Consider the following 144179-nt stretch of genomic DNA (forward strand, 5'->3'; position numbering starts at 1 on the left):
GTTTCGGAAAATATAAACGTAAACATCTATGAAAATTAAAGTTTGAGACAGACTTGTATTCGTGTTGAGAACACTTAACGGCTTCACGCAGTGCTCGCAAAGTGGAGTCCTAGGTTAGCGCCAATTTCCGTTCGTCACAACTTAGTTACTTAGAACACTATTTACAGTCGAGATTTTGTTATCCACGGTAATCCGTTCTGGGCAGCTGATACTACCTGTAAACAGAGCCTCACAGAAACCTCACTGGGTTCGCAGCACTCGTCAATGACTATTTCTCTTTACCTGTTGCTGGTAATTTAATGCTGCATCAGTCTGCTATCAATCAGACTGAATAATTAGACGGTGTAGGAGTAGTAGAACAGTTGCAGGTTGCGGAGCACTGAACATCGCCTAGCTTTTCTTTTGGCAAACACTGAAGTCACTAAGGAATTTAATATGCAGTCAGCTTTTAGATAATTAAAAGTGTTCCTTTCTCTGAGAGTTTATTTCCTGCTCGTAATTGCGTTTTTTGTCGCTCTGCTGGTCGTAAAACTAAAGGAGAAGCAGCTGTACTTCGATCAAGGCAAATGCTATAACACTGTGCGTTGCAGATATTCACAAAAAGGAAAAAGACTCAGCAGGTCGACGTAGTTGACAATTTAACGACACAGTTTACGGCTGTTTCCGGACGATTAGCCCTAACGCGAAAGCTCTGCTCACGCAGTATTGCTTTTTTCCCGGATGTTGCGCGTCAGGCTGCTGCAGTATCCATAAGGCTCGTTTGCCGCTCATCGCTGCGCTAAGCCCGCCAGCAGCAGACCATGGCGCTTCCCGCCGCCTTTCCAAGAATCAAATGGGCATTAGGGGGTGTTACAGTCCGGGTCACAGTTTGCAGCAGTTCTCGACAATCCTAAACTCACTGCCTTTATTCGCACAGAAGGAGAAACCTGCATGCAGTTGTGATCTCAAGTTTTGTTAATGCTGAACTACGAACTTCAAGCATGTCATTGTTTGTTGTTGTGGTCTTCAGTCCTGAGACTGGTTTGATGCAACTCTCCATGCTCTCCATGCTACTCTATCCTGTGCAAGCTTCTACATCTCCCAGTACTTACAACAACCTACATCCTCCTGAATCTGCTTAGTGTATTCATCTCTTGGTCTCCTTCTACGATTTCTACCCTCCACGCTGCCCTCCAATACTAAATTTGTGATCCCTTGATGCCTCAGAATACGCCCTACCGACCGATCCCTTCTTCTTGTCAAGTTGTGCCACAAACTCCTCTTCTCCCCAATTCTATTCAATACCTCCTCATTAGTTATGTGATCTACCCATCTAATCTTCAGCATTCTTCTGTAGCACCACATTTCGAAAGCTTCCATTCTCTTCTTGTCTAAACTATTTATCGTCCGTGTTTCACTTCCATGCATGGATACACTCCATACAAATACTTTCAGAAACGACTTCCTGACACTTAAATCTATACTCGATGTTAACAAATTTCTCTTCTTCAGAAACGCTTTCCTTGCCATTGCCAGTCTACATTTTATATCCTCTCTACTTCGACCATCATCAGTTATTTTACTCCCCAAATAGCAAAACTCCTTTACTACTTTAAGTGTCTCATTTGCTAATTTACTCCCCAAATAGCAAAACTCCTTTACTACTTTAAGTGTCTCATTTGCTAATTTACTCCCCAAATAGCAAAACTCCTTTACTACTTTAAGTGTCTCATTTCCTAATCCAATTCCCTCAGTATCACCTGACTTAATTCGACTACATTCCACTATCCTCGTTTTGCTTTTGTTGATGTTCATCTTATATCCTCCCTTCAAGACACAATCCATTCCGTTCAACTGCTCCTCCAAGTCCTTTGCTGTCTCTGACAGAATTACAATTTCATCGGCGAACCTCAAAGTTTTTATTTCTTCTCCATGGATTTCAATTCCTACTCCGAATTTTTCTTTTGTTTCCCTCACTGCTTGCTCAATATACAGATTGAATAGCATCTGGGAGAGGCTACAACCCTGTCTCACTCCCTTCCCAACCACTGCTTTCCTTTCATGTCCCTCGACTCTTATAACTGCCATCTGGTTTCTGTACAAATTGTAAATAGCCTTTCGCTCCCTGTATTTTACCCCGCCACCTTCAGAATTTGAAAGAGAGTATTCCAGTCAACATTGTCGAAAGCTTTCTCTAAGTCTACAAATGCTAGAAACGTAGGTTTGCCTTTTCTTAATCTAGCTTCTAAGATAAGTCGTAGAGTCAGTATTGCCTCACGTGTTCCAATATTTTTACGGAATCCAAACTGATCTTCCCCGAGGTCGGCTTGTACTAGTTTTTCCATTCCTCTGTAAAGAATTCGCGTTAGTATTTTTCAACAGTGACTTATTGAACTGATAGTTCGGTAATTTTCACATCTGTTTACACCTGCATGTCATATATAGGAAAAAACAGGACGAAATGTTTGTTGAAAGAATGGATTCGACAAATAAAAGAAGGCTATGCAGGCTTTAGCTATTTGCGGTGGCTGTCTTGAGACATATTAATAATAATAACAATAATAATAATAATAATGACAAGAAGAAACTTCCAGACTATTGAGAAGATTTCTTTAACTTTATTTTGTAATCACAAAACCTGATGTTAAGACTCTCGCTATTTTCATTCCTGCTGCTTCTCATTACTTTCGCCTTCCACTTTCATTGTGCCCTCTTGAATCTAGTACGTATAGGGTATTACCCGTCATTCCGTATAGCTAACTCCTATTGTTCCCAGAATTTCGTTATAATGAATCATTTTACAGAGTCGAACGCTTTTTGGAGGTAGACAAATCCTATGAAAGTGGTTTGATTTTTCTTCAGTCTTGTCTCCTGTATCAGCCGCAACGCCAGAATTGTCTCTCCAGTGCCCTTACCTTTCGTAAAGCCAAAGTAACCGTCGTCTAACGCTTCCTCAGCTTTCTGTTTCATTCTTCCGTGTAATAGTCTTGTCAACAACTTGGATGCACTTGTCGGGTCTTGTAATCTTCGTAATTGAGTGAGTGATATTTTTCCGAAAGTCCAGTGGTGTATCACCAGGCACATACATTCTGCACAGTAACATGAATAGTCGTTTTGTTGCCACTTTCCCAATAATTTAAGAAATTCTAATCAAATATTATCTATCGCTACTGCCTTATTCTCCCAAAGCTCTTTTAAATTCTAATACTGTATATACTGTATCTCTGAATCTCTATATCTGTCTCTTCTATATCGACTCCTGTCTCTTCTTCTGTCTCGTCATCAGACAAGTCTTTGCCCTCACGAAGGCCTTCGATGTCCTCTTTTACAAAATCCCTCTCTCCTCTGAATTTGTCTGCAGCTCTTGGTCTAGTGGGTAGCGTTGCTGCCTATGGATCATGAGGTCCCGGGTCCGATTCCCCACCGGGTTTGGGATTACCTCTCCGGGAACTGAGCGTTTGTGTTGTCCTCGACATTTTACCATCATCTTTCGTGGTTCGATTGGATTGTGGGAAGAGAAAATGGACTGTTTAAAATTTGGGACTTTGTACCGGCGCTGATGACAGCGCAGTTGAGCGCCCCACAAACCAAACATCAGCCTCTGAATTTAAGAGTGGAATTCCCATTGCACAATTCATATTACCACCCTTGCTTGAAATTTCACGGAAGCTTGTCTTGGCTCAAATGGTTCAAATGGCTCTGAGCACCATGGGACTTAACATCTATGGTCATCAGTCCCCTAGAACTTAGAACTACTTAAACCTAACTAACCTAAGGACATCACACAACACCCAGTCATCACGAGGCAGAGAAAATCCCTGACCCCGCCGGGAATCGAACCCGGCAACCCGGGCGCGGGAAGCGAGAACGCTATTCTAGGTCAGTTCTTTCAATAATTACTTATTTTTCGATTAATTCACATTTTTCATGCAACCATTTCGCCTTAACATTCTGCATTTCCTATTTATTTCGTTCGTTAGTGACTTATCAATTGAATTATTTCTTCTGTTACCTAAGGTTTCTTGGCAGTTTTTTTCTTTGTAACTCTTTTTTCTTTCCAACTCCTGTGATTATCCTTCTTAAAGATATCCATTCAATCGAACTACCTACTGAGCTGTTTCTAATCGCAGTACCTATAACTTCAAATTCAGGTGTATCTTTAAATTCCTTAGTAGTTCCCTCTCCCACTTTCTTGATCATTGATTATTCCTGACCAGTCTCTAAGCGTCAGCCAACTCTTCATCACTGCAGATTTATGATCTGAGTCTATATCTGCTTTCAGGCACGCCTTACAATCCAAAATCCGATTTTCGAATCTCTGCTTGACCATGATGTAAGCTAACTGTAATATTCCCATATCTCTCGGCCTATTCCAAGTATGCCTCCTCGTTTTAGTGATTTTTAAACAGAATATTCGCTATTACTAGCTGCAATTTACTGCAGAGCTCAATTAGTCTTTCTCCTCTCTCTTTCCTAGTACCAAGCCCACGTTCTCCCGTAATCCTCTCTTCTACCCCTTCCCGTACAACTGCATTCCAAACCCCGTGACTATTAATCTTATACTGCGAGTTAAAAGCGGATATGGCCAAACGTTTAGGAAACATGCGTGACATATAGAGGAATGAAATGTGTCATGTGGACATCTACATCTACATCCATACTCCGCAAGCCATCTGACAGTGTGTGGCGGAGGGTATCTTGAGTACCTCTATCGGTTCTCCCTTCCATTCCAGTCTCCTATTGTTCGTGGAAAGAAAGATTGGCGGTATGCCTGTGTGTGGGCTATAATCTCTCTAATTTTATCCTCATGGTCTCTTCGCGAGATATACGTAGGAGGAAGCAATATACTGCTTGACTCCTCGGTGAAGGTATGTTCTCGAAACTTCAACAAAAGCTTGTACCGAGCTACTGAGCGTCTCCCTTGCAGAGTCTTCCACTGGAGTTTGTCTATCATCTCTGCTTTAGCGATTACTAAATGATCCTGTGACGAAACGCGCTGCTCTCCGTTGGGTCTTTCCTATCTCTTCTATCAACCCTATCTGGTATGGATCCCACACCGGTGAGCAGTATTCAAGCATTGGGCAAACAGTTATACTGCAAACTAGTTCCTTTGTTTTCGGACTGCATTTCCTTAGCATTCTTCCAATGAATCTCAGTATGGAATCTACTTCACCGATGATTAATTTTATATTGTCATTCCATTTTAGATCACTCCTAATGCCTACTCCCAGATAATTTATGGAATTAACTGCTTCCAGTTGCTGACCTGCTATATTGTAGCTAAATGATATAGGATATTTCTTTCTATGTATTCGCAGCACATTACATTAAGATCCCTGCAACATGCGTCAATTCGTTGCAGACCCTCCTTCATTTCAGTACAATTTTCCGTTGTTACAACCTCTCGATATACTACAGCATCATCCGCAAAGAGCCTCAGTGAACTTCCGATGTTATTCACAAGGTCTTTTATAAATATTGTGAATAGCAACGGTCCTACGACACTCCCCTGCGGCACACCTGAAATCACTCTTACTTCGGAAGACTTCCCTCCATTGAGAATAACATGCTGTGTTCTGTTATCTAGGAACTCTTCAATTCAATCACAACTGCCCTGATAGTCATTATGCTCTTACTTGGTTTATTAAACGACTATGGGGAACTGTATCAAAGGCTTTGCGGAAGTCAAGAAACACGGCATCTACCTGGGAATCCGTGTCTATGGCCCTCTGAGTCTTGTGGACAAATAGCGCGAGCTGGGTTTCGCACAATCGTCTTTTACGAAACCCATGCTGATTCCTACAGAGTAGATTTCTAGTCTCCAGAAAAGTCATTATACTCGAACATAATACGTGTTCCAAAATTCTACAACTGATCGACGTTAGTTCTGCACATCTGTTGCATGTCCCTTCTTGATATCGGGGATGACCTGTGCTCTTTTCCAAACTTTTGGAACGCTACGCTCTTCTAGAGATCTACGGTACACCGCTGCAAGAAGGGGGGCAAGTTCCTTCGCGTACTCTGTGGAAAATCGAACTGGTATCGCATCAGGTCGAGTGGCCTTTCCTCTTTTGAGCGATTTTAATTGTTTTTCTATCCCTCTATCATCTATTTTGATATTTACCATTTTGTCTTCTGTGCGACAATCTAGAGAAGGAACTACAGTGCAGTCTTCCTCTGTGAAACAGCTTTGGAAAAAGACATTTAGTATTTTGGCCTTTTGTCTGTCATCCTCCGTTTCAGTACCATTTTGGTCATAGAGTGTCTGGAAATTTTGTTTTGATCCACGTACCGCTTTGACATAAGAATAACATTTCTTAGGATTTTCTGCCAAATCAGTACATAGAACTTCACTTTTTATTTCGATATTAGAGATTTTCTACGTCTATTCGTGATCATGAAATCTACATCTACAGGAATACTCTGCAATTCGCGGTTAAGTGTCTGGTGGAGGGCTCATCGGACCACTTGTACCATTCGATTCTCGAACAGTGCGCGGGAAAAGCACTTAATGTTTCCTTGCAAGTTGTGATTTCTCTTATTTTATTGTGATGAATATTTCTCCCTATATAGATGGTGGCAAAAAAATATTTTCATACATTGTAGTGAATGTTGGTGATTGATATTTCGTGGGAAGGCCCTGCAGCATCGGAAAACACCTATGTTTGAATCAATACTGCACCAATTCACGTATCATATCCGTGGCACTCTTTTCCCTATGTCGCTATAATATACAATGAAGTGCACTGTTTTGGACTTTCTCGATGTGGTCCGTCAGTCCTAACTGATGTGGATCCCACACCGCATAGCAATACTTCACAACGGAGCGGACGAAGCGTAGTGCAAGCAGTCTCTCTTGTCTGTCCTGTCTCATTTTCTGAGTTATAAGTTGCAACCTTTGGTGCTTTCGCCACAACATCTATGTGATCGTTCCAGTTTTAGTTACTCGTAATTGTGAACTCTAAGTATTTAGTTGAACTGACAGCCTTTAGAATTGTGTGATTTATCCTGAAACCCAAATTTAGCAGATTACTTTTAGTAGTCATGTGGATGACTTCACACTTTTCGTTAATTGGAGTCAATTTCCACTTTTCACACCATACAAATCTCTTGTCCCAGTCGTTGCGAAATTGTCTTGATCGTGTGATGATTTTAAAAAATGGTAAATGACAGGATGTTCTGCAAATAATGTATGTGGGTTGCTCAGATTGTAATCCAAATTGTTTGTATAAATCAGGAACAGCAGGAGGCCTATAACATTTCCTTGGGTAACGCCAGATATTACTTTCGTCTTAGCATCTGACTTTCCGTCAGTTACTGCAAATTGTGGCCTTTTTGATAGGAACCTAGTCGCACAACTAAGACGATAATCCACAGGCACTTAGTTTTGTTAGAAGTCGCTTGTGAAGAACGGTGTCAAAAGTCTTCTGGGAATCTACAAACATGAAATCAATTTGACATCCATTATCGATGGTATTCTTTAACTCGAGAGAGTAAAGAGTTAGTTGTGTTTCACAAGATCGATATTTTCATGGATCATGCAAAACACAGTGAAACAGTATTTTCTAGCATTACACGAAACATATTCTTACATGTAATGTTCAAATTACCATCTCGATTACGTTTGGGTACACTGCACAGTAAGTTGTAGTTCTTCGGTTCACCGCCAGTGTTTGTCGTTCCTACTGAACGAAGGTAATGCTGATATGTGACTAATTTCGCTGCTTATGTTGACATGTGACGCTCCATTGCTCTACTAGCATAGAGCACGAAGCATGAACTTTTTAGTTTCATCACAGACTGTACAAGTAAATAGCATAACCCTTTAGTGTGCAAGCACATAGCATCAACAGTTTAGTGTTCACCAGGAACTTAGTTTCAGATACAGTGCTATGGAGGTGTACTTAAATGCTGAGTTGGCAGATGCCCATTTGTTCTACGTATTAACAGGGGGTAATGGCAGTGGCGCTCAGCGATTGTACTGGGAGAGATTTCATAAAGACGGTGGCCCGACAGGAGGGCGTTTGAACCAACTGATCGTCGTCTTAGAGAGCTTGGAGAGTTGAAGCCTGCTACTCGTGACTGTGGGAGGCCTAGAAGAACGGGGACACCTTGACTGGACTTCGTGCTGTTGGCGGGATTCCTAGTGACAGCGTAGAACAATTAGCTGCAACAAGTAACGTTAACCACACGACTGTCTGGTGAGGGCTACATCAGAACAAGTTGTTTATTTATTTTACTTTTATTTATTTATTTATTGTTCCGTGGGACCAAATTAAGGAGAAGTCTCCATGGTCATGGAACGAGTCAATACATGAAATTATAACACGATAGTAGAAACAGATAAAATGAAATATAATAAACATGCCCATTCTGTCTGATCAATATGTCGGTTCTTGTTGAATTGTGAGTTAGAAACTGTAAAAACTGAGTCTTACTGTGATTTAGCATCAAATTGTTTTCCACAAGCCACGAACTTATTTCATGAAGTACATTATTCGATACTGTTTCAATATTACACACAAGGTCCTTCACTACCAAGGTGGTGTCATCAGCAAACAGAAATATTTTTGAATCACCTGTAATACTAGAAGGCATATCATTTATATAAATAAGAAACATAAGAATATGCATGGACAAGCACAAACAGCACATTATTTTCCACACGCCTACGTTTCTGCAACTGATTCATTGAACAATGTGTCAACACCCACTTTAATGTAAATGTGCTGTTCACGAATGAGGCTTCGTTTCAACGCGATCTGTTTGTAAATTTCCACTACGCATGTGGACTGTCTAGAGGCCTCTCGAAATTGTGCAATCACGTCATCAGAAAGCTTCCTTGTCAACGTTTAGGACGGCACTGTTGGTATCTGTTTCTTAAGGGTTCCACCTTCTTGTACCCCGGCTCAATGGAGCAACTTTCTTAGAGAATACTCTACCTCTTTTCCTAGAACATGTGCCTTTACTAGAGCGACAAAACATGTACTTCATGCACGGTGGAGCTCCTCCTCATTTCAGAGTTAATGTTCGTATACTTCTAAGTAACAGATCGTGTGGGCCAGAACTACTCTCCCGAGCTAACCCCTCTAGAATTTTGTTTGTGGGGGCATTTGAAAGCTCTTGTTTACAGAACCCTGGTAGAAGATGTATAGAGTTTTCGTAACCGTATTGTGCACAACTGTGAAACAATACGCAGTTCTCAAGAGATGTATCAACACATCTGGCGTTCAATGAGATGGTAGCTTGGTCCGTGTAACCTTGCTAATAGAGGACATTATGAGCATTTAATTTATAAAAATGATTCATACTGACCTGATACGTTTATTTCCTAAGTATTTCCCATGATTAATATGTTGAAGAGTTGTAGAAACTGAGCTCCAGTAAATGTTTTCTTCCTATGTGTGCCAGGAATGTTTCCTGGGAGTTTGGTCATGCCTTTTTGTTACAGGAGTACACGAATGTCTCTATGTAAAACTCGGAAGAAATTTGAAATCCTTCCAGTGCTTGTGTCTTAATGCAAATCATAAATGGTTGATGTGCAGTCTTATAAAAATTGAATAAGTACTGTGGAATTACTACTGTGGCTATTTTGATCCATTTTATAGATATTTTTACAGGTCCTGTATCAATCTCATATCTAAGTTATACATAGGGTTAATCTGGAAGCATTTGATGTAACATGACTGCCAGGTATAGAGGACATATGAAGGACTTATTTAAATAGTGGTACAAGTCCATTTTTGTTCATTGTGAGATACAGTCGTAAAATTAAATGAGCGCTGAAAAACCTGCAGTTGAGATACCAGAAATATCCAAGCATATGGCTTGTTGCTAGAGATGAACCTTTCTTTCTGTTTGTTTGGATCATTAATTGCAGAAGCATTATAGGCAGAAAAGTGGAGGTAATGGACTTGTACCACTATTGAAATAAGCCCTTCATATGTTTAGCGTTAACACACAACACTACTTCATGCCGTATGAGACGGAAAAGTTGCAGACTGATTACTAGGGCAGACGACATGAGGTGGATGAAAAGATCACTTTAGGTGTTCAAATGTTCAAATGTGTGTGAAATCTTATGGGACTTAACTGCTAAGGTCATCAGTCCCTAAGCTTACACACTGCTTAACCTAAATTATCCTAATGACAAACACACACACTCATGCCCGAGGGAGGACTCGAACCTCCGCCGGGACCAGTCGATCACTTTAGAAGAATTGGTGAAAGTAATAGATAGCACCAGTATCACAGAAAACGGCTTCGTAATATAAGAAAAAAAGAAACCTACGAAAAATAAAAACTGGAGGAGAAAGGAGTGTTTAGCAAGGGGATTGGGAACTACACAGTACGGAAGATTTGAAAGGATTTTATCGAGGCAGCAAGATTTCACAAGCTTATCGAAGCATGGCGTGACATTACGAGCGACTAGCTTGGAAAATTTTCTGAGATCGTTGATCACATATGAGAGCGCAGCTGTCTGCTAGTCGTCGAGGGCTGACCAGCCGTGTGGGTGAGTGAAGGCCGCAGGTGGTCGCTAAAAAGGGGCCAGCAGGCAGCGGGAATCACATCTGACAGGAGGAAGCGCGAGAAGCGGGCGGCGTGCTTGTTGAACACGTGGAAAAACAGTGGCTTCAGCTATATGGAAGATAAATTGATATATTCATTGCAAATACATAAAGTGCCTTGCAAACGTGCTACGAAAAAACTACACTACTGGCCATTAAAATTTCTGTACCAAGAAGAAATGCAGATGATAAACGGGTATTCATTGGACAAATACATTATACTAGAACTGACATGTGATTACATTTTCACGCAATTCGGGTGCATAGATTCCGAGAAATCAATACCCAGAACAACCACCTCTGGCCGTAACAACGGCCTTGATACGCCTGGGCATTGAGTCAAAGAGAGCTTGGATGGCGTGTGCAGGTACAGCTGCCCATGCAGCTTCAACACGATACCACAGTTCATCAAGAGCAGTGACTGGCGTATTGTGACGAGCCAGTTGCTCGGCCACCATTGACCAGAAGTTTTCAATTGGTGAGAGATCTGCAGAATGTGCTGGTCAGGGCAGCAGTCGAACATTTTCTTTATCCAGAAGGACCCGTACAGAACCTGCAACATGCGGTCGTGCATTATCCTAATGAAATGTAAGGTTTCGCAGGGATCGAATGAAGGGTAGAGCCACGAGTCGTAACACATCTGTTCAAGGTGCCGTCAGTGCGAACAAGAGGTGACCGAGACGTGTAACCAGTGGCACCCCATACCATCACGCCGGGTGATACGCCAGTATGGCGGTGACGAATACACGCTTCTAATGTGCGTTCACGGCGATGTCGCCAAACACAGATGCAACCATCATGGTGCTGTAAACAGAACCTAGATTCATCCGAAAAAATGACGTTTTGCCATTCGTGCACCCAGGTTCGTGGTTGAGTACACCATCGCAGGCCCTCCTGTCTGTGATGCAGCGTCAAGGGTAACCGCAGCCATGGTCTCCGAGCTGATAGTCCATGCTGCTGCAAACGTCATCGAATTTTTCGTGCAGATGGTTGTTGTCTTGCAAACGTCCCCATCTGTTGACTCTGGGATCGAGACGTGGCTGCACGCTCCGTTACAGCCATGCGGATAAGATGCCTGTCATCTCGACTGCTAGTGATACGAGGCCGTTGGGATCTAGCATGGCGTTCCGTATTACCCTCCGAACCCACCGATTCCATATTCTGGCAACAGTCATTGGTCCTCGACCAACGCGAGCAGGAATGTCGCGATACGATAAACGGCAATCGCAGTAGGCTACAATCCGATCTTTATCAAAGTCGGAAACGTGATGGTACGCATTTCTCCTCCTTACACGAGGCATCACAGCAACGTTTCACCAGGCAACGCCGGTCAACTGCTGTTTGTGTATGAGAAATCGGTTGGAAACTTTGCTCATGTCAGCACGTTGTAGGTGTCGCCACCGGCGTCAACCTTGTGAGAATGATCTGAAAAGCTAATCATTTGCATATCTCAGCACCTTCTTCCTATGGGTTAAATTTCGCGTCTGTAGCACATCATCTTCGTGGTGTAGCAATTTGAATGGCCAGTAGTGTAAATAAAAGTTGCGACTTGTACCAATGACACGAGCTCATTGCAAATTAAACCTCATACGGAAAACACAAAATTTAAAAAGATATTGTGGCGGTCGGGAGCTGGGTTTTGATCAGAGTGATAAAGTTCCAGACCAGAACAATAATAAAAATTCAATTTAGCCAACCATTTTATTTTTTTATTAAAACAACTTCACGTTTTATAACTGAACAATTCCAGGAGAGATCGGCGAAGTATGAATTCAAGGAAGACACTGCACTGAACAGATCAGAGTGATAAAGTTCCAGACCAGAACAATAATAAAAATTCAATTTAGCCAACCATTTTATTTTTTTATTAAAACAACTTCACGTTTTATAACTGAACAATTCCAGGAGAGATCGGCGAAGTATGAATTCAAGGAAGACACTGCACTGAACAGAAACAAGTACACAGTTATGAAAATAAAAAACCGTAACACATTTCCAAGGGACCCCCAGAGGCTCAGTTTGTAAATCAAAGTACCGTAAAGTAGTAACACAGTGGCTTTGACAAGTTACGATGATTATTCAACTATTGAAAGTAATTCCACGAGAAAAACAATCTTTTTTCCAAAATATTAAAGACTATTGCAACGTATCAGCAAATTTCACTTAAATTTCCTTTGTTGCATTGGGTAAGTCTTTACAAGAGACACACACATTGGTCAGCTTATCTAGGCCTTGGTGTAGTTTAAATGTACACATTGATTAAAGCCCCCAAATATGATTCAAGGACGGTGTTAAAACACACAGCCTCTTAAATTCCCTCTGAAGGACTCAAGATATACCAAAATAAATCCTCTTTAGCATAACAATTATTGAGATATTATTCTATTTAGCATACTACATGGAACGAATCAAGTACAAACACAAGATTACCGCACCATTTGTTTACAAGAATCGCAATAACGGGCAATCCAACACGTCTTCCTTCCGTCCACGTCCTGATGTACAAGTGTTAATAACAGAGCTCGACCGGGCTTCCTGTGCGTGCCTCCAAATACACCGGGCTCCAACACTCACTGCCTTCTTATGGGGCATGGGACTACTTGGACCCTGAGGGAATGAAAGAGTGCGCGTGAGCTATCGGTGCACACTGAGGCCAAGAGAACAGAACAAACTCACAGCTCTCTTATTGCCAGGTATAGTCACTGTAGTGTATAAAATTGTAATAAATGACCACAAGATGCAATTTCAACATATGGTTCATCAAATAAATATTGATTATTCCAGGAAATATGACACAAATTTATATTTACTGTTAAACAAATTTAAAAGTAATTTTAAACAAACTATTTAGTTATGCGCATACAGAGCCATAACTACGAATTACTCCACATCAATACGCTTCTCCCATTAGCATGAGCATCCAAGTTCATTACCAAACAAATCCCTTTGTTTACGAAACTATAATCCGATCTTGTGAGAAGTATGTAAGGTTTGCGAATTGTTTAGAACACTCTGCAGTCCAGGATGTGGCGAGAATTCCGTAGAATCATTTATTATTGCTAAAATAAGATATCAGTGTTGTATTATGACGTCTAAAATGTTGGTGAGTGCGTGTGTGTGTGTGTGTGTGTGTGTGTGTGTGTGTGTATGTGTGTGTGTACGTGTGCGCGCGAGTGTTTGTTTCGGTTTCTTGAGTGGTGTGTCGAGTGGAAGAGTAGTGATTATATGACTGAGCTTTTAAATAAGTGTGCACAGCAGAGCTTGAGGTTCTTCTGTCAGGGATCATCGGAGTGATAACATCAAGGTTATGGAAACATAAACAAATAATTAGACGTGGCGTTCGTGTAAGTGAGCAGCGCATCTGGCCAGGCAGCCAGATGACGGTGGCGGAAGCTGTACTTCCATGTAATGCTGCCGAGGCGGGTGCTGCAGTTTCTGGTCCTACGCTCTCATGCGTTTGCTTGACGTGGCTGTGATCCCCATCACTGAGTGGCCCGAACACCACACATTCATGTTTCCGTAATTATTTGGAAACACCTGCGGCTTTTCGCCGATGATGCTGTAGTATACAGAGAAGTTGCAGCATTAGAAAATTGCAGCGAAATGCACGAAGATCTGCAGCGGATAGGCACTTGGTGCAGGGAGTGGCAACTGACCCGTAACATAGACAAATGTAATGTATTGCGAATACATAGAAAGAAGGATCCTTTATTGTATGATTATATGATAGCGGAACAAACACTGGTAGCAGTTACTTCTGTAAAATATCTGGGAGTATGCGTGCGTAACGATTTGAAGCGGAATGATCATATAAATTTAATTGTTGATAAGGCGGGTGCCAGGTTGAGATTCATTGGGAGAGTCCTTAGAAAATGTAGTCCATCAACAAAGGAGGTGGCTTACAAAACACTCGTTCGACCTATACTTGAGTATTGCTCATCAGTGTGGGATCCGTACCAAGTCGGGTTGACAGAGGAGAGAGAAGATCCAAAGGAGAGCGGCGCGTTTCGTCACAGGGTTATTTGGTAAGCGCGATAGCGTTACGGAGATGTTTAGCAAACTAAAGTGGCAGACTATGGAAGAGAGGCGCTCTGCATCGCGGTATAGCTTGCTGTCTAGGTTTCGAGAGGGTGCGTTTCTGGATGAGGTATCGAATATATTGCTTTCCCCTACTTATACCTCCCGAGGAGACCACGAATGTAAAATCAGAGAGATTTGAGCGCCCACGGAGGCTTTCCAGCAGTCGTTCTTCCCGCGAATCATACACGACTGGAACAGGAATGGGAGGCTCGTAAAGTGCCCCCCCCCCTCCCCCCCCCCCCCCCCGCCACACACCGTTGGGTGGCTTTCGGAATATAAATGTTGACGTAGATGTAGATGTAGAAGACGAAGCTTTCGGCCTCGAAACCGATCGTGCAATATGCAAGAAACTACTGGCAACTGAAGAGCATTTCTTACTCCATCCGCATGTTCCTCTGTGGTGGATGTTTGCTTGATCAGATATTTTGTAGGATCGATGTGGTTTGAGTAGCTAGAGTGCCGCTGGGACTCAGGCTCTATTATTGGGACTTAGAGAAATCGCGTTCTTCCGAGATGAACACCAAGAAATGTGAGGTTCTACTCGAAAGCTCGTAGAAAACACCAATAAATAAAATTATACTTTGCGCGGATCTTATTGACCCACACCTCCTTTAGACTAGTCACCAGTGGATGTTCTATGAACAGAAAGCTTCATGGAATGCATTTTTCATGAAACAGTTTAGTACTACCTGTGAATTTGCTGTCATGTCTTATGAAATCTTCGACCTTTTAGCCTGAGTTTCATTGTGTGGATAAAAAAAAAGGCACTGCACACCAGGTTAGGTGAAGACGGTGGATGAGGTACAACTGACATTCTCCTTTTCGAGAGAAACTGTCGGATGGTCAACGCAGTGAGTGACTTCACATCGTCATGATATACACTCCTGGAAATGGAAAAAAGAACACATTGACACCGGTGTGTCAGACCCACCATACTTGCTCCGGACACTGCGAGAGGGCTGTACAAGCAATGATCACACGCACGGCACAGCGGACACACCAGGAACCGCGGTGTTGGCCGTCGAATGGCGCTAGCTGCGCAGCATTTGTGCACCGCCGCCGTCAGTGTCAGCCAGTTTGCCGTGGCATACGGAGCTCCATCGCAGTCTTTAACACTGGTAGCACGCCGCGACAGCGTGGACGTGAACCGTATGTGCAGTTGACGGACTTTGAGCGAGGGCGTATAGTGGGCATGCGGGAGGCCGGGTGGACGTACCGCCGAATTGCTCAACACGTGGGGCGTGAGGTCTCCACAGTACATCGATGTTGTCGCCAGTGGTCGGCGGAAGGTGCACGTGCCCGTCGACCTGGGACCGGACCGCAGCGACGCACGGATGCACGCCAAAACCGTAGGATCCTACGCAGTGCCGTAGGGGACCGCACCGCCACTTCCCAGCAAATTAGGGACACTGTTGCTCCTGGGGTATCGGCGAGGACCATTCGCAACCGTCTCCATGAAGCTGCGCTACGGTCCCGCACACCGTTAGGCCGTCTTCCGCTCACGCCCCAACATCGTGCAGCCCGCCTCCAGTGGTGTCGCGACAGGCGTGAATGGAGGGACGAATGGAGACGTGTCGTCTTTAGCGATGAGAGTCGCTTCTGCCTTGGTGCCAATGATGGTCGTATGCGTGTTTGGCGCCGTGCAGGGGAGCGCCACAATCAGGACTGCATACGACCGAGGCACACAGGGCCAACACCCGGCATCATGGTGTGGGGAGCGATCTCCTACACTGGCCGTACACCACTGGTGATCGTCGAGGGGACACTGAATAGTGCACGGTACATCCAAACCGTCATCGAACCCATCGTTCTACCATTCCTAGACCGGCAAGGGAACTTGCTGTTCCAACAGGACAATGCACGTCCGCATGTATCCCGTGCCACCCAACGTGCTCTAGAAGGTGTAAGTCAACTACCCTGGCCAGCAAGATCTCCGGATCTGTCCCCCATTGAGCATGTTTGGGACTGGATGAAGCGTCGTCTCACGCGGTCTGCACGTCCAGCACGAACGCTGGTGCAACTGAGGCGCCAGGTGGAAATGGCATGGCAAGCCGTTCCACAGGACTACATCCAGCATCTCTACGATCGTCTCCATGGGAGAATAGCAGCCTGCATTGCTGCGAAAGGTGGATATACACTGTACTAGTGCCGACATTGTGCATGCTCTGTTGCCTGTGTCTATGTGCCTGTGGTTCTGTCAGTGTGATCATGTGATGTATCTGACCCCAGGAATGTGTCAATAAAGTTTCCCCTTCCTGGGACAATGAATTCACGGTGTTCTTATTTCAATTTCCAGGAGTGTATGTACTAGTTGCCATTGCCCCACTTTTGCAGACGATTTTGTCATACATTCTCCCTCAACCACTTGAGTACGTGACAGCAGAACACGGCATTCACGGACTGAGAAGGAAGGACCAACTGCTTATAGACGATCCTTCCATGTCGAAGAAAAATGTGTGGGTGGGTTCCACATTACACTTTACTTGCAGGGCTTTGGTAGGATGAACCGACAATGGACTCTTCCATTCGGTTGACTGCTGCCTGGTTTGCGGATAGTAGCCACAAACCCTGTTTTGATTATCTGTACTAAGCTTTGAAAAGAAATGTGGTTCACTTTCGAGCCCTTTATAAGGATCTCTGCAAATTTGCTCATGATCCTGTTTCTGCTTGTCGCCGAGATTTTGCGGTACAAACTTTTCCGGCAATACGTCGCATGTGCAGTTCGTCGGACACAGCCCTCTGATACGTTCCACATCCACAAGGATCTCCTCAGCACGGATCTATGGAACGGAAACTAATCTAATCTAATCTAATCTCTCAAACGTCCCGTAACAGAGCCCCACCATATCGTATAAATCCTGGACAATCTGCCCATGATCTTCCAGCACCGTAATCCGATGAGCAGTGATATTTTCAAGATTAATGCCTGTTGATGACCATCCTGAACAGGGATCATCGTCAAAAGACATTCAGTCATCTTGAAAACGTTTAAACCAGTCGTAAGCTTGACGGTGACGTAACGCCTCTTCCCCAAATGCTTGCTTCAAGACGTTACGTGTTTCTGAAGCGGTTGTTTAGGGTCTGAAACAAAGGTTTATGCACACATATTGTTTCCAGATACCCGACATCATCATTACTTCGCGAGACACGCAATACACAACAGTGGGGAACTGCACGTAAAAACTAAACGCGACAACGTAGCACGAAGGAGCTTTAGGTACGGACTGCTAAAGAATGTATAAGCTGCTAAATAGCAATTTTTTGTAGTACTAGCTAGACTTCACAAGCTACATCTGCATTCCGGGACGTTTCGGGTACGATGTCGTATTTCGGAACTTTGAATTTGGTTAGGACTCAAAACTTCTAGTCTTTTCAGTGACTGAGTCCTCTGAGTTCTCGCAAACGTTATCGTTATTTAACTGTTTTATAGCAATTGTGAACTTCCATAATGTTGCTGCGTTTTGTGATTTCAGTTGTGTGATAAATTTGTTTTGCATTAGTCGCCATATTGTACTTGATTATAAAGGTAAAAGTTCATTGTGAAATTTAGTGAAATTTTGTGCTGAGTAAAAGTTTTAAGATGATGTTAGTGGTTCTTCCTGAAATAATGCGTGGTTTTATGCATTTAGTTCGCATTCGCTGCTGATTGCAAATGCACTACTTGCACTCCGGAACTACTTTTTGTTTTGTTACTTTAAATATTTTTGATACGAATTATTAATATCATGTGAGGCTACCTATCTCATATATTTGTGGGCTTATTTGTATTAACATTTTGTTTAAAAGTGTAAACAATCCGCTTTAGACAAAATTATCCTTTCCATATATTTCACTCTATATAATTATTTATTGATTATAAGTTTTATTGTTTATCACTAAGCTTGACTCTCTGCTAATAAAAGGTTTCGGGATTAACATTGTGCCAGGATTTGGGTTTAAAAGCGAAGATGCACGACCGCTCCATACTGACCTCAGCTAGACACGCTGAGGTTTTAGGCCGTGCAGTCCCCACAGAAATTAGAGTTCCCTGTCGCATTTCAGGTGTGACACGCAAAGGCCTGTTGCGTCGAAATGTAAAACGTCAGAAGTAGATTGAGAAAGGGGTGATCTTTCTTCAGTAAAAGTGCTCTACTGGTGTCCAATATTGACATGGAAATGATGATGAAATTATTGAAATACTACATTTGGTGCACAGCCCTGTATGAAAGTGAAGCTTCGACCATCGCAAAGCCTGAAAAGAAGAAACGGGCAGCATTTGAAATGTAGTGCTAGCGAAAAAGTTAGAAGCTAAGTGTACGTAATGAAGAAGTAAGGAAAACAACAGCCGAATGAAGTTTATGGAAGACCCTTGTCATATGAAGAGACAAGTTACGGAGGTATTCGCTGTGGTATCAAGGAGCAAACGATTTGGCGCTGAAGGAACAGTAGAAGGGAGAAAGTAGAAGGATCAGACAAAGCCTAGAAATTCAAAACAGGTTACAAATGGTGTATGTAGGAATGACGTGGAGGTGACTGGCACACGAAACAGTGACAGGACATCATCCGAACCGTTGAAAGCCGGATGACTCGAATGTGAGAAAAATGTGCACCATCACTTTGTATTGAGAGAGGCCGCAGCAGCCAAGTCAAGTGCTGTACCCTTCCTGTGACAGCGCACGAGAACGGTCGCCATCTGGCGCGGTCGAGGTAAGCTGGCCAAAGTTCCCACAAGGGCATGGCCCCGACCTCGCAGTTAGGCTGGGCCGACAGCTGTTGCCAACTGCAGCTACAAAGTTCACGTGCAGTGCGCGACGTAATGCTGCAGCCGAGACCAAGTACATCTCGTGTTGCTATCTTAGCATACTACATTCTGAATCGCGCTCATAATGTTAGTGTAGTCTTTGCAAGAAGTCTAATTAGAAGCAACTCTCCAAGCTAGTCCATGATGTGCCAGGCCCTTTTATTTCTGCGTAATTTCCGCACCTAACACCCATTTGAAATTGCTTGCTGTAATCAAGCCTGTGTCTCCTTATACAGTGCTTACACCAACTCAGTTCTCTCCGTAACCAAATGAAATGTTCCTTGGTACTTTAGGGCGTATCCTGTCTGCCCATACCTACATTTAATCAAATTGTGCCATGAATTTCGTTTCTCCCGAGTCTGTTCACTATAGACTAATTAATTTCTATATCAACGCATATTGTATTAAAAATTATTCTGCAGTACTTCTTTTCAGAAGCTACTTTTGATGGCTGTACGATTTAGTGTCCAGGCTACACTTTCTATAAGCTTGACGCCAACGGGCTTACCACGTTGATAGCACTGTTTCCCGCACGATAACCGAACTTAAATAACGTTGGACAAGGCCAATACTTGAATGTATCGTTGGTTTCAAGGACGCAAAAGTCTCCGAAGTGGCGTATAGTAAGTGAAACCCTTACGTCAGTGTGTCTTGCCACACGACATCTTGTTTTCTTTTTCTCCATGCACATTTACACTACACACAGATACCTCCATTTCAGAAACGAGTGCCACGTACTTAAATTTGTATCCATTACTTTTTCATTTTCCACTGAAGCTATTCTTCCTATTGCCAGAGTGCATTTTTCCGCTGTTGCCTATAATGCCTTACTTCGTAATCTAATAGCCTATGGCGTCAAGGTCAAACTTTATATTTCTTCTCCCTAAGCTTCACATCATATTCCAGTTTCCTCCTCTACAAGTTGTTCTTCATGTAAATAGAATCAAAACTTGTCTCATTTATTCAAATGAGAATGCAAACGGGAATGCAGACAGGTGACGCCTTCGACATCCTCGATACTTCGATATGTAGACACCTTGTTATTTTTAGACACAAATGTGACTTGAAAATGAGAAGGTGTGCACCTGGTTCTTCTCTTTAAAATTCTTTAGGGTAAACGTGTTATTTTAGATGAGATAAGAAAAATTATGCATAAAGTTCAGAGAGATGGAAATTTGTGAGGGGAGCATAATTTAAACTGTGCAGACAAGTAGATGAATAACCGTGGGAGATGGCTGTCTACATGAAAGAGACTCGGAAACACTAGAAGGTTTCAGATAGATTGTATAACAGTAATATACAGGATTCTAAACCAGATTTTAAACTACAAAACACTCACAGGGTCATATGAGGACCCTATGTCCTCGGATTCTATCGCTGTGGTATGCCGGGGTAAGGAGGTAATTCATCGCTTTGCTGTAGCCAACCATCACATTCCACTGATGGAGTGGACTGAATGACAGACGAGGTGTGAACTTGATGTTTGTGGTGTCACCGCCAGACACCACACTTGCTAGGTGGTAGCCTTTAAATCGGCCGCGGTCCGTTAGTATACGTCGGACCCGCGTGTCGCCACTGTCAGTGATTGCAGACCGAGCGCCACCACACGGCAGGTCTAGAGAGCCTTCCTAGCACTCGCACCAGTTGTACAGCCGACGTTCATAGCAGTGGTTCACTGACAAATTACGCTCTCATTTGCCGAGACGATAGTTAGCATAGCCTTCAGCTACGTCATTTGCTACGACCTAGCAAGGCGCCATTACCAGTTATATTGAGCTTATTATAAAACCTGTACCGTCAAGAGTGATGTACACCAAATATGGATTAAAGTTAAGTATTACATAATCTACGTACTTTATTTGCAATTCTCAAGACATTGTCCTGTTACAGACCTCACTCCAGTCTGCGTGTAATTAAACGCGTGCATTTCGGCCTCCTATAGCAACACGGTGTTGGCACTTCTGCCAACACATCAATGTTAATGCCGGAAACCTATTTGATTGTCATCTGCTTGCGGCATCAGCCTTGTGCCCTTTGGTTGGAAGTGGATAGACGTTGCCACAGAAGCGCAACAGCGTGTGAGCTTGTGCAACGCGACAACCAAGCAGTGTTCAAAGTTTGACAGCGGAGGTGGCGATCAGGAGTCCAATAAAACCCACAGAACTGATGTTAACCTTTCCAACCAAAAGATGGATGGCAGTTCTGTTGCAGCACTGAGTAAAGGCCTCAAATTTTCTCCAGCACCGTTACATCGGCCAATATTGGATGTTGTTAGTGGAACAGAAGAGTGAATTAGGCACCTCTCGCGCGATATGACTGAGGATGTCAGACTAACTGCTAGCTGTATCCTTGCGAAAGCTAAGCCCCGAAGTCATTCCCTCATGTCCTACCATCCTGTCTCTTCTCCTTAGCAGTGTTTTCCACATATTCCTTTCCTCGCCGATTCTGTGCAGAACCTCCTCATTCCTTACCCTATCAGGCCACCTAATTTTCAAGAGTATTCTGTAGCACCACATCTCAAATGCTTCGATTCTCTTCTGTTCCGGTTTCCCCACAGTCCATGTTTCACTACCATACAATGCTGTACTACAGACGCACATTCTAAGAAATTTCTTCCTCAAATTAAGGCTGATACCTGATATTAGAAGACCTCCCTTGGCCAGGAATTCCCATTTTTCAATTGCTAGTCTGCTTTTGATGTCCTCCTTGCTCCGTCCAACACTCGTTATTTTACTGCAAAGGTAGCAGAATATCTTAATTTCATCTACTTCGTGATCATTTATCCTTATATTTTCTCGCTGTTCTCGTTTCTATTACTTCTAATTACCTTCCTCTTTCTTTGATTTACTCTCAATCCATACTCTGTAGTCATTAGACTGTTCCGTTCAGCAGATCACGTAATTCCTCTTCACTTTCATTCAGGATAGCAATGTCATCAGGGAATCGTATAGTATCCTTTCACATAGAATTTTAATTCCACTTCTGAACCTTTCTTTCATTTCCATCATTGCTTCCTCGATGTACAGATTGAACAATAGGGGCGAAAGACTACACCTTGTCTTACACCCTTTTTAATACGACCACTTCGTTCTTGATCGTCCACTCATATTATTCCCCCTTTGCTGTTGTTCATATTGTATATGAACCGTCTCTCCCTATAGCTTACTCCTACTTTTTTCAGAATTTCGAACATCTTACACCATTTTACATTGTCGAACTGTTTTTCCAGGTCGACAAATCCTATGAAAGTGTCTTGATTTTTCTTTAGTCTTGCTCCTACTATTAACCGCAACGTCAGAATTGCCTCTCTCGTGCCTTTACCTTTCCTAAAGCCAAACTGATCGTCATCTAGCACACCCTCAATTTTCTTTTCCATTCTTCGGTATATTATTCTTCTCAGCTACTTGGATGCATGAGCTGTTGAGCTGATTGTGCGGTAATTCTCGCACTTGTCAGCTCTTGCAGTCTTCGGAATTGGGTGGATGATGCTTTTCGTAAAGTCAGACGGTATGTCGCCAGAGTCATACATTCTACGCACCAACGTGAATAGTCGTTTTATTGAGACTTCCCCCAATGATTTTAGAAATTCTGATGGTGTGTTATTTATCCCTACTGCTCTGTTAAATTCTGATTCTAGTACTGGATCCCCTATCTCTTCTAAATCGACTCCTCTTTCTTCTTCTATTACTTCAGACAGATCTTCCCCCTCATAGTGGCTTTCTGTCCAACTATGCGCTCTCTCATCTGCATTTAAGAGTGGAATTCCCGTTGCACTCTTAATGTAACCACCCTTGCTTTTAATGTCACCGAAGCTTGTTTTGACTCTCCTGCACGCGGAGTCTGTCCTTCCGACAATAATTTCTTTTTCGATGTCTTCTCATTTTTCCTGCAGCCATTTCGTCTTAGCTTCCCTCCACTTACTATCTGTTTCGTCCCTCAGTGACTTGTATATCTCTATTCCAGAGTTTCCTGGAACATTTTTGTACTTCCTCCTTTCATCGATCAGTTGAAGTGTTTCTTCTACTACCCATGGTTTCTTCGCAGCTAACATCTTTGTACCTATGTTTTCCTTCCCAACTTCTGTGATGGCCCTTTTTAGAGATGTCCATTCCGCTTCCACTGTACTGCCTACTGCGCTATTCCTTATTGCTGTATCTATAGCCTTAGCGAACTTCAACCGTATATCGTCATTCCTTACTATTTCCGCATCCCACTTCTTTGCGTATTAATTCTTCCTGACTAATGTCTTGAACTTCAGTCTACTCTTCATCACTACTATATTGTGATCTGAGTCTATATCTGCTCCTGGGTACGCCTTACAATCCAGTATCTGATTTCGGAATCTCTGTCTGACCATGATGTAATGTAATTGAAATCTTCCCGTATCTCCCGGCCTTTTCCAAGTATACCTCCTCCTTTTGTGATTCTTGAACAGGGTATTCGCTATTACTAGCTGAAACTTGTTACAGAACTCAATTACTCTTTCTCCTCCTTCATTCCTTGTCCAAAGCCCATATTCTCCTGTAACCTTTTCTTCTACTCCTTCCCCTACAACTGCATTCCAGTCGCCCATGACTATTAGATTTTCGTCCCCCTTTACATACTGCATTACCATCTCAATATCCTCATACACTTTCTCTATCTGTTCATCTTCAGCATGCGACGTCGGCATGTATACCTGAACTATCGTTGTCGGTGTTGGTCTGCTGTCGATTCTGATTAGAACAACCCGGTCACTGAACTGTTCACAGTAACACACCCTCTGCCCTACCTTCCTATTCATAACGAATCCTACACCTGTTATACAATTTTCTGCTGCTGTTGATATTACCCTGTACTCATCTGACCAGAAATCCTTGTCTTCTTTCCACTTCACTTCACTGACCCCTATTATATCTAGATTGAGCCTTTGCATTTCCCTTTTCAGATTTTCTAGTTTCCCTTCTACGTCCAAGCTTCTGACATTCCACGCCCCAACTCGTAGAACGTTATCGTTTAGTTGATTATTCAACTTTCTCTCATTGTAACCTCCCCCTTGGCAGTTCTTTCCCGGACAACCGAATGGAGGACCAGTCCGAAATCTTCAGCCAATGGAGAGATCATCATGATACTTCTTCAACTGCCGGCCGGAGTGGCCGAGCGGTTCTAGGCGCTACAGTCTGGAGCCGTGCGACGGCTACGGTCGCAGGTTCGAATCTTGCCTCGGGCATGGTTGTGTGTGATGTCCTTAGGTTAGTAAGGTTTAAGTAGTTCTAGGGGACTGATGACCTCAGATGTTAAGTTCTATAGTGATCAGAGCAATTTGAACCATTTGAACTTCTTCAATTACAGGTCACATGTCCTGTGCATACACGTTACGTGTCTTTAATGCACTAGTTTCCATTGCCTTTTGCATCCTCATGTCGTTGATCAGTGCTGATTCTTCCGCCTTTGGGGGCAATTTCCCACCCCTAGGACAGGAGAGTGCCCGCAACCTCTATCCGCTCCTCCACCTTCTTAGACAAAGCTGTTGGCAGAATGGGAAGTGACTTCTTAAGCCGGAAGTATTCAGCCACCAGTGGTGATTATTAATCAAAATTTTAAGCAGCGGTGGGACTCGAACCCTGGACCGACGACGTTTTTTGATTTTGAATTAAAGGCGCTACTCGTAGACCATGGGTACTTTACGTACCGCAACGAAATTATGAGATGACGAATGGCACAGCCATGGAATCGCCACTGTCTTCGGCCGTCGCGAAATTTTTCATGGAGAATTTTGAGGATTAAGCAGCGAACTCTGCAATGGTGCGACCGTCTTGCTTCCTAAGGTACATCCTGATACGGCGTCACGGTTAAAATACAATGCAGCAAATTTGTCGACCACATGAACGGTGTCCATTCCAACATTACATTTAATGTGGAGCTGGACAGGGACGGCAAGCTTCCGTTCTTGGAGATTTTCGTTGGTCGTTCAGTGTACAGGAAATCCAAATCCACGCAAACCGACCGGTACTTAAATATCAATAGTTTTCACCACGCTACACACAAGAAAGCTATACTCAACATGTTAGTACACAGGGAAAAGATTATTTTTGACGACGACCATCTGGAGTCCGATTTTCAGCATCTGAAGCGCGTGTGCAGAGAAAATGCTTAAAGCAAGGGAAAAATGGCTAAAACTTTCAAGTGCTGCTGACGAAAGAAGCCTCGTGAATCGGGAGGACAGGCCAAGCCAGCTGCATTCTTTCCGTACTGCGGAGCAACTACTAGCAAGATACGACGCTTGCTGAAGAGACGATCTGAGACCAGTGTTATAGCCGCCTCCAAGATACGAGATATGTTACATCGCATTAAAGACAGCACAGGTCTTCGGGTTCCTCTCGTGTATGATGTTCTCTATGAATGTGCTAGTATACAGGGTGTTACAAAAAGGTACGGCCAAACTTTCAGGAAACATTCCTCTCACACAAAGAAAGAAAATATGTTATGTGGACATGTGTCCGGAAACGCTTACTTTCCATGTCAGAGCTCATTTTATTACTTCTCTTCAAATCACATTAATCATGGAATGGAAACACACAGCAACAGAACGTACCATCGTGACTTCAAACACTTTATTACAGAAAATGTTCAAAATGTCCTCCGTTAGCGAGGATACATGCATCCACCCTCCGTCGCATGGAATCCCTGATGCGCTGATGCAACCCTGGAGAATGGCGTATTGTATCACAGCCGTGCAGAATACGAGCACGAAGAGTCTCTACATTTGGTACCAGGGTTGCGTAGATAAGAGCTTTTAAATGCCCCCATAAATGAAAGTCAAGAGGTTTGAGGTCAGGATAGCGTGGAGGCCATGAAATTGGTCCGCCTATACCAATCCATCGGTCACCGAATCCGTTGTTGAGAAGCGTACGAACACTTCGACTGAAATGTGCAGGAGCTCCATCGTGCATGAACCACATGTTGTGTCGTACTTGTAAAGGCACATGTTCTAGCAGCACAGGTAGAGTATCCCGTATGAAATCGTGATAACGTGCTCCATTGAGCGTAGGTGGAAGAACATGGGCCCCAATCAAGACATCGCCAACAATGCCTGCCCAAACGTTCACAGAAAATCTGTGTTGATGATGTGATTGCACAATTGCGTGCGGTTCTCGTCAGCCCACACAGGTTGGTTGTGAAAATTTACAATTTGATCACGTTGGAATGAAGCCTCATCCGTAAAGAGAACATTTGCACTGAAATGAGGATTGACACATTGTTGGATGAACCATTAGCAGAAGTGTACCCGTGGAGGCCAATCAGCTGCTGATAGTGCCTGCACACGCTGTACATGGTACGGAAACAACTGGTTCTCCCGTAGCACTCTCCATACAGTGACGTGGTCAACGTTACCTTGTATAGCAGCAACTTCTCTGACGCTGACATTAGGGTTATCGTCGACTGCACGAAGAATTGCCTCGTCCATTGCAGGTGTCCTCGTCGTTCTATGTCTTCCCCAGTCGCGAGTCATAGTCTGGAATGTTCCGTGCTCCCTAAGACACCGATCAATTGCTTCGAACGTCTTCCTGTCGGGACACCTTCGTTCTGGAAATCTGTCTCGATACAAACGTACCGCGCCACGGCTATTGCCCCGTGTTAATCCATACATCAAATGGGCATCTGCCAACTCCGCATTTGTAAACATTGCACTGACTGCAAAACCACGTTCGTGATGAACACTAACCTGTTGATGCTACGTACTGATGTGCTTGTAGAGCAATGAGTCGCATGTCAACACAAGCACCGAAGTCAACATTACGTTCCTTCAATTGGGCCAACTGGCGGTGAATCGAGGAAGTACAGTAAATACTGACGAAACTAAAATGAGCTCTAACATGGAAATTAAGCGTTTCCGGACACATGTCCACATAACATCTTTTCTTTATTTGTGTGTGAGGAATGTTTCCTGAAAGTTTGGCCGTACCTTTTTGTAACAGCCTGTATACATACGTCAAACCATTTGCACTGTTGCCGAGCGTTGTGCATTGACGACATAGCAGACTTAGTAAATCTGTAGGGGCTGAACATTTCCTGGAAAACAGGCATCAAGTAAAATTTAAAAAAAAAACGAGAGTTTCGGCTCAAACAACATCGTACTGGAATTCTGTTGCCAAAGAAACTGCCGAAGTTAGAACAAACAGCAATAATTTTAACCAGGTGTATACAGTAGGGTACGGGGATGGGCTTTGTAGATCGAGCGGTAGGAAAGACGTAGGCTTGACGCTTGTAGGGATGAAGGACAGGAGGTTTCGGACGTATCGCTGGAAGCTGAAGAGACTCCATTCGACATCAGACGACAATATATTGAATCCAAGCAGATGTTAAAGAAGCACAAGTGAAGTAATTCGCGTTGGTTTACAGAAAAAATGTTCTGCGAACAGTTATAGGTTTTTAAGAATTTTCCGCAAACAGCATTATTTTTTTTTACGAAATCTTACCATTTACCCCAGAACTGCAGCAATATGTCAACATTTAAGCTTCCCAGTGGAATATCGGTATACAGAGAGATTTGGACATACAGGCCCTACATGGATTCCGAAATGAATACAGAACTGTTGAAGGAGTTTATTACAGAATGGGAAAATAGATGGCGCCTGTTTTCAAGTGGCTAGCATTCGAATGAAGGCATGTGTAGTGCATACTGTTGTAAAAAGGCCGTAGCAGGACGGACGGCTCACCTTCCCACAGAAGCCTCAGTGTTAAAAACAACTAACAAACAGACTACAAGGACTAAATAAGATGAAAACATATATGACACAAAATAATAATGCTTGTGGTTTCACAGTCTGCTTTGAGGCTTTTAAGGAGCCATGTAATCAATAATACTGGTAATTACTTGATATATCAAACAATACAACAAATGGCAGAAGCTAAAGAAGAAATGGCGTTACAGATGCGCTTGCGAGGGACGCAGTCGTCAGTAGGCAAAGAAATACAGATTTCAAATGGAGCCCTGCAACGATTCATTCAGTGACAAACTATTGCCACTTGGAACAGCAAACTTCTCTTACATACCATTGTAATGGATACCTCTGTTCGTAAACAACCGTGAACATTCCATAATTATCGTGGAGGGGCTGCGGAGTGTCTTATAGGAAGTTTCTTTTAACAATCTTCCGCCTCTGCTTCCGAGACGGAAGGTTCAGACAACAGCGTTATCAGCTACCATTAGAAAGGGGGCCGTGTTTCGGTTCCCACTCACATACATTTCCTTTATTAAACATACAGGGGTTTTTCTGGCTTAATATTATGTAGGAATAAACACCTATTTGTTTCAGGCACTGTTTATAACGTATATGTTTTACAGATTTTTTTTTTTTTTTGATACCAGGTAATGCACACTTTCTAAACAAATTAGAAGTATTATGAATATTTAGGAAGCTGCTTAGGGTTATTAAAAAATTACAAAGAAATTGATGCAATGTTATGCATTTGAAGGAGACCAAATTTTTAACAGATATAAAGCCTTGCAGACAAACAAAAATTACACGAAGCGAAATGTAGTGTGAGGAGGGCTGTGCGAGAAGCGTCCAACGAATTCGAAAGTAAACTTCTATGTACTCACTTGATAGAAAACCCTAAGAAATTTTGGTCTTACGTCAAAGCGGTAGGTGGATAAAAACAAAATGTCTAGGCACTCCGTGACCAAAATGGTACTGAAACAGAGGATGACAGACTAAAAGCCGAAATACTAAATGTCTTTTTCCAAAGCTGTTTCACAGAGGAAGACTGCACTATTGTCACACCGATGACAAAATGGTAGATATCGAAATAGATGACAGAGGGATAGAAAAACAATTAAAATCGCTCAAAAGAGGAAAGGCCGCTGGACCTGATGGGGTACCAGTTCGATTTTACACAGGGTACGCGAAGGAACTTGCCCCCCGTTCTTGCAGCGGTGTACCGTAGCTCTCTAGAAGAGCGTAGCGTTCTCAAACATTGGAAAAGGGTACAGGTCATTCCCTTTTTCAAGAAGGGACGTCGTACATATATGCTGAACTACAGACCTATATCTCTAACGTCGATCAGTTGTAGAATTTTGGAACACGTATTATGTTCGAGTATAATGACTTTTCTGGAGACTAGAATTATACTCTGTAGTAATCAGCATGGGTTTCGAAAAAGACGATCGTGTGAAACCCAGCTCGCGCTATTCGTCCACGAGACTCAGAGAGCCATAGACACGGGTTCCCAGGTAGATGCCGTGTTTCTTGACTTCCGCAAGGCGTTCGATACAGTTCCCTACAGTCGTTTAATGAACGGAGTAAGACCATATGGACTATCAGACCAATTGTGTGATTGGATTGAAGAGTTCCTAGATGACATAACGCAGCATGTTATTCTCAATGGAGAGAAGTCTTCCGAAGTAAGAGAGATTTCAGGTGTGCCGCAGGGGAGTGTCGTAGGAGCATTGCTATTAACAATATATATAAATGACGTTGTGGATAACATCGGAAGTTGACTGAGGCTTTTCGCGGATGATGCTGTAGTATATCGAGAGGTTGTAACAATGCAAAATTGTACTGAAATGCAGGAGGATCTGCAACGAATTGACGCATGGTGCAGGGAATGGTAATTGACTCTCAATGTGGACAAGTGTAATGTGCTGCGAATACATAGAAAGAAAGATGCTTTATCATTTAGCTACAATATAGCAGGAAGCAACTGGAAGCAGTTAATTCCATAAATTATCTGGGAGTAGGCATTAGGAGTGATTTAAAATAGAGTGACCATAATCCTAAGGAAATGCAGTCCGAAAACAAAGGAAGTAGGTTATAGTACACTTGTTCGCCCACTGCTTGAATACTGCTCACTGGTGTGGGATCCGTACCAGATAGGGTTGATAGAAGAGATAGAGAGGATCCAACGGAGAGCAGCGCGCTTCGTCACAGGATCATTTAGTAATTCGTACGGGCTTTTGTTGAAGTTTCGTGAACATACCTTCACTGATGAGTCAAGCAGTATATTGCTCCCTCCTACGTACGAGTATTTCCCGCGAGGAGGCCATGAGGATAAAATCAGAGGGTTTAGAGCCCACACAGAGGCAGACCGACAATCTTTCTTTCCACGAACAATACGAGACTGGAATAGAAGGGAGAACCGATAGACGTACTCAAGGTACCCTACGCCACACACCGTCAGGTGGTTTGCGGAGTATGGATGTAGATGTAGACATGATGGATCCACCCATTATGTGTATTACAAGATAAAAAGTATCACATCTTACATTTTAATTATATAAATTTGTTTTGCTAGTAAAAATGTTATTTTTTCTGTAATTTAGTTGATTCTGCAATAAAGAAGAGCTCTAGTACATACATATGGACTATTGCAAGTTACAGAAAAAAAATCAGAGCAATGCTTTATAAAGTTTAGGCAACATTTATACCTGAATTCTGAAAAATACAACTTGTAGGAAATTGCGAATGAAGATATGAGTAAAATTAAACTGTGCCTCAGAGCATTCCTGAAGCATAGTCTTCATCCTGCAGCATTTCTTCATCTTCAAGCTTCCTTTTGGCATTCGTTTTAGCACTTGTTGCTTCTTTGGTAGCTTGAAGTGCGAATCTTTCAGCTTCATGCAGCTGTTGTTTGTCACATGCAAGCAATTGATCTTCCATATTAGAGGCGCATTTTATGTCTAAATTTCTCAGGACTTCCAACCTTCCTATCACTTCATCATTGAAATATATCACTGCATCTAGTACACCAACATTTAATGTATTAAGTCTTACAAATACATTATTGGGTAATCTTCCCCATATACAATGGTTGAAACTTTCATCTGTATTCCGAGTGCCTCCATGAAGACATTTGCTAAGCAAAACAGGAGCACTCAGGTCTCTAAAAATTAGTTTTATTTCAGTAATAACAGGCTCTGGAAGAGAATGCTTATGATGGTATATTTGACAACTTTCTTTTGCCTTTTGGTAACCACACAGAGAATCTGCTCCTTTAGGGCAAAGTCCGTGAACAGGTTGGCCATCTGCGGACAACTTATGAAAGTAGGTGGTCCATAGAGCTTTCCTCATTGCTGTAACAGTAGTCAGAGGTTCAGTTCGTTGCATATTCCCGTTACCTGTCTGAAAGAAGCGTTACAGAGCAAGCTTCAACAACACTCAGATGTTTGAGGCACCCAAATAACACGATGGCAAAAGTCTCCACGCAACGTCATGGGAATATTGCTACAAAATAAAAAATATCAAAATATAATGACTAGATGATTACAAGGCACATACAAGGCACAAACCCACAGCCAACAAAATTTATTTATAGCCACAGTCAGTGGAAATGAACATGAGTGTAAATGATTGCTTCGTACTGCTGTGCAAGGCAGCGAGCGCTGCAAGTAATTTCCAGCAGTTTAGCTGTCTAATGATGACTATAGTATTCAGATATTTTGTGATGTCAAGACATTGAGAAACGAGTAAATGTGAAAAAAAGAGTAAGACGATAGCAGCGTGCCGAATGGCGGAGCTGCACAAGCTGCAACCTGATGAAATCGTAAGATAAAACGACATAATACAGCCAATGAAACAGCCATTTGTTAGCATGCCGTACGCAATAACCTGTCACCCGAAAATTAAGTGCCTCTGTGTGGGACATGTAGTGACGCGTTTGTAATTCACGTTTCATGCTACCTGTCCGTGGTACAGCAATAGAGTCATAATTGCGTCATGCGCAGTCTCGGACGTAATTACCCTCGTTGATTGCCTCCGTTACGTTTTAGTCCTGCTGACGGTGGGAGTGCGTTGCACTTTCAGTGTTTCAGTTCTGCACAATGATTCAATTAAGTCAATTTTAGTATTAGCAGATAGTGATAACAAATGGAATCACGTCCATTTGTTACAGATTTCAGTAAATATAAAGGACGTTGTACGTAATAGTTGTGAGGTTAAGTTCTTACAACGATTAGTGATTTTCGATATATGATATATATGTAATGTGTCAGTACATCGTCCTTGTCCCGCTGGGTGCCCTTATGAGCGGAACGCAAAGTTACGGATTACATCCTTGTAGATTCGAGAGCACCAGTAACCCACTCTCCTCCCCCTCCATTCTTTATGGAATAAGTCTCCCACGTGTAGATCATATTAAATACTTCCGTTTTAAGAAAAACTAGTTTTCACGTATTTCAGCGTTGATGATGTTGTATGTCCTGAACTATCATTTGTACATTGATATAATTTGCCTGGTACATTCAGAGATAGTTATTGATAGTGACTGAAATGTATTGAAGCGTAGCGCCGTATAACGATCCAGCCTTGGAGGCGGTTAAGTGTGAGATGTGTCTCAGAGCTGGATAGTGACAGATGGTGACGCGAGACTGGACGCGCATGTAGTTTATGTATCAGCCGATAGAGGACAATATTGAATAGGCGGACTGTGATTTTAGTTTCGATTGTGCCCACTAGAGTGCACTAAAGTAATAGAATATTTTTCGTAAATTGTTCTAGTATTTTCATAAAGTGTTATTCTTTTTGTGTACGTAAAATGTTATAAATGTGTTTTAGCAGTATGAACGATGCGTGAGTGTGGTTTAAGGTTAATATGAACATAATTGTTTAACGAGTTATTTAGTAGGATTTAGTGTGGGAACATTTCGAAGAAGTATGGATATGGGCAAAGGTGATTTTTGTCGAATAGTTTTGTAAAGTAAATTTATGGTAAAGGGAAAGTTAATTCAGGTATAAATAACAATAGTAAATAACTTTATGCATAAGCAAAACTTCAGCATATTAGATAATTACGTCGGTAAAAAGTGCAGTCGTTAGGTTTTCTATTTTGCGATTGGTTATTGATGAAAAGCGCGGATTGACGAGTGAGAATGTTGTTTTGCTATTGTCTGTTGAGTAAACTGACCAATGGTAAAGCAATATTCTTCACGCGCCTTTCTTTGCTGGTAGAGAAGACTTAGAGTATTCTAGAGAAGAGTGGGAGCCTAGCCGTGAAACAGTTCGGACGTGTGTAGTAGTAGTCCCGATGAAAATGAGAAGCTGCCGGATCTAGCAGTATTTCATACATCAAAAGTGTTGTAAAGTGACGGCATAATAATTCCGATGGGTGTGTAGAAATTTCGGAATATTTAAGAGAATTTTGTGACGAAAAAAGACATATATTCCACGTGGCGAATTGAGCAGGTCGGTGGCTAAAAGCTGTGACTGCATTTGGTACCGACAGACTTAATATTTGGAGAGCATTATCAATCAAAAACAATCAGTACTTTTGTAGTTATTACGTTTTCGGGAAATGCAAGACCATAAACTTGCTAACGTGAGTGATAGGGATTGTGAGTGACTGTGTCAAGACTAGCACGGGCTTGGCAGTGATACTTGTTCACCTACGTTTCACAATATATAAATTGATGACAAAATTTCCAACCTTTCATTTGTGTGAAAACTTTCTCCCGAAACGTAGATTGGTGACTTAAATTGCAGCCTTGTTCACGTCGAAGTACTGTAGGTTTCACTCGGCTTTCCTACAGATGATCTGCTGAGACATTGTTCACAGGTAGGTGCAGGTTCGTCGTAAAGGGACGGATAGAACCGCGCCGCAGCAGTATGAACACTAAAAAAGAAGTAACCAATAAAGCTTTTAAATTTAATTATTTTATGGAAGGTATTGTAGAAAAATATTTTGAAACAGCTTGAAATTATGTGTAAAGTTTGTTGGAAGTCATCATGTGCTCTCATTCTCAAATACTAGATGAATATAGTCAGGGTAATTTGCGCGCCATTCCATTAGAATTACTGACAGCCTTAGGAGAGCCAGACCTGACAAAACTCTACCATCTGGTGAGCAAAATGTATGAGACAGGCGAAATACCCTCAGGATTCAAGAAGAATATAATAATTCCAATCCCAAAGAAAGCAGGCGTTGACAGATTTGAAAATTACCGAACTATCAGTTTAATAAGTCACAGCTGCACAATACTAACGCGAATTCTTTACAGACGAATGGAAAAACTGGTAGAACCTGACCTCGGGGAAGATCAGTTTGGATTCCGTAGAAATATGGGAACACGTGAGGCAATACTGACCCTACGACTTATTTTAGAAGCTAGATTAAGAAAAGGCAAACCTACGTTCCTAGCATTTGTAGACTTAGAGAAAGCTTTTGACAATGTTGAGTGGAATACTCTCTTTCAAATCCTGAAGATGGCAGGTGTAAAATACAGGGAGCGAAAGGCTATTTACAATTTGTACAGAAACCAAATGGCAGTTATAAGAGTTGAGGGACATGAAAGGGAAGCACTGGTTGGGAAGGTAGTGAGACAGGGTTATAGCCTCTCCCCGATGTTGTTCAATCTATATATTGAGCAAGCAGTAAAAGAAACAAAAGAAAAATTCGGAGTAGGTATTAAAATCCATGGAGAAGAAATAAAAACTTTCAAGTTCGCCGATGACACTGTAATTCTATAAGAGACAGCAAAAGACGGAGAGCAGTTCAACGGAATGGATTGTGTCTTGAAAGGAGGATATAAGATGAACATCAACAAAAGCAAAACGAGGATAATGGAATGTAGTCGAATTAAGTCGGGTGATGCTGAGGGAATTAGATTAGGAAATGAGACACTTGAAGTAGTAAAGGAGTTTTGCTATTGGGGGAGTAAAATAACAGATGATGGTCGAAGTAGAGAGGATATAAAATGTAGACTGGCAATGGCAAGGAAAGCGTTTCTGAAGAAGAGAAATTTGTTAACATCAAGTATAGATTTAAGTGTCAGGAAGTCGTTTCTGAAAGTCTTTGTATGGAGTGTAGCCATGTTTGGAAGTGAAACATTGATGATAAATAGTTTGGACAAGAAGAGAATAGAAGCTTTCTAAATGTGGTGCTACAGAAGAATGCTGAAGATTAAATGGATAGATCACATAACTAATGAGGAGGTATTGTATAGAAGTGGGGAGAAGAGGAGCTTGTGGCACAACTTGACTAGAAGAAGAGATCGGTTTGTAGGACGAGTTCTGACGCATTACGGGATCACCAATTTAGTGTTGGAGGGCAGCGTGGAGGGTAAAAATCGTAGAGGGAGACCAAGAGGTGAATACACTAAGCAGATTCAGAAGGATGTAGGCTGCAGTAGGTACTGGGAGATGAAGAAGCTTGCACACGATAGAGTAGCATGGAGAGCTGCATCAAACCAGTCTCAGGACTGAAGACCACAACAACAACAATAATTTGCGCGCCATGAGATACGCTGCCTGAAGACATATACACGGGTTCTAGCTTTCATACTTGTGCTATTGTGTTAAACCTTTAACGTAAGATTGTACCTCATGATGAGTATACTATGACAGCGTTTTAAATTTTTATATTCGGTTACTAATTACGTTACACACTGAAAATGTAATTTCTACTGCTCCTGCAAGCCGTTAAACAGGAAGCCTGCAAACGGGACCGCACATGTGCAGCTTTTTAGCCGTTTAGTAACATACTAGGAGCGTTAAATAAGTAATGCAACACATTTTTTCTCAGCTAATTTCGATTGAAAAAATGCGGAATACATTGCGGAATATTCCCGTTTCAGTCCCTGTAGTTTAATGAAGTTCCGATACGTGGCGGCGCTATACGTTGCCTTCAAAATGACGTCTGCAACAAATGTGTGTTCCCAGCAGAGAGTGAGGTACTTCTGTTGGAAAACCAGAGCGTCAGAGATATTCATAGGTGCTTGCCTAGGTCTACCGAGACCTTGCATCGTACAAAAGCGCGGTGAGTCGTTGGTCTGTCAGCATCGCAAGGTAGCGTAAAATAGTAAGACATCTCGCGTGCCGGCTCGCTGCACACAGTTATGAGTAATGCAATGACGGAACACGCTGACACTCATTCGTGGTGATCGATGGATGACAGTCGAACACCTCGCTGCACATCTGGACATCGCTGTTGGCAGTGCTGATAACACTCGTCCACCAGTTGGCTTACCCAAAGGCGTGTGCTCCCTGGGTTCCTCGCCACCTAAGAAGAAGAGCAACGAAGGACTGCTGCGCGGAACTGCTTGAGCGTTACGAAGCTCATTATGACAATTTTTTGTTGAACATCATCGCAGGTGATGAGACATTGATGAGACATGTTTCATCACTTCAAACCGGAAACAAAACCGCAATCCATGCAGTGGCGCCACACCACCTCTCCATCGAAGAGAAAGTTCAATGGCTCACCATCAGTCGGCGAAGTCGTGGCGATGGTCTTCTGGGACTCTGAAGGGGTTATTCCGTTGGATGTCCTCCCTCATGGTGCAGCGATCAACTCGGAAGTACATTGGGCCATCTTCAGGAAATTGAAGAATAGATTAGATTAGATTCAGTTTTCGTTCCATAGACCCAAAAAATGACATGATTCTCGTGGGTGTCGAACATGTCAGAAAGTATAACATAAAAACATTAAACATTTGAATATAATACTGATTACCCTGATCATTTGTTAGGAGATAGTCGAAATAGATTAATACAATGCAGTAAACTGGAACAGCTAATATTTACAGAATTAACATGCTGTCAGAATGAAACACTGTTATGCACTATTAATAAATTTATCATACACAAAATACCTAATCTTGACTATTGTGATCAATTGTTGTCAAAAAATAGGTTAATACAATGCAGTAAACTAGAACAGCTAATATTTACAGAATTAACATGCTGTCAGAATAAAACACTATTATGCACTATTAATAAATTTATCATAGACAAAATACCTAATCTTGACTATTGTGACCAAGTGTTGTCAAAAAATAGGTTAATACAATGCAGTAAACTAGAACAGCTAATATTTACAGAATTAACATGCTGTCGGAATGAAAAACTGTTATGCACGATTCATAAATTTATCATACACAAAATACCTAATCTTGACTATTGTGACCAAGTGTTGTCAAAACTAAAATGTAACAGATAGTTTTACTTAAGCTGCCTTAACAGTCTCCGTTAACAAATTCATCTATGGAGTAGAAGGAGTTGCCTATCAAAAAGTCTTTCAGACTCTGTTTAATCCGTGCTTTATCTGAAACCAAGTTTTTAATGGTTGCTGGCAATTTATTGAAAATGTGTGTTCCTGAATATTGGACCCCTTTTTGGGCCAAGGTAAGTGATTTTAGGTCTTTATGTAGTTTGTTCTTATTCCTAGTATTGATACTATGTATTGAGCTATTGGTTGGAAATAGAGATGTATTATTGCAACAAATTTCATTAAGGAATAAATATACTGAGAAGCAGTGGTTAGAATACAAAGTTCTTTGAACATGTTTCTACAAGATGTTCTTGCATTTACACCACAAATAATCCTTATCACACGCTTTCGCACCCTAAAAACTTTTGCTCGGTTTGATGAGTTACCTCAGAATATCATCCCATATGGCATAATACAATGAAAGTAAGCAAAGTATGCAATATTTTTTTATATTTATATCTCCAACATCTGACATCATTCTCAAGACTTTAGCGAGTTCGTCGTCACAAAAATGCAAACTAACTTCCCCCTCTCCATGACACATCAGGCCTCACATATGTCTACGTGAGGGGAGCTCACAAAATTTCATTGGACTTTTCTTCCTCATCCAGACTTCGAGCAGTAGAATGGTACCATGAGGCCATACAGGGCCTCCCAGTAAGGTGGCGAAGGTCATTGTATTGAACAGAACGTTGAAAAACAGTGTGTTGTAACCAAAAGACTGGGAAGTAATATGGTGTACAGGAATCATGACTAAAACCAACCTTATTTCTGAAAAAAATTGAACTTCACTCGTAGATCACACTGTAGAAGAGTGGGTTAAGCAGGCAACTGATATTTTCGCAGTTTGAGGCTAACTACGGCTACGTTAAGTGATCAAGAAGAACCATTTAGCTAACGAAAATAAAAATTTACCTGTAATGAAACAAGTATTTTGAAAAGTAATAGGAGGGAAAGAGGCTGTACAAGGTTTTGACAAACACAGGGAAACACGGTTAGGAATACATGCTTGAACATAAATTCAGATTCCAGCCAAGAGTACAGATCGCGAATGGCACCTGTTCAATGTCCTCAGTACGTTGCAAGTGCCAATCGCGTACAGATCAGTAATCTGTGTAGTTGTGATAGTCGAACTGTATGGCGTTTCCAGAGGAACCTTATGGAAGACTTGTACTGCCTACAACAAAACTGGAGAAGTATCATCCGCCAAGTCAAAACGCAGTCGAAAACGTGTGTCGAGTGATGGGGACGTACGGTCATTGAAAAGGATAGTGACGGAAAATAAGCGACAATAAGCGGCAACAGTTACTTCAGGAGTGAATGTCGCACTCGCGCGCCCTGTCTGCACCAAAACAACTCGAAGAGAGCTCCTTAAGCAGGAAATTGCAAGACGAGCTGGAATTCTAAAATCAGTCATCAGCGATGCAAATGCCCGTAACACGAAAATGTGCTGTCGAAGCCATAAAATTTGCACTATGAAGCAATCGAAGAATGTCATTTAATCAGTTGAGACTTGTCTTGTCTCTTACTAACTTCTGCCCGAGTTGACGTCCCAAGAGTGAAACATGGCCGGAGTTCCGTGATTGGTAGCCATGTCGTGGTAGTCCATGGACACCATGGTTACTCTACAAGGTGGCATTGCTGCTAAGGATTATGTGATCAATTTGGCTGATGAGGTCCATCCCATGGTACAATGTTTGTTCCCCAGTGGTGATGCTTCATTTCGAAAAGCTATAATTATTGCCAGACAAGGAGTTCAGCCAGAACAGGATGGAGCCGCGTTGCGAATAAATGACTATAGGCTGTCTATACGGGACACAATGGGAAGATTTAACAAGCTCGTTTAGGTGAGTGTTCGGTTTCCTCCCCAATTTCTCCTCAAAGAATACGATGTACGTACAGTGATATATTTGGCACATACGAATTACGATGAAAATACGCAAAAATACGTAAGGTGTTGTAAATACTGTCAATACATTAAAAAATGGTGTTATCATCTCCAGTTCCTTATCCAATCAAGGCTTGATGCTGTGGCTATGAGAAAGTTGTTTGGGTCATCCAGACGAGTTCTCAGCTTACCCTCCTCCACATTAAACTATATGGTCTGGTTCGGTGCACAGCCGACACAGCTTACCCCATTTGTGCAGAATGTATGCACACACTCTGTGTCCTTCTGTGATACGATTTATATTTTCCACTCATCCCGTGGGAGTTCAAAGCCGTTTGCTGTCTGTAAAGGGTCAATATGATTGTGCAGTCCAGATTTCATGCCATTTGCTGTTAATGGTGAAGTTGCTATCAGAAAGCTGCTGAGACGGTCGCAGGTTTGCGTTTATGGAATGAACTCGGTTTGTTCTCAACTCGGGAACGTCTTCATGGATGGGAAGTTAATGTTCATTCATTATTTCTAAATATTCTTTCAGGAGAGCTTCGTGTCTTCTTGGTGGAGGGAGCTATGTGACTGAGAGTTGGAAGTTGACACAATGGAGTAGTTCTTATGGAACCGAAAATTATTCTCATTGCTGCACTGAGCTGAGCGTCTATTTCATTTACGTAAGGACTCCACAACGGAGCACAGAATTTAGCCGTCAAAAACACTAAACTGAGCGCCGAAGTTCGAAGTTTGTCTCCTGATGGTATCTAGCTACTAGTGCCGAGTTTCTGGATAACGTTATTTCTTGTGACTAATTTCGAATAAAATTTTCTCTATATGTTTCCTGAAAGACGATGTTCTGGCACGAGTCATTCCAATACAATTTGGGTACTCTGGTAGGGAGGCAGTGTGTAGTTCACACGAACTGTACAACATTCCGCTTTGTTGCTGAAGTGGAATCTGCTGACAGGTTTTAGAGAGTTTTGGTATGAGTGTCTAAATGGTGATATACTTACATATTTTGTAGAGATGATGAGTTAGTGCGCTTTATGCACTTTTGAACTCTTTGTGCTGAACCCACTGCTATATCATCAGCATATTCAAATTTCTTCGCGCTAGTTCAGGTATATCAGAAATGTGACGGCTGAAACGTATAGGCGAGAACACTGACACAGTCCTTTATTTAATTTAATACCTTTGCTTTTAAGATTTCCCTGCAGTACTCGTAATTGTCTCTCTGAGAGTATGTTATTGATTAGTCTCAATATAGTTTGCATCTGACCATCTTATATACTGAAGAGCCAAAGAAACTGGTACACCTGCCTAAAATCGTGTAGGGACCCCGCGAGCACGCAAAAGTGTCGCAAACGATGTGGCATGGACTCAACTCATATCTGAAGTAGTGACTGAGGGAACTGACACCATGAATCATGTAGGGCTGTCCATAAATCCGTAAGAGTACGAGGGAGTGGAGATATCTGAACAGCACATTGCAAGGCATCCCAGATATGCTCAATTATGTTCATGTCTGGGGAGTTTTGCAGCCAGCGGAAGCGTTTAAACTCAGAAGAGTGTTCTTGGAGCCACTCTGAAGCAATTCTGGATGTGTGGTGTGTCGCATTGTCCTAGTGGAATTGCCAAAAGCCGTCGGAATGCATAATGGACATATGCAGGTGATCAGACAGGATGCTTGCGAACGTGTCATCTGTCAGAGTCATATAGACGTATCAGGGGTCCCATATCACTCCAAATGCACACGTCCAACACCATTATAGATATTCCACCAGCTTGAACAGTCCCCTGCTGACACGCAGGGTCCATGGATTCATGAGGTTGTCTCCATACACGTACACGTCAATCTGCTCGATACAATTTGAAACGAGACTCTTCCGACCAGGTAACATGTTTCCAGTCGTCAACAGTCCAATGTCGGTTTTGATGGGCCCAGGCGAAGCGCAAAGCTTTGTATTGTGCAGTCATGAGAGGTACACGAGTGGGCCTTCGTCTGCGAAAGCCCATATCGATAATTTTTTTTTCCTTGACTGTGAAACGTCCCCTTAGAAAAATTACACAGGACTGTGCTTAAACTGACACACAATATTGTTAGCGCGACGCAATCTGACTTTCAATAATCTCTACAAAAGAATGGCCCTCACTACCTTTCACAAATCACTTACCTCACAAAAATCTTCGTTACTCGAACTACTGCAATACAGCGAGCGCCACTACTGCCAGCTAAATAAAAGATTCAAACTACGGAAGGCACTAACTACTGATAGGCATAGTTAGCAAATGAAAGATTTTAATAGAGAACAAACAATGTATTTACCTTAATAGTCATAATATATATAGCAGTTCATGACAAATTTCAAAACTCCGCCATCTCTCTCCCCACATCCACCACTGCTGGCGGCTCACCTCCAACTGCGCAACGCTACACGCTGTTCACATCCAGCTGCCGCTGCCCAACACTACAATGGCAGACAACAATGCAAACTAGCCACAGACTGCACACAGCACAGCCAGTGATTTTCATACAGAGCGCTACATAACGTTGCCAATAAGAAAACATAAACAGCCTACTTACATAGCCCCCATGCTCCCCACAAAAAATTTTACAAATTGTTTTGGGCAGTGGCCAATAATGATTTGATAAAATTTTTCGTAATTACAATAACAAAGATATCAAATGCACACACTTATTGATACAATGTTGGTCAAAAGCTAAAATTTTCTCACAGTCCATAAAAACAGTCCTGATCATTCATCACAGTAAAATAGCAGTGTTTTTCTCAAAGTCCGAGCAGTAAAAGAAAATTCACACGGAAGTAATGGATTTCCATGCAGTCTTGAAGAAGTAGTGTTGTCCTTCAAACGGAAAGACAGTGCTGACTCTTGACATGCAGACAGGTAATGGGCCACAATAGAGGAAACCCACATCAGAGTCATTCGAAGGTTTGAAGAATATTGGTAGGCAGGTCATCACAGAGTAGACCTACTGTAGTCCTGGTAGAGATTACAGTATTGGTGGGCCATCAGATTTGCAGACCCACTGCAGTCCTGGTAGAGATTATGGTATTAGTGAGTCATCAAAGGTGTAGACCCACTGCAGTCCTTGTAGAAATAATGGTACTGGTGAGTCAGCAAAGGTGTAGACCCACTGTAGACCTTGTAGAGACGGCCAACAGCCTTCTGTTGCGACTGTGCAGGAGCACAATCACCATCGAAGAGTCTTGCGGAGAATATAGCAAGTCGATAAACCACCACTTGTACACTCACAAAGCTTTTTTTTTAATTGTCCTTAGAACCAGCAATGCTGTTGTCCAGTCCCTTGCTGAATTATTAACACACGTGCAAACACTATCAGTCACTACTTCTCACATATTGTCCATATATTATGACCAACAGAAACGTATGCAGTGAAATGTAACTTACAAGTTACTTAATTTGATGAACTGGTGTCAATTACAATTTTATAACATAAGAATACAATTAGAAAGGTACAAAATACATCATTAAAGAACATAACAATACAGATAACATTTGTAGTAATAGGGGCTTTACAAAAGAATAGAAATAAACATATACATCAGTGTTACAGGAATTATGACACAAGTAAATACATAAAGATCAGAAGAACTTTTGAAACGTCACCTTCACATGTGAGCAACAAACCAGAATAAATAATGTCTAAACATCTTTACAAAGTAAATAACATAGTATTAGAAAAATTCTACAACATAGCTCTCATCAGCTAAACACATAAAGACAGGAAAAAAACAAATATACAAGAGCGGAATACATAGCGGAATAACAGAAAGGGAAAGGACAGGGTTTGTTTTACTGCAGTATCTTGCAAACAAAACTTTCTTTAATTCTTGGAGATCTCCTTTCGTTCTTAATTATTTCAAAAGTGGTATCTATACCTGCTTTATGTACTTTTTTGTAAGACTTCTCAATGCATTTCTTCCAATTCACCGCAACTCATTCTCTTATATAGTCTACCCCTCTTAAGCTTACTTAAATCTACTGAGCTCAGATGCTAAACTAAGGGACGAGGCAATGCAGCAGCACAAAACAATTAACGGAAACAGCAATGACAAAAAGTGCAGATTTGCAAAGCAAGCAGCATTATAGAAATTAGCAAAGCAATTGCAATATTACAACTAATATAAGGCAATGTGCAGAAAACAAGAAAAATAAATTCGTAGTAAAACTGGCTTAAAAGAGAAATACAAAGTGAAGTTTAGTAACACTATGCCTGGGAAACAGCAGCAGTAAATGCTATAACTTATACCTAAGCATGACAAAGCTCAAGCAGAAAAAATATTACACTAAAAATGGCCATGTCTAATACCTATGTCACATCTTAACACTAGAGTGATGCATGATGAGAACTTACACTAGCAGATAAGTTACCAAATCGTAAAGAAATTATTTATGCAATTCCTGTGAAGGGAAATGTCTATTTATGTGCCCTCGTTTTCTTGGAAGTAGTTCATAAATTTCTTATTGACTGGATCTGCAGGCATAAAATAACTATATTAGTACATATATTAAATTTTATTTTAACCAATGCTGCAGTGCAGCTAGAAACTAGATATTAAAGAAAATGAGCAAATATGTACAAAGTACGGCATGAAACATCATTCATTAGCCATATGGCATTTCATAAGGCAGTAAAAATTCTCTCAATTCTCGAGAAAGACGCTTGTCATAATCAGGTGTGCAGATGTAAGTATCTTTCCAAGTAATGAGCGTGTCGTATTTGCGGTGGTTTCTACAAAGGAATGTCAATAGCGAGGATAATGGCCTTCCTTTTTTTTTCTTTTCTACCTGTGCCTCTGAAAAGGCACGCACTAATGGCTTTTTCTCCAGGCGTCTGACACAGCTGAGTGCCCACGACGCATTACGTGCAGGTGGTCACTTAACTTTCTTACGGAAATATTAACGACAGCAGTTTCCGCTACAGTGGCAGTCTCATATAAAAACATTTCACAGGTCAAGAAGTTGCGTTACAAATCTTTAGAAAAAAAATCCTATTGATATAACAGAGACCAAAAAATTTTCATCGGCATTGTAATACATTCACGCATTTACACACATTTCATAACCCTTAAAGTACGATTCTTGGTTTCCAACATCGTTTTCCACAAGTCAAGAGTCCCTAACCACTATTCATTACTCCTTACCTTATTACACATATAAATACTCGTCGACACTTCTTCAATATTTCATCATAACAGATACGTAGCATAATCAAATAACTCATATAGCATCAGCTTATTGATCATAAACATAACTCAACAGCATAATACACATAGTCATCGTAATAATAACATCATAACACCTCAGTCAACTCTCAAAATCATCGTAGCTTCCTCCAATAATTTCAAAACCTAAAAAAAATTTCTCTGCTCATTTCAATAGTGTCATCTACCTCAAACATACTTTAAAAATCATGATCTCATACGAAATACATCATTCAAAGCTCTCATAGTATCACAAGGGTTCCGAAAAAATATGAACAGTTCACAAAGTACAGACAAAATACAATTTCATAAGTGTGAAGTTATCCAACGATGTAATTACGTAAACATCTGTCACTGATGTAGTAAAATAAACGTTTGTCTCTCTCAGTTAAATAATCAGATAGCTGTGTAATTACATGTTAGAGAAGTATGGTACCAATGTGTAAAGTCGTATAAGCAAATACCATATTAGCTAGGGCTCCTTGTGCTTGCAAAACACATGGTACACAAAGTAAGCGTGTACCCCCTGAGGATTAATGTAATTATACCCTCAGGTGTTACAGATTACAGCAATGGAATGAAATGTATCACGGAAAACTTTCTTTGTAATTCAAAAATCTTTAAAAATAAATGTTTTAAGTACAAAATTAATCACTCAAATTTGTGTAATGTAGTGCTAAACTGTGCGTCATGTTGTAAGATAATCTCTGTGGAAGTCTCGTAGTTATCGTCCTCTGAAAGCGAAGTTCTGCAGAAGTCAATGTACTTACCTCATGATAAACAAAAGTGAAATGCTTTGCGTATAGATATCGTAGTTATTATGCTTATTGGCGTTATGAAGAAAGTACTGTACAGTAACGTATTGTTGTGCCACGAAAAAGGCTGTCTCATTGTTGCTATACCACAAATGTTACTACTAAAACATGTTTTACTTTCCAGAATAATACAGAAAAACTGTGCAGAAATGAAACAGAAACACTGCAAAAGCAACATTGTATATTGTCACTCATTAGTAACGTCGTGATAAAATCGTGTAGCTGTCACATAAACTAACGACTGTGTCATCTGGTATCTCACAGAAAGTACTTTAAATCCAGAATGTATTTTCAAGTAAACCAAAATGTTGCATTAAAATCTCATTTGCAGTACTGGTAAATGTTCTAAGTATGTAAGTCTTATAGTCGTTACATAATCGTGCAACTATCACGCAAGAATGTACACACACAATGACACTGTGATGTCTGTTCACTATAACAATGCATTCGTAATTTCTGTTGAAATAAGTTCTCTTAGTTCTTGACTGGATATTTAACTTCAAACATTGTTGCATGTTAACAGTTTCTTAAGTCTGACAAAGCATACTAGAAATGTGAAGTGAAAAGTTATATGGCAAACACAATGTAAAAAAGCAGATCATCTTTCAATAAACGGTTTTACATGTGAAATGTGGTGTAAACCTTTACTCTTCCTAGTGTACAGAGTTTCAACTTCAAAGCAATTATCATGTTGTATACATCGGTAAAGAATGCTAAAATTTTTCTCAAGGCTAGCGTCTTATGTTATTTTTCTCGGAGCCAGCGGGCGGACGCGGCTGCCTGCTGTGCGAGTCATTGTCTGTCTCTTTGTTGGCGCGCGCCGTTATTGGGATTAGGAGACCTAACTTCTACAAATTCACCTTGCTGAGAAGGCCCTGCCCTGTTTAAATGCCGCCAGTTCTGATGAAATTGACGTCTGTCGTTATGATTATCTCGTCTGTCGTCATGTCGGTAGATTCCGTAGTTTCTTCCTTGTCCGTCACGTGGTGGAGAATTTCTCCCTGAATCGTAACTGTGCGCCGAACTGTTGCGTCTAAAGTTATTCTGCCTCCCTTGATAATAATTGTTTTGGTTCCCATATTGTCTGTTTCTCTGGTAGTCTCTGTGATAGTCATTACTATGGAAATGCGATCTTTCTCTGTAATTATTTTTACTCTGCCAACGGTTGTCATACGGGTGGGATCTGTTTTGGTCACGATTTACGTTGTAAGAATAGCCTTGTCGTGTCCAGTTATTGTTTCTGTCGTCACGGAAATGTGACGGATGTGACCTGTAGTGATTGTTTTCCTGTTTTCGCATCCCGCGACTGTCTGTGTCAATTTCCAATTCTTGTAACAGTCCCTGAAAAGCTTCAATGTCGTCTTTGCAACGTCCTGCTAAAATAATATGTCGTAAATGTTCAGGCAATTTGAATAAGCAAATGCGGATGAGTTCTGAGGGGCTGTATGGGTTTGAAAGATATTGATTCTTATGCAACATGTCTTCAAAATATTTGACAAGACTGGAAAATTCAGATTGTTCGAAATGTTTCATCATTATGATGCTATGTTTTACTCGGTCTTGTGTAGCTTGAGACCAATATGCTGAGAGGAAGGCATGATAAAATTCTCCTTCACTGTGACAATCGTGAATGACCGATCGCATTCTTACAGCTTGTTCATTCTCTAAATAGCCACACATAAATTCTAATCTGTGCTCTAATGACCAGTTGGGAGGAAAACAATGAGAGAATTGATGGAGCCACGCTTGTGGATGAATGTCGTTGGCCGAATTCTTAAACGTTTTGAATTTACGTGTAGTAATGAACAGCTTATAGTCAAAATCATCATGTCGGCGAGTCGCATGTCGGTCATTGTTACGTCGTGTCGGCGGTTCAATCTCAAAATTCGGTGCACATTGCCAATTTCTTTCATAACTTCCGAAATGCCCTGTGTTATTATTTTGTGGCTGTTCCGTATTTCTATGTCCCTCTTCCCGTATTGGGGCGCGAGTGTCCTCTGAAATACGTAATTCTTGTATTACCTGTGTCAGCTGATCTTGTACTTCCCGGATTTCTCTTTTGTACTGTGTATTGATTTGATTTTGATTTTGTTTGAATTTTCTAATTTGTTCGCACTCTTCTGTGTCATTAAAGACTACCGGTTTTGTGTCATTCAGATTATCATCTACCTTCGTAGATAAATTATTTAGCTGATCCGAAAGTTCAACTACTTTCTCTGATAATGAACTAATTTCCTCCATGTGTCTTTCTGAACCAATTTTCAGAGTATCTACCGTGTCCTTTAAGTTTTCCTGAGTTTTTGCAAGTTGCGTAACCAAATTGGTAGATGCAACTGAGTCAATTTTAGCTTGCAAGGTCTCATGATTTTCATGAACAATAGTTTGCAGTTCTTTTATGGCTGCTTCGTGATTCTGTAATGCATTTTCATGCCGCGAAAAAATAGGTTGAAAATGCTCACAAATTTGTGTTTTTACGTCATTACAGACTTTTTGACATTTCGATTCAATGTTATGTAACTCAGAGGTTAATCTTCACGTGTTTGTTCAAGCGTGGTGTCTACCTTTTGAAGATTTTGTTCCATTGTGTCTAACTTTTTAAGATTTTGTTCCACTGTGTCCAACTGTTGCTGTGTTTGTCTCTGGTGTTCTTCCATTGTGTCTAACTTTTGAAGATTATGTTCCATTGTGTCTAACTTTTTAAGATTTTGTTCCACTGTGTCTAACTGTTGCTGTGTTTGTCTCTGGTGTTGTTCCATTGTGTCTAACTTTTGAAGCTTTTGTCCCATTTGTTGTATTAATTGTAATAACAATGCACTGGTGTCTGAAACATGTTCCTCAATGCTTTTCGGGAGTGAATTTTCACCGGCAACATTCACATTTTGACAAGCAGAAAATGTCTCTTGACTTATTTGAGAAAACGGTGAGGACCCAAAACCTGAATCTACAGTATTTGCGAGATTGTGTCCTGTCATTTCAGATTCCTGAGGCGAGCTGTTGCCGACCGATCGATCGATAATGCTTCCCTGTTCACTAATTCTTTCACTGTCCACGCCATTATTTGCCGCCCGCTCCATTTCCCTATGCACAATTACCAAATTACTACTTTGAACATTAGTTACTTCATTACACGGTGGCGCTAACACACTGCTTTCGTCTTCACTGTCATTACTCAGTTTACTTTGGAGCCTAGTATTACGTTTTACACCCGCCATTATTGTCACAATATTTCACACGACAACACAGAAAAGCACAATTTGAAGAGCAAAATAAAATAACATAGCAATGGAAATAATGTCTACTTAATTGCAAGCGCAGCTGCGAAATACTTGGTGCAAATCTACATGCATGTCACAACTGTTTTACTGTACAACAATGAAAAACTACAACTACAATGGAAATTCTCTCTATAATTACGCGCTGACAATAAACAAAAGCTACACTAATTACACAAACTACAAGAAAAAAATCAGAAGATTCCAGTGAGGTATCCTCGGCTAAGGGTCGACATATGAAACGTCCCCTTAGAAAAATTACACAGGACTGTGCTTAAACTGACACACAATATTGTTAGCGCAACGCAATCTGACTTTCAATAATCTCTACAAAAGAATGGCCCTCACTACCTTTCACAAATCACTTACCTCACAAAAATCTTCGTTACTCGAACTACTGCAATACAGCGAGCGCCACTACTGCCAGCTAAATAAAAGATTCAAACTACGGAAGGCACTAACTACTGATAGGCATAGTTAGCAAATGAAAGATTTTAATAGAGAACAAACAATGTATTTACCTTAATAGTCATAATATATATAGCAGTTCATGACAAATTTCAAAACTCCGCCATCTCTCTCCCCACATCCACCACTGCTGGCGGCTCACCTCCAACTGCGCAACGCTACGCGCTGTTCACATCCAGCTGCCGCTGCCCAACACTACAATGGCAGACAACAATGCAAACTAGCCACAGACTGCACACAGCACAGCCAGTGATTTTCATACAGAGCGCTACGTGGCGTTACCAATATAAAAACCTAAACAGCCTACTTAAAACTTGTTCGCACACTGACACTTATTGATGGACCAGCACTGAAATGTGCAGCAATTTGCGGAAGGGTTGCACTTCTGTCTCGTTGAACGATTATCTGTAGTCGTCGTTGGTCCTGTTCTTGCAGGATCTTTTTCCGCCCTCAGCGATGTCGGAGATTTAATGGTTTGCCGGATTCTTGAGATTCACGGTGCACTAGTGAAACGGTCGTACCGGAAAATCCCCACTTCATCGCTACCTCGGAGATGCTGTGTCATATCACTCGTCCACTGACTATAACATCGCGATCAAACTCACTTAAATCTTGATAACCTGCCACTGTAGCAGCAGTAACTGATCTAACAACTGCGCCAGACAATTGTTTTTGTATAGGCGTTGCCGACCGCAGTGCCATATTCAGCCTTTCACATATGTCTGTGATTGAATACACATGCCTATACCAGTTTCTTTGGAGCTTCAACATATAAGAGCCCGTCTTTCCACCCTGTATCGTAAGCGGCAGTCAAGTCGACGAAAGCTACGAATTTTTTGTGTTTCAGAAATTCAGCTTCAGTTTGTGTAATTAGGCTTAAAGCCAGGTTTGTGCAGCTCCTATTTCGTCTGAAACCTGCTTGTTCTGAATGAATGTTTCCCACGATTCTTTTGCGTAGCCTCTTTGATAGACGTCCCTCCAAAAGTTTGTAGCAACAACTGAGACGTGCTATTGGACCACAATTCTCTACTGTATCTTAAGGTTTATTGTATTTCTCGGCAGCGATAATTTTAGTAATTTTTGAAGCATCTCAATTTTAGAATCGGTTAAACAGCTTATTCAGCCATACCCTAGTCCTCTTCTCACAGCGAGCTATATACTCAGTGTATCCCATCAAAACCAGGCAACTTGTCTGTCTTTACACCCGGCAAGGCCTTTGTGTTTTCTTCATTGTGACATCCTGAGAGAATTATGTACCAGCAAGTTTTATTTGCCGCTTGTTAAGAAGCTCCTTTTCTCGTTTCTCTCTATGCTTTTTGTCTCTTGTGGCCTTCGACAGTGGAACAATTCTATTTGCTATTTGACCTGGTGTCATTTAGTAATCTACTCGAATAGATGGGCTATTCACGTTACCTTGACGACTGTGGCATCACGAGGAGCTCCAGTCACAAATTTAAATGATAATCATACTTGGTACTTTCTTTCCAAATCCTGAAAAAGCGGAAGCCGTACTTGCAGAGATAAACGGTAGGGAAAAGAAGAAGAAAGAATAGTAAAATGTTACCAATGGGAAGGGAAAGTGGAACGTCCGACAGGAGGGAATACCTTGACGTGTAGCTACACATTGCGAGTCGATGGTTCATGTTACGAAAGGGTAAATCGAGGAGGTGATTTACTACTCGAGAGCGGGAGACGTTACGATCTTTATTAAAGGCTCTGTCTTCCCGTCGGACTGAGCGAGGTGGCGCAGTGGTTAGCACAACGGACTCGCATTCGAAAGGGCGTTCCGCCATCCAGATTCATGTTCCCTGTGATTTCCCCAAATCGCTCCAGCCAAATTTCAGGATGGTTCCTTTGAAAATGAGCACCCGATTTGCTTCTACATCCCTGCAACAATTCGAGCTTGTGGTCCGTCTGTAATGAACTCGATGTCAACGGGATGTTAAACTCTAATCTGCCTTTCCCTTCCGTCTACTCCTCTGAGTGCATGACCACTTAGTATGTGACTCTCGCCAACGAGGCGCCTAGCACGGCGTTAATTGTGGCGAACACTGATTACATGACGCAGATGTAACCTGTTGCTTTATCCTAACAAGCGACAAAAGTCAGTGATCCTGCTGGGACCTATTTACTCATGTAGTTGGAACAATTTTCTATCAACTGCCATTACCTGGCTGGTCCTAATCGGCGACTTCCACAAGCTGATGTGCAATCGTACCCATGCGCCCAAGACGTCATAGCGTCTTGTTTAGCACAAATGACTTTACAAAACTGACATTGACATGAAGATGAAAATTAATAATTGCAAATTGAGAAAAAAAAGTACTCCGTCTTCAGGCCACGAGTGGTCTACCGGGACCATCCGACCGCCGTGTCATCATCGGTGGAGGATGGGGATAGGAGGAGAGAAGGTCAGCACACCGCTCTCCCGGTCGTAAGATGGTATTCTTGACCGAAGCCGGTACTATTCGGTCGAGTAGCTCCTCAATTGGCATCACGAGGCTGAGTGCACCCCGAAAAATACCGAGAAAGTGGTCACAATAATTATCCGTTAAATAATATTTCAGAGTTCAATTCAGTTAAATATTCCCATAGTTTAGCCGTAAATTTATAATGTCACATCGAAACAAGATCAAATTCAAATCCGAATGCCGCATTGCCAGTGGAATACGACATCCGCGACCCGCTGTTTCGGAAATTTTCATTGGAGCCAACTTCCCCCTTCCCCCCCCCCCATGCCAGTACCCACACCCCGAGGATATAGGTCTTGTCAGTGGTCCTTTGTGTGGGGGGACACGCGTTCTGGTCCTATCATCCAGTCCGCTCTCATGAACGTAGTCCTTTCCATCGAATCTTCGCGATCGTCGAGTATGTTTTCAGTTTTCTGAATCTCTCATCGTCGTTTATCCCTCTGGACTGATGCAGGACATTGGCCATACCTCTTCGCTTTCGTCTTCATGATGAATGCTCATAATCCTCGATTACATATGTGACCTACGATAGGCGCGGAAGGAGTAGATACGGCCCAAAGTAGCACTTTGGTAACATTTTCGATACTCCTGTTTTACGCACAGGTCTCAGATTCCAAACAAAGTCTGCTGTGCTGTACCCACTACCTGCTTGGGTCTCTAGCAGTCCTTGTTCTCCAGGATCCATATGCGAGCCAGCTGTCTCACTTATTCGGTCCTGATGATGCGATGTTTCACGTAGTCCTGCTCAGTACTATCCGGCTATAAACGGGAGTAGTGTATTCATTGTCGTTTCGGTCTCACGGCCATGGAGCAGAAAGATTGATCTGAAGCCTGTAGGGTCCTGTTTCGCTGTGTTTGATGCGGGGTCACGACGGACAGCATTACTTCCCCGTCCCTCTGTTAGCATATCAACCTACGTCTACAGCATAGCTGCCTGCGCCTTCTTAAAAGCGTTTTGTGAGGCCATTGTTCTGAGGATGGTAGGCAGTTATCATATTGTGGATGACGTCCTAACGTGAAATTACATTTGATTCTAGTTTTTTCTTCTGAATAACTTCTTCGCGATCAGAGATCTTCACACGGGGTGCTCTGTGCTTTAAATTGATCTTCTACAAAGAACATCGCAGTTGCTGAAGCTTCGGCAGTGGGCAAAATTCTTGTGGCAGCATATCAGGTGATGCAGTCACTGCATTCTATGATCAATTACCGTTTGTCGACTTCAAGGACCTCCCTGTGACGTAGAATGGCAACGCTTCAGGTGGGATTGCTACCAGATGTCCTAGAGCTAATTGCAGATGTGCTTCCGTCATTGGCATTCCTTACAGTGGTTCATATGATGCCTACAGGGTCGGTAGACATCTGGCCCGTGTCTGATTTTGTCTAGTCTTCATGATCACAGGTGACTAGCAATTGGAGAGTCATGTAAATTACTCATTCAGGATATCTGGCCCTAGACGATCTGGGATAACGACCAGCGTTTCTGCTCTGTTAGATTATAGTTCCTATTATACAAAACTCTGTCAATAAATTCCTTGGTCAGCTCCTCTTTCTTCAGGGCGTCTGTCGTTTTCAGCAGCATTGGATCTTCCCTCAGTTCAACAGCAGTATCATTTAATGCAGCGCTGACAAATTTTGTTCATTTTCCGTTTTACCGAACGAGTTGGTGCAGTGGTTAGCACACAGTACTCGCATTCGGAAGGACCACGGTTCAGACCCGCGTCCGGATATCCTGATTTAGGTTTTCCGTGATTTCCCTAAATCGCTTCAGGGAAATGTCTGATGGTTCCTTTGAAAGGACACGGCCAAATTCCTTCCTCTTCCTTGCCTAACCCGATGGGACCGATGGCAGGGCTGTTTGGCCCCCTCCCCCAAATCAAACAAACAACCAACCATTGCCGTTTTCCCAGGTCTTAGTGTCCATCTCGCCAGTCGAGCCGACGTATCATTCAGGCTAGTAAGATATGGTGGTCAACCATAACGGTGAACTGGTTGCCAAATAAATATGTAGATACGGCAGTAACTTCTTAGTGGTCCAAGTATCTGCAAGGTGCTTCATTTCGGTTATATAGTAATTCTTATCGTACTTGGAGAGTACTCTGGAAGCACAAGCTATCACCTTCTGGATTTCCAAAAGCATTAGCGTCATTGTGAAATTCTTCTCGGCATTGTCATCGTACAATACTAGAACTGGAGAATAAAGTCTACTTAGTCTAAGATGTTAGCAGGTCCTTAAGGACAGTAAAAGGTATCTCTCGTACCTCTTTCCAGGAAAATTTGGTGTCTATCTGTAGCAGTTTTTGCAAGAGAGGCTCCGAGGTACTGAAGCCCTCTGTGAATTGCTGGCAGTATGCATAACGAGAAAACTTTGACATCACGAATTTGTGAGTGCTTTTATTTCCTCTGGTTTTGGAAGGACTTCATATTCAGTCACTGGGTGCCGGGAAATTTTGTTTTCTTAGGCGACGAAGAGGTACTTCTTCGGATTCAGGCAGAGATCTGCAATTTGAACACACTTCAGTACGGTTGCCAGGCGCGTGAGACGTTCTTCAAATATCTTCGACATACAGTGTTATCCAGATAGCAAAGACACGTCGATTTATAGTGTCATTGCAGATTGCCTATCATACATTCGAAAGTGCCTCGAACGTTGCACTGTCCAAACTCATAGAGGCCGTCTGGAATTGGGACGGCAATCTTTTTCCAATCCGCTTCGTCACCATCGATTTTCCAGTAGCCTAAGGCCATAAATGAATAATACTTTGCTCCTTTCAAGCAGTATTGGATATCAGAAGTGTGCAGCCATGAATAGACAACTTCGTTCGCCATTTCCTTCTGTCGTCGGCAGTCGACGCAGATGCACTGTACGCCTTCCTTCTGCACAGGAGCCATAGCATAGAAACAAGGACTGTTTGAAGATTCAATGATGTCATCTTGTAACATCTTATCCACTTGCTCCCGCTTTATCAGTTGTTCCACTATCGACAGCCGATAAGAGCGCTGTTCATTGCTCATATGGGCTGCTTGGTCTTTCTCCACTCTGGATTTGAAAGCATCAAACGTCAGACGCAGAACGGTTACCACTGCCCGACTCTATTCCTCTATCAGGCCACACCCTGCCGGCAGGCTGATAATGGCTTCCTCTACTTCGTTTTGTCTTGTGGTAGTGAAAGACGAATCTTCGTCGATGACATTAAGCTACCCTCCCTACGCACTTGACTTTACGAGTGAGTTGTGGCTTCTGGTAGCAAAATTTGTGGTCGAAATTCTCCTTGAAGACATGCGATGCTCGTGATCGTCGGTGGTATGAAGATTTATATCGTGACCCACAAGAGCTATCTTGCAATAATCAAAAGCTTCACATTTGAACTGAGCATCCCGTTTGACCACTGCAGCTTGTGTTAGTGAAGATGTCAGGGTAACAGCGTCTTCAGTGACAAAAGCCACCCAGAGAAATACACTCCTGGAAATGGAAAAAAGAACACATTGACACCGGTGTGTCAGACCCACCATACTTGCTCCGGACACTGCGAGAGGGCTGTACAAGCAATGATCACACGCACGGCACAGCGGACACACCAGGAACCGCGGTGTTGGCCGTCGAATGGCGCTAGCTGCGCAGCATTTGTGCACCGCCGCCGTCAGTGTCAGCCAGTTTGCCGTGGCATACGGTGCTCCATCGCAGTCTTTAACACTGGTAGCATGCCGCGACAGCGTGGACGTGAACCGTATGTGCAGTTGACGGACTTTGAGCGAGGGCGTATAGTGGGCATGCGGGAGGCCGGGTGGACGTACCGCCGAATTGCTCAACACGTGGGGCGTGAGGTCTCCACAGTACATCGCCAGTGGTCGGCGGAAGGTGCACGTGCCCGTCGACCTGGGACCGGACCGCAGCGTCGCACGGATGCACGCCAAGACCGTAGGATCCTACGCAGTGCCGTAGGGGACCGCACCGCCACTTCCCAGCAAATTAGGGACACTGTTGCTCCTGGGGTATCGGCGAGGACCATTCGCAACCGTCTCCATGAAGCTGGGCTACGGTCCCGCACACCGTTAGGCCGTCTTCCGCTCACGCCCCAACATCGTGCAGCCCGCCTCCAGTGGTGTCGCGACAGGCGTGAATGGAGGGACGAATGGAGACGTGTCGTCTTCAGCGATGAGAGTCGCTTCTGACTTGGTGCCAATGATGGTCGTATGCGTGTTTGGCGCCGTGCAGGTGAGCGCCACAATCAGGACTGCATACGACCGAGGCACACAGGGCCAACACCCGGCATCATGGTGTGGGGAGCGATCTCCTACACTGGCCGTACACCACTGGTGATCGTCGAGGGGACACTGAATACTGCACGGTACATCCAAACCGTCATCGAACCCATCGTTCTACCATTCCTAGACCGGCAAGGGAACTTGCTGTTCCAACAGGACAATGCACGTCCGCATGTATCCCGTGCCACCCAACGTGCTCTAGAAGGTGTACGTCAACTACCCTGGCCAGCAAGATCTCCCGATCTGTCCCCCATTGAGCATGTTTGGGACTGGATGAAGCGTCGTCTCACGCGGTCTGCACGTCCAGCACGAACGCTGGTCCAACTGAGGCGCCAGGTGGAAATGGCATGGCAAGCCGTTCCACAGGACTACATCCAGCATCTCTACGATCGTCTCCATGGGAGAATAGCAGCCTGCATTGCTGCGAAAGGTGGATATACACTGTACTAGTGCCGACATTGTGCATGCTCTGTTGCCTGTGTCTATGTACCTGTGGTTCTGTCAGTGTGATCATGTGATGTATCTGACCCCGGGAATGTGTCAATAAAGTTTCCCCTTCCTGGGACAATGAATTCACGGTGTTCTTATTTCAATTTCCAGGAGTGTATTTGCTACGTGTGTTCGCTTGAAAAGTTTCGTCAAGCTGGAGCTCTCCCGGTCTATACAGCTTGTGATGCCTGGAAGAAATCGCATCCGAGAATAACATTACGGCTAGAGTCTGCTACAACGACAAATTCGAAAGGTTCCTTTCTTTCGTTGATTATTCTTGCAACGAATTTTCTTGTCGACTGATTGTATTTTACATTTACAACCTTCAGCAGACTCGTTTTTATATTACAGAACATAGTCTTCTTTAGTTGACGATAAACACCCAATATTACAGAAAAAGAAACTCTTGAATCGATTATATCTTGAACAGGTTGACAGTCGATTTTGAGATTTCCTGATGTCTTGGTGACTCTCGCCGATGAAGAATTTTCATTTGTTGTGCTCCAACCTTCTTAGATACTAACCCCGCGTAGGTGCCCTGGATTCAGCGGCTAGGCGAACGGTTACTACCTCCTTACGACGAGGTGGAATGGCTACAGACTGTTGTAGAACTTCGTCCCACAGGGCAACTAAAATCCTCTGCGGTCGAATGGGCTGAATAGAGCTGTAGTGATGGTTGACGTCTTGCCACTAGTAGAGAAGTCTCTTTCTCTCTCTCTCTTTCTCTATCTATCTCTGTATCTCTCTCTACACTAATATACAACATGTGCAGTATGCCAACAGTGAAAACATATCGGCACGTTGTTCTCCGCTCTCCAAATGTTTGTTTTTCTTCTGCTTATCGTATTTGGCAGAGGAGTTGGTTGTACCTGTATTGATCGGGAATTCGTTTAACAGGTGTGGCATAAAATTGAGTTCACCAAGTCTATTCTTCATGCCGTGTTTGACTAGCGGCTTAGATTGGTGCCAAAGATCGATACAGTTTTCTCCGACATTATTTATTACTTCCTGACATAAGATATCGATACTGAAGGCTGGTACCTCTTGTGTGCGAGGTCCGTCATTTCTGGCTACTATACACCGCTCTATCTCTTCCCTTACTATCTGGCACTCGGAAGCGGTGAGGTCCTAGTGCTCTTCCGCAAAGCCGTAGAGACCACGTTTGGTAGTCGGTCATCTCTCTTTCGTCCGACACTTTTTTTCCTGTTGTAATTTCATGATTTGTTAGCATCGTTGGATGAATTTGTCTGTCGTCGCGACATCCTTCAAGAGATGAGCCTGATAAATATCTTCTGAGATTCCTTTCAGCTGAGGGCCTCTATCACGCTCAGATTTACCATGTGTCCTGAGGCCAAAACATTCTGTACGTGCGGCCGTGTCACTTCCCCACGACGATGTGTCTCTGTTCTTCAATGGTTTTTCCACTAAGCTGAACGTACGACAGGCCTGAAGATGACGTGATCGTAACGTCGAGACTGGTAGTGTAATAAAACAATATCAAAATAACGGCGGTCGGGACGGTATTATTACATTTCATCCACCAGCCGCTGTTTCACACTCCTGAGCCAAGGTGGAGTTACATTTATTTTTCTCTTCGTTGTTGTCGATCCACTGCTGGGCTGTGTTGTCAGAGTAAAAGCACACACTTGCCTAACACATCATGGCATCGCACTGGTTGTATTCGACAATTCGGTCGAATGCTTTCACTCATTTCGTCCACCAGCGTCTTCCAAAAACGCCGATGGATGCCTGATGTGTAGCTGACTTAAATACTGTTTTGAAACGAATCTCACTTCTGAACATACGGATCTTAGGAACGATATACTGCTTGTATTCCGGTTTAAGTTCGCGTAGGAGAGGCTTTTTCCACGTTGGTGTAGATGTTTTGAAGTACCTGGCGTCTCCACCAAACAATTTCATGTCGAAACCACCTTCAAGTCCACATCAGAAGACAGGACCATCAGTAAAGTACAACATTTAAAACTGAAAGCACGTTATTATTGGAACGAACACAGAGACAGAACAGAACTGAAATCCTGGACAAAGAGAGTAACTATTTATACAAACAGCGAATATTCGAGATTGATGTTATTCATACAGACATCTAATGTTCCAGAATGTGAAAATATTATATACTTCATAGACATTGCAGAACGATAAACACCGGCCGGCCGTGGTGGCCGAGCGGTTCTGGGCGCTTCAGTCCGGAACCGCGCGACTGCTACGTCCGCAGGTTCCAATCCTGCCTCGGGCATGGATGTATGTGATGTCCTTAGGTCAGTTAGGTTTAAGTAGTTCTAAGTTCTAGGGGACTGATGACCTCAGATGTTAAGTCCTATAGTGCTCAGAGCCAGTTGAACCATTTTTATAAACACAAAATAACCGATTACAGCTGCTGGTAGTGTTTGAACTGACAGCCTCCGCCACGTCAACCACAAATGCTTGCCACTAGGCCACATGAGTGTGCAAGCTTGGCAATAATTCGCCCGGTGTGTAATGAAGAGTTATATGATTTCCATTCCTCAACACACAATAAGTGGGTATTCCGATATAAAAACGTATCAGTGTATTGGCTGAAAAAAGCAGTCCAAAACTGCAGCAGCAAATGGAAATATCTAACAGCACAATATATTATTGACGATTTAACGTTTAAGATCTGGTGGCACTGGGGAATAAATAGCATATGTTTCATAACTATGAAAAATTATCTGTTACAAAACTCGTGCAACATTTGCAGCTTATTTCTTGGAAGCTTACCGAAAGATGTCGTGGAGATAAATTCCTGGTAAGTGTTACTAGCGTTTTACAAATAATCACCCCGATTTTGTATGATAATTTGTTGTGGTCGATACGCGTCTCCGTCGTTCACTATAGAAATGACTCAGTAAGAAAATTAATGGAATGAAGCAGATAATACTGAAACAAAAACAGAAAATTAGCTGGGTAGTGTATAAACAGTGCCAACAGGGATGCAACAGAGATTATTTTTAATGATGAACCTGTAAAACTGTGATTCTAGGGAACTAAGCACATTTTTATAAACCAGATTAGAGTTTCGTCAGGAGATGTGGCCACCAAACGTACTCGCCTAGAAGTAGAGGAGGTCCGCGAAAGGAAAGTTATCCTCAAGACTGTCTTTACCGTGTTGAAGTCTAGTGAAATCCATATCTCTCGTTTAAATTAACTGTCGAGTTGTCGATGAACAAGACAACATTCTGGTCTACGCTTCCGGGTAATCTCCTAAAATATGCGTCCCGTTACGGCGTATGTAACAACTCGTTACAAGAAACACGATACACTTCAATTCGCTGCAGCAACTGAAGAACAACAATGTCCAGCCATTACAGCTTTCCTTGTTTCTCATTTAGTTGTTGTAAATCACTGTCCCTGAATGTGGTTTGACAATGAAAAAAAAGTGTTTGAAGTACAAAATCTTGGAACATTCTACAAGTCCCTAAAATTTGGTTTCTTATGGCTTTTGCCTTAAGATATTTGCTGCTGAATAATATTTCGAGCAATTTATCGTAAATTCCTGTTTTAAAGATACTCAAAAATTGCAGATTTGAGCTGCAAAGTAATCGCTTGATAAACGGAGGGAAAGCTGTATGTGCCTAAAAGCAAAATAGTAGAGGCACATGTATTTTTGACTAAAAACTGTCTGTCTTTCGTTGCCTAGTAGATAAAATTTTCGCATTTCTATATCTACGTCGCCATTCATACCCGGCCAACAACAGCGTAATTCATGCCAGAGGATCCGTCCCATGTAAGATTTCCTCCTGTTATCTTTAGGTATGGAAAGCATAAATAATGAGTACTGAAATGTATAGGAGCGTGCTGTAATTAGTTTACTCATTTACTCGGGATTCCTTTGCTAGATACGTAGAGGATGCAGTGGGATCCAACATCCATCACTTAATACTGGTTTATGAAATTTTGTAAGTAAATTTTCGCCGTCAGTTGGAGTCTACTTTAAAGCCTAGGCCAGTGTAAATTTTTCAGTATCTCTATAAATCTCTCCGGCTTGTCCTCCAAATATCTGCTCTTTCGTGCTGCGCCTTCACTATTCCGTGTTGTCCCTGTTGGGTATGGTACGCCGGCCGGAGTTGCCGTGTGGTTCTAGGTGCTACAGTCTCGAGCCGAGCGACCGTTACGGTCGCAGGTTCGAATCCTGCCTGGGGCATGGATGTGTGCGATGTCCTTAGGTTACTTAGGTTTAATTAGTTCAAAGTTCTAGGCGACTGATGACCTCAAAAGTTAAGTCGCATAGTACTCAGAGCCATTTGAACCATTTGGATATGGTACGGTATCGACGGTATCCTCGTCGACCGCACCAGGCTCGCCTCGCGACGCTCGCAGCTATGTGGGAGAGAGACTTTAAAATCAGTGGCACCAGCGCAGCGCCGGGCGAACTCGCTCTTTCATCGCTCGCTGTCACGGATGACGGGCGCCACACTGAAACATCACCAGACAACACGGAAGTGATAAGGCTTCACTGCCTGCAAAGCTGATCGGCGTCACCGATCGAGATGGAGCAGTCGACAGCACACTGGCGTCGCATTTGGGAACACGACGATTCAGTTCACCGTCAGGCCAGCCAGATTTAGGTTATCCATAATTTCCTTCAATCGCCCAACGGAAATGCCGACGTTTCCCTTCTTCTGATTGGCTGGTGCGTCTTTTTAAGCTGTCGCAGTGAGAGCTTAAGCTAATCTCAGTGAATACCGAACTCATGTCAATACTAGTATGGAAGACTTCAGTGAGGACGTAGCACCACCGAAGTCGGAAATGACCGTGGTTTGTTGTCAGTGGATTGCTCGCTACGAGGTGTCTGGCTCGGAGCTGTCTTTGAAGTAACCGAAACAGTTAGTTATGTTACTGTGGTGCCATGTGATGCTCCAGTAGTTGCTGCAGATGCAGTACGATGCTCCACAGCCATACGCCGAACACGATGGTCTTACCATCTGGAGCCCGGTTTCTTGCGACCGTGCCTTCCTGTGGCCACCGCTGCCAGCAATCTAGTACAGTGTCTACATTCCTGCCAAGTCTTTCTGCAGTATCACGGAATGTGCATCCAGCTTCTTGTAACCCTATTACGCGAGCTCTTTCAATCTATGTGTAGTGTTGGTAGTGGTATGTTCGTCATCTTAAAGGCTTCAACTTATTACGTCCAATGTCAAACGTAACTAACGTTCGCGAACGTTACAGCGCGTATTTAAAGCAAACGTGATCTGCATCCTCTTCGTGTCGCTGCTAGCGCCAATCTTTTACGACTAGCGTGAAATCTCAGTAGATGTCAATTTTCATATGTAGAAACACGCATACCAACTATCGTTTATGACACGCGGCTCCTTCTTAGTGTTGCGATGTTTTTCCGTCAGTGGCTGTAAGGCACTTTTCCCAGACCACTTCCAAGAAATTTAAATCTTCTATTAGTTCCCAAACACTGTTCATACCACTAGGAAATCCTGTACAAGCCTTCTTGCAATTCTTTACGATCGCCCTATGCCGGTACTTCGTCCGCCTCCGTAGTTGAGTGGTCAACATGGCTGACTGCTATACAAAGGAACGGTGATCGATGCCCAGTACTGTCACAGATGTTTCCTTGGTGGGAAGAGTGGAATGGGGCGCTCTCAGCCTCATGAGGCCAATTGAGAAGCTACTTTGCGGTGGTGGCTTCAGCTCATGAAAATTGACAATGGCACAGAAAGCGATGTGCTGACTCCACGGCCTTCGGTACCGCTTCCAAAGTCGCCATTAGCAGAGGATGACGCGGCCGTCATTTGGCACCGTCTGTAGACATTTTTTATGCTACATATGACAATACTTCGCTGCAGATAACGTAATCTTCAGCGAATAATCCGACAGTGCGATCAAACGTGTCTCAAATTCTTTACGTGCCTTGGAAAAGTTTCCGGCCCTAATACGCTACATCGGACGAATCGAATGTTATAACATTATTCATTCCACAAAAAGAACTACAACTTAGAACATTCTTGGTGTAACCAGGGTTCGTAACTGTTTTTACGTGGCAAAGTTAAAACTTAAACGGCCTGTGGTTCTCTGTTTCCCATGACCAGAAAAGCAGAAGACACGCAGCAGGATGTCCGCATACATTAGCTGTTGCGGCTATGCTTCATGCAACGTGGCTTCCGGCGAGAAGCGGCCGCGAGTCATAATTTCATTTCCGGAATCGCGTGCTCACTTAGGCCATTCCGCACGCCGCTTTCCCGTGTCGGCGCAACGTCCAGCGAATAACGCCTTCCTTCTAAATACATACGTCGCAGAGCTGTTTCTCACACTTTATACTTTCGTGCAGAGACGGATACATTCACGGATGAGAAAGAATGTGGCTTCATTATCGCAACTACACATATTAGCAATTTTTGAAAATAAATAAGAACGAAAACGGCAGAGTGTTTTCGGGCATAATTAGCAAACAATTATCTAGAGCAGAAGGGTACAGTAACAATATAATTGTATTCGTACTTACTGAATATTCATATCTACAGAAAACATAGTAGGGATTACCTTAGTAGCTGCTGCGCTAGTGCTGTTTTCATGTTACATAAGAGGCTACTTGGACGTGCATTAAGACTAAACCAATGAAAGCCATCCATTTTGGAATAAGTCTTCTTCCTCAATGAGGTGTATTTATATGGAACAAATACTTTACCTCGGTGGCGATTAACTAATTTTACCACTTTGGCTATTTTCAGCTATTATGCAACCAGTACCCAATTAGATCAAATTAGCTTATAGAAGTCAATGCCCTGGTCACATTATGTTCTAGTAAAATCAGTTGCCGGCTTCGGCTCTGCAGCTGATCTAAAAATTCTCCAGCGAGACGTAGGCATGTAGTTAATGCTTGCTGCTCTTGTTCTTTTATGCACTGACTATGCGCCTACTTGCCGTTCCTAAATTTTTAGACCTGATGACGGTCGAAACCCGTAATCAGTTTCAATAAAATAAGACAATGAAATGTGTAATCTCACCCGGTACAAAGGTCACCGGTCCCCTGAAGAGGTACAATCACATTTCGTTAAAAATCCGTTTATCTGCATGTCATTGAACAGTGCGAAAGTGTGGAAGTCAACATGTAATGGAGTCACACATTACCGTCGAAAGCTGAGATGTATAACCATAGACGTCAGTACCTACGTTTAGTACGTTACAATACTGTGGCAAAGGACTAAAATAGAAACACACATGATGTAGTCAGTGTCATAAAATTAAACAACTAGAACGTCTACGTAATCACGAATTTAATAGTATAGTCAAGATGTAAATTGCAAGTGAAAGACAGGCGTAGGCAGGAAAATAATATCTTAAAATAAATTACAGGCTGTTGTGGACCCAGCATAAAAATGGATGTTGAATAATCATCATTTTTGTGTTACTCGAGAGCTTTCGTCAGCCAGACGACTGTCTATCCTAAACTTTCTAGTCTTTATTTTGCAGAATTTCATGAGAAAGACCAGCGGATGACAGATTACGTTGAACCTTGAAGACGATGTAGAAAGTAGAATAAACTCAGAGTAAATGCTAAATAATTAACTGTAATATTTCATTTTCTGTATGATTGGATTGTTAATGACCGTCACCGTTATTAATACTGGAGTGTTGAATAATATCTGCCTTCACTCCCAGATCATTTCTTACTGCACGATGCATTTCAGACTGTGTGGAAGCTGGCGCCTTTTCACAGTTCATGCATTACTTTTTCTACATGTCTATACTAGCTACAAAAATATTTTCAAATTACTGCATTCCTCTTCTATATTCTTACATCAATTTATTGTTTGAGTAAAAAATCTTCAAAAATGTTTCTGGAAAAATCACACTAAAGCTTCTTACAGCTAAACACTAATAAAGAGAGTTTGAGTATTTCATAAAATATCATCTTTTCTGGTTTATAAATGTTTACAAGTTTTGTCAGAATTATTGTTAACATGTCTCTGTTTCTTCACTCTTCTCTAATCATCAGTAACTGCTCTGGGATAGTCATCACCCTCATTAATGACTGGTTCAGAGTGTTAGGTGACCACTCGTATTTCTGTATGTTTGATTTTCAGACAGTCAGACACCGTGAATCTATTAGTCTTCCAGCCTTTTGATTGGCTCATATCACTGACGTTGTTTCTGTTCATATGAAGCATTCAACTGTAACAATTCTGTCTGGGATGGCAATTTTCATTATTTTTTTTCTTGATAACACGGGTAATTAGAATTCGTTTGCCATTTCACAGTGAAAGCTTCTGAAGCCTTTGTAATAACTTTCCTAACTATAATATTAAAAATATTATTTTACTATCAGTCCTTATGTGCTCACAACAAATAATTGTATTTGAAATATTTATCCCAAATCTATTCTTGATCTAATTTCTTTTCCTCTTTTACCGTTGTTCGTAACTTTTGTTCCGAGGAATCGAAATTCGTTAGTAGTCTAATATTTTATCCTTTTTTACGTTAAGATATCATTTATTCCTTAAATTACAATGTACTTTAGAATTACAGGCGGGTAACATCATCTTGAAGAATCGAGAATCGAAAGCCGGGCTAGTTCTCTACCGACTTACCTATCCAAGCACGACCCACAACCTACTCTCACGGCTTTCATTTCGTCAGTACGTTTCTACTACTTTTCTGATTTCACAGAAGTTTTGTATTTAGTTTTACTGATGTTTCCATTTGGATCTTGCTTCCTTCATTCTTGTGTCAATTACCTGGTTTTACACGCTACATCCTCATGCTCTTAGGCTAAAATCAGATGGTTCTGGAAATCTGAATTTGTAGAACGTACTATTAGTTATTGAGCTCTCATACTTACCTTATTCCACTGCCTACTGTATACATTTAGTGTAATCTAGATGAAATGAAACATTTCTGATATAATCTTTTTGCAACTTTAAATTCAGTTGATTAAAATTTACCGATTTTTACTTTTTATAAAAAAATTGGCTTAATCTCTGAATTCCCGTTATTATTTTAAATATATTTCCATCGATGTAAAATTTTTCAGTGCCTTGTTAACGTTGGTATCATATGATATTATTGTGCATAGTACCAAAAATTGGAATCTGGGAACTAACTACCTTTGCACGCTTTGTGGTTCTGTAGTAGATACAACAGCGAGGAACAGGTGTAGTTCGTGGCCAGAGATATCAGATACTAATTTGCTCTATATCTGATATCAAGTAGAACTTTGTCAGCTGTAGCTGCAACGTCATTTGCTGACAGTAGGTTATGACATTGAAATATGTAATGCTGCCAAAGCTTTGCAATTTAGTCTCTTCAATGCTATCACTATTTCGTAGATGACGAGCCACGACCGCTATGAAAGTGTGTAAATGTAATGAAACGACAAATACGTAAAATGTTCTCCGGATAGTGAATGATCATTGGCAGCGGCAAAGCGTTTCTGGCGACGCCCTCATGCCGCGGTGGCAACTGTAGGAAACGTAGCGGTGATTGGCGGCTCGCGTATTTTAAAAGTGCGGCCGCCTGGATGGCGGCCGATAGCACAGCCCAATTTTGAAGGTACGAGGATAAGTCTGAGTGGTGGATGGTGATGAGGCTGTTTACTTGGCTGGGTGCAGAGACCAACCCACGTTCCGACAATGTGTCTTGCGAGCGCCAGGAAACTGCCCCGGAAACCCAGACGCAGAACGCATCCGAGAGCACAGGTAGGAGCGTGGAGAGCGCTGCAGAGGGTGCCATCGACCAGTCGACGGTGACGGCGGCAAAGTCGATGGAAGAGGCGTTGATGGGAATGGCGCCGCAAGTGGGTAGGCGGCGACTTCCATCGATGAGACGGCCGTGACTGGAGGCACCCGCTGGGTAAGCTGCGTAGGGTGCTGCGTTACAGCGGACGGACGTGGTTGCATCACGGGGCCTGCACGTTGTACAGTGGAGAAATCTGGAACACTTCGCTCTGTGGCAGGATCACTGAATTCAAAAAGCCGTATCTGATTTCGCGGTGCTGCTGCGTGCTTACGCTGCCACTAATGGTATATTGCGTTCTGGCACCTGATCTGAAAAATGGTTCAAATGGCTCTGAGCACTATGAGACTTAACTTCTGAGGTCATCAGTCCCCTAGAACTTAGAACTACTTAAACCTAACTAATCTAAGGACATCACACACATCCATTCCCGAGGCAGGAGTCGAACCTGCGACCGTAGCGGTCGCGCGGTACCAGACTGTAGCGCCTAGAACCGCACGGCCACCCCGGCCGGCAGTTGATCTGAGAACAGCGCCGGATTCCCATAAATGTGCTCGATACTGAGATCTGTCATTCAAGTGAAACATGGTGGTGAAGCCTGAAGCTGGAACAGAGCGATAAGGAGGAGGAGACTGCAGGGTCGTTGAACAGATGCAAACTTCATAGACCTATATCGTTGACGTCAATCTGTCCTAGAATTATGGAACATTTTTATGCCAAGACTTAGGACGTGTTTGGAGAATGAGAATCTCCTCAATAAAATCATCAAAGATTTCGCAAACGGAGATCCACGAAACTCAGCTTGCTCTGTTCCTACATGGGATCCACAGCACCGTAGACTACCGCGCTAAGATTCGTGTTCCTTGACTTCATTTGACACCATCAAATAAAGAAAGTTTATCCAGTATCAGAGCAGACTGGCCACTCGTTTCAAGACTTCCTTATAGATACAGTTCAACACGTCGTTCGTTAAAATCGACAGATGCGACAGATGTAAAACTAATTTCCGGAATATCCCAAAGAAGTGTGATAGGACCAACTGTTAACAATATATTTGTAAATGATCTAGCAGAAAGCGTCGGATGCTGTATAAGGCTGTTCGCAGATGATGCGGTTGTCTATAAAAAAGTAGAAACGCCAGAAGATAGCAACAATTTGCAGAATGACCTCCAGAGAATCGTGAATGGTACAGGCTCTGGAAGTTGATCCAGAACGTAAATGAATGTAACATATTGCGCATACATAGGAAAAGAAATCTACTACTGTACGGCTACACTACTGATGACAAACTGCTGGAAACAGTATCTCCTAAAAATCTAGTAGTAACTATCCAGAGAACTTTAGGGGAATGGCCACATAAAACAAATACTGGAAAAAACAGATGCCATACTCAGATTCACAGGAAGAATCTTAGGGAAACGTAATTCATCCACGAAGGAAGTGGCTTATGAGGCGCTTGTTCGACCGAGTCTTATTATTCATCTGTCTGCGGTTGCTACCAGGAAGGACAGAGGAGGTTGAGAAGATTCAACGAAGAGCGGCGTTACGGAGATACTCCACAAACTCCATTGGCAGACGTTACAAGACAGGAGTTGTCCATCAAGTAGAGATTTACTACCGAAATTTCGAGAGAGCACTTTCCAGGAGCAGTAGGTTAGTATATTACTTCCTCCGAAAAACGTCTCACGTAATGACCACGAAGAGAAACATCGAGGAATTAGAACCAATACAGAGGCTTACGACAATCACCCTTCCCACGCGCTATTAGCGAGGGGAACAGGTCGGAGTGCTCACTTAGTGGAACAAAATCTTCAAATGTGTGTGAATTCCTAAGGGATCAAACTGCTGAGGTCATCGGTCCCTGGACTTACACATACTCAACCAACTTAAACTAATTTATGCGAAGAACAACACACACGCCCAAGGCCCGAGTGAGGGCTCGAACCTCAGGCGGGAGGGGCCGCGCAGTCCGTGACATGGCGCCTCAAACAGCGCGGCCAATTAGCGCGGCAGTGGTACAAAAAGTACCCTCTGCCACCCACCGTTAGGTGGCTTACGGAGTATAATGTAGATGCGAACGAAGCAAGGACCGATGGCGTCGCACATGTTCTGCCAGTGAATTGTCAGGAGCACGCAAAGTACGATGTGAACTCTGAAACATCAGTAAGGCTTCTTCACGTAAATAGGAAGCTCGAAGTTTTGAAAATTACGTCTTGAATCTTCGAAAGAAACGTTCGCTCCCCTTCTACTCCCCCTCCATTTTAGACTACGGCGAGATTGGTACTATCCAAAATCGTGCAAACGCCTTCTGTAGAAAAAGAAGGTCCATTATCAGAAGCAATTGTTTGGCTCTGAGCACTATAGGAGTCAACTGCTGTGGTTATCAGTCCCCTAGAACTTACAACTACTTAAACCTAACTAACCTAAGGACATCACACACATCCATGCCCGAGGCAGGATTCGAACCTGCGACCATAGCAGTCGCACGGTTCCGGACTGCGCGCCTAGAACCGCGAGACCACCGCGGCCGGCAGCAATTGTTTGTTACAACCCTTCGAGAGAAAATACAAAAGTGAGCGCCTACATAGTGCAGGCGGCATTCGTCTAATGCATTGGAATGGCAAAGGGTTATTTGCTGTAGGCATCGACGATCATCAACTGACCTGAGGTTTTCACTCTGCAGCGGAGTGTGCGCTGATCAGCCGACGTATTTGCCAAAAGGGGCTAGCAAAGTCCATATGGAGGCGTTTCCATCAAGTATTAGAATATGGCCACGAAAAAGATTTTTGGTTCGGAGCAGCCTGATTGTCCACGCATGCAATTGTCTACGCATGCACGCCCGTGTTACACTTTCTATTTGCTTATCTAAAAGAAGCTACGTACAATGTTATCGCGCCAGCTGCTTAGTGCGAACTGTTCCCCAGTGACCTGTACGCAAAGGACTGAACACTTTCTGTTGCATTGAAGGGGGCATTAACACCCTTGTCTGTCCGTCAGGCGTGTGTTGCAGAATCACGTCATTCTGAAGAGATGAACTGTTGTGGTGTACAAAGTACCAGCTATTCTCAATAAGGGATCTAGTATACATTTCTGGCAGCGTGGCCAGCGTTTGCGAATGTAACTTTTTAGCAATCGGTTCGTCAGGTGTGTGTTGCAGAGTCACATCATTCAGAAGAGATGAAATGTTGTGGTGTACAAAGTACCATATCTTCTCAATAAGGGATCGAGTATACATTTCTGGCAGTGTGGCCAGCGTTTGCGAACGTAGCTTTCTAGCAATAGTAGTGACTGGCGGCTTACGTGATACGTTGTGAATTAGTAGCAAAAGAATCCAGTGCTTGCGACTCAGAAGAATCAACATGTAAAAAAGAAGCTTCCAATGTGTCGAATATTGCATCTCTGCAGACCGGTTACGAGACAATATGTTGATGTTTGCGTGTTGCGCCGTCGGGTGATACGCGAATTTCATACTCTTAATTTGACAATAATAGTGACCAATGTTGTAACTTTTGCACAGTGCGGTCGGGAAAAAGTCCAGTCAGTGGCTTATGATCCGTGACTAGGAAAAATTTTCTGCCACACTGGTTAGGTTGAAATTGTGTGATACCACATATTGCAGACAGGGCTTCCTCCTCCATCTGACTATAATGAACCTAAGCGCTGTTCAGATTTTTGAAGCAAATACGATGGGGTGTTCTTTTCCCCAGTTTTGTGAGATAAAACCGCCACGGTGCAAATGGTTCAAATGGCTCTAAGCACTATGGGATTTTTAACATCTTAGGTCATCAGTCCCCTAGACTTAGAACTATTTAAACCTAACTAACCTAAGGACAACACACACATCCATGCCCGAAACAGGATTCGAATCTGCGACCGCACGGCCGGCCGCCCCGGTGACATGGGACGAGGCATCTAGAGCAAACACAATTGGTTTGGGCGGATCGTAGTGCATAAGGCAAGGTTAACGAAGCAATGCATTTGCTAGTCATTGAAAATGTTGGTGACAGTTGTTTGTCCAAGGGAACGGAACATTTTTAGGTCTTAGGCGGTTCGGAGGCGCCGGAATTTGCGCCTCATTAGGAATGAACATTTTGTAATGAGTCAACATTTCTGGAACAACTTGCTGTTTATGTAAATTCTTAGGAGGTGGCAAGTTTTGAATAGCTTTCAAATATTTTGTAAGAGGACGGACAACTGAAGATAGGCTTCTGCAATGTCAATCAACGTAACTGAAGCTCCGGTATCTAGCTGAAAAAGGCACTGACTGGGTTAAAATTTGCAATGTAATCCAGAGTTTGCGGTGCGTTGTCTGAAAACAGTTGTCCATTCCGTGTTGTGAAAAAGTGTTCTGTTTCTAAATGCACACTAAAGCACTTTCGTAATTTTTGCGATTGGGAGACCCTGAAGTGTGTGGTATTCGCTCTGAACACGTGTGTGTGCGTTCCCTAAGTCCTCGCTTGTCCGATTTTTGAGCAGGAGGAGGAGCAGTATCTGAACATGAAGTTGCATTTCTTTCCATCTGTTCCTGCTTTGCGTTAGTCCCGCATTAAGTGGAAGAAAACTTTCCAGTCTTCTTCAGGGAAACCGGTTTGTGTGTCCTTGCGGTGACAAAAATTGCATTCGGCTTGTCTGAAGAAACAATTCTTCGCGAGCGTGGGTGACATAACATTTCACAAAAAAATGGCTCTGAGCACTATGGGACTCAACTGCTGTGGTCATAAGTCCCCTAGAACTTAGAACTACTTAAACCTAACTAACCTAAGGACATCACACACATCCATGCCCGAGGCAGGATTCGAACCTGCGACCGCAGCGGTTCCAGACTGTAGCGCCTTTAACCGCTCGGCCACTCCGGCCGGCTTAACATTTCACACATGACAACGCTATGCACGGAGCTGAAACAGTAGAAATAGTGTTGCGCTGGTGCGACAAACGCTGTATGTAGATGTGTATGCTGCCTTGTTTACACGGCGCTGATGTGCCGTGGCTGTAGCTAAGGCACTGTTTCTTTGTCTCAAGTGAAGCGACAACTGGTAGACCGAAATCTAGCTCGGCTGAATCTTGAACTGTAAGTGCAGTAATAGCTTTAAGAACTTCGCTGAGGCTGGAGTTCCGATGGTTCAGAATTCTGGCCTTCGAGCTATGGTCTGATCGTCTAGAATAATAGTAGCGCGAAGCACTTTGTCCTGATACGTTTCGCCACAGACACAACTGAAGTTACAGTCTAGTCACGTCCTGAAACTCCACAATCCATTCTTTATGGGAATGATCACTATACGTTGCGGGCGGAAAAGAAACACACTGTACAGCGGCAACATTTGACTCTACAAGAATTCGTCTACTCTTTCAATTATGACCCCGTATGCATGGGTTTCGGGTTCACTGAGGAAGACTAATATCACTAAGTATCGTTAGGTGTACACTTCCACACGTGAAAGGAAAAATGCACGACGTGAATCACCTGTGATTTTGTAGGCGTTGAAGCAGTGATGCAGCTCGACTCTGTCATGTCCTGTTTCCGCATTTCCTTCTCCCCATCGAACTGTCGGAAGGGCGGTGGCGGCAGCTGAATTCCATCTTTAGCTGCTGACGCTCTTCGCTGTTGGACTGCATGTGCTTGTACGAGGCAAGAAATTGCTAATGGTAGTTCTGTTATTTGTTGACTTTGAAACTGAGCAAGAGAGGTTAGATGCTGCTCTGTCGTGATTCCTTAAATATCTCAACTTAAATATTCTACATGTTTGAACAACATGGTTATGGATTAACAGCGAATAAATAAACTTAGTATTAAGAAAATAGTCTTAACTGCGTTTTTAATTTATTTAGTGCCGACCGGTTTCAGGCCACCGCAGGGGCCATCTTCAGGGCGAACATATGGTCGACTGCTGGTGGCGTCACGTCTACCAAGGTTCAACTTAAAATATGCACACAGTAAAAAAAATAAATAAATAAATAAATAAATAAAGGAAGAAAATGTCCTGCTATGGTGTCCGAAGCTCTTTCTTCAACTGATCCACGCTTTGTTGTTCTTTAGTGGATACAGAAGCGAGGAACACATGCAATTCGTACACAGAGAATTCAGTTATTTTTATTTATTTATTGTTCATCCAATATCAAATAGTAAAAGTAATACATCACTTTATTTGCTGTAGCAGCAGCCTCAGTTCCTAACAGTAGATTTGAATGTTCATATATATGAAGTGTGGTCCATTGACAGTGACCGGGCGAAATATCTCACGAAATAAGCATCAAACGAAAAAAACTACAAAGAACGAAACTCGTCTAGCTTGATGGGGGAAACCAGATCGCGCTATGGTCGGCCAGCTAGATGTCACTGCCATAGGTCAAGCGGATACCAACTGCGTTTTTTTTAAAACAGGAACCCCCATTTTTTATTACATGTTCGTGTAGTACGTAAAGAAATATGAATGTTTTACTTGGACCACATTTTTCGCGTTTTGATAGATGGCGCTGTAACAGTCACAAACGTATAAGTACGTGGTATCACTTAACATTCCGCCAGTGCGAACGGTATTTGCTTCGTGTTAAAATGGATCGTTTACCAATTGCGGGAAAGGTCGACATAGTGTTGATGTATGGCTGTTGTGATCAAAATGCCCAACGGGCGTGTGCTATGTATGCTGCTCGGTATCCTGGACGACATCATCCAAGTGTCCGGACCGTTCGCCGGATAGTTACGTTATTTAAGGAAACGGGAAGTGTTCAGCCACATGTGAAACGTCAACCACGACCTGCAACAAATGATAATGCCGAAGTAGGTGTTTTAGCTGCTGTCGCGGCTAATCCGCACATCAGTAGCAGACAAATTGCGCGAGAATCGGGAATCTCAAAAACGTCGGCGTTGAGAATGCTACATCAACATGATTGCACCCGTAACATATTTCTATGCACCAGGAATTGCATGCCGACGACTTTGAACGTCATGTACAGTTCTGCCACTGGGCACAAGAGACGGTTTTTTATAGAGTAGGAAACCCCATTTTTATTACATTTTCGTGTAGTACGCAAAGAAATATGAATATTTTAGTTGGACCACTTTCTCGCTTTGTGATAGACACCTACTTGGGCATCATCATTTGTTGCAGGTCTTGGTTGACGTTTCACATGTGGCTGAACACTTCCTGTTTCCTTAAATAACCTAACTACCCGGCGAACGGTCCGGACACTTGGATGATGTCATCTAGGATACCGAGCAGCATACATAGCACACGCCAGTTGGGAATTTTGATCACAACAGCCATACATCAACACGATATCGACCTTTTCCGCAATTGGCAAACGGTCCATTTTAACACGGGTAAGATATCACGAAGCAAATACCGTCCGCACTGGCGGAATGTTGAGTGATACCACGTACTTTACTGCGACTATTACGGCGCCATCTATCACAAAGCGAAAAAAGTAGTCCAACCTAAACTTTAATATTTCCTTACGTACTACGCGAATATGTAATAAAAATTGGGGTTCCTTTTTTTTAAAAAAAAACGCAATTGATATCCGTTTGACCTATGGCAGTGCCATTTAGCGGGGCAATTATAGCGCCATCTGGTTTCCCCCTTCAAGTTAGACAAGTTTGGTTCTTTGTAGTTATTTCGTTTGACGCTTATTTCGTGAGATATTTGGCACGGTCACGATCAATGGACCACCCTGTATAAATACTAAACGTTTACAATTCAGTCAGTCTTCAGTAGACTGGCTGTTCCGATAACGACACGTCCTGACACCTATGAAAGTCTGTAAATGTTATGAAATGGCAAACACACGAAATGGGCTGTATGCATCGCTGGGGCTCCGGAGGGGGTATTCTCACAAGTCCTTGGGAGCGGTTAAGAGTTCGTGGCAGCGCCTTCGTGCCGCGGTGGGGGCTGTAGAAAAGGCGGCGCGGCGGCGTGACTGGAGGCGCACGTCTTTTAAAAGTGCGGTCGAACGGGAGGCGGCCGGTACCGGATGGACAAACTATTATCTTCTCATTAGACCATTGTTGACGATAGTGATTGAGTCTACGTTTACATAGTTTAGCGTAAGGCTGGGTCCCACCTGTCGCCTCTCACCTTGGGTTGGACAACAAAACACTATATTAAAATATCAGAAACCTACTAGGGAGAAATGGCGTATAAGGCTGGGCTAATTTAAATGCAAGTTGCACTTTTATTAGACTTTATTTTTAAATACACCAGTGGTAATAACCCGAAGAAATATAGATTAATAATTTTTTCTCTGTTAACATCCAAATGCAATCATTTAACTGACAAACACCATCCAGAAGATTTAACGCCTGCAGAATTAAAGTCAACTGCCAATCAAGAAACAGTTACAAATCACAAGCCAATTTAAAATAATATTAGTTAGCATGTAATAGAATGGATATTTAGCAATGTAATTAAAAATTTTGTTAAATATTATTATTTAAATCTATAAAACTTGAAATTCTTGTAGGGAATCAAATAATTCAAAAATCTCCGACGCCTCCACTGTGAACTCCAAATAAACGCATATGAACAAGTTGTGACCACTGTTATATTAGTCGACATGCAGAGCCTTTGATCAAATCTTTAATAGCAGGTTGCCTTTGATGGAATGACTTACATTTCTTCCGGCGATCTTTTGAAAACAAGTCTGCTATCTGTTCATTATTTCACTTCCATTGCTGTTGTTTTGCTTGAAATTGTGCTTATAAAATTATCACTATTTGCTTAAAAAGTGATGCAAACAGTTTCGTGTAACACCGTGATGTGGTGTAAGGGAAATTCTAAAGTAACTAACCTGAGCGAGAAAACAAGTGAATAATTTTTAAATGAAAAGTTAATGGGCGCAGAACAGTGAAATGTTCAAGAGGCCACACAGTTACTCACGTTCTTTATTCTTCCATCTTACTAGCAACAATACAGAGGCGTTAGATACAAATGTGATGAATTACGAGTCCATTTAGTTCCGCTATAGTGGCGACAGTTGAGAAATTTACGAATAAGAAATTACAGTGCCGTTTTTGTCAAGAAGTGCGATGAGATGTTCCTTCGGATGATAAAGTATGGGGCCCCTCCACGCCCGCACCAACGTGGTGACCAAACCAAAAGTTCTACTGTCACCTCCGTAAACATGTTAGTTTTTGAATCAGGCGTCACAGGATGCAGGCTGTGATGTTATCCATGCGTCTGGGTAAGATTACTCATTAACATGGTCCATCAGGAGATAGAAGTGGTCGAAAACGATTGAAGGGTAGCGGTTATAAGGGCAGAAGAAAAAAAGTGCCAAGGCCAGCGCCAAGGGAAAAAAACCTCTGCGACAGTAGGACGGGTAGTAAGGGCAGTAGCGGCTTGCTAGCTGCGACAGAGCATGCAAGGTGAGGGAAGGTTAGCGTGAGGTATCGTGCATCGTTACCTATGTGCTGCGTGGTCGTTAGCTGGGTCTGTCCGGGTGCTGCGGCTGGGCTCGCTTGAAGTCTCCTGGGCCGGCCGCAGTGGCTTCTTCCCTGTAACATAAGAGTCCGGCGCGGCAACGCATGCGTTGCTGTTAGGCCCTCTGCTGCGCCTTGTCGTCAGTGACTTGGTGCAGCTTCATCAGGCTGGTGCAGAACGGCGGCGATCGGCTACCGTTCAGCGTCCTCCTCTACTGCACGGCGCAGGACTTCTGCACTGCAGCTTCGAGCAGCTCCGCTTGTTCAGTGAGCTGCGCCGCTTCAGCGTCGGAGAAATGCAGGCCGTTCGCTCTCGCTGTCGCGATGAGGGTCGCTCCCGCAGTCGTCGGCGTCGCCACCGGTTCCGCTGGAGCGGCGGTTGTCTTCTTTGCGCCTCTCACCTGCGGTGCTGCTGGTACAACCGCTGGGATAGGCGCGCGAGCGTCCTTCTGCGAGGTCGCAGGAGTGTTCGCAGGTACGACTGCGCTGAGGCCTTGGGCGAAGACTGCACGCAGTTGCCTCAAGGCCTCATCCTTCTCTGCAGCCACGGCGGCTGCGAAGGCAGCCCTCTCCGCCGCCATGACGGCTTTGAGGGCTGCTGTGGCCTCCTCCACGGCGGTGCCGAGTTCGAGGTCACATCTCTTCACGGGAGAGCGAGCTGCGTCCTGGCTGCCCGTTTCCGAGCGGCCGTCCCCGCCCCTGGCAGGTGGATCTGCTGCTGCGTCGTCCCTCAGCTGCGCCGGGCTGTTCTGAGCCCTACGCCGTTTCCGACGTCGTCTCCTCTTCTGCTGCTGCGTCGGTGCGGCCGCGGCCGCTTCGCCGCCCCGGGCACGGTTGCGGCTTGAGAAAGCTGCACAACCGCGCCAACTGGCGACGTGCGGGCCGCCACACCGGACACTAGTCGGCAGAGCGTTGCTGCCGCGGTCGCAGGCGCGGCTGTCGTGCTCACCTGAGCACTTGACGCACCGCGCCGCGTTGCGGCAATACTTCCGCAAGTCGAAAATGTCGCTCCCGCCGTCGACCGTTTGCACGGTCACGGCATAGAGCGGCGCCCTCTTCCTGTTGGTCCGGTTGTGCAACCTTGCGGCTGCATTACCAAACCCGGCTCGCAGCAGCCCTTCCCGGACCGCTGCCTCATCACAGCACCAAGGTAACCCCCTGAGGAGTGCCTTGGTCGTCTTCATCCTTCCTACGGAAGGTGCCTTTTCACGCGCCGGCGGCGCGTCGACGATGTGGTCGGCCACTGCAACCTTGATCGCCCTGTGGTGGCCACGTTTGCGGCTCGAACGCAGATTAGCGAGTCTGTATCGACAGACTCGTAGACCACCTCGTTCCGAGCGCAATTCGTCATGGTGTCGAACAGCGCTGTCCACCCGCCTTTGCACTTGACGTACAAAGGGGGGACAGGCCGTGACTCGTCTTCTCGGGAGTTCCTTGCACGGTCGGCAGACACAGTGAGTTGCACAGCCGAAGGACCCTTCGTAGCGGCAGGTTTCCTCTGCGCACCCTTCTTTCCCATGCTGCGAGGCGCAGAACACGACAATTTGCACGCGTTGTGACAACAACGCACGACAATTTGCTCTCCGCAGCGCCCACAGCACAGAAAACCTCTTCACGAGCTCTCAACGGCCGAGTAAGCGAAGCGCGCAACGGCAACGATGCGCTCGCCTCGCCAGCTCAGGCCGCTCTTTTCCTTCGGATAAGCTTGCATGTACGAATGCAGGTATGTCACGCGGACGACGACTTATAGAAGTCTGGGTCTGGCTGTGAGTCGTGTTCGGATAGCCGAAGCGGAGACGGCACAGTACTTTAGTGTGAAGGCTGCTCTCTGTAATAAGAAAAAAGTGCAGTACTCAACGATGGAATGCATTTGAAGCGGTGTCATGTGACTTCCACTCAGACATAATGATGAGAACAATAATAGAACCAAGGCGAAAAGACATATACAAGCAGTAGGTTTTTGGCTCGAATCTCATTGCAAATAAGTACAGTGGTCAAGAGGATCGCTCGCGTAATGCGGGAAATGCTGATTCGAGGTCCAGTCCGGCACACATTTTCACTGTCGTCATTCCATTATACGCTTACAATGAAACGAAAAGAACGTTAAACGACGCAACTGAATTTGATTGTTATCTGGTCAGGCGCAGACGGTCTATGATATCTAATTTATACAACATGACAGTTCCTCGAGGGGATGTAGGAAATGACGCGTTATCAGCTATTCCAGGTTGATCCCTTCATGTCTGACGTTAATTGGACTGTCTAAATACGGGATTCACGTTCTGTTCACTCGTGTTAAACGTAAATGCATAGAAACTGTCAGCGTTAATGAATTTATTATAAAAATAAAGATGTCTTTAAATACCATGTAATTTGCACTTGACAGCGGAACAGATATCCACATGGCATATCATATCACACTTTTACCAAGTGGGTAAAGAAATTGCGGACGCTGTAAGTGTTGCGTTCGTGATTCCAGCTAACATAGAGATCCCCACCTTCCTGTTTACATAGTAAGTAACAAGGCCAATGTCCTACCCGATGGTTCGCTGATGCTCGCTTTCACGCCACTGCTGTAGCTCAAGGAAAAATTATTTTGTCATTCCTTTATTGCTGGTCTGTCATCCTCACATTGTCAGCTGTGACACAGTAGTGACGAGGACGGTAATTTGCCCATTTTACAAATGAAAATCTGGAAAGTAGAGTGGCATAATATCAAGACAAAGCTTCCTGAGAAATACAGATGTTTTGGATTATACTGTAGTTGAAACAGCACAAAATAGACCTTTCATCCACCATAACTCATCCGACATAATTTTATCTTTTGCGCAGCTTATGTGACTACTTATTAGTGAGCAACTGTTTTATAGGCAGTTTCTGAAGTGTTATTGTTTCTCCACCTGATCTTTTTCTCTTTTAAAAAAGCAATGGTTTGAAGTCAATCCTATTTGGCACTGTTTGGTTTTAATGGGAACTTCATTTCTTGGGCATCGCTAGGTATCAAAAGATTGCCAGGATTCTAATAATGATTAACTAATTAGACTACGACCGTGTAAGATAGCGAAAACGTTACTGCTTCCAGGTAGTCCTTGACTAATATGTACCACAAAATAGTATACTGTATTTACTTAGGTATGGATAATGTTGTAAAATTTACTCACAGTAATTTGTGATTGTATATTTTATATAATTTGGGAACACAGTACGTCAAGTTACTTCTGTATGTTTATTTTTAGGTCTGAAGATGGACTTCGTTGACCGAAATTAATAACCAGATCAATAAAAGTTTGTGATCCATGATATGATTTATAAAAATGCTGTGTGACTAGGGCCTCCCGTCGGTTAGACCGTTCGCCTGGTGCAAGTCTTTCGAGTTGACGCCATTTCGGCGACTTGGGTGTCGATGGGAATGAAATGATGATGATAAGGGCAACACAACACCCAGTCCCAGAGCGGAGAAAATCTCCGACCCAGCCGGGAATCTAACCCGGGCCGTTAGGTATGACATTCCGTCGAGCTGACCACTCAGCTACCAGGGGCGGACATAGGATTTGTAATACAATGAATATATAAAAGTATGAAACTAGTATTAAAGTATGAAAGCAACAACGTTCGGACAACACACCCAAAGGTTATAAGCGGACTGTTTTTATGGATTTGCACGTGCTGTGAACTAAGCGTATTTTTTACGAAACTGCTTTACCTATTACTCGACAGTATCTTATATTCAATGTCTTGAAAATTATAATACGTCAGTAAATGCACTCGACAATTACCTAGTGTTTGTGACATTTGAACATCGGAGAGAAGAGTTTGTTAACTGCAGTGAAGTTAAAGAACTATACGTTCTCTGTAAGAAGCACGTTTGTTACACATTGTCGACAAGAGTTACTTCAGTCAACGAGGGGACTCTAAATGCGGTTAAATTGTTCTTCATTGAGGTAGAAGTTCCCATTCCAAGAGGACAATTATGGTTGCCGTTTTTAATATCGACTAAGCTACACGAGTGTGGTTTGTTAGCTGTCAATATGGGATGCCTAAGCATTTTAAGTTGATCGTTCTGACAGAAACCTCACCACTAGTAATCTCAAATTTCACTGAGCTATACGTACGAGGTCTCGCGTAACAGTTGTCCTCTACCTTTTTAGACGACATGCAGTAGTTTCAGTTTTGCCGTTAATGTCTTCTCATTGCACGATTCGTCCAGTTTAAATTGGCGTTAGAACTGCTCTACACATATCTGTACTAAGAATCTTGAAAGGGTTACGAAGAAATCCATTAAAGATGAATTGCTGGCTAGACACAGCAAATATATAATTTATGTGCGACTTTCCTTACATAGTTGTGGCTTTTGTTTCATTCTAGAAACATGCTGCAGTAATACAGATATTTAAATTTTATCTTTTCTTTATGCACCGTCCGCCGCTCGTGGTCTCGTGGTAGCGTTCTCGCTTCCAGAATACGGGGCCCCGTGTTCTACTCCTGGCGGTGTCAGCGATTTTCACCTTCCTTGGGATGACTGGGTCGTGTTGTGTCGTCTTCGTCATCATTCATCCCCATTAAGGTCGGAGGAAGGCAACGGCATACCACCTCCATTAGGACCTTGCCTAGTACGGCAGTGCGGGTCTCCCGCATCGTTCCCCTAAGCTCTGTCAATAAGCATGGGACTTCATTTCCATTTCCGTATATGCACCACTAACTATAGCAATTGCATTGGCAGAGTGTTTCCCAACTTTTCAGAGACCATTACCCCAGAGTGCAATCACATATTAGCTGGTCGCCTCCCCTTCAGCCCCGTGCTGTGTTGATATTTAATTGAAACAGTTTTCCGGCGACTACTGGACATGGGCAACGTATGGTAAAACCGTAACATTTCTCTTTGGTTTAAGAATACTGAAGTCGTCAGTTCTTTACTTTTTAAGAGTAACAGTTGCTTTAGAATGATAACAATTCATATTATTTGCTTAGTTGTCCGCCTCGATAGCTCGGTGGACAGTCGGCTCTCAGCCGTGTTGTGAAGAGGACGTGCGCGAGGCACTGCGCGGCGCTCCGCAAGAGGGCCGTTGTTTACTCGCGCGGGTAGTGGCATTTCAGAGTAAACAGATCACCTCTTATAGAAAGGCCACAATTAAATTAACGCCCCATGCACAGTACGCAAGACCTAAGGCATACGAAGTAGAGCGTTTTCTGAATGAAGTAATACACGTCGATCCACAGGAACTTCTCGGTATACGTCTTTCGATCGTCTCCAGCACAATATACCAGAAACTTGTCAATGAAGCAGCGTGCGAAGAGCTTATTCGCCGTTCCACCGGTGGACATCGTTTCCATCACTTGGAAGGCAATGTGGGTGTAGTGACAATCGACCTTGCAGGACTCGGCGTTCGGAACATCCGAATCTTTGAGTTGCCTTTTGAAGTTCCGGCCACGATTGTCGTGAAAGCGCTGAGGCCTTGCGGGGAAGTACTGAGTCACGTGGAAGAAAAGTGACATACGTTCAGGACGTATCCTGTACTGAATGGAGTGCGTCAGGTGCGAACCGATCTGCGCAAACACATCCAGTCGTACGTGACCGTTGCTGGCTGTCGAGCGATCGTCATTTATGACGGTCAACCGCGGAGTGCGGGCAGGAAGGGCCAGTACGCTCTGAATGCCTGCAGTGACGCCTAGTCCAGATACCACGTGCAGACACGACGCCTACATCGCAAACGAAAACACTGCCTGTTACAACGCTGAGGCAGCGAGAAACACGACGGACGTGGACGTTGTTCCGGTCCAGTTGCCGATCCCCGCGGTCCCGGTTTTCGCGCCCACGACGACGAAACATCGATCGGAACCGTCACCGTGTCCGACAGCTGCGACCGCATCTGCATCCCAGCCATGTAAGGAAGGAGAGCATCAGCAAATTGATTCGAGCTCAGACACGGAGATGCGGGAGGTGACTACTGTTTATCGTGATACACCAGACGCAGACACGCATTCCCGCTGGCAGATGTCGCCCAAACGACGAAAGAAGAGGGGGCTGCTGCAGAAAATGCCTCTCGAGATGGTGACACGTTGCAGGAGGATGAGGAGACTCCATCTGCGGCCAGGGCTGTGGACCTCACTCCATCGGTTCCTGGTTCGCTGCCGGCAATTTCCGCCCAAGGGCCAAGCCAGATTGACGATACTCAATTGACCGACGAACCCCCTGGCGATTTTGCGACTAAGACCTCAGATGAACGTCATACGTCGCCTAACGTACAACCCCTCAAGCTTGGTCATTGGGCGTCCGAGATGGAAAGAATATCAGACTCGAGCGGCAACTAGATGCCCGCGGTCAGCTGATGTTGTCTCAGACGATAAATACACTCCTGGAAATGGAAAAAAGAACACATTGACACCGGTGTGTCAGACCCACCATACTTGCTCCGGACACTGCGAGAGGGCTGTACAAGCAATGATCACACGCACGGCACAGCGGACACGCCAGGAACCGCGGTGTTGGCCGTCGAATGGCGCTAGCTGCGCAGCATTTGTGCACCGCCGCCGTCAGTGTCAGCCAGTTTGCCGTGGCATACGGAGCTCCATCGCAGTCTTTAACACTGGTAGCATGCCGCGACAGCGTGGACGTGAACCGTATGTGCAGTTGACGGACTTTGAGCGAGGGCGTATAGTGGGCATGCGGGAGGCCGGGTGGACGTACCGCCGAATTGCTCAACACGTGGGGCGTGAGGTCTCCACAGTACATCGATGTTGTCGCCGGTGGTCGGCGGAAGGTGCACGTGCCCGTCGACCTGGGACCGGACCGCAGCGACGCACGGATGCACGCCAAGACCGCAGGATCCTACGCAGTGCCGTAGGGGACCGCACCGCCACTTCCCAGCAAATTAGGGACACTGTTGCTCCAACATCGTGCAGCCCGCCTCCAGTGGTGTCGCAACAGGCGTGAATGGAGGGACGAATGGAGACGTGTCGTCTTCAGCGATGAGAGTCGCTTCTGCCTTGGTGCCAATGATGGTCGTATGCGTGTTTGGCGCCGTGCAGGTGAGCGCCACAATCAGGACTGCATACGACCGAGGCACACAGGGCCAACACCCGGCATCATGGTGTGGGGAGCGATCTCCTACACTGGCCGTACACCACTGGTGATCGTCGAGGGGACACTGAATAGTGCACGGTACATCCAATCCGTCATCGAACCCATCGTTCTACCATTCCTAGACCGGCTAGGGAACTTGCTGTTCCAACAGGACAATGCACGTCCGCATGTATCCCGTGCCACCCAACGTGCTCTAGAAGGTGTAAGTCAACTACCCCGGCCAGTAAGATCTCCGGATCTGTCCCCCATTGAGCATGTTTGGGACTGGATGAAGCGTCGTTTCACGCGGTCTGCACGTCCAGCACGAACGCTGGTCCAACTGAGGCGCCAGGTGGAAATGGCATGGCAAGCCGTTCCACAGGACTACATCCAGCATCTATACGATCGTCTCCATGGGAGAATAGCAGCCTGCATTGCTGCGAAAGGTGGATATACACTGTACTAGTGCCGACATTGTGCATGCTCTGTTGCCTGTGTCTATGTGCCTGTGGTTCTGTCAGTGTGATCATGTGATGTATCTGACCCCAGGAATGTGTCAATAAAGTTTCCCCTTCCTGGGACAATGAATTCACGGTGTTCTTATTTCAATTTCCAGGAGTGTAATATATACCGTGCGCGTGGCAGGGGCGGTCGGACGGTCGACGCGGCGCTTACTGGTTTAAACGACTGCAGGATGCGTCACCGTACTATACAATGCCCCAGGTGTATCGGATAGGTGCAGTTAATTTCATCGGCGTCAAAACCCAGTTGTTAAAGGACATGATTCGGGTGGCGGACATTGACTTCTTGTTACTTCAGTAGGTACTGCCTGATCTGCGCCTGGATGTTTATCGATACGCGTCTTACGTCAACCCAACTTCCGACGATGGTGGTGGTACGGGCATACTACTACGCAATGGCATCAAACCAACGGATACTAAGTACTTGACATCAGCGAGAGGCATTGCGCTCACCATCGGCGCAGTCCGCCTTTTGAATCTGTATGCTTCGCCTGGTACTGCGAAGCATCGAGAGCGAACACTGTTACTCCACCAAGGTAGATCCATTGTTTCAAGGCGCTACATAGCACTTCGTGCGGGATGGGGTCTTAAACAGCCTCTTACGCCCTGAGCACCAGATCCCTCGCCATGTCCCATGTCCAGCCATTCATGCTATGGTCAGGGATCCCCTCTGCATCATACATGAACAGTAATCCAAGGTGACCGACGAAGATATACACACTTCACCAGCCACTCGGCCACCAGGTTAGGATTTACGTCTCCCGAGGTCTTCGGGCAGTGACCGTCAGTGCTGAGCTGTGGCCCACTGCATTCACCGACCATCAGGCTTTCATCTGCACCGCCAACATTCTGCAGGAAGAGGCTTACCGAGCAGCCGTCACTGCTACCTGGCACAAATGTGAGCGACGGCATCATACCTATGATTCCACAACAACACGATGGTGGACATACTGCTCTAAACCAGATCCTCGCCGCTCGCTCATGGCGTATGAACGAGACAGGGCGCTTTGGCATCGATCGATCTCTGAGTTTTACTACACCGTCTTGCGAGAGATAGCGTCGCAACAAACTTCGCCAGAGTGCAAAACGCCCGTCCACCAGACAGGCACGGCTTCTGCAGATCACGGCTGACAGATTGGACGGCACGTGGATTCAGGAGAGACTGCAAGATTCCATCCCAGACGAAAGTGCTTCTCTTTATCACATCGTCAGAGAAGGGAAACATCGTAAGTGGCGTCTCATTACGGCAGTTATTTCTGCGGACGGGCAACGCGGGGAGACACACAGCGTCATCTCCCGAGCCCTCACAAATTATTACCGCTGTCTCTATCTATCAGATCAACGGCGTGACAACGAAATTGACGACATCCTGCACGACCTGCTACCTTCGGGTAGGGCGAAAGGCGACGCCACATTCTTAGAGGCAGTCACGTGAGAGGAAATGCACATGCCCTTGTCGTGGGGCGCGAGAAACAAATCACCAGGACCTGATGGTCTTCCGCTTAAATTTTATAGCACCTTTTCTGATCGGATGGACGATATTTGGCGGCAGATATCTGCGAACTCCTGGATCCGGACTTTCGATCCCCCATGAATTTTTGGAGGGAATGATGATCCCTGTGCCAAAACCAAACGGGGGGTGCAGACCGAAAGACTTCCGGCCGTTAACCTTAGTGAATTCGGATTACAAGCTGTTTGTCCGCATTCTTCATACTCGCCTCCTCGCTATTGTCTAAGATGCCATTCATGCTGACAAAACATGTCTGGGAGGTGGCAGTAAAATACACACGGCGTTAAGGTCGTATAAAGACGAAGTGGCGCTCATATCGGCATGCCGCTTAGAAGGCGCCTTCTTGGATGTTGACCTAGACCACGCATTTGACCGAGTTGGGCATCATTTCTTACATCCTGTCTTAGAGAAGCTGGGACTGACCCCAATATCGGAAGGTGTGGTTCTCCGTCTCATCCACGGAGCTCCTTCCACAGTCCTGGCCAATGGTTACCGCCCGTCACCGTTCAGTATTGAGCGCTCAGTGCGACAAGGATGTTCTCTGTCAGCCTCTCTCTTCGCAGTCGCCCTCGAACCTGCACTTTATGGTCTACGACAGCGTTTGTAGGGCATTCGCCTCCGCAATGTGCCTATGCAGACAAAGTAGTTTGCTTGGTGACGTAGGCAGGAGATGTAAGTACGGCGATCGCCTAGCTTCAGCGATACGGCGAGGTGGTCAAGAGCTGTATCCATCTGCGAAAGTAGCACTACATGGATGTGGGCAGAGGATTGAATTTGAGTACGCTAATGCCCATCACCAAAGTCCCTGCAATGAAATGTTTGGGAGTGACCTTCCGTGAGAACGTGCAGCGTACTACGGTAGCTGCCAAGTTCCAGGCGGCCTTAGGTCATTTCGTCAGCGAGAGTAGGGTGTTCAAGAACCGTTACGAGACGCTAACGTCGCCCACAGATGCAGGTTGCATTGGAATCATAAATATACACAACAGGGCTAGCGCTCTCTTCCTGCGGACGATGCGTCGCCTACGTACTTCGGACGACACCCTCCCTGGTACACTGACTCAGGAGGTGGTGCCTCAGTCCCTCCGGCCGCCGATTCCTGTTGGGCATAACACGGCTGCCAGCACCGTGTCACATTCGCAGCTATCTGGTGGACATGAGTTATCTGTTGGATGTCATACCGACCACGTCGGGTCTTCGAACCGAGGACTTATACCGCTACTTTCAACGGACGCTGCTTACTAATGTGGTTGAATGCCGCCATCCGGCGGTTGGCTCGAGGCGAGTGTGAAGTGACATACACACGGCTTTCTTCTCACAGCGGTCATTGTGCTCCCACCCGACAACGCTTACACAAGATACATCTTGCCGAGGACCCTCTCTGTCCCAGATGCGCCGCTGTCGACATCGACATGCACCGCTTAGTTTGTGGTACGGCTGCCGACTGCTGGCTCCTCATACGGCGCATGTTGGTATCGTTTCTGTGACGGACGCCTCAGTCCATAGAGTCCACCAAACTGATCCATCCCGACGTCGCTTACTTCCCTGCTACTCGTCATAACACCACGGTGTGGGTTAAGATTGTGGCATTGTCATAGTTTTTTACTGAGAGCGATGCAGGGTTGTTGGATTTTTGGCATCATTTAACGAGCAATTACACGGTTTTACGGCGCAAAGCGTAGTACGTTTCGCTCTTTGCGAATTACTTGGGATGGTTATTTACGCGCCCTCCAGAATATTGGGGTGCACCGGATGTGGAACGAGACTGACATGTCACACATTGTGGACTGATGAGAGACATCAACTACGGGATGTTTCACTCTCGATGAACGAGTAGACGACCAGGACATCCCGCTGTCTGGCTTCTGTGGACACCCCAGGAAGAAGATTAAAAAGTAAAAATAAAATAAACAAAAATAATTACAAATAAGAACATATCAAAAAATGAAAAACAAAATATAATAAAAGCATTTTACCCCCCCCCCCCCCTTTCCCCCTTTATCCTTTTCTTTTTTCAAATAAAACCTTCAGATGCGTATTTAAGTTTCGTTCGTGGGCGGAGCCTGAAGTGGTGGCAAACAGCCGTCCTAGTTAGCTTTTAGGGTGAAAGTGGTGGTGGCACTAGCTTCATTTTTGTGTTTAGGTTAGAGAAATTTTTGGCGGTGGTATGGGCGACAGGGGCCAACGCCTGAAATGAAAGAGGTCTTAAAAAAAATAAAAGATAAAGAAAAAAGCAAAAAAAGACAAAAAAATGTGGTTATCGTGATGGACTACCAACAGGGCGAACTGTGCTCATACTACTCCCATGTCAACTTTGTTTTTTCGCTGTTCGCCTAATTCAGATTTGTGTGTGTGTTGTGGTGTAATGTCCGTCTGCAACAGCGAGATGTAAGGTACGACCCTATAATGACAGTAAAAAAAAGAATAAATAAAGAAAATAAAGTGGACAGTACGGCGGAATGCTGTATCTTCATATCATCCCCATCGATGCGCAAGTCGCCGAAGTGGCGCCAGCTAAAAAGACTTGCATCAGGCGACCGGCCTACCGGACGGGAGGCCCTCACCACCCGACATTTCATTTAATTTCATTTTTTTGGTTTATTGGGATCGTAATAACACACTTCCTAACAATGGCTAGACAAGACAACGTTCATATTAACAGTTCAACCTAGTTCTGCTATCAAATTAAGTTTGATACTGTTGTATTGTTTTTCCAAATTAACTGTCAGTTCACGGTAGTCTAAAAATTGTTCGAATAATATTGCTGTTGACTGTGTAACTTTTCCGTCTGGTAGGTTGCTGTATGAAAATCGGCCGCAGCAGCCAGAGACAGAAATGTGTCTTTGAGTTGTGCTTGCGTGAGTGTGTGTGTGCTTTCTACATTGGAAGAAGGCCTCTTCGCCGAAAGCTGAAACATACAGTTGTTCTTTTATTGTCTCTGCCTGCTACACCGCGTCTCCTTATGTCGTCTCTCTCTCTCTTCTCTGGCACTAAAATGATTTCATTTTAAGGTAAGGAGTGATCGGGATTGTTGGGGAAAAGGTAAAGGGTGTTTAATACTCTGTTGGCGTTGCGTATATTCTACACCCTCGTAAATGTGACTTATATATACGTCGACTGGGCGACTGGAATGCAGTTGCAGGAGAAGGAGTAGAAGAAAAGGTTACAGGAGAATATGGCCTTGGGACAAGGAATGAAAGAGGAGAAAGACTAATTGAGTGCTGTAACAAGTTTCAGCTAGTAATAATGGATACCCTGTTCAAGAATCACAAGAGGAGGAAGTATACTTGGAAAAGGGCGGGAGATACGGGAGGATTTCAATTAGATTACATCATGGTCAGACAGAGATTCCGAAATCAGATACTGGATTGTAAGGCGTACCCAGGAGCAGATATAGACTCAGATCACAATATAGTAGTGATGAAGAGTAGGCTGAAGTTCAAGACATTAGTCAGGAAGAATCAATACGCAAAGAAGTGGGATACGGAAGTAATAAGGAATGACGAGATACGTTTGAAGTTCTCTAACGCTATAGATACAACAATAAGGAATAGCGCAGTAGGCAGTACAGTTGAAGAGGAATGGACATCTCTAAAAAGGGCCATCACAGAAGTTGGGAAGGAAAACATAGGTACAAAGAAGGTAGCTGCGAAGAAACCATGGGTAACAGAAGAAATACTTCAGTTGATTGATGAAAGGAGGAAGTACAAACATGTTCCGGGAAAATCAAGAATACAGAAATACAAGTCGCTGAGGAATGAAATAAATAGGAAGTGCAGGGAAGCTAAGACGAAATGGCTGCAGGAAAAATGTGAAGATCTCGAAAAATATATGATTGCTGGAAGAACAGACTCAGCATACAGGAAAGTCAAAACAACCTTTGGTGACATTAAAAGCAACGGTGGTAACATTAAGAGTGCAACGGGAATTCCACTGTTAAATGCAGAGGAGAGAGCAGATAGGTGGAAAGAATACATTGAAAGCCTCTATGAGGGTGAAGATTTGTCTGATGTGATAGAAGAAGAAACAAGAGTCGATTTAGAAGAGATAGGAGATCCAGTATTAGAATCGGAATTTAAAAGAGCTTTGGAGGACTTACGGTCAAATAAGGCAGAAGGGAAAGATAACATTTCATCAGAATTTCTAAAATCGTTGGGGGAAGTGGCAACAAAACTACTAGTCACGGTGTGTAGAATATATGAGTCTGGGGACATACCATCTAACTTTCGGAAAAGCATCATCCACACAATTCCGAAGACGGCAAGAGCTGACAAGTGCGAGAATTATCGCACAATCAGCTTAACAGCTCATGCATCCAAGCTGCTTACAAGAATAATATTCAGAAGAATGGAAAAGAAAATTGAGAATGCGCTAGGTGACGATCAGTTTGGATTTAGCAAAAGTAAAGGGACGAGAGATGCAATTCTGACGTTACGGCTAATAATGGAAGCAAGGCTAAAGAAAAATCAAGACACTTTCATAGGATTTGTCGACCTGGAAAAAGCGTTCGACAGTGTAAAATGGTGAAAGCTGTTCGAGATTCTGAAAAAAGTAGAGGAAAGCTATAGGGAGAGACGGGTCATGCACAACATGTACAACAACCAAGAGGGAATAATAAGAGTGGACGATCAAGAACGAAGTGCTCGTATTAAGAAGGGTGTAAGACAAGGCTGTAGCCTTTCGCCCCTACTCTTCAATCTGTACATCGAGGAAGCAATGATGGAAATAAAAGAAAGGTTCAGGAGTGGAATTAAAGTACAAGGTGAAAGGATATCAATGATACGATTCGCTGATGACATTGCTATCCTGAGTGAAAGTGAAGAAGAATTAAATGATCTGCTGAACGGAATGAACAGTCTAATGAGTACACAGTATGGTTTGAGAGTAAATCGGAGAAAGACGAAGGTAATGAGAAGTAGTAGAAATGAGAACAGCGAGAAACTTAACATCAGGATTGATGGTCACGAAGTCAATGAAGATAAGGAATTCTGCTACCCAGGCAGTAAAATAACCAATGACGGACGGAGCAAGGAGGACATCAAAAGCAGACTCGCTATGGCAAAAAAGGCATTTCTGGCCAAGAGAAGTCTACTAATATCAAATACCGGCCTTAATTTGAGGAAGGAATTTCTGAGGATGTACGTCTGGAGTACAGCATTGTATGGTAGTGAAATATGGACTGTGGGAAAACCGGAACAGAAGAGAATCGAAGGATTTGAGATGTGGTGCTATAGACGAATGTTGAAAATTAATTGGACTGATAAGGTAAGGAATGAAGAGGTTCTACGCAGAATCGGAGAGGAAAGGAATATGTGGAAAACACTGATAAGGGGAAGGGACAGGATGATAGGACATCTGCTAAGACAAGAGGGAATGACTTCCATGGTACTAGAGGGAGCTGTAGAGGGCAAAAACTGTAGAGGAAGACAGAGATTGGAATACGTCAAGCAAATAATTGAGGACTTAGGTTGCAAGTGCTACTCTAAGATGAAGAGGTTAGCACAGGAAAGGAATTCTTGGCGGGCCGCATCAAACCAGTCAGTAGACTGATGACCAAAAAACAAAAAAATATATGTATATACGTCGACGATAATCAAGATTGCTATGCAGGCAAAAATATTAGTAAAAATTGGTACAGTTTTGTCTGTAATGGTTTAATGACACTATCTAAACTCGCGGGTAGCTCAAAGATAATCAGAAGTAACATGAAACTATTTCTGTGTTTTCCCGTTAGATTAATTGTTGCGAGAAGAGAGATATAACCACCTACAAAGCGTAGGCATTTGTGCACACGAAAAATGATTTCGTTGATAGCAAGCTGACTGAATTTTGGGTGAAGCATTTCTTCGACAGAAATAAATTTAACTGCAAACTTAAAGATATCGCGAAGCAAACTAAGCCTTATCGCTTACTCCAGTTAAATCAATCCATGCAGTACTGTCAAAATTCTGATAAAATGAATTTTGAAAATATTAATGCTTGAAAATTGTTATCAGTATTCAAGGTATTGATAATGTTAACTTGAAGGTAAAGCACAACATTTAATATTTAATTTCCACGTAATGGCCGCCTCGTCGCCTTTATGACAAAAGAAAGTCAGATGACAATGTTCTACACAACACTCTTTAAATAATTATTTCTCACTAAAATATTTCCAAAGGGAGGGAGAGCATTTGAAGGAACAGGAAAAGTTCACTTTTTAGCATATATTACAATAGACAATAGGTACATCAAATACTTAGTGCATCATAACAGCTAAGCGACTGAATTCTTCAACAGCTGAGACAAAAGTAGTGTTCGATCTTCGAAACAAGTCCTTTTCTTAACCTTAAAGAGATAAGGTATAAAACTTCCTGGCAGATTAAAACTGTGTGCCCGACCGAGACTCGAACTCGGGACCTTTGCCTTTCGCGGGCAAGTGCTCTACCATCTGAGCTGCCGAAGCACGACTCAGGCCAGGTCCTCATAGCTTTACTTCTGCCAGTATCTCGTCTCCTACCTTCCAAACTTTACAGAAGCCCAGGCTGTGGCTAAGCCATGTCTCTGCAATATCCTTTCTTTCAGGAGTGCTAGTTCTGCATGGTTCGCAAGAGAGCTTCTGTAAAGTTTGGAAGGTAGGAGACGAGATACTGGCAGAAGTAAAGCTGTGAGGACCGGGCGTGAGTCTTACTTCGGTAGCTCAGATGGTAGAGCACTTGCCCGCGAAAGGCAAAGGTCCCGAGTTCGAGTCTCGGTCGGGCACACAGTTTTAATCTGCCAGGAAGTTTCATATCAGCGCACACTCCGCTGCAGAGTGAAAATCTCATTCTGGAGATAAGGTATAGTTTCTCTTTGATACTAAAATACATATTTTATTAACATTTTAATACAAAAAAATATAGTGACGAGTTGTTGGTTATATAGTTATACGTCGAATTCGCTACGGTTTTCATCGACAGAAATACAATCAATTTTATGCTTTCTTTACACTACACATTTACGCTTCTGGTATGGGTTTAGTTTAATTCTTATAGGGCTTTCTAGGAGACGTCGAAACGCTCCCTGGAAAGTGTATAGAATGGTCGTATGCAAGACCTGCTTGAAACATTCCACAAAACATTTGTCTTACACAGTATTTTGCAGGTACAGTATGTTGCTGTTATAATATTCACACTATGGTTGAAGCCCATTTGGAACTGATGAGTGAATATCCTATCAGCATATTTGACATTTAAATACTGTGACCAACACAGTTATTTCGGATTTATGTAACCATTCACTAGAGTTAATTAACTCGGGTCCCCATTCGGTGCTGCCCAAGGGGAACCCCAGCTAAAAACTCGGGAGGAAGTCTTCTGACTAGCTGTTTCTGGCTTTCGGAGAATGACAGGTAACATTCAGTCAGAGAAAGAAATAACAATAAATCATCATATTACAAGCTTACATCAAATAAGAAATTAGATTATTAATAATGCAATAAATGTTCAAGTTATTGGGTGCCTCGTGGCACATTTCTAAATGGTTCAAATGGTTCAAATGGTTCAAATGGCTCTAAGCACTACGGGACTTAACATCTGAAGTCATCAGTCCCCTAGACTTAGAACTACTTAAACCTAACTAACCTAAGGACATCACACACACCCATGCCCGAGGCAGGATTCGAACCTGTGACCGTAGCAAGAGGGCGGTTCCGGACTGAAGCGCCTAGAACCACACGGCCAGAACGGCTGGCTTTCTACATGGAAATGCAAATCGATTTATGTTATTGATTCGGTCATTTCATAGCAGCTCAGCGCTCTATAGCACAAGAAATAAGTCTAAGTGTAAATTATTAATTACAGTTCATCATTAGTTCATTGCCTGTTAATACATGAATTTGATTGATTGTACATGGATGCACATTTCAAGTTCAATTTTTCAAGTTCACGTATCAGATTTTTTTCTAGTTATTCACTCTGTTCCAAGGAAAATGTCCAGTACTCACTGGAACTGTCAGGCGGCGTGAATGTCCAGAATGCGTTCGTTGGTGAGTGGCTTTAATTATCGGGATGCGCTCATTGGTGTGTAGTATCGACGACCGCTATTTGATCAATGGAGGGAGGCATCGCACATAGGATGTCTAGAACATATATCTGAGAAGTTTTTCATGTTGTATGTGACATCTTTGTAGAAATGTCGCCAGTTTATCCATTTCAAGCAAGTCGCTTATAGAATCACATTCGTTCACTGATATGAACGCATGTAAACTTCATCTCACAGTTTGCGCTGTATTTAGGTAAATTAAATATATTAACACTTTATAGCTGCTTCTGCGAATATTTACATTGTCCATTTTCCCACAGAAATGTTTATTTCAATTTAAAACGTTTGCAGTTTGTTAATGGCTCTCTCGACGCTGTTATTTCTGACAGTTTACGCGAAGCCGCTGCGCTTTCTGTACAACAGTCGTCCCCTCAAGTCTCGACACACTCGCTGCGCTGCTGCTCTAAATGCATCGTACTCAACGGGGAGTCTCACTATCATTCTCATGCTTTTGATTAACATCATCGACGTAGCACTGTTGGTTCATTGTTTCTTGATCGGACAGTTTATCTCACGTCACTTGACACTTTTGTAGTCAGTTAAGGTTTACACTATATGCGCTCTTTCTTCATATGTATATTATTGTTTGACGAATTAATAATACAGACGCGTACATAGCCCTTTCACAGATACATATTTTCCTTACATCATCTCATATATGTATCACTTTCACGTTATGTGTTATGATCAATTGACCATCTGCATTCTTAACTTTTACAAAGCAAACGCCAATGTGTTGTTTTCCGTTATGTTTAAGCGCGATTTAATGTAGAGGACAGAAGTGTATGTTCCAACTATAACGGAAGCAAACTACCGGCGCCTAAATACGAAGTAATGTTATCACGAGGAAGCTTTAGACAGACGAATATTAACTGGCAAATCTGCCGTTCAGACTGGGTAAGTACAGATTCTACCTATAGGTCAGAAGAAATTCAGACCTTGACATACCATCTAGCAGATACACAATGAAATCAAAACTAATCATGAATCACATTTCGCGGCGCGGGATTAAACGAGTGGTCTGCGGCGCTGCAGTCATGAATCGTGCGGCTCACCCCGGCGGAGGTTCGAGTCCTCCCTCGGGCAGGGATGTGTGTGTTTGTCCTTAGGATAATTTAGGTTGTGTGTAAGCTTAGGGACTGATGACTTTAGCAGTTAAGTCCCATAAGATTTCACACACATTTTGAACAATTACATTTCATGTGGTTTGAGAAAATCAAACATACTAAGAAACCTAAATTTTACTGTTAGAGAAACATAGAAGAAATTATTATGCTTATTGAAACACTAAGAGAAATTAATTTGAATTGAAATACTCATTAACCATAAGCAAACTCAAATGGTTCAAATGGCTCTGAGCACTTTGCGACTTAAGTTCTGAGATCATCAGTCGCCTAGAACTTAGAGCTAATTAAACCTAACTAACCTAAGGACATCACATACACCCATGCCCGAGGCAGGATTAGAACCTGCGACCGTAGCGGTCGCTCGGTTCCAGACTGTAGCGCCTAGAACCGTACTGCCACTCCGGCCGGATTAACCATCAGCAATCTTCAGTTTTAGGAAACGGAATTGAATTCAGTTCTGTTCTTATACACAACATTACATAAAATATAACGAAAATTATTGGAAAACTTTTTCATAATCATTACTCAAATGCAACAGATAATATCTGGATTAATTATTTCTTGAGCTGTCCCCAGGGCATTCTTTTTATCATCATTCTTTCAATAGTACATGAAATGAAAAACTGATAATGTACTACTTACATACTGAAGATATCTACCAGAAAAAAAGACGTGAATACATTTCTGTACAGCTAAACAAGATTAATCAATAAATTTTTGTAATTCTTTATAGGGGTGTAGGCCTTTGACAAACATGTGTCTGGTTGTGTCAGCCTGTAGCTGAATTCAAGGGTAATTTCTACAATTTTTAGGGACCTTCACACAAAAGTTTCTACTTGTTATTTTGCTTTTTAAGGCTTGATGACTTGCTATGCACTGGTATGATTATCCTATTAATATATCACGCACCCAGATCCAGCCTTATACTTCGCTATTGCCAATAGTGGACTACAATACGGAGAATAGGAAGGCTCTCTTGTATCAATTCGATCATCTTCCAAATTTACTTTGTTACCTCTTCCGTCTTTGTCCAAGGGACGGAATATGTAGCGTGGCAGTATGTTTCATGTGGGTACATATTCATATTATACACATAGCCTTTTATAGTTCCTGGGTTTTCAGAAAGTATTTTCGAATAAATACTAAGTAAATCCCTTAACTTTGTCTCCCACTCGACTATCTTTTGCTGCATGAGTTCTTTTGTGGGAGCTACCCATTAGTAGGTCTATGACTGTCTAGAAATAATAGTTGATGTCTGGTACACTCAATACGGATAGTCTGGCAGCACTACGCATGTATCTCCTCTGTGGCAAATAGTTCCAGCACGAGTCTTTTTCCTACATTGTCCACTGTATAAGTTCCAGACAAGAGTAGATCGTTGCGTTCCTCCCCATGATGGAATTCCGACCCGGGATACAGGCCACAGGAACGTGCACTAAAGGCTCCATTTCCCATGAAAGGGTCTATGTGCACCTGTGTTTTGATCACCTGCGACTTGGCAGTAATTGCCCCTACCACTCTACAACATCGAACTGGAAATGACGATATCTTGTATAACCAACATAATTCTTTGTATAAATCGTAACTCATTACTCTTGTCGTTGCTCCTATGTCCAAAAGTACAGTCAACGGCACATTGCCTGTTTTGGTGTGCACTGCAACTTGCACCACGGGTTTACCTGTCATTACAAGTTTTCGGCTCATCGCATAGTTCATTGCGCATATCCTGGCTGTCGTTGTAGCGCAGAGTGTTTACGGTGTTTATAGAGGTGCCTTCACTTTTCTCCTTCACCTTGACCACTACCGGAAGGCATTGGGTGGTTGACTTCAGTTTAAAGGTGTAGACGGGCCTGATTGGCTTTCGTCCACAACCACTACTATCCAAACTCTTTGGTCCTGAGACTGTTGCATCATACTACTGTTTTGTTCGAGTACAATAAGGTGCTCGGAATTACTTCTGTATTGAATGTTTCCGTCACGTGGCCCCCAATATAGACTTGGCTGAGCCGCCTGTTGGCTAGCCCACTTGTCGGCATTAGATCGACTAGTTTTCGGCTGTTGGAAATTGGGATTGTTGTGTCCCAAGACGTCTCCGGGTCGCTTTCTGTTATTTCCTTGATGATTATTGCACACCCGTTCCTATGTGAGTTCGTGTGCGGTTCATTCTGTTGTGGTTGCTTATAACCACCGTTATTATGGTCACTGTTGTTATGGTAATCGTTCCTCTTTCTGTTCCCGTTTTATAATTATTATTTCCGCCCTTCTGTGGAGGGTAACTATCGTTACTGGAGTCAACCTTTTTTCAGTATTATTGGATCAAATCTAGTGATTCCACGATGACTAGAGATCTTTCCAAGTCATCTTCAGAGACGTTAACTAACTGCGCTCTGATTGAAGTAAGTAATTTCCGTTTTAATATCCTTAACACCTCTCTCGTTCTCATGAATTCATCCCAGTAACGAGATTTACTGACATAACTCTCTATGTACTTTCTCATGCTACATAAGTTCGTGTTGTAAATAGTGGAACTGCACACCTCTTGTCTTAGACGTTCTTGGGTACAAGTAATCCAGTATATCGCTAAAAAGAAATTTTTAAATTTCTTCTACTGTTTGACAGTTGTCCGTTGTCTCTATTGCCCATAGTGCGGTTTCACCTATAATAGGTAAAGTTGCAAACTGTATTTTTTGTCGCTCCGTCCAAACCTTGGGCAGAACGCATGTAAAAATTTTAATGGAAATGACCGGATGCACGGTTTTTATCTCTGCAGAAAATATTTGAAAGTTCCTGTGTTTTATGAGGCTGTTTTTCGCAGCGTAGCTCGGCTTTTTCTCGTCAGCTACCGCTGCTATCCTCTCTGGAGCAAGTTTGTAAACGTTTCGTTCAGGGAAAGTTATTGACATGACTTTCGTTTCCGTAACGCCTACGACCTTAAATCATACTGCGCTCGGTATCTTGCACACTCGACTCACCACGTTCTTTTCCAATTGAGCCTTCAAATGCTCTTCGACATTCTCAGTTAATTCTAAAGAAGGCTCGTCCAGTTATTTGTCACTTCATTTACTTCCTGGCACTTCTTAACATCTTAATAAGCTTAGATACTGCTTCAGTTAAACCACTATATACTTCCTTCATAGCAGTGGTTACGGTTTTAAGAATTTCTACCTGCTCGTCTAGATTTATTAGCAGAGCTTCGTCACGTGTTGTTAGAAATTCATTTAATTGATGGGTGATGTTCTCATCCCGTACTTTCTCTCTTGTCTCTCTTCACAGTCTTTCTCTGTGATAACTATTCTTTTCGTTCTCTTTCTTTGGCGTCAAGTGATTCATTAAACTGCTCGATCATAGCTTTCTCTCATTTTCTTTTTTCTTGTAACTTCTGAAAGAACATCGGAAAGAAATCGTCATCAGGCATTACTGACGGTGACGGTTTCATTAGTGTACAGATCGATGCTGCCGACTTTTTATCATCAGATAAGTCATTCATATCGGAATCATTGTGCATCAGTTGCTCCGATTCTGATTCTATCATAGATCCTTGTGACAGGATTTCGGTTAATTCACTATATTCACTTGGAAGTTCTTGTATATTGTCAAGAGATTCAGAATATGATTATACTGATTCCTTTCTCGATAGCCACCTAGTCGTGGCACCATGCATAGTATATATAAAAACAGTCTCTTTCCTGCCAACTGTGTCTGGAAACTCAGCATCAGTTTGTTGCTGCAGCTATTATTTCGAGTGTTGCAACAAAATGCAGTAAAATCCTAACTAAAACCTCAGACGAACACAGTCTCTTGCTATTATATTCACAACACATATACAATACTTGACACACAATAATAAAATGTACCATGGAGCACCAAATTGCATTCCTGACCCATCGTCATAGAAATCCGAAGGAGACGATCCAGGTTCTATATCATGTACTTTTGTCCAGATATATACTTCCTTGTCGTTACGCTCTCAGTGCAAGGAAGGTTCTGGGATTTTAAGTATCCAATGAAGCTCAATTGAAGAACATGTGGAAAGAAACATTCATCAATGAATTACAAATCCAAAATATAAACAATGCATCATTTCTATTAAACTTTGTATTTTGCGTAGATTCGTGTCGCGCGTTAGGGCACCACTTACATCGTCCCTCTCTCTTCTTTAGTATTAAAATGTTTTCATTTTAAGGTTACATGTAATCGGTACGGTTGGGAAAAAGGTAAAGGATGTTTAATACACCGTTGGCGTCACGTATATTCTCTACGCTCCTAAATGCGGCTTACATATACGCCGACAATAATCACGGTTGCTACGCTGGCACAAATGTTAGAACAACTGGACACAGTTTTGCTAGTAATGGTTTAATTACGTTATCTAAACTCGCGGCTAGCTCAAAGATAATCAGAAGTAGCATGAAAATATTACTGCTTTTGCCTGTTAAATTAATTGTTGGCGGAGACGATATAACCACCCACTTAGCGTAAAGATTTGTACTCACGATAAATGATTTCATAAATTTAATTGCGAACGCGAAGATATCATGAAGCAAAGCTAATCATTGTGAAATCTATCGACGTAATTCTGTAAAAATATAGAATTTTCTAAAAGTTAATTCTTGAAAGTTATTATCAGTATTCAAAGTATTTATAAAATTAACTTGGAGGTTATGACACAAGCGTATATATGTCACTCTACCCTAACAACCGAACTTTTGGCACTGTCACGGGAAAAGCCAAATATAACAGAAACGTGCCGTGAAACACGCTAATGTTACCCTCTAAGAGGATTTTGAATTTTGACCCCGCGTGTGTCTAATGGACAAAGGTATTGGACTATAATTTTGAATATGGTATAATTAAGAGGAAAACTAAACGCACTTTAACCGTAGGAGTCAATGAAAGACGTAAAATCATAAGTGAATGAAAAAAAAACGTACTGTCGTCAGCCCATTTAGGCACATTAATTTAGAAATACATGTTTAAGAAAACTGAATATTGGTTATTGAAGATACTTTCATTAAGATTCCCTTTGAACAGTAAACAGGATACAAAGTGACAGAGTGCACTCTGAACTGTGTAGCTGTAATTTTGCACCAAGCTCATACTAAAGACAGCTACACTCTAAAGCATTACTTAGTCAAATAATGAAATGTTACTGCATGAAGTGCGGAACTAAATTTGGACATGATGAGCTTTTATCTTAACCGACATGAAAAAAGACAAATAATGATGAATAATACCATAAATACACTGTTTAAACTCCTGTACAAACAACTGTTTTCCTTGGCAACAGTAAAAGTTCAATCTTTTTTATAATATGTGGAGAATATCATGGAAACCCATAAACTAGCTTAGTTTCACTAATGAAGCTCTCTGATTATTACAGTAGAAAAGGCTAATTCAAAAAGCCAATCATTCACTTCACCTGAAGTGGTTCAAAATTTACTTCTCAAGACAATGAAATTCAACACTGGGCTCAATTAACTTAAAAAAAGGAACCATTCATGATAGAAATCAAAATCACACTATTTTTAAAATTAGCTTAACTTATTTGCTTTCTTATCACCTGTGAAACAGGTTTTCTAGACAACAATATTTACACAATCTTGCACCGTAACCCTACAAAACTGTATTTTCTAATAAACTAAGGATACTTTAGCAAAAGCCTATCCAACTTCACTTTGGTTGTTTTAACTTTAACCTTTACTATTGCTTTTCTATTAGACAAAAAATCACTTTTATACACCTGAATGCAAGAATTGTTCATTTAAATCAGGATACTCTGTTTTAGTAGCACTTAGGTGAGGATCCTGCATAGGTTCGTCAACGGGATAGAGAATATGGTTCCCGAAACGGATTTATAATTTTGTGATTATTATTAAAACAACACACAAATTAACTGGTCCATGCCCATATACATTACTAAATGTATGAAGATAGTGATGCAGCGGCGAAGATTGGTGGCAAGCGACATGGCGGCTAACTGTACTAACGGCTCTTAATGTTCGAATGTTCTATAAAATCTCTTCTTGGGGTCAGATTTTCAAAATATTGAAGCCATTCGTTTTTGCTGAGAATACCAAATAATAGCCACATCTACATTCGAGGCAAGTCCTTTGTAAAGCTGCTTCCAGTTGCCTCTATTAGCACCGTCGAAGTGTACCGTGCAACTGCTAGCCAAACACTGCGTACCGTTCACCCCTAGCTGCCGCTCAGTCCGACCGCCAAATCCACCATTTACAAAATGGTTCAAATGGCTCTGAGCACTATGGGACTCAACTGCTGAGGTCATAAGTCCCCTAGAACTTAAAACTACTTAAACCTAACTAACCTAAGGACAACACACACATCCATGCCCGAGGCAGGATTCGAACCTGCGACCGTAGCGGTCGCGCGGTTCCACACTGTAGCGCCAGAACCGCTCGGCCACCAGCGGCCGTCCCACCATTTACATCACGCCATTTCCGTTGCGGGGGGACTTCCGTACAGCTTTTACATGTTACAAATACAAGTGCCCTGAGCATGAACCGCCGGCCGCGGTGGTCTTGCGGTTCTAGGCGCGCAGTCCGGAACCGTGAGACTGCTACGGTCGCAGGTTCGAATCCTGCCTCGGGCATGGATGTGTGTGATGTCCTTAGGTTAGTTAGGTTTAATTAGTTCTAAGTTCTAGGGGACTTATGACCACAGCAGTTGAGTCCCATAGTGCTCAGAGCCATTTGAACCATTTTTGAGCATGAACCAGCTTTCAATAAACATTTTCTTTTTATGTACACACACACACACACACACACACACACACACACACACACACACACACACACACACATATATATATATATATATATATATATATATATATATATATATATATTATAATAATTTATCACATTGACATGTTCTTTTGCTTTTTTTTCATATAGAAATTACAAAGTCTAATTTTCTTGCCATAGCTCAAAGACTTTAAATAACAAAGAACATACACCAAATACTTGCAGATACACAAATATAAACCAACTTCTAATCGATGTAAGTGTTAAAAGGTGAAGCCCAGTATTTAATTAAATTCCACCTAATAGCCGTGTGTTACGATGTCTCGTTTTGTCTCAGTCGAGATGACATGGAACGGCGTCCGTCTATCACGACAACTCCAATCTGTAACTGTTATAGAAACGAACTCCTCACACGCTTTGGCAATTTTTCAGATACTGTCTCTCAAAACTGATATCAACGTCTCGATTGAGCTGCAGCCGGAGTGTGTGCGCCGCCCTCGCTTGTAATTAAAGCAATGGTGTTCGATGTCTATCGATCTTCTCCACTTATAAAAATAGCGACAGCACCACTCGTTAACGCGATGACTCACTTGATCTGAAGTGATAACCAAAAGTCCTTTGGATGTTCGCGACAGTCTTCAGTTAACCCCAACTTGCTGACTGCAGTTCTAATGCCCAGTTTGAGAATGGGTATTCAAACGTTGAAAATATAGTGTCTTGAATCATCAATCCATCACCCAAGCCCATGCCACATCATGATTTTTGCGAGGATATTGAGTTGTTAATCATTATTCCGTCGTCAAGGCGTCGCTACGTCGCGTATTCAACAACTAAACGACGTAATTCCAGAGATAACATACCATTGAGACGCGTCGTATTTCGTTGTAAACTTATTGCTGTTTACAGTCAAATTGTCACTAAATCACTTTTCACTTTTATGTTATCCGAAGAATCAGTTAATTCCACAAATACACTTTGAATGTCTGTTAAATTATGTAATCGACACGAACGATTGAAGTTGAATTAAAGTTTATTGTTCTTCGTTATTATTTGTCCCTACACCGAGCACACACATCGATTTTTGATTCAGGGAATTGCGTCTGTTAGCATTAGCAATTCTGACTTTAACGATAGCTTCTGACAACACGGCGCAGTTGTAAGTTCTTCATGATTGCGTTTATCAGTTGCCTACTGAAGTCTAATAATTGACTTTATGTTGGCAATCAGTCTCTTTCTGTGTCCTTTGATGTTCGTGATTATTAAGTATCACGAAGGCAAAGTCCCATCACAAATTAGCAATCACATGGATTATTTTTCTGTCACATATATCAACTATCCCGTTAGCTGACTAAACGGTAAAGATGATTTTACTTCAGTCCGACTTCTGACTAATACTCCCAACCGTAAAACTTTCAAACTTCAGATCGGCTTTAAAACAACCTAGTAGCTCTTAACATGCGTACTACTATTGCAAGAGTACACGAGAGAAGTGAAGTTAACATCTCCATTGCCGAGTTGCATTGTAGTCACAGCGAGCTTACAGCTCGATGCGATTACAATTCTCTTCTAGGGTAAATGTTATCTTTGGTCAATTTATGGTCTAGGCATTAACCTTCGTAAATAATATTTTTTTGAATTCGTTCTTTATACACTCCTGGAAATTGAAATAAGAACACCGTGAATTCATTGTCCCAGGAAGAGGAAACTTTATTGACACATTCCTGGGGTCAGATACATCACATGATCACACTGACAGAACCACAGGCACATAGACACAGGCAACAGAGCATGCACAATGTCGGCACTAGTACAGTGTATATCCACCTTTCGCAGCAATGCGGGCTCCTATTCTCCCATGGAGACGATCGTAGAGATGCTGGATGTAGTCCTGTGGAACGGCTTGCCATGCCATTTCCACCTGGCGCCTCAGTTGGACCAGCGTTCGTGCTGGACGTGCAGACCGCGTGAGACGACGCTTCACCCAGTCCCAAACATGCTCAATGGGGGACAGATCCGGAGATCTTGCTGGCCAGGGTAGTTGACTTACACCTTCTAGAGCACGTTGGGTGGCACGGGATACATGCGGACGTGCATTGTCCTGTTGGAACAGCAAGTTCCCTTGCCGGTCTAGGAATGGTAGAACGATGGGTTCGATGACGGTTTGGATGTACCGTGCACTATTCAGTGTCCCCTCGACGATCACCAGTGGTGTAAGGCCAGTGTAGGAGATCGCTCCCCACACCATGATGCCGGGTGTTGGCCCTGTGTGCCTCGGTCGTATGCAGTCCTGATTGTGGCGCTCACCTGCACGGCGCCAAACACGCATACGACCATCATTGGCACCAAGGCAGAAGCGACTCTCATCGCTGAAGACGACACGTCTCCATTCGTCCCTCCATTCACGCCTGTCGCGACACCAGTGGAGGCGGGCTGCACGATGTTGGGGCGTGAGCGGAAGACGGCCTAACGGTGTGCGGGACCGTAGCCCAGCTTCATGGAGACGGTTGCGAATGGTCCTCGCCGATACCCCAGGAGCAACAGTGTCCCTAATTTGCTGGGAAGTGGCGGTGCGGTCCCCTACGGCACTGCGTAGGATCCTACGGTCTTGGCGTGCATCCGTGCGTCGCTGCGGTCCGGTCCCAGGTCGACGGGCACGTGCACCTTCCGCCGACCACTGGCGACAACATCGATGTACTGTGGAGACCTCACGCCCCACGTGTTGAGCAATTCGGCGGTACGTCCACCCGGCCTCCCGCATGCCCACTATACGCCCTCGCTCAAAGTCCGTCAACTGCACATACGGTTGACGTCCACGCTGTCGCGGCATGCTACCAGTGTTAAAGACTGCGATGGAGCTCCGTATGCCACGGCAAACTGGCTGAAACTGACGGCGGCGGTGCACAAATGCTGCGCAGCTAGCGCCATTCGACGGCCAACACCGCGGTTCCTGGTGTGTCCGCTGTGCCGTGCGTGTGATCATTGCTTGTACAGCCCTCTCGCAGTGTCCGGAGCAAGTATGGTGGGTCTGACACACCGGTGTCAATGTGTTCTTTTTTCCATTTCCAGGAGTGTAGTTTCTGTTTCGTATCATATGGTATTCTTTCATTCAGTGTTTTCTTTTATGATAAACATTAGTATTTACATAACATTCTGGTTAATCAAACTGTAAAGAGTGTAGATTTTGTTGTCAGTAGCTGTCATCACTGTCAGGATGACTCATTTTTCTATTTCTTTTTGCAACAAAAAGGGTGTTCATTATGGGTTCTATAACTGGGGTGTTACATATTCCCTCGGACGATGAAGTGGGTACGTTACTTCCCACTTCAACGTCCCTAACCAGGTAAGGTCCTTGTTTTATTATTGACATACTGACATTCATACACATACAAAAGATCGAATCATTACATTATTTCTTTTACATTAAGTTGAACTTAGTGTTCATATCTCTTAAATATTTCATTATTTCATTTCACTGTCAGATATATGTTTTCGGCATATCGCCACACTGACGCTGCACCTGCACCAGACCATGCAAAGCTGCAAACATGGCCCGGTTCCAATCCAGTTCCTTCTCCTCTATCGACCATGGCGAAGATGCAACAGCATCGGATCGTATGTGGCAGCGAGTACGATCCTGTTATGCGTTCTCGTCTGGTTACTCTCGTTGTCCAGTGGCTCCGCTCCCGGTAGACTGTACTTAACACCTCAGCAGAGTCTATCCTGCGATAGTGCGCATCACCACTGTTGATTACGCTGAAACATTTAGATCACTTCTCTTTTCGGTACATTACATGAAATTACAAATCGTTATCGCAGTTCTGAATGTTCGTCATTGTACATTCTCTCTTCATTTAATTAATAATGTTCATGGTAAGTCTAATTACTCAATATTCACTTTCACACCTGTACTATCAGTTTATAAACACGTACAACATTCCTCACACCAGTACCGTTCTATTGTTCTTATTGGTTAGTTTTTCCCTTTCTTCAAGTCTTTACTGGTTCATTCATTTATTTCCTATTCTCCCTTATTCGTCTCTCATCTTCTCCTTCCTCAGAATAAATGATTTTGTTCAAATAAATCCCCCTATTCCTGAATGACTGCGGTAAGATTTTTCGTTGCTCTCGAGTTCTTATTTTAAACTGATGCCTCGTTTGTCAAACAGTTGCCAATAATTGGGGTGATACAGTGTGCGCCACTATGGCAATAGAAAGCCAGATAAGCGATCTTATACAGTGTTCGCTTTAGGTAGTTATTTTTAACTTAGATATTTGCACAGGGAGGTAGAGGCTTTTCTGAGAAGAAGAAGAAATTCACTTTTTACCATATAATATAAAATAAAATACGTACATCCGATGTTTAGGGAGTCAAAACGACTAAGCGACTTAATACTTCAACAGCAGAGACAAGAATAGTATTCGATCTTTGAAACAATTCTTTTTTAACATTATTGAGATAAAATGTCCATGGTTACAAAGAATATCTTTACATTGTATGGTTACTCTTTGCGACTAAAGTATATTTTTATCAAGATATTTAACACAAAAAATATCAAATTGAGGAACTGTAATTTTTATAGTTATTTGTCGTATTAGCTACGGTTTTTATCGACAGAGATACGCTCGATTTTGTACTTTCTTTTCACTACACATTTACACGCTGGTTTAGGTTTAGGTTAGTTTTAATAGGGCGTTCCAGGAGACGTCACATCGTCTATATGGTGAAAGGCATTTTTTTCGAATATGAGTCTTCAGTCCAATTCCCCTAATGTGCCAGCCTTTTCATTTTAGTGTAGCAACTGTAGCCAATGTCCTCAATTATTTGCTGCATATATTCCAATCTCTGTCTACCTCTGGAGTTTTAAATCCTCTGTATTTCCATCTAGGGCCGTGGAAGTTACTTTCTGATGTCTTAATAGATGACCTATCTCCCTATCCCTTCTTCTTGTCAGTATTTTCCATATTTTTCATTCCTTACCGATCTGCTGAGAACCTCCTCATTTCTTACGTTATCAGTACATCTACTGTAGTTCCTAACATCCTTCTCTATCACCACATCTCAAATACTTCTGTTCACGTTTCCCACAGTCCATGTTAAGTGCCATACAACGCTGTACTCCAAACGTATATTCTCAGAAATTTATTCCTGAAATTAAGGCCAATGTTTGATACTAGTAGATTTCTCTAGCCCAGGAGCGCCCTTTTTTCCAGTGCTAGTCTGCTTTTGATGCCTTCGTTGCTCCGTCCATCATGGGCTATTTTGCTGCCTAGGTAGCAGAACTCCATTCTTGAGCCTTTCATTTATTTCCATCATTGCTTGTTCGACTCATAGATTGAACAGCATGTACGAAAGTCTACATCCCTGTCTCACACCCTCTTTAAACCGCGTAATTCGTTCTTGATCTTCTATTCTTGTTGTTCCCTCTCGTTTCTTGTACATGTTGTGTATTACCTGCATTTCTCAATAGCTTACCCCTATTTTTCACAGGATTTCGAACATCTTGCACCGTATGAAATTGCCGAACGCTTTTTCCAGGTCAGCAAATCCCTTTAAGAAACTGATAACCATCTAACAGATCGTCAGTTTTCTTCTCCATTGCTCTGTATATTTTTCTTGTCAGTAACTTGGATGCATGAGCTGTTAAGCTGGCTGCGCACTTGTCGGCTCTTGCACTCTCGGAAATTGTGCGAAATATGTTTTCCCGAAAGTGTAATGGTATATCGACAGTCTCACACAGTCTACACACCAACGTGAAAAGCCTTTTTGTTGCCAGTTCCCCAAACGATTTTAGAAATACGGATGGAATGTTATCTGTCGATTCTGCCGTATTTGATTTTAAGTTTTGCAAAGCTCTTCTAAATTCTTATTGCAATACTAGATCTCCTACCATTTTCCTTTCCACTCCTTTTTTTTTTTTTTTTTTTTTTTTTTTTTTTTTGCTTCTATCACGAGACTAGTCCTCGCCCTCATGAAGGCCCCCAATGTACTCTCACCACCTAGCCGCTCTTGGCATTTAACAGTGGAATTCCCAATGCATTCTCAGTGTTACCGTCATTGATTTTAATTTCACCGAAGATTGTTTTGACCTTTCTGCATACTTAGTCAGTCTTTGTTACTGACGAATTATGATGATACTGATTTGTCCACCGATTTCGCTTGTAATTACGCTTACTCTCCGCAAATAAACCGGTTAATTACTCACTGTACCTTTAACAATCGACACAAAGCTTCCAACCTCAGTTTTATCCGTATCTGCACGCTGTTAATTTATGTACCATGTGACCGTACTGCATGCGGCCATTCGAGGCGAAATCTAAACGACTACTCCCTCGCTTCACGTAAAGGAGCGTGAAGGGCAGTGCCTGGCCATTGTAGAAAGAAACAGTAAGAGCTCCCGCAGGAAAAGGCAAGCTCTGTACTGAATCCTCCCAGACAATCAGTGATTTGCGAGGTGTACGGGTGGTTATGACATACCAGTATTATTCCCACTCCACAATATGTTGTTGTTGTGGTCTTCAGTCCTGAGACTGGTTTGATGCAGCTCTCCATGCTACTCTATCCTGCGAAAGCTTCTTCATCTCCCAGTACCTACGGCAACCTACATCCTTCTGAATCTGCTTAGTGTATTGATCTCTTGGTCTCCCTCTACGATTTTTACCCTCCACGCTGCCCTCCAATGCTAAATTTGTGATCCCTTGATGCCTCAAAATATGTCCTACCAACCGATCCCTTCTTCTAGTCAAGTTGTGCCACAAACTTCTCTTCTCCCCAATCCTATTCAATACCTCCTCATTAGTTACGTGATCCACCCACCTTATCTTCAGCATTCTTCGGTAGCACCACATTTCGAAAGCTTCTATTCTCTTCTTGTCCAAACTGGTTATCGTCCATGTTTCACTTCCATACATGGCTACACTCCATACAAATACTTTCAGAAACGACTTCCGGACCTCTTCTTCAGAAACGATTTCCTTGCCATTGCCAGTCTACATTTTATATCCTCTCTACTTCGACCATCATCAGTTATTTTACTCCCTAAATAGCAAAACTCCTTTACTACTTTAAGTGTCTCATTTCCTAATCTAATCCCCTCAGCATCACCCGATTTAATTTGACTACATTCCATTATCCTCGTTTTGCTTTTGTTGATGTTCATCTTATATCCTCCTTTCAAGACACTGTCCATTCCGTTCAACTGCTCTTCCAAGTCCTTTGCTGTCTCTGACAGAATTACAATGTCATCGGCGAACCTCAAAGTTTTTACTCCTTCTCCATGAATTTTAATACCTACTCCGAATTTTTCTTTTGTTTCCTTTACTGCTTGCTCAATATACAGATTGAATAACATCGGGGAGAGGCTACAACCCTGTCTCACTCCTTTCCCAACCACTGCTTCCCTTTCATGCCCCTCGACTCTTATAACTGCCATCTGGTTTCTGTACAAATTGTAAATAGCCTTTCGCTCCCTGTATTTTACCCCTGCCACCTTCAGAATTTTAAAGAGAATATTCCAGTTAACGTTGTCAAAAGCTTTCTCTAAGTCTACAAATGCTAGAAACGTAGGTTTGCCTTTTCTTAATCTTTCTTCTAAGATAAGTCGTAAGGTTAGTATTGCCTCACGTGTTCCAACATTTCTACGGAATCCAAACTGATCTTCCCCGAGGTCCGCTTCTACCAGTTTTTCCATTCGTCTGTAAAGAATTCGCGTTAGTATTTTGCAGCTGTGACTTATTAAACTGATAGTTCGGTAATTTTCACATCTGTCAACACCTTCTTTCTTTGGTATTGGAATTATTATATTCCTCTTGAAGTCTATGGGTATTTCGCCTGTCTCATACATCTTGCTCACCAGATGGTAGAGTTTTGTCATGACTGGCTCTCCCAAGGCCATCAGTAGTTCTAATGGAATGCTGTCTACTCCCGGGGCCTTGTTTCGACTCAGGTCTTTCAGTGCTCTGTCAAACTCTTCACGCAATATCTTATCTCCCACTTCATCTTCATCTACATCCTCTTCCATTTCCATAATACTGTCCTCAAGTACATCGCCCTTGCATAAACCCTGTATATACTCCTTCCACCTTTCTGCCTTCCCTTCTTTGCTTAGAACTGGGTTGCCATCTGAGCCCTTGATATTCATACAAGTGGTTCTCTTCTCTCCAAAGGTCTCTTTAATTTTCCTGTAGGCAGTATCTATCTTACCCCTAGTGAGACAAGCCTCTACATCCTTACATTTGTCCTCTAGCCATCCCTGCTTAGCCATTTTGCACTTTCTGTCGATCTCATTTTTGAGACGTTTGTATTCCCTTTTGCCTGCTTCATTTAATACATTTTTATATTTTCTCCTTTCATCAATTAAATTCAATATTTCTTCTGTTACCCAAGGATTTCTATTAGCCCTCGTCTTTTTACCTACTTGATCCTCTGCTGCCTTCACTACTTCATCCCTCAGAGCTACCCATTTTTCTTCTACTGTATTTCTTTCCCCCATTCCTGTCAATTGTTCCCTTATGCTCTCCCTGAAACTCTCTACAACCTCTGGTTCTTTCAGTTTATCCAGGTCCCATCTCCTTAAATTCCCACCTTTTTGCAGTTTCTTCAGTTTCAATCTGCAGTTCATAACCAATAGATTGTGGTCAGAATCCACATCTGCCCCTGGAAATGTCTTACAATTTAAAACCTGGTTCCTAAATCTCTGTCTTACCATTATATAATCTATCTGATACCTATTAGTATCTCCAGGATTCTTCCAGGTATACAACCTTCTTTTATGATTCTGGAACCAAGTGTTACTCCACAATATCTGGTAGAATAAATATCAAAGGAAATCTTGTGTCCTTACAAACTGCAGCAGCAGCTTCATTGTGCGACTGTACAGGGTGAATATCATAAAGTATTTCTGATGTGCCGTTTTCACATAGTTGATAAGTAGTCAGGGGCTCGTATTGTTAACCGTTTCCATGGGACAATGCCTATTGACATCAACTGACTTAAGGAATGGTAAATTAGAATGACAGTGGTGTTTGTTGCAGAACTGTAGTGCGAGTCGTTCACGATATACCAAATTTTGAAAAGTTTCCATCCTGACATATATCTGTGTGCCGGCCTTTGTCACCGTGTGGATCTAGGCGCTTCAGTCTGGAACCGTGCTGCTGCTACGGTCACTGGTTCGAATCCTGCGCCGGCCGGTGCGGCCGAGCGGTTCTAGGTGCTTCAGTCCGGAACCGCTTGATCACTACGGTCGCAGGTTCGAATCCTGCCTTGGGCATGGAGGTGTGTGATGTCCTTAGGTTAGTTAGGTTTAAGTAGTTCTAAGTTCTAGGGGACTGATGACCCTATAAGTTAAGTCCCGTAGTGCTCAGAGCCATTTGAACCAACTCAAGATGTAGCCTGTATCTTCTTTAGTGACGAACCGACATTTACCAATGAATACCAGGTAAACTGTATTCTGTCGACAATTCCAACCGGATTCTTGAGGTGGAAAGTCAGCGTCTTTGGAGTGTAAACGTGTGATGTGGGACAGTGAACCATCAGCTCATAGGCCCGTTTTTCATATATGGGACACAGAACACAGAGTAACATTGGAGTCTCCTAATATACCATCTCCCACGGATGTTAGAAGACGTTCATGTACAGATTAGGAGAACGTGTGGTACAGCCTATAGTGCACGACGTACTATAGCATGGACTAGACTCAGAGGAACTGTAACTTGAACGGCCTGTGCCCCTCATTTTACACCTGTAGACTTTCTTCTATGGGGAAAGCTGAAAGACACTGTCTACAAGGACATACCAACTACACCCGATGATATGTAACGACGTATTATTGCAGGCTGCTGGGACATCTCGGCTGAAATGCTAGTCATTCCACACCAGATCCGAATCGTGTATTGCTGCTTCCAGCGGTCGTTTTGAACATAACCTGTTATGGTTAATTGTCTCGTTACTGCTCAGAATCCTCAAAACTTGTGTGTTATTCTTTTGTGTGTTCTACCACAGGTATTTCGTCAGCTCGTGGTTTAATGACTAGCGTTGTTGTTTCTGGATCACGCGGTCCCCGAATTAGATTCCCGGCCAGGATGAGGATTTTCTCTGCCCGGGGCTGGGTATTAGTGTTGTCCTCATCATATCATCATCATCATCATTTGTGACATTGGCTAGATTGGACTGTGTAAAAGTTGGGACATTGTACGGGGGCTGATGAGCACGCATTTGAGCGTCCCACAAACCAAAGATCATCATCATCATCACCACAGGTATTGTACAAGTGTCGATGTGGGAACTTTTCAGAATACGATATCGCACTAGAATCCTGCAACAGGCAGGACTGATAGAGGAGACAGAGAAGATCCAACGAAGAGCGGCGCGTTTCGTCACGGGATCGTTCAGCGGCGAGGGAGCGTTACGGAGATGCAATACAATCCCCACTGGCAGATGTTACAAGAGAGGAGTTGTGCACCAGGGAGGGATTTACTATTGAAATTCGGGTGGGAAAAACTGTTGAGGAGGAGTCAGACAACATATTACTTCCCCCCACGTACATCTCGCGTACTCACCACGAGAAAAAATTCGAGAAATTAGAGCCAATACGGAGACTTACCGACAGTCACTCTTCCGACGCACTATTTGCGATTGGAACGGGGTTGGAGGGATCAGATAGTGGTACCGAAGGTACTCTCCGCCGAACACCATTAGGAGGCTTGCGGAGTATGAGGTAGATGTAGACGAAACACCACTGACACATTTTTAGTGTCAATAAGCATTTTTCCATTTAAAAAAGTATATGTCTAGACAAAAATTAGCCTGTAGATTAGCTAATAGTGCGAGACCTTGACTATCAATCCATTCTGTGAAACTCACACTTCAGTAGGACTCTCCATTTCCGCAATATTTGCGGTGTAAGTTTTAAGTGATTCACCATGTACAGTGTTTAACCGTAAGTGATACTTTCCTGTAGCCATACGACAGTGCTACCTAGAAGTACGAAAAACTAAGTGATCGGTACTCACGGCCACATTCGTAATCTGTCCCGATCTGACCATTTTCAACGAAAATCATCGATTTGCCGATCTACGTATTTACATTCGCAGTGACTCTAATTACTGACCAACAAACGTCAGGTGAACCGAAATAAATGTCTGCAGCAATACAGCTAGTTCCGGCGACCAGACACGCATTCTTAATTGCTGTCCAGCTGGCGCTTGATTCTTGCGCAGCGCACTCTGTGATAGCAGCGGGAAGCCTCTCCCGTGCGACTGGTGCGGGCTAATAGAGGGCAGGTGTGGCGTAATTGGACGGCCGCGGCACAGTCACGCACGGTCGCCGCACTAATTGGTGGCGCCCGCGACACCACGGCTTCAGTGGCAATATTAGCTGGCGCCATTACCGCCGCCAGGGACCACTCAGGGGCAGCGCCCCCGCGCTACCGCCCTAAGCGACCCCTCTCAGTGGTTGGCACTACCACTTTGAAGTGACATCAGATATTTTTACTTTGTGCCAGTGCATATTTAAACGTTCTCTAAAAGAAATTTGCTAGCTCGTATTATGGACGTTAACTACCAAAGTTACGCAGAAACTTCTGACACTACTACAAATGGATACCGGCTACGAATATCGGCTTCTCAAGAGCATTGGAGTGAAAAAGTTAAGGAGGAAAGCAGCTTTCACGTCATGTTTTCTGAGCTAATAACGAGCATCAACAATTGATTTATACCAAAGAAATTAACAAACGACGAACTGGTCCCCCATGGTACACAAAACGTGTTAGAACAGTGTCGCAGAAACGATGAAAAATACCATGGAAAATTTAAACGACCACAAATTCGACAAGATTGGCTATCTTTTACAGAAGCTCAAAAGTCAGGGCGGACTTCAGTGCGAGATGCTTGGAGCATTTTCCACAACGAAACTGTCTCGAAACCTGGCAGAGAATCCAAAGAGGTTCTGGTCGTACATAAAGTATGCTAGCAGCACGAGAGAATCAACTCTTTCGTTCCGCGGTTGGAATGGAAATAACTATCGATGAGAGTGCTGCTAAAGCAGCGTTACTAAACACAAACTTTCGAAATTCCTTCACCAAAGAAGATGAAGTAAATATTCCAGAATTCCAATCAAGAACAGCTGGTGACTATTCCGAGGATATCTAATATTAAGTTAATTAGATATCTTCGGAATAGTGAAGCAACTTAAAACACTTAAAAGCAAGTCTTTCGGTCCAGACTGTGTACCAAATACATTTTTTTCAGAGTATGCTGATGCAATTGCTCCATACTTAACAGACATATACAACTATTCGCTCGACGAAAGATCCGTACCCAAAGACTGGAAACTGGCACAGGTCACGTAAATATGCAAGAAAGGCAGTAAAAGTAATCCACTAGATTAGAGGCCCATATCAGTAACATCGATATGCATCAGAATTTTGGAGCACATACTGTGATTGAACATTATGAATTACCTCGAAGGGAACGATCTATTGAAACACAGTCAGCACGGATATAGAAAACACGAAGTGTTGAGCGCCATCGACAAGGAATTTCAAATTGATTCGCTATATCTAGATTCCCAGGAGGCCTTTGACACTGCACCTCACAAGCGGCCTGTGATAAAATAGCGTGCTTATGGAATATCGTCTCAGTTTTTCGTGGATTCATGCCAGACAGGTCACCGTTCGTAGTAATTGAAGGAAAGTCATCTAGTAAAACAGAAGTGATTTCTGGCGTTCCCCAAAGTAGAATTATCGATCCTCTGTTGGTCCCTATTTATGTAAACGATTTAGGAGACAATCTGAGAAGCTGTCTCAAGTTTTTTTGCAAATGATGCTGTTATTTATCGTCTAGTAAAGTCATCACAAGATCAAAACAGACTGTAAAACAATTTGGAAGAGACATCTGTTTGTTGCAATAGTTGGAAGTTCAACATAAATAATCAAAATTGTGAGGTCATCAACATGGATGCTAAAGGGGATCCGTGATACTTCGGTTACACGATAAATCAATCAAATCTAAAAGCCGTAAATTACAATTACGAACAACTTAAGCTGAAAAGAACACAGAGAAAATATTGTGCGAAAGGTAAACCAAAGACGGCGTTTTACTGGCAGAACTTTTAGAAGATATAACAGATCTACTACAGCACTGCGTATGCTACGCTTGTTTTTTGAAGCGCTGCTGGGCGACGCGGAATGCTTCTCAGAGAGGATCAATTGAGTACATTGTGAAGGTTCAAAGAAGGGCAGCACGATTTGTATGGTCGAGAAATAGATAGTCTCAGTGACTTGATACGAGATTTGGTGTGGACGTTATTAAATCAAAGACGTTTCTCATTGTGGCAAGATCTCCTGACGAAATGTTAACTACCATCTTTATCCTCTGAGTGCGAAAGTATTTCATTGACGACGACGTACACAGGGAGAAACGATCATCTTAACAAAATAACGGAAATCAGAGCTCGCACGGAAGTATATAGGTGTTTTATTCTTTCCGTGCTCTGTTCGAGAGTGGAATAATAGAGAATTATTGTGAAGGTGGTCCGATGAACCCTCTATCAGGCACGTAAGTGTGATTTTTAAAGCAGCTATGTAGATGAACAAGACAAGTAACAGTTCGATGAGACTTGGACCAAACATAGAAAGAGCTGCTACAGTCTTGTACAGTAGGTTACTGAAGGAAATACCCAATGAGAGGAACAGAAAGTTCACTTTCGTTCAAAGATAAAAATTATACTGAAGCCACCACGATTTATTATAGTCCTCTGAATATTAAAAAAAGGCGAGACATGGTTCTCAATAGAATGTGTGATACGGACGGAAGTGCATGCTCTGCACGATGTTTCGTTACTGGCCACGACGTTAGGAATTCTTTTGGTACGGCATCCCATTCCTCCACCACCGCGATTCACAAATTTTCGATGGTCGTTGATGCAGGTGGACGTGCCACAATACATCTCCCCAACACATCCCATACGTGCTCGAAGAGACTTCAGTCGGAGGAATGGGCAGGCGAGTCCATTCGTCGAATATCGTCTCGTTCCAAGAGCCAAGAGCTCCTCAACCTGCGCTCTTCAATGCAGACAGGCATTGTTGTCATCATCCTTTCAGGGATTGGGTCCTTCGGTCCGTTCCGGCGTCAATGAACTTTCACCCCAGTGTTCTTCAATCCCTTCGGCTGATATATCTGTGACATTGCCACTTTCGGAACCCTTGTACTGTCTGTTCTTTCATAATCCTCTCCCCACCTGCTTCCATATTCGTCCATTTTTGTCCCGTACTGGAAACATTCTGTTCTTTTTGCAACTCTCCTATTCGCTGTAAACGTATAACATACGAGTGTGAATTTTATAGAGTGAATGTAAAACACAACTCTGCAGTTTGTGGGTTTATTTTTTTTCCATTTTCTTAAATATAGAACAGACCGTTGCTGCTAACCATGTATCGGGGATCCTCATTAAAAGCCAGCAGTTGCTTAATAGGCGAAGCATTCGAAACCAGAGTAAAAGTCCTCAATTACTTCTATATTTATGTCCTCTAGTTCAGGTGATTTTTGTATTTTTTTAGTTAATGCCTCTAATTCTCGTAAAATAAGTAGATCAATACTTTTCATTAATAATCTGGTCCCATCTCCATTGTTAGTAGAAACGTTTGCCTTGGGGTTAAATTAAATATGTTTGTAGTGGTCAGCCAAATCACTGTGTGTTATCGTGTCGAATCGTCGGTTATTTCTTTATCGTTCATTTCAGTTCTGTATTAATTGTAATTGTTTTGTTTGTAATGTTGTTTGTTTGTTGTTGAGTATGTAAACTGGGTTTCCTGTTGCTTACTATCGCGTGTTTCTGTGTTGAACGTGAACTTGAACAATGCAAGTCGTATGATTTCGTAAACGCTATCTGATAAAAAGAATCACCTAACCCATCTGACATTGTGTAACTGTATCGCTATTAACATTTACCAATTATAATTAAGAAGACGTAAAACTGTATACTAAGTAAGCTATCCTGTGAAATTCTGCATTACGCAGTGCAGTGAGCAAAGCAGTGTTAGAATACGTGATGTCACAGTGTTTGTTTTACAATTTCAACAGACCAACCTGACAGAACAAAATTCTACATAAAATCACAAACCTAATTTTAAAGAAAAAATAAATGTCTAAAATGCTTCTATTAACGTTCTCTCTAATTTTACATAAGCAAACAACTAAAAAATTTCCAAACATTGAAAGATGCAAAAGCGAATGTAAGAGTAACAATGTGTGCATAAGAAATCGATCTGAACTGAACTTTACCTAAACTAATATTCATGATGATTTTAAAATGCAATGCATATTTGTGATATATTATGCTGTGTCCTGACTGTGATGTCAAATTGGCCCTAACAAATTTTGTGAATCATCTTGCGGTAACGAAAACTCGGTGCTGCTTGAATGTGATGCATGTTAATATACAGCGCAGCAACAGACAAGCTACAGAAATGAAATGTTACTCATGTTCAATGTAAAGGGAAGTGGCTATGCGAACAATGTCATAAAATGAAGTCTGAGCAATTGTGTTCCATTAAGTGCAGTTCGATAACACACTATTAGAAAACAAAACTTCTGTGACAGTCGGTGGTAGAAACTAAATTTACTAAATGATATGGAAAAGACTAACATTCAGAAACAATACTGAGAATTATGAAACTCATTCCTTAGCAATTACAACGATCTTTTGAAAACTCTTATTGAAAAAAATATTACTGGATCATATAATAAGATATTGAAATTATGAGTCTATAAATCTGAGTCCAAGCTATTCGAAAAGATTGTTTAATCACGTCTCAACAATCAAAGTAACTGACTCAATCAATAAAAGAAAATCGTGCTAAAAATCTGCTTTGCTCAAACTCATGATACACTATGCATAAGCAATCCATGCACTGACAACATTGCCTGACTGTCGCCACATTTCTCAATTTAATCTTTACAAACCTATATATCCTAAAAGCAACATCCTCTGTGTTTTCATCTCTGTGTTCTGCTAATTATTTTCAGATCATTTCCAATTGCTTATCAGGGCGCCCAACTCACTTAATCCTCACTGAATGCTACACTGATAACGATAACAGTACTGACAACCAAAGATCACGTTGTTTGTACTCAGAACTACTGTGGTGTAACAAAGCGACTGCTGAAGACCGCTGTTAGATAAGGAGAATGGCGCACTGCATAAAAAAACCTGGCATCACTTTCGTTGAACACCAAAAATAAGCTGGAAACCCCATATTACCCCTGCCCCCCTTACTACCATGAATTTGGCATGATGTTTGTTGCAAATAGCAAGGAATATACAACAAGTTGGCATGTAGAAAATCACAGAAGGCGAGACAGAAAGAAAAATTTACAGTGACATTCTCAACAAAGGTATGAGTAGTTTATCCTAATGTACATTAACTTCTTCAAATAGCTGAGAAAATGACTTGGACTAGTAAGAAATAATCACGTTTCAAATACTTAATACAGTAGCAATATAATTAGACTTTTGATTACCTGAGTCATTTGAACATAAGGATTAACTAACCAGTAAATATTTAATTAAATCACAAGAAGTACTAAAACATGAAACGTATTAAATATGGTAAATAAGGACACTGTTCCGCACAGGGAGGAGGGTAAAAGTACATCACACAACACACACACACACACACACACACACACAACCCTAGATTCTCCATAGTTTACAAGCAAGAATCAAATTGGTATTAAGTGATGAAAGAGCACGCGTGTGGGGACTAGATGGAGGACTCAGGAGGGCAGTTTCCTGATATGTCCTCCACCGACAACCATCTGGAATCTTCTTCGAACATTACTGTCACATCACATAAGAGAAGTAAAATTGGTGCAGGGAACTCAACACCTGTTTCCAATAAGTGTCGATTCAGCAAGATGGGTGGAATGTGTTCGTTAGTGACAACCCACAAATCTATTAGTCCTAGCGGGATGCATATGCTGATGGCTCATTTGTAGCACCACATCAGAATGTCTGTTTCTAATACCATGAATGTCCAGTTCATTTCTGACGACTACACTGTGGTGTCACCACCAGACACCACACTTGCTAGGTGGTAGCCTTTAAATCGGCCGCGGTCCGTTAGTATACGTCGGACCCGCGTGTCGCCACCATCAGTGATTGCAGACCGAGCGCCGCCACGCGGCAGGTCTAGAGAGACTTCCTAGCACTCGCCCCAGTTGTACAGCCGACTTTGCTAGCGATGGTTCACTGACAAATTACGCTCTCATTTGCCGAGACGATAGTTAGCATAGCCTTCAGCTACGTCATTTGCTATGGCCTAGCAAGGCGCCATTACCAGTTACTATTGATGCTGTAACACATTTACTGTCAAGAGCGATGTTCACCAATTATGGATTAAAGTTAAGTATTCCAGCAGCTACGTACCTTTTTGGCTATTCACATTTCCGTGTCCTGTTCCAGACCTCACGCCAGCCTGCGTGAGCTTAAACGCGTGCCTTTCGGCTTCCTCCTAGTGGATTGGCTGTCTTGCCAATCCAAAACATACACAGTTCATCGTATTTATGTTTTCAATAGCATATTGCTCAATCAAATTGAATATTTACAATACTGGCACCAGTATTGTATTAGCGAAATGAATGTCACTCTCTTTCAGAACAGGTGTGCATGTGCTTTGCTGATAACCATCGTCTCCTTGGCAAGTCCAGCAAAGCTAACAAGAAACATAACAGAACGGGCATTACAATATATTACTGAATAAGCGTATACAGCAAAAGATAATGGTTGGAACTTGAGACGTGGCATATATGATGACATGTAGTGCCTACGAACATATCATTTTAATATATTTTCTCAAGAGAACTTTGGACGAATCTAAAAGTTTAACATAGTAATCATCCATAAGACACTAAAGTAAAACTGCTCATGCTTTGAAGTAATGACAGTAGCAGTGATCAAAGGTAATACTCTTAACAGTTGTAAGGGCAAAATATTTCAAATGTTGCAAAATAAGTGACAAAAGAAAATGTGAATAGAAGTAAGAGTCAAAATGTTGCACGTTAATAATTAATGCCAGGAAAGAATGAAAAAGATATACTAATGTGTGCATAAAAATAAGATATTTCACTATTTTACCCAACTACACACAGATCTCAAACAACTACCAACACACTACTTATACATGTAAGGACAGGTAAAAAATCAATTACATGCACATATGAGGACAGGGAACAACCATATTTGGATTAATTAAAGAAAAGGTTATTGAATCCATAAAGACAATTAGCTTCGAGAAACAATCAATCTAGAAAGTAATTAGTCACCAGTCAGCCACAAAAAGGAACCTTGAAATAACATTTTTTACTAACAAAAAAAATGGGAAAGACATTAATATTTACTCCAATCTAAACTTACTCATTAAATAACGTTATAAATGATCTGTTTTGTTTCTTCACGTTTGAATGAAACTGGAATAAATTATGGAAACACGGTTTGGCTAAAGATAGCAGTAAGAAACCGACACAAATGAAGTAAGTAACATTTCCCCGTCAATGAACTGAACATTTATGAATTATCATTTCCTTCTTCAATCCTTATCACATTTTTCTTCATTTTTGCCTTTCTCGAACTCATGGTACATTATGCATGAGCAAACAGTGAAGCGACGTTGTGTGAATATCTTCACACTTCTCAAATTATTCATTCTCCAAAAAAGAACATCATCGACGTTCACATATCTGTGTTCTGCTAGCTATTTCCAGCCCTTTCAGCAGTGTAACCAACTCGCCTCTCACTGAAATCTACACTTCCAAAGACAATACTACTGCCAATCGAAGATCGCATTGCTCGAACTCAGAACCTCTGTGGTTCATAGGCCATTGAAGATTTATATTTAAAAAATATCCAGTGAAAAAATATGAAATATGAAATATCGAATAAAAAGAAAGCTGACGTCACTTTCATTGAATACGAAAAGTAAGCTAGGTATTGTACGTACACTGCTGGAAAAAAAATTTGTAAACCCTTCTAGAGGTTCTAAAATCACTCAAGAGTTGTTGTTGCAACAGTGCATTTGGAGTGTATGAAATGATTATATTTACAGGTCAGTAAACGATTCTGAGATACCACCTATCGACTCATGCTGTAACACCCTTCTTAGTACGTGGTGTAGATTCCACAGATGGCAGTGGCGTCCAATTAATCGTACGGATTGCGATTAATGTGCCGAGATTTTTTATGGCACATGTGTTCGATCTGTTAAGGTACTCCTGCAAGGGTAGTTGATTGATGAGTCACATGAGTCATATTCCTGGAAAAAAGTCCGGATATCATGTTAGGCGTAGAAGTTGGTGCAAGTCTTTTGCAGAGCACGTTATGTTTCACGAGTAGTGTATGGATGAACATTGTCCCCTTGAAACAATGCATCACCTCTCTAATTCAAGATTGGGAAACACTGGGGTCTAAGAACATTCTGCACATACCGAGCGCTGCTTAGCGTCCCCTCCAGAAACTGCATAGCTGAATGATAGTCGTAGCGTATCACATCTTAGACCATGGCCTGGGATATGATCAGTGTGTCTTAAAGACTGTCTCTACGAGACAGCATTCACCAAGTGTAGGTCTGAAACACAAACTACCATTACTTACATGCAGGCAGAATCTGTTTCTATTACTGAAGACAACGATACGCAATTCCAGGTGATTCCTCTGATGGAGTCAGTCGAACCATGTAAAACAATGCTGTGACGTGAGTGGAAGGTGGGCTGGAGTTGTGCGTGCCCATACTCCCACTTCTGCTAACTGTTTCGCAGCAGTTCCTGTTGACATGTCTGGGCTAACAAGCCCTCTTGTCTGTGCTGTCATAGATGTATGATTTGGCGATGCTATCCTGGCAGACGTCTGTGCTGTGTAGACGCCAGAACCTCATCTACAGGTATGAGAATGTTGCACAACTGATGCAGTACGTCCAACTTGCGTAGCCATTCTCCGAAAGGACCATCCCACAAATCGGACGGCCACAATTTGACGCTTTTCCAACTCACTCATTTGTCTGCCGGAAGCACGAGTTTGTCACCATGGCATGGTTGCCTGCTTGCTTCACACGTTTCCACCACACTGAGACTTTTGGTTGTGAGCATTCCCTATTAAAGCGCAGACACGTATGGCGCTCTAGTATCTATGCCACTACGCAATCTATTGGTGGAAGACACTGAAGCCATTACCAATATATCTTATGTCCCCCAGGTCGCATATGACGACATCGGATTAAAATTAACATCTTGTTTACAGGTTTACTATTTTTTTTCTCGCAGTGTAATGTGTAATCAAATGTACATTGCGCTTTACAACACTCAGGAATTTCTACCGTGTGGGTCTATGTGGTCTTCCTTTAGAGAGTTTGCAATACTTGTTGCAGCTATGTAATGTTGCTTAGATTGGTTTGTTATTAGTTGTAGATACGTTTAATACGCTGTTATCCCTGAGGGCATTTTCTATTTAATCATTTCATATTCTCAAACCCTTCTTTCGGCTCCAGAGAGTTTGTTTGTCAAGTAATTCATCTTCTGCTGTTTTCATAGAATTATGTATCCCCTGCATTCTTTATTAATACTCTTCTTTGTTTTATTTTCTACCGAATATCTGTTTAATCTTCATTAATAGATTGCTACTAATTTTTGTTTCATGAGTGTAATTCAATAATTTTCTTCATTTTCTTTCTAGTAGAATTATATTTTTTTCCTTTTCTTTTTTTTTCTTTTTGGGTTTTTGACCTTTTGATTCTTAGAAGTATTTTCGCCATTAGCAGGTAATGGTCCTTCTGCATCCTCTGTATATTATTAACATTATTCACTGGTGATGATCTTTTTTACTAGCTGTCACATAATCTATGACTGATCTAGAACCTCTAAAGCTCCAGCTGTACTTATGAATATATATTCTCCTGAAGGGTCTATTAGTTACCTAATAGTCATTAAATACAAAATTATCTCGTATCTTGTCACCATTAATGTTAATTCTGGAGCCGGCCGAAGTGGCCGTGCGGTTAAAGGCGCTGCAGTCTGGAACCGCAAGACCGCTACGGTCGCAGGTTCGAATCCTGCCTCGGGCATGGATGTTTGTGATGTCCTTAGGTTAGTTAGGTTTAACTAGTTCTAAGTTCTAGGGGACTAATGACCTCAGCAGTTGAGTCCCATAGTGCTCAGAGCCAATTGAACCAATTGTTAATTCTGGCTTCCCCAAACTTTTCTATGATTTTCTTGATAGAAACATTCCCAACTCATGCATTTCAGTTTCCACAGAGATATACACTGCTCAGGCAGACAACCTGCCTAAATGCGTTAGGTCCACTTTTGGCATGGATAATAGTGGCGATGCGTCGTGGCATAGATCAGTGAGGCCTTGGTCGGCCGCTGGAGGGAGTTGCCACCATATCTGCACACACAAGTCACACAATTCCCGTAAATTCCGGGAAGGTGGGATCAGTTCCGACTCCACATTCAATCACATACTAGGTGTGTTGAGCCAGGTTCAGATCTGGCGAGTTGGGGGACTAGTACATCAATTGGAACTCGCCCCTGCAGTTTTGGAACCACTCCATAATACTCCATTACCTTGTGGGAAAGTGCCACTGCCGTCGGGAAACATAGTTGTCCTGAAGGGGTATATATGGTCTGTAACCAGTGTACGCTACCCCTTGGCTGACATGGTGCCTTGCACGAGCTCCACTGGACCAATGGATGCCCAAGTGAATGTTTCCCAGAGCATAATGGAGCCGACGCCAGCTTATCTCCGTCCCACAGCATAGGTGTTTAGGAGCTGTTTCCCTGGAAGACGATAAGTTCACGCCCTTCCAACGGCATGACGAAGAAGGTATCTGGATTCATCAGACAATGCATCGCTCTGCCACTACGTCAATGTCCAGTGACGATGGAAACTTGCGTATTTCAGTCGTTGTTGCTCCTGTATGGGTCGTAGGCTGGGAAGGCCCATCGTTAGAAGTGTTCGGTGCACTATGTGTTTAGACACACTTGTACTCTGCCCAGCATTAAAGTCTGACGTTAGTTCCGCCACAGCTCACCGCCTTCCCGCCCGAGACATCCGACATCTGTAATGAGGGATGGCCACCCACTCCACGAATTCTGGACTTGGTTTCACCTTAGTCTCGCCACGTATTGAAGAAATTCAATAGAACATTCCACGAATAGGTGACAAGTCGTGCAGTTTACTGCACGCTCTTGCCGAGCCCCTGTGCCGTCACAAGCTGCCTTTGGTCAAACTCAAATACACTCCTGGAAATTGAAATAAGAACACCGTGAATTCATTGTCCCAGGAAGGGGAAACTTTATTGACACATTCCTGGGGTCAGATACATCACATGATCACACTGACAGAACCACAGGCACATAGACACAGGCAACAGAGCATGCACAATGTCGGCACTAGTACAGTGTATATCCACCTTTCGCAGCAATGCAGGCTGCTATTCTCCCATGGAGACGATCGTAGAGATGCTGGATGTAGTCCTGTGGAACGGCTTGCCATGCCATTTCCACCTGGCGCCTCAGTTGGACCAGCGTTCGTGCTGGACGTGCAGACCGCGTGAGACGACGCTTCATCCAGTCCCAAACATGCTCAATGGGGGACAGATCCGGAGATTTTGCTGGCCAGAGTAGTTGACTTACACCTTCTAGAGCACGTTGGGTGGCACGGGATACATGCGGACGTGCATTGTCCTGTTGGAACAGCAAGTTCCCTTGCCGGTCTAGGAATGGTAGAACGATGGGTTCGATGACGGTTTGGATGTACCGTGCACTATTCAGTGTCCCCTCGACGATCACCGGTGGTGTACGGCCAGTGTAGGAGATCGCTCCCCACACCATGATGCCGGGTGTTGGCCCTGTGTGCCTCGGTCGTATGCAGTCCTGATTGTGGCGCTCACCTGCACGGCGCCAAACACGCATACGACCATCACTGGCACCAAGGCAGAAGCGACTCTCATCGCTGAAGACGACACGTCTCCATTCGTCCCTCCATTCACGCCTGTCGCGACACCACTGGAGGCGGGCTGCACGATGTTGGGGCGTGAGCGGAAGACGGCCTAACGGTGTGCGGGACCGTAGCCCAGCTTCATGGAGACGGTTGCGAATGGTCCTCGCCGATACCTCAGGAGCAACAGTGTCCCTAATTTGCTGGGAAGTGGCGGTGCGGTCCCCTACGGCACTGCGTAGGATCCTACGGTCTTGGCGTGCATCCGTGCGTCGCTGCGGTCCGGTCCCAGGTCGACGGGCACGTGCACCTTCCGCCGACCACTGGCGACAACATCGATGTACTGTGGAGACCTCACGCCCCACGTGTTGAGCAATTCGGCGGTACGTCCACCCGGCCTCCCGCATGCCCACTATACGCCCTCGCTCAAAGTCCGTCAACTGCACATACGGTTCACGTCCACGCTGTCGCGGCATGCTACCAGTGTTAAAGACTGCGATGGAGCTCCGTATGCCACGGCAAACTGGCTGACACTGACGGCGGCGGTGCACAAATGCTGCGCAGCTAGCGCCATTCGACGGCCAACACCGCGGTTCCTGGTGTGTCCGCTGTGCCGTGTGTGTGATCATTGCTTGTACAGCCCTCTCGCAGTGTCCGGAGCAAGTATGGTGGGTCTGACACACCGGTGTCAATGTGTTCTTTTTTCCATTTCCAGGAGTGTAGATATCGCGTCTTCCCCACTGTACACACAGACAGCACGCAAACTGATACTAAATGCACCATGCGTGTGACTAGCAGTCATTCCTCACCAGGCGACATTGCTATCGCCTGGAGGACTTTATATCATCATAGGACGGTGGTCGTAATGTTCTGATTGATCAGGTACTAAATCTGTTTTATTTATCTGTTTTGATGACACGTTCTAATTTCTGGTAGAACTTCTCATTTATAATTTTCTGCCTCTTATACTGTCGGCAGATATCTTCTTAATATTTTAAAACGAACTGACGTTAATATCATTATAAAAAGTGCCTCCTGTTATTCTTCTCGTCCATATCTGGTTTACCATTATGGCAATTTCTGCTTGAGCTCTTATATTCGTCGTGTATTAAATAAAAGAACTTTAAAATAGTAGCGGTATTTTCAATCTCTGGAGTGTTATATTTTGTTCTACTTCTCTGTAGAGTAACGCATGTTTTTGTAGTTTTATTGTTTCCAGTATTTTTTTTTAAGTTTAGTTCACTTAATACCATTTCATTTATTTTCTTGTTTGGTAATTCATTCTGTAACTAAATTTCTCTAGCGAAGATATTTCCGACAGTCCGTGTCGCTAAATATATGCCTGATATTCCAAATCGATTGGCCTTACCGTTGCCGAGTTACTATCCAATAATACTATCCGGTTTCCTTATTACTTGAGGCTTACGAGTAAAGTTATTTTTCTGTATCCATTAAATCTGTGCGAGTTTCTTATCACTTGAGGCTTATGAGTGATGTTATTTTTGTGTGGACGGGTGAGGTCTTCTACCCTTTGACGGCCATATCTCCGAGATATTTTCGTAGAGGGTTTCTGCGTCCGCTGCTCAAGCTGCAGTGCTTATCACGTAGTCCCACCTCACCTTCCGTGCAGATCGTTACAGTCTTCAACCGCAACCCTCGGCAAGGGACTCTTCCCCGGTAGAACTCGGGGAAGTAGACGAAGAACAAAATGAAAAACATCCTCGGACCTCGAAACATAATACCGTCGGGGCTGAAGGAAAAAAATAGTAGGCCAGTAGAGGCCTAAAGGAAAGAAAACAGAAGAACTGTCGCCCACATACTCCAAAGAAGGGAGTCCCCTACGGGAACCATGATTTGACATTCATAAAAATGAATTCCGCTGCGAATGTACACCTGAAATGAGGAATACCTTTGGGAGGGGGAGTACACTGCCATAATGACGTTGACCAATGGGTGTACCGTGTTCAAGGATTCTGTCAGGAAACCCATGTAACATTATGCTTCCTCACATCACAACATGTGGACTATCAAAACAAACATGTTCGACAATGTTGGACGTACCCTCATATGGTGAGGGGCGGGAATACGTAATGCACCCCAGAAACACCGTCGAACAGGGTCGTTTTGGTGGTATATTTCTCGTTTCCACAGCACCATAAACTGACGAATTGAATACCGTAGCAGAATTTTTTTATCGATGTATGTGATTCACACAACCGATTCAGGTACATGTTCCCAAGCTCACAATTTCAGTTAATACAAATGCAAATGTTCACGTATTACATATGGAACATCACATATTTCCCTTCACTCACTCTGAGAATCAAAACATGGAGTTATCTATACTTGTAAAACATTTCAGCAGACGATAAAAATATTTATGAGAAATCAGTTTTTTCACAGAAAACAGTTTTTTCCTTGCTACTTAAATTTAGTTATTGACAGCAGTAAGTACACAATTTTGTTCCATTTATTACATGACATTCAATTCTATAGTAGTCTGCTTTAATTTTCGTTACCTCTAGGCCGGTGACACGTCTTGGCCGGCGCTGTAGTTACTAGTACTTAGCTAGCTCATAAGAACTGACATCTGTCATCATAGGACCATGACTTACCCCCTACGTTGTCAGCCTTCTGTAGGAGCGACGTATGGCGCGACGCCACTGGTGGGACATATGAAAATCAAGCTTGAACGGAATCATTTACCTTTGTTTGACAGCATTAAATATTTATTGAAACATATTCTAACAGCTGTATCCTGGATAGTCGTCCATGTTTAAGTGCCCCTTCTGGGACGTGGAGGTTCATGGCCCCAGACCAAATCCACTCTGCGGATTAACGACGAGGTCGGTGTGCAGACCAGCATGGATGCAGATTTTAGGTGGTTTTCCACGTCTCATTTTTTGAATGCAGGGCTGGCGCCGACGTCTCGTCTGACATCATTTGCAGTCACTTAGCGCCCTTTCACTCACTTTCACATGAATAACACTACACACAGGCTACTGGGGTTCACATGTTAGCTCTCTCTTTTTATCTGGTGAGTTACATGTAGTTACATTACTACATGTAACTCACCAGATAAAAGGAGAGAGCTAATTCTTTTATTTTTCATTTATTTAAGTACTGAGAAAACTGCTATTGTATCATTCTTCTGTATGTAGCCGAGTAATAATGATGTATTACAGTTACTACTGCGTACGGTGTGTTATAATTAACTTGGTTACCTGCTTTGCTGTTTTTGAAGCTCAGATACGCTCAAATGGTTCAAATGGCTCTGAGCACTATGGGACTTAACATATATGGTCATCAGTCCCCTAGAACTTAGAACTACTTAAACCTAACTAACCTAAGGACAGCACACAACACCCAGTCATCAGAAACGTTGTTGGCTAGCAGGTAAGTTTCATGACGGCGGACCGTGTTTGCACTAACTACAACGCAACATACACTTCTGAATTACGTTGAATAATATAAATCGGACTTGGTGTAATGAATTTAGATTGCGGAGATTTGACTTTTTTGTAGTTTGTAACACTGCAGGTATAGGTGCGTGGTTGACACTTAAACCGACGCTTCACCAAACTGACATCCTTCCAACTTCATTTACACTGAGACAGAGAAACACTCTATATCGTTAGTGACAAAAGGTAACAGTGATTTACAAATGAAACATGGACAAAAGTAGTGATTCCCATTATTACCAAACATCTTACGAGTAATTACAATGATGCTTGAAAGCTAAGCTTCTGCAAGAGAGAGGACCAGAAGAGAAGTACTGAACGCGAATCGTGCCCCTCTTATTTATAAAAGAGTTTTTAGTTCACATGAGTGATTGCTGCAGCGATTAATAGCTACATCTGTGGTTTACTTTGCGATCGAAATATTTACGTATGCACCCCTTAAACTAACCATGCAAAATCCGTCAATAACCATGTCAAATATGTGCCGTTGCAGGGCTAAGCAGGAAAATGAAGAAGAACAACAAGAAGATAATACAGGATGATTCAAAGAGAATACCACAACTTTAAAAATGTGTATTTAATGAAAGAAACATAATATAACCTTCTGTTATACATCATTACAAAGAGTATTTAAAAAGGTTTTTTTTCACTCAAAAACAAGTTCAGAGTTGTTCAATGTGGCCCCCTCCAGACACACGAGCAATATCAACCCGATACTCCAACTCGTTCCACACTCTCTGTAGCATATCAGGCATAACAGTTTGGATAGCTGCTGTTATTTCTCGTTTCAAATCATCAATGGTGGCTGGGAGAGGTGGCCAAAACACCATATCCTTAACATACCCCCATAAGAAAAAATCGCAGGGGGTAAGATCAGGGCTTCTTGGAGGCCAGTGATGAAGTGCTCTGTCACGGGCTGCCTGGCGGCCGATCCATCGCCTCGGGTAGTTGACGTTCAGGTTTCATAACTAACCTTTTTCGTAGGACTCTCCATACAGTTGATTGTGGAATTTGCAGCTCTCTGCTAGCTCTGCGAGTCGATTTTCCTGGGCTGCGAACAAATGCTTGCTGGATGCGTGCTACATTTTCATCACTCGTTCTCGGCCGTCCAGAACTTTCCCTTTGCACAAACACCCATTCTCTGTAAACTGTTTATACCAACGTTTAATACACCACCTATCAGGAGGTTTAACACCATACTTCGTTCGAAATGCACGCTGAACAACTGTCGTCGATTCACTTCTGCCGTACTCAATAACACAAAAAGCTTTCTGTTGAGCGGTCGCCATCTTAGCATCAACTGACGCTGACGCCTAGTCAACAGCGCCTCAAGCGAACAAATGTACAACTAAATGAAACTTTATAGCTCCCTTAATTCGCCTTTTGTCGTTGCAGAGTTTTAAATTCCTAAAGTTGTGGTATTCTTTTTGAATCACCCTGTATATCTGTTCCATAAGCAATAAAATTTGGTGACATATGGAAAGTTTTAGTCGAATCGCTGTACTAGCATGCTGTGATACAGCTTCTATTGCACAATTAGACTATTATGGCAGTATCAAATATAAAATTCTATGAGTATTCAGGAAAATAGAATCAGTATCACGAAAACTATTCTCAGCGGCACCAGTAGAGGTTCGAAACCCTAAATCCGGAAAGAAAGAATTACTGATGAAACTACATAACTGAAAGACCCTAGATTTGTACTGTATCCTATAGGAGGGATAAACTACGATGAATGGAAGAACTTATCATAATAAGTTTGAATGTAAGTCTGATAATCAGTCACAATAAAACTGAAACAAAATAAAGCCTGCATATCGAGTACAAATGACGGTGAAGGAAGAAATGAGTATCTCAAGATGAGGAAGTACGCAAAATTCTAGGAAGAAATGTTTATCACAGGTTCGAATCCTGCCTCGGGCATGGATGTGTGTGTGATGTCCTTAGGTTAGTTACGTTTAAGTAGTTCTCAGTTCTAGGGGACTTATGACCTCAGAAGTTGAGTCCCATAGTGCTCAGAACCATTTGAACCATTTTTTTTTTTGTTTATCACAAAAGGCAGTTGTGTAAATTATTTCCCGTCTTACGAGTAAATTCGTGTGACGAACCGCAAGAGAACTGTACATGTATAGTTTTCCGTCTAACAGTACATTACGGTATTCACGTAGCTACATTGCCCGCTGACTGACTTCGTATAGTGATTTGTAGAGGAAGCGGTATATCACTGCGTTTCCCTTAGTGACGGTGGGTAGCTGCTGACCTGGAATGCTGATAAACCTCCAAGTGCCACACTCACTGACGGCCGCAAGGAAATGACGGAGGACGAGCATGTTCAGCTTGTCATTGGGGGCATCAAGAAGGGCACACCACTGTGGGCTTTCAATTGTCTGCTTTTTTCTGGTACAAGATGCCACCTATTTAGCACACACAGACAACGTTTCGCAGCGCCTTGTTTGCTCCGATCAACACGAGATATGAACACTGTAGAGGACTTTTACTGAAAATGATGTTCAGTGAAGATGTGTTGATATTATTCGCGACATATAGAATATCACACATTAAACCTTGTAGTATACTTGCTTTCTCATTGGCAGATGCAACGTACTTCCGTTACAGGTTGTTGGCGAGCCTACACGTTTGTTGATGACGAACAGTGTTTATATTAAACTTGAACATTCTTGCAGTTTTTATATCTATATGCACCTGTTTATTGTATATTTGAGGAAAATGGCAATTTGTAATACCTGGTTCACAAAATAAAAAATTGCCCAATAAATTGGATATCGTGTGTGGGATATAGTTGACGATGCGAAATAAGAAATCAACAATTAAACGTTTTACAGCATTATTTATAGTGGAAAATCTATCCCAAAGCGGTATCAATACATAATATCAATAATTTCATCTACTCGTATTTCATACATAGAACAATAAGTTGAAAATCTACAGCAACTATTTTAGAAGCATTTCTTGTAAAAGGCATAAAGTAATTTGATTCCTTTCTTGGGTAAAAGTTAACATCACATTTTGAGCCTATATTTTTGATTTTCCTTAAGACGACGTATGCTTAACCTCCATCTTTGCGCTGACCTACTCTTGGGAGATGGTGTCCCCTTCAAGATCGTCATTCTGAGATGAAACTTCCTCCATTCCAATTCCCATGGATACCGTCTTTGTGATCAACAATTCCTCGTTTCTTGTAATTTTTCACATCCTGTCTTTGTACCATGACAAAGCAAGTGGAATGATTTCAGGATTATCTTCATCTTCTAACATATCAATATCGGAAACATCTCGTTCAAACTAGCCCAGGATCTCCTTAACGTGATCTGGCTTTGTTATTTTATGAAACTTTCTGTGATCTATTAACAAAAACGTGGTCTGACTAGGTTGTCTTACACAACTTTCTGTGGTATATAAACAAAACTGAATTTTAAAAAACTGCCACATGTGTAACTCACGAAAATATCGTAAAATACAGCATTAATTACAGGACAGTCTTCCTAAAATAATGTATAAGCTCATAATCCACGTTATGAAGCTAAAGAGAAATTAGACTTCACTTGAATGAACGTAATGAGAGAGTAATGGACTGAAAACAGCCATTATTTCAGGTTCATTGCACCTTACTACAAAGAAATATTGCCATTAAGTCCAGATGCCAGAATTTAGGACAAAGACATTTGTTGCCACATAAACTTAAAAATATTAGTAGCCTAATGTTTCTCATCATGAACTCAATCTTTTATATATGGATCTTCCTCATCAAATTTTTTGAGTACCAGAAAGCGTGCATATTGCAGTAATTAAAAGTTAATGGATCCTCCATCTTCAATGTTTTCCGATCTAGTACAAAATTCCAGTTTCAGAGGGCAGCAAGAAGCACGAAACTAAATGTAGCAGACGTCCAGTAAACAGTTCACTGGGTCTCAAAGATGAACGAAATCATTTAGTAGCAAAATGTGTAAAAATTCGGTGTCCAGTATATTGGACTCAAGTTCTGAAAGGCTTAAACCTGTCCACGAGTTTCTCTAACATTCAGGCACAAAGAGGAAATTAATACAACGGAAAGAAAAGACAAATTTTGTAAAGGATTTAAAGTCCAGGGAGAAAAAAATAAAATTTTAAATTTGCAAATTGTACTGTAATTTTTCTACAAAAGTCAAAGAGGTTGGAAGATAAGTGGATCGTATTGGATAATTCCTTTAAAACAGGGTACAGAACGAACATAAATGGAACTGAACCAATGATAATGGAGATTAATCGAACTATGTCATTTGTTGGCCAGGAAATTGCAGTAGCAAATGATACGCTGAAATTTGTAGATAAACTTTGCTATATAGACAAGAAAGTAACTGACTATGTGCAAAGTAAAGATGGTTTCAAAGGTAGACACGTAAACAATTTCCAGAGACAGAAAAATTTTGTTTGTTAGATTATCTTTTTTGAAAGAATTCCTTTGGACTGTTGTCCTGCATGGATTTGAAACGGAGACTTATTTTTTAATTACGACTTTTATAAAAACGGTTCACAGTCAGTGGATGTACAACAATTTTCGATATCTGCCAAAATTAGCTATTAAAAAAGTGAACAAGTATACTCCTCCTGTTGCATGATTTCTTATTTTAAACCTAAATGAATGTTCTTACGGAATAAGTATATCGCTTTTAGAAGCCAATTTTGAGAGAAATCTAGAGATCTGTACGATTTATTTTAGTTGAGAGACAAATTCCGCTTACTACGGACCAGCAGAGGTGTTCTTGCATTCGTAGTTCCCTCCTTGGTACAGATGAACCGCATAACAATCATAGCCATTTTGGTAACGATTAATAATTTTAAACGTATCGCAGATGCTTCAAAATTGTGTAATTTTCGTCTCTCACTCCACTCACTAAGATGACACATGTAGGGAATTATTAAAATTTTATCACCTAGTTTATTACACTTCAGTTATTTGCTCCTGTAACGTGGCAATAAATTTATTAAACATTACTCTATTGGTTGTCACACGAAGTCGCCGAGAAGTGTACCATCTCTATTCGGAATGGAGCTGACCGTACGTATGTTTGTGGATACAGGATGTAAAATAATTAACAGTCAAAACTGACGCGGATTAATTTATTGGACAATATAATAAAAAATCTTCCCATATACACTGGTCTGCAAACGAAGGTTTGCAAAATAACTGCGGGTACCTGATAAGCAGCCATTTTCAGTATGAAATGTTATCCCAATTAGCACATATAAAATAAGATTTCGAGGGAATCCCCCTTATTATTGGTTTCGGAGTATGTTCGATCTATCTTGCAACATCGTTGCTAATACCGGGTGTTTCAAACTAAATGTCAAGTTTTAAGGCTTCATAGCAATTATTACATTGAACTCTCAGTTATAAATAATAGGTGTAGTAACGTAAAGTCAAACAGTTGTCCTTACAGATGTTCAATGTAAACACTATTCATCACATGGCACACATCGAGTCGATAGGTGAGTTCTTCCCTATCATTGATCAATGTATCTGGAGTAACTCTTGGAACAACTGCTTCAGTCCGATTTCTTAAGTCGAGTAGATCAGCTGGTAGAGAGGGTATGGTCATTTATAAGCCTCCAAAAGTAAATATCCCATGGCACCAGATACAATGAACATGGAGATCATGAGAAACAAGTTTCGTCACCTTGCTCCATGCGACCAATCTAGAGTACAGTATCGTTTAAACAGTCGTGTACTGAATTACAATAGCGATACGGCGTAGCAACTTGTTGCCAAATAAATTTCTGTGGTTCACTTCTATCACATCAAGATAAGAAACAAAAGTTACAGTTTATTCAACCAAACACTTAGACACATAAACTTTCCGCCAGGATTTCGCAAAAAAAAGGATGTACCGGTGTCTCGTTGAAATGTACCATCTCGTCGGGAATTAGTGACCCTAAGATGCGTACGTTATATGTGTTTACATTACCACTTACATGAAATTTTTTTCGTTATGTAGCAACGTTTCGTTTGCAATGTTGGCACGTGAACCGTAGTCTGTAGTCTTTAGAGCTTGCAAGTGCTAAGGACGTAGTCTCCACACAGTCGTCACTGGAAGTGCTAACCCACGACTAGTCTTTTGAAATGATTTATTAGGACTGCGTGTGAACGACCGTCTCACTCGTTCTACACGTTATTCAGTCGCCCTTGGTCATCCCCTGCTCTTCTCTTTGCGAAGACTGCTGATGCCTTCTGAGCCAGGCCGGCTTCGCGGCTATCGATATTTGTTCAGAGATGCTAACCTTTCTGCGCTGGTGAGTCGGTCGCGAGGTGGCGCGACAGCGAGCGGATCGAGAGGTGAGCGCTAGTGAGTTTAGTTGCGAAGGGCAGAGAAGACGGTGCGATTGCACAAGGAGGGGAGTTAACCCGGTCGGTGAAGAGGTGTTTTGAAAAGGCATTGTATAGGCGACACTTGTACTGGCTGCGTCTTGAGGTGGTCTGCGCAGCCAAGCAGTTGTGGCCGTCAACCGATTCCATCTTATTGGGAGATTGTAGAGGTGACCTACTTCTCTCATGCTGTTGGACGATTATTTCGCTGGACTGATAAGGTCACGTCGTTCTGTTCATGTTTTTCACAAGCCATGCGCCTTCTGCCTCCCGAATTGCAAGTGTACCTCACCTGAGAAAGTATTAGGGAGTGCTGAGTTATGGAAATCTGTTAGCAATCCATGTGTGGTCGAACCCTACGTAATTTGTTGCACCATTCTGATCGAAGTATTGTTGCTTGGTGTTTAGTAGCGTCTGCGCTCTGCCTTACCATTCTATCTGTGGGGCGTATTGTGTATAATGTTTTGAAACTGAGTCGACCAAGGGGTCGATTATCGTAAGGATAAAATATCATTTGGTGTTTTTTTTTTTTTTTTTTTTTTTTTTTTTTTTTTTTTTTTTTTTCCTGGGGCATAACGTGTGGAAGTGAGCTCAATCGGTTACTTAAAATATCTCAATCCTGAGTTTAGTTGTTACTTTTTGTTATAACTCTTGCCATACTGCTACTATGCCTTTTATTTAAAGTTGTTTTATGTGGCTGATGCTGGGTTTGATTAACATAGCTCTGTTTGGAACATTTGATTATAGCGTTTTGTTGCTGCGTCAGCACACGCGATTTGTTGGACTATAATTGTGGTGTTCTACAGGGTGTTTCAAAAATGACCGGTATATTTGAAACGGCAATAAAAACTAAACGAGCAGCGATAGAAATACACCGTTTGTTGCAATATGCTTGGGACAACAGTACATTTTCAGGCGGACAAACTTTCGAAATTACAGTAGTTACAATTTTCAACAACAGATGGCGCTGCAAGTGATGTGAAAGATATAGAAGACAACGCAGTCTTTTGGTGCGCCATTCTGTACGTCGTCTTTCTGCTGTAAGCGTGTGCTGTTCACAACGTGCAAGTGTGCTGTAGACAACATGGTTTATTCCTTAGAACAGAGGATTTTTCTGGTGTTGGAATTCCACCGCCTAGAACACAGTGTTGTTGCAACAAGACGAAGTTTTCAACGGAGGTTTAATGTAACCAAAGGACCGAAAAGCGATACAATAAAGGATCTGTTTGAAAAATTTCAACGGACTGGGAACGTGACGGATGAACGTGCTGGAAAGGTAAGGCGACCGCGTACGGCAACCACAGAGGGCAACGCGCAGCTAGTGCAGCAGGTGATCCAACAGCGGCCTCGGGTTTCCGTTCGCCGTGTTGCAGCTGCGGTCCAAATGACGCCAACGTCCACGTATCGTCTCATGCGCCAGAGTTTACACCTCTATCCATACAAAATTCAAACGCGGCAACCCCTCAGCGCCGCTACCATTGCTGCACGAGAGACATTCGCTAACGATATAGTGCACAGGATTGATGACGGCGATATGCATGTGGGCAGCATTTGGTTTACTGACGAAGCTTATTTTTACGTGGACGGCTTCGTCAATAAACAGAACTGGCGCATATGGGGAACCGAAAAGCCCCATGTTGCAGTCCCATCGTCCCTGCATCCTCAAAAAGTACTGGTCTGGGCCGCCATGTCTTCCAAAGGAATCATTGGCCCATTTTTCAGATCCGAAACGATTACTGCATCACGCTATCTGGACATTCTTCGTGAATTTGTGGCGGTACAAACTGCCTTAGACGACACTGCGAACACCTCGTGGTTTATGCAAGATGGTGCCCGGCCACATCGCACGGCCGACGTCTTTTCCTGAATGAATATTTCGATGATCGTGTGATTGCTTTGGGCTATCCGAAACATACAGGAGGCGGCGTGGATTGGCCTCCCTATTCGCCAGACATGAACCCCTGTGACTTCTTTCTGTGGGGACACTTGAAAGACCAGGTGTACCGCCAGAATCCAGAAACAATTGAACAGCTGAAGCAGTACATCTCATCTGCATGTGAAGCCATTCCGCCAGACACGTTGTCAAAGGTTTCGGGTAATTTCATTCAGAGACTACGCCGTATTATTGCTACGCACGGTGGATATGTGGAAAATATCGTACTATAGAGTTTCCCAGACCGCTGCGCCATCTGTTGTTGAAAATTGTAACTACTGTAATTTCTAAAGTTTGTCTGCCTGAAAATGTACTGTTGTCCCAAGCATATTGCAACAAACGGTGTATTTCTATCGCTGCTCGTTTAGTTTTTATTGCCGTTTCAAATATACCGGTCATTTTTGAAACACCCTATATGAGGTGCGGAAGCAAAAGCCTTCGAGCACGGAAACACTGAATCATTCACGAAAGATTGAGTGCAATAAACGGAATAAACTTACAGGGGCAACCATGAGCTGTGTGACTGTACCGCTAATGACACAAAGAAATACATAGATATATATGCCAGAAGTAAGGTATATCTTGGTCCCAAAGTGCCTTGTATCTCATGACAAATACTCAAATTTTGTACAGTATGATTTAGCTTGCTACCAGTTGCCCAAAGCTCTGAGAGGGAACTTATATCGATTCCGTTTCTATATAGCCTGGCTCGATACCGTTCCTGATACACATGTAGTGTAAGTTGTATAAAACGAATCAGTAGGAGCAACTGAATCACCCAGTCTAAATAGCAGCCTAAAGCACTTTTGGCCCCTCTTAACGCTTTTGTAAGTGACTGTTCGGCCTCACGTGCCTTATCACATATCTACTCAGTGGCGCGATATTCTCTTGCTGCATTGCTATCCTGTAAATAATTGCCATCAACCTCTCTCCTTGTGGCAACTTTTGAACCTCAACATATTTTTTGCTTTACTTTACCACTGAAATCCATTAACTTGTTCCTGTGCATTAAGTTACGTGTATCCGGTAATTACAAAGTGAATTCAAACTCAGTATTACGTTTTTAAACTATTCGAGAATTTTCAAACGGTCGGTCTCTGTAATGATACAGCGTTTGGAGTGCTGTACCATCCATTTGTTCCCACCACGCGACACATGGAATGTAAGTAGCTGTAGTTTGTTACAATGTTTAGATACGGTTAAATGGATTTTGAATTTTGTTGTTACCACTGCAATACTGGAAGAAATGTTTGTGTTTATTTCTGTTTCATGATACGAGTGGGGTGTGGCAGTGGCGGAATGGAAGGTCTTCCCGTCGCCACACAATCAGAGTTGCAAACCATCAGAAACGTGACAACGACGGTCAAGATCGATAGAAGATTTCCCGAAGCGACTCGCCCAACCTTGCAGTAATAGTGGAAAAAAAGTAGAATTTTACATACTGAAAAAGATTTTGTATGGAATTGACATTGTAAAGACCGGGAGAGGTCATGTTCAGCTTTACTCATGAATGGGTGCAAAATTTACTCATCCACGTTGTTTATGCTTCATAAGTGGCTATATATGACTGTATGATTTCACTGTAATAAAGCGGATAATGAGTGAAGTTATTAATTTTGTAAGTGTTTAGTTGAAAAGTTTATTTGAAGATAATTGTTACGAACTGAGTCCGAGTGGAATGTATTTTGGACTAAGTAAAGTCGATTGCTTAAAGTTGAAGCGAGCTTAATGAATCGGAAAATCGAATTATACAGGATAATGCTATCTTTGGAATATTGAATGCACGGACGTGATATTTTATGGACTACATCTCACAGCGATTAGGATACTGAGATTTTCTTTAGCGGGCATACAAAAGATAAATCTAACTTCATAACATTGTAGAAACGAGGATTTACGAAATTACGGGCGAAATAAGTTTTCAATTGACAGTTACATATCAACAGAAAAAGATCATCTTTGTACTTGAAGCGCAGCTGCGGCGTACCGCACTACTTAAGTCGCTGGGTATCATAAGTCATGTTAAACACAATTTTGAAGTGGAAAGTCTTACTAACTATGGAAAAGTGTAAGTTGAAACTAGTCTAAAAGTCAGCTATTCCTTAAAAGTGAAACTTCGTGAGTCAGTACTTTTTTTTAGTGGAAAGTAATAAACTGTTCCAAAATTAAATGTTATTACGAATAAAGATCAATTGCTGAGGAAACCTGACAGAAAGTGAATACCTTTGGGTTGCTATGTCGGCAAAATAATGAACCAAAACCGTGAAAGGGAAACTTTTATATTCATCAATACTACTAAACCTACTACTATCAATGCGCTTATACCATCGACGTTCCACCGTGAAAACTGAGCCGGCATATTGATTACATCTTCGGAAGAATGCAGTATACGTCAGCTACAATTTGTGCTTTGATTTATAGCAGTAGCATATCGTAACTGACAGGTTACACGTTTTCGTCACCAGTCAAGAAAAGTTGCAATGCCGCTTTATCTTGTACTTACTTTCTTATATTTTCAAACAGTTGCAGCGGATTTGGATGGGATTGGAGACTGATTGTGAGTTGTGCAAGCAGGGGCTTATATGTGGCCTGTTTCTTAATAAATTACAACACCAGAGCACATACGAATACCAAGTCTTTGAACTCAACCACACAGAATAACTATAATCTTTTTAAAAAATTGGGCAAAAGTACGATACCGTAGAACATTCTCTAAAATATTTTAATGCTTGAGGTAAAAATAAACGATGCTGCTTCTACGCACAAAGATTTTACCAAAGGACATCAAAATAGACCGAATAAATGGTCCTTCCTGTAAATAAGTTTAGAAGAGTACTCAAATACAAAACAACTGATTGCAAATAACTTGACAAGGGCAATAAAATGATAAAAGCAGACTGACTTACTGTAATTACATCCAAGCTACAAATGCCAGCTTCAATTACATCCTAGAGAAATCCTAAGAGTGCAGTTCAACCACATGGATCTAAATCACTGATCCATCAACAAGAAAAACGGAATACAATAACCATCGCCAATGCACTAACCCTGTATAACGGTTTACCCCTATTTTCAAACCACAATCAGAATGGCACATTACATGACACCATATTCCCCAATGCAAATCCATTTATAAACAGTTTTAGCACAATCAAATTCCTCAAGACCTCTCTGTGCTATTTTACACACCAACCGAACGAAGCCGTTATCTTCTATCTCAGCACTTTCCGTAGCACAGTAATCTAGTCGGTCAAACTCTGACAACTACAAGTGCTTGACAGTAGCAAATACGGTACACAGAAGCACCAATCACTTTATGCTCTGCTCTGCCTCGCTGTAACTAGACTCTCCACCTTCCTTCCTCTTGGTCTGTGACCTACCGTTTCTTTTTGGACGTCGCTACCCGAGCCATGTTACATGAACATCTCAACTACTTTGGTTTTACACCATGTCCTAGTGCCCATTAGTTCCTCTCAAATCTGGATTTTGTTAACATTTCAACGTTACACTCTGTCGTAGAAATCATATTCATATTCACCGTCTCCCAAACTCCACTTCTACTTTGTTCAGTGCCTGCTGAAGGTCCCGTTGAAGGCTAATACGAATTTCAATTTCATCACCCACTAACACAATAATTTTCAATAGAGCCCAAAACACTACCAATGGTACATTATTATCTGCAACATCATTATTGTCTTACACAATCATATCTCTAAATCCACAAAACATCATATCACAATCAAATGTCTAGTTACTGTGTCTGTCACCTTAAGTGTGAGTTCAGTTTTAATAATATCCAACTTACTATCCAAAGGCAGTAAGTGTTACATCAATCGTTACAATTATTCAGCATACAGTACACAATACAGATATGTTATCATACACATACGAATTTCACGAGCGACATTCTCCTCAAGAATCTGTACAAACCTACATCACGAAGTAGAAGTACTTGGAAACGTAAATTAGTATTCATCGAAAAATCAATATGGGGAAAATCCTCATTTTCCATTAAAACTCCCAGCTCTGTGTCGTTCCATCACGCTACCAGTTCATCAGCAGAGTACCACCTGTTTGCGATTAGTGTTTCTGACCACGTTTAGTAGTAGTTAAATTACCTTATTTCTCCTTCAGTGGCATGTCTACTGATCAGAAAGTGCAGAACGTCATTTCAATGTAGCAAGCTTTGTACTAAATTGACCATTAGCAAGGAAAACAAATGGTCTACACACAGTGGTATTGTGACGTAATGTTACTAAGAGTGCGATGTTTCTTCTAACACAAGAAAGGAAAAAATGAAGCAGCCATGAAACCTTCAGTGACTGCCTCCCGATTGCACATTACTCGCAAGTAAAACAACAAAGAATAATTACTTAAAGAAAACTAAACATACAATATTCCATGTTTATATACACAACAACAACGTTTCACATATGTGTGTATCGGAGCATGAATCTGTAGTCGACTTCGAGAAATAATTTTGTACTTTTAAGGAAAATTTTAAATATGGTGGGCCATCATACTATTTTTTGTTCAAATAACTACACTCCTGGAAATGGAAAAAAGAACACATTGTCATCGGTGTGTGAGACCCACCATACTTGCTCCGGACACTGCGAGAGGGCTGTACAAGCAATGATCACACGCACGGCACAGCGGACACACCAGGAACCGCGGTGTTGGCCGTCGAATGGCGTTAGCTGCGCAGCGTTTGTGCACCGCCGCCGTCAGTGTCAGCCAGTTTGCCGTGGCATACGGAGCTCCATCGCAGTCTTTAACACTGGTAGCATGCCGCGACAGCGTGGACGTGAACCGTATGTGCTGTTGACGGACTTTGAGCGAGGGCGTATAGTGGGCATGCGGGAGGCCGGGTGGACGTACCGCCGAATTGCTCAACACGTGGGGCGTGAGGTCTCCACAGTACATCGATGTTGTCGCCAGTGGTCGGCGGAAGGTGCACGTGCCCGTCGACCTGGGACCGGACCGCAGCGACGCACGGATGCACGCCAAGACCGTAGGATCCTACGGAGTGCCGTAGGGGACCGCACCGCCACTTCCCAGCAAATTAGGGACACTGTTGCTCCTGGGGTATCGGCGAGGACCATTCACAACCGTCTCCATGAAGCTGGGCTACGGTCCCGCACACCGTTAGGCCGTCTTCCGCTCACGCCCCAACATCGTGCAGCCCGCCTCCAGTGGTGTCGCGACAGGCGTGAATGGAGGGACGAATGGAGACGTGTCGTCTTCAGCGATGAGAGTCGCTTCTGCCTTGGTGCCAATGATGGTCGTATGCGTGTTTGGCGCCGTGCAGGTGAGCGCCACAATCAGGACTGCATACGACCGAGGCACACAGGGCCAACACCCGGCATCATGGTGTGGGGAGCGATCTCCTACACTGGCCGTACACCACTGGTGATCGTCGAGGGGACACTGAATAGTGCACGGTACATCCAAACCGTCATCGAACCCATCGTTCTACCATTCCTAGACCGGCAAGGGAACTTGCTGTTCCAACAGGACAATGCACGTCCGCATGTATCCCGTGCCACCCAACGTGCTCTAGAAGGTGTAAGTCAACTACCCTGGCCAGCAAGATCTCCGGATCTGTCCCCCATTGAGCATGTTTGGGACTGGATGAAGCGTCGTCTCACGCGGTCTGCACGTCCAGCACGAACGCTGGTCCAACTGAGGCGCCAGGTGGAAATGGCATGGCAAGCCGTTCCACAGGACTACATCCAGCATCTCTACGATCGTCTCCATGGGAGAATAGCAGCGTGCATTGCTGCGAAAGGTGGATATACACTGTACTAGTGCCGACATTGTGCATGCTCTGTTGCCTGTGCCTATGTGCCTGTGGTTCTGTCAGTGTGATCATGTGATGTATCTGACCCCAGGAATGCGTCAATAAAGTTTCCCCTTCCTGGGACAATGAATTCACGGTGTTCTTATTTCAATTTCCAGGAGTGTATTTACTGCTTCTTAATGAGTGGTGAAATGGATTCTATTATAAGAGAGACTTGAAAAATTTTTTGTTTACGTCAGTTTATTTTCATGTGATAGTAGCTAAAGTAAAATAGTGCATTAACTACCTGTTCGTAATAGTATCATTCTGTTTCATTTCTATTCTCCTAAAAAATCAGAAATGTAATAGTGTTATACCTACCTAAAATTGACAAGATTTTTCTGTACTTTGTTATATTCCTAAAAAGAAAAAAAAACAGTTTAACAAGCAAGCTAAACCAATTTTATATGTTTTTTATCAGATTTTTCTTTCAATAGTAACGTTCAAATCGTGTCTCTGCTCTCGTGCTTACGTCTATATGTTGCACACGTCATATAGCACACTGAACAACGCAAGATGTTGGACTACGGGCGTGCGAATTTGACATTGTTCAAGCAAACACTTGATAGCCACATCCCACATATACACGAAATTAACGAAACAGCACAAATTGACGAGGCAGTAGAAACCCTCACCAACGCCGTCCAGGACGCAATGGCAGGCACCATACCCGATCGCACCTCACAACAACGCAGTGTGCGGCCCTGCCCCAGGAAATCCTGGGCCTAATCTCAATGAGGAATCGCCTCAGAAGACAATGGCAGCGCACCAAGCGCCCGTACTTCAAACGGCACATTAACAGACTACAGGGCATCATACACGATAAAATACAAACACATAGAACACAACAGTGTAACCAAAAACTCGAAGGGCTGGACACCACACGACCTGGCGTGTGGCAACTAGCCCGACACTTCACCAGGGAGAAAATATACACCCCAACGCTTCAAGGGCCTGAAGGACCTGCATACTCAGCGGGAGAGAAAGCAGAACTAATGGCCCGAACACTCGCATCGTCATTTACACCGAACCTGGTACCATCAGATCCAGTGTTCACACTTGCTACTGACCAAGAGGTTACACGCATCCTAGCCCAACCATCGCGCGACGACATTCGACATGTTAGCACAGCCGAAGTCTCCTGGGCTATAATGCATTCCGCTGCTAGGAAAGCCCCTGCTCATGATGGCATTCAAAACCGTGTCCTCCAGGAGTTCACGGATAAAGCAACTGAGTACCTAACACACATAACGAATGCCATACTAAAACACCAACACTTCCACGCCTTTTGGAAGACGGCCAAGGTCCTGATGTTCAGGAAGCCGGGGAAAGACCACAGCCTCCCACAAAATTACCGACCTATCAGCCTTCTGAGCTCGCCCAGTAAGATTGTTGAGAAGGTGATTCTCAAACGCATCACTAGGCACTGCATAACAAATGACATCCTGAGACCGGAGCAATTCGGCTTCAGGAATCACCACTCCACAACACAACAACTCCTACGGGTCGTTGAACACATAACATATGGCTTCAACATAAACAAAGCTACAGGGGCAGTGTTCCTGGACATCGAAAAGGCTTTCGACCGTCTATGGCACAACGGCCTCATCCGCAAACTCAGCGACGCGGGATTCCCCGACGGGCTGCTGCGTCTAATACACTCATACCTCACAGACAGGAGTTTCAACACTGACGTGCAGGGAAAACAATCAACACGACACGGTATACACGCGGGAGTACCCCAGGGAAGCATCCTAGGGCCCCTACTGTTTAACCTCTACATAAACGATCTCCCAGTCACACACAACACAATGATGGCAATCTACGCGGATGACACAGCCATCCTTGCGCAAGATTGGAAACCATCAAACATTACGTCACGCCTACAGACTACACTCAGAGTGGCCGAGCCTTGGTTGGAGAAATGGCGTGTTAGAGTAAACGTCGACAAGTGCGAAGCCGTTCTGTTCACTAAAAGACCGAAGCAACTGTGCAAACACCGCTACTGCAGACCAATAACTCTACATGCACGCCCAATATGTTTCCGCGAGAAAGTCAAATACCTCGGTGTCTGGCTGGACCGGAAATTACTCTGGGGGGACCACATACAACACATGACCAAGCGAGCTAGCGCGAGGCTCAAACACCTCTATCCTATGCTCAACAGGCGTAGCACACTGAACAGAAGGATGTCGAGGTCCATGTACATGACACTTATCCGACCCCTGATGACGTATGCAGCTCCCGTCTGGGGATACGCTGCGCCTACACGCCTGCGCCGTCTGCAGCTCATACAAAATAAAGTACTCAAAATCATAAGCAATGCTCCACGATACACACGCATCGCGGACCTTCACCGGGAATACCGACTTGAGACTCTCACGGAGGTAATCCACAAACTCACCACAAGACTATACAGAAACTCCAGACATTCGCAGAACCCGTTTATTCTGAATCTGGGGAACTACGACCACAACAATAGATGGAAACATAAAAGACCAAAAGACATACTTGCAAGGACATAACATTTATGGCCAAGCATACGCAAACATAACGGCACAGGCGAGCCCCTGTTAATCAGACGCATTTACTGGATATCCAGTAAATGCCGAATAACTGGCACCACACAGGGAAGCCGTACCGTGCACTGAATACAAACAAGCTCCACACATCCCCCACAAAGTGAGATGATCTATGGCCGATCTCCCACTATTGTATAACGATCTTGATTGTTCCAGGAACGTAGCAGTTGCAGCAACTGGGACACATCGCCATCTACATCTACATCTACATTTATACTCCGCAAGCCACCCAACGGTGTGTAGCGGAGGCCACATTACGTGCCACTGTCATTACCTCCCATTCCTGTTCCAGTCGCGTATGGTTCGCGGGAAGAACGACTGTCTGAAAGCCTCCGTGCGCGCTCTAATCTCTCTAATTTTACATTTGTGATCTCCTCGGGAGGTATAAGCAGGGGGAAGCAATATATTCGATACCTCATCCAGAAACGCACCCTCTCGAAACCTGGCGAGCAAGCTACACCGCGATGCAGAGCGCCTCTCTTGCAGAGTCTGCCACTTGAGTGTATTAAACATCTCCGTAACGCTATCACGGTTACCAAATAACCCTGTGACGAAACGCGCCGCTCTTCT

Source organism: Schistocerca nitens, chromosome 7 (genome assembly GCF_023898315.1).
Source record: "Schistocerca nitens isolate TAMUIC-IGC-003100 chromosome 7, iqSchNite1.1, whole genome shotgun sequence".
In the NCBI taxonomy this organism is placed as follows: Eukaryota; Metazoa; Arthropoda; class Insecta; order Orthoptera; family Acrididae; genus Schistocerca; species Schistocerca nitens.